The sequence below is a fragment of the Marasmius oreades genome, chromosome 3, assembly GCF_018924745.1.
Source record: "Marasmius oreades isolate 03SP1 chromosome 3, whole genome shotgun sequence".
Classification (NCBI taxonomy): domain Eukaryota; kingdom Fungi; phylum Basidiomycota; class Agaricomycetes; order Agaricales; family Marasmiaceae; genus Marasmius; species Marasmius oreades.
In genome coordinates, this window is record NC_057325.1 from 72,878 (window position 1) to 210,308 (window position 137,431).

The window sequence follows — 137,431 nt, forward strand, 5'->3', positions numbered from 1 at the left end:
GAATATGAGAGTTGCAAAGGTAACAAGGGACCGAGGGAGTCATGGGAGTAAAAAAGGGGAAAGGAATGGTCATCAAGAAGTCAATCGAAAGTTTAAAAGGTAAAGTTAGTAGTGGTGGTAGTGGATAAAATGACGTTGAGTTCAGGGGGAAAGAACAGAGAGAATAGAGAGGGAAATAAGTCGGGGCAACGAGGCTAGCTTTGCGAAGCCTGGAAATCACTACGGAATTCGAGAATTGCTCGATATTGGTGTAAATTGGTAGGACTTGATGAGGTCCAGGAAGAGCAGTCTTCAGTGTCTGATTCTCAGGTCTAAAGAAAAAAAGTCATAGCCGCTGAGGATGTACATGTCCTTTTAGAATGGCACCACTTAGCTCTAAACAAAAGCTCCAGTATCCTTCTTTTCGTGAATAATATATGGACCTGTGTACGTCCATTTACCTTTTGCTCCCTTGAGTCCGTTGAGATGTGATTCCCTCAACCATACATACATTCCCGGCTGGTAGTCATGGAAGTCAAAGATGGATCCATGCATTCTATGTATGAGGTCAATTGATTTCTGTCTGGTATGTATGATTTCTTGATTTGCTTCTTCCCAGCTCGGACTTCTTCTCTTCAGCTGCAAGATCCAAATGGCTAATAGGTCCTTGTGAGTATGGATGCGATCCCAATCCAGTGTTTGCCACGTAGATTCAGCCATGTCAAATGAAAATACTGGATGAATACCGTAGAGGAGATAATACGGCGAGTACCTGGTAGCTCTTGAGACAGTTACTCAAGATGCGAATAAGGTGGCAGAGAGGAACGTAGGCCAAAGTCCTTTGGCATCACCACAACGCTTGAAGATCACTTTGAGAAGGGGCTGATGGGCTCGTTTGATCGGAGCATTTCCTTCCAGATGGTACGCTGTAGACACTTTGACAGTACAATTGTATTGAGATCGTAGTAACTGTTTGACTTCACCTTTAAACTCACCCCCTCTGTCTATTGTGAATTGAGGAACGCAACCAAACCAGCATATGATGTCTTCATAAATGAACCTTGCAACTGCTCTTGCCTTGAGTTCCTTGAGTGCTTGGGCTTCGTACCATAAGATTGTCGGTTCGATAGCTTGTACAGTGTAACTCATGCCGCCCTTGCCTGCAGCATGTGTATACAGTTGAGGTTGAAGTGTTGAAGGAGTGGGGCTTGCCAAGATACATTGTAAGGAATAAGAGGAAGGTCCCAGATGAGGCGTTGGCACTCGATACAGGAACAAATGAAATACGAGACAGAATCAAACATATTCAGCCAATAAAAATGTTCAGAAGTTTAAAAGTAGCATCCCTACCTTTGTGACCAACATGATTGTGGGCTTCAGCTATAAGTTTGTCACGGCGCTTGGGTTCTTCAACTACTAATTGAGGAGGTCGATCTGAATTCTTTGTCTTCTTGTTATGCCATAATCGATTGTTGTGAAGGAAAAACCTACAAGTGGTATTCTGAAACTTTAAACGAGATTTAGCAGTAACACACCTTTTGGGTATAGCACCATTAAGCAGAAATTGACGTATTTCTCTCCAAAACAAAGTTCCATCTTGATCGACTGTTCCATACTTGTGACCTATGTGAGTAGTAATTGTAGGTAAGTTCTTGACATAATGTTCGTAGATGTAGAACTCAAGGACAATCTGTTCGTCATCTAAAAGAAATTGATCAGTAACTGAATAAGAAGAAGTATGAATTTGGAAGTCTGGAAAGGAACGTGGCTCATAATATGAGTCTGAGATCAAAACTTGAGCAAGAACTAGAACGATATATGTCTCCAAGAATAATATCTTCAATGGTAAGGGATGAAGAAGTAGTCAATGTAGGGGGAGTGGAAAATGATAATTGAGGAGAGAGAGAAGAATATTGCAGATACAACGATTCAAAAAGATACTTAGCAGGTAAAATATCTTGCTCAGCAGTCAAATGAGCATCAAGAAAGCTCTTGATAAAGGTGTCTATCGATTCCGGAGTTTCTATCTTGTCCTGGTCTTCTGGATGGGGTGGACATCTTGAAAGAGCGTCTTCGAGCTCGTGTGAATCAGCAGTTACATGATGCAGCTCAAAATCAAATAATTTAATCCAGGTAATCCATCGAAGAAGTGGGGCATTAGGAACATCATTGGGTTGGCGAAACATGTAAACAAGGGACTTAGTGTCATGGTCCAATCGAAAAAATACACCCCACAGTCGATAGCAGAGTTCTTTGAGGGCTCGAAATATTCCATAGACTTCGGTCTTTGGTTGTCCATAGTTCTGTTTGCGCTTGTTGAACGTACAAGAGCTGTAGATGGCGGGATGTTTCTTTCCATCCCGAATCTGATAGACTGCCCATCCAGCACCTTTCCATAACGAGTCAATACCAACTACAATAAGACCTTTGTCCGAACTTTTGCGATTGCGGCAGGGAACTCTGAGAGCAGCCTCATAGTCAATCTTGATAAGAACAGGTGCATTTGTGATGTGTTCGATTAAGATATCCATGGCCTGTTCAGCTTCGTCAGTAAAGAGAAAAGGATCATTGAGACTGTCAGATTTATGAAGAAGAATGGTGAGAGGCTTAGCGATCATAGCGTATCCTTTAATCCAATGTCTGCCAACTCCTGCAACTCCTAGGAATTGCCAAACTTCCGTTACGCTCTCGGGTCTTCACCAATTGATGATCTTCTTAACTAGATTCGGCTTGATGATCCATCCTTCGAGAGAAACAATAGAACTGACAATCTCCAGCTTGAAAGCGGCTAGGACAACTTTCGTTCCCAAAGTTGTAATTCCAGCATTGATGAGTGCACCTAGAAGTAAGGATAGATTAGTGGCATATTCAAATACAAACCGTCTTATCCGAGAGTTGTCCGGTATGGACTCATCATTGTATCTCAATTGAGGACCTTTAAGAGTACAGTCATCTAGATAATTTTTAGCAATATCACTGACAGTTGTGAGAGAATGTTCAACGCATCTTTGAAACTCCTGTACCGAGTTGGTAAAACCTTGAATGAGAGTACATTGCTGTTTTGCTCCAGCTGGCGACGTAAAGGCTTGAAGCAGACGAAACTTGACATTGACTATGCAGGTGTTGAATCCTGAATAAAGGTCAAATAAACCGTAGAGAGAATATCTGAGGTGGTCTTCAGCAAACTCATGAACATTTGGGGGAAGTGAAGTATCCTGTATGGTAACGGAGTTCAGCTTCTGTAAATCAATGACGAGACGCAAACCATTCTTCTTCTTGACTGCAAACAGCGGCGAACAATAACTTGACGTAGTCAGTTTGAATCTTCCTGCTTTTTCTTGAGCCAAAACTTCACGGCGGACTTCATTGCAGATAGCAACAGGGATAGGAATCAGAGGTAATTGCCATGGCGTGTGTTTGATGGTAGGTATCTCATAGTTGGGGTAATAATTTCTAGAAAAGAAACCTTTTTCTTGAAATTCGAAGGCAAATGCACCTTCCTTCTTGAGTATAACCCAAGCTATCAGATCGAGTTCCTGTTTTGAGAGTATGTTAGATTCTATTTTTGATAACATCATTTCCAACTGTTCCCGAGTTACTCTCGAACTGAAGTTTGAGGTCTCCCAAGGTGGTGGACGAGTTGGTAGTTTGAGAGGTTCTGGAGGCGGAATTGGTTTAAACTCTTGGGCAGCTGGATTAGGAAATAAGTCGGTACTGGGCGATGGTTTCAATCGACAGTCTTGTACTTTTTGGTGGGAGGAGGTATAACTTTACCTGCATAAGAATCAAAGCAGTCTATTAGCGCATGTCTAGCCCAAGGAGATGAATCATATGTATCGACAGGAATCGAAAAATCGGTCATAGCATTAATAGAATGGTAGAGTAAAGAATCATATTGAGAGGGAAGAGGGGCATCAAGAAGAAAATTGAAGTCAGAATACTCAGCATTTCCCAATAAAGCTTCCATTGATCTTCCTACAACAGCCAGAGTCGCATGGAAGATCTGTTTGTGCAGCTCCATCTTCAGGAATCCGACTCTTTGTCTCTATAGTCTTCAATTATAGCGACTTGAGACGAATGTCGAGGACACTGGATTGTTGGGGTGAGTGAGGTTAATAGTCAGTGTAGCACGTTTACCTTCCTCAGGATTCTTCCATAACATCAAATTGACCAATCCTGACTGGTGGTATTGAAGACGAGTGGCATATGTCGTTAAGAAAGGTTGTCTGAGAATGATATCCTGTTTTTCCATACACTGGTGAGAAATGAATATATGATGAGGGAAATCATGGTGTCCTAGTTGTATAGGTGCATTGATTACTACTCCTTGAAGTTGTTCGGGATGTCCGTGTATTCCTTTAAGACTCCAATTCATACCCTGTTAAGGACGTGCGGAATGACTCGGAACCGAACGGAACCGAAGGGAGAAACGATAAGATAAGATATAAGATATGTACTGAAGGATATACTAGAAGAGGAATGATCTAAGATGAAGAGAGGGAAGAAACAGAGTTGATCGGACTGTGTCGGAGAGCGACGAGGAGAGTAAAGGAGATAGTGAAGAGAATGACGGAGATAGTGAAGAGAATGACGGAGATAGTGAAGAGAATGATGGAGTCTTGACAGTAGCTGAAGTTATTGGACAACGGCTCCCTGAGTCGAACTGCCTTAGACCAGGTCACTGGGAAACCAGAGTCAAGTTTAATTCTAAAGAATGTAACTACTAAGTCATACATCTTATATAGGATAGAATGTACAAGGTCTGAGACGGATCCAATAGTTGGATCCGCATTTGAAATGCCAACTCCCAAGCCGATAGCCTAGGCTTTAATGGGTAGTACGGAGATTAAGGTAAGTGGAGTAAGTAAGAATAGAATGAAAGTGAATGTGACCAGTCAGTCCGTATCAGACCAACTTGTTCCGGCATGGATGTAACATACCCTCAAAGTGTCACGAATCATTCACTTTCCAGGGCATGTCCAGCATCAAGGAACCCCCCCCAGAAATTAATTCTTGGGCATCCTGGGCATCCTGGGCATCTTGGGCATCCTGGGCATCTTGGGCATCTTGGGCATCCATGGCATTCTAGAATTCTTGCCAGTGGAGCAACTTTTCTATTTTGCACAGCCTTGCACAGTCATTCCACAGCTTTGCACAGTCATTTAACAGCTTTTCATAGTCTTCCATAGTTATTCCATGGTTATTCCATGTTATTTCCTATTGGTTAAGCTCTATCCCCATGTAGGTAGCTCAGTAATATATAAACCCCATGTATTTTGGCTGAATCCCCAGCCTTATTATTTTGTACCCCTTGTTTCTAGTCCGGTTTGCTACTCTCAATAGAGTCCCTTTGCTTTTTCCCTTCTTCTCTCTCAGTGTGAGTTCAGTACTACTCCATAAAGTACTACCAAGTGTTCTTCCCTGTGTCTGAGTTCTGTACTACTCTAAAAAGTACTATCTAGTATTCCCTTCTGTGTGAGTTCAGTATCACTCTAAAAGATACTATCAGCGCTTTCTCCAACACCTTCTTGGTGCTCTCTGTGTAAGTAATTATCTCAGAGTAACTCTTGTTGCCTCGGTGGTCCCCCTTTTGTTGTTAGTTGTGTTCTTGTGTGCTCGCCACATAAGCCTTAAAACCCCACCTGTTGGGTGCAGTGGTTCTAGAGTATTCGGTTCGTGACACAAAGTCGGTGGCGAGCAATGCATGATCCGGAAGATTTATAGATGCGACATTAAGTTCTGAACCAGTATCTATCATAGTGGAAAAGGTCTGTCCGTTGATTTTAATATCTAAAGCACCTGTAACCATCGTGAAGAATTTCTTTGATGGTTCTTTCATCAACACAGATAAAGCTCGAGCTACAAACTCCTGTAATTGTTGAGCCTGTTCAACTTTGTTCATGTTAACTACCAAGTCTTCAACTCGGTATTTATCGTTACGCTCATCTCTCTCTGCGAGGCGCATATTAATCATGTCGTTAACATGATCAACATCCTCAGCCAAATAGGTAGCTTCGAACAAATGAGAATCAAAATACTCAGCTGCTTTAACATTGTACTCTCGACGAGATTTTGTAGCCTTTGAAAACATCTTCTGCAAGCTAGAACTATTGCCGATTATCTGTATGATAGGAAGCAAGACCATCTGCGACATGAGATGATCAAAAATGGCTTTCGGGTCAGCTTTCTGTTGAATATTGGAAGTAAAATGATATGAAGGCTTATCTGTTTTAGGTTCGTTCATCTTGATGTCCTTTTGTTCCTTTGATTTCGAAGGTACTGACTCCTTCCATCCTTCTCAGCAATTGATCGGGTTAGTTGGTGGAGGTATGGCAATAGACTTATCCATTGGCTTCGGTTGTTGCGGAGGCAGACGTTCAGTTGACGGACCAGGAATGCCAGGACCTCAAAGAGGTTTAGCCAGTTCGGTGCGTTCCTTTCCTTTTAATGTAGGTTGTTCGGGTCTAGCCATAGGGTTGTATCAAGTAGTTGTATCCTTTCCAGACCTGCTAGTGGGATTAGTGTCATGTTTGAGAGTAGAAGAAGCAAAAACCGAGTTCTCAAAAGCGGGGCGTCTGCCAATGTAGAGATCAAGAGTGCTGGTTTGGGACGTTGACTGGTGTGGTGGTACATCTCATTGGAATCTAACCTGTCGTTGTTTGTCAGTGGCTGAAGAAGAAGAATTGGACTTAGCGATAGATGGGTGTTCCCAAATAAAAGCAGCTATGCCTCCATGTTGAGTTCTTGCAACCTTAGGTAAGTCTTTGCTGTTGTCGAGAATATACTTGAGTTGAGGTTCATCCCATTTGACCAAACCTTCGGATATTAACGCTTTCGTCTCTGGACAATGTGAAGGGTGAAGTTTGTGATTGAGTTGAGGTCCTTCTTTTCCGCAGATAAAACATCGCTTTGTATCGTAGATATTCAAATTCAGCCATCTATTAGAATCGGAAGACGGTAATAACACTGTGTAACACCACTAAATATGGCTAGCAAACACACCTCAAGCACGAAGTGCACAAACCAAAACCACACCAAGAAGAGTGCACACAAGTGTATGGGGTGGAGGTTGGTATTCTTAAGGCTTTAGTTTTCACTAAGAGGCACCAAGAAAGATAAAATATGGGGGTCTTCAGTTTTATAGAAGTTTAAATCAAGGTTCTTTCACTATAATCAAGTGACAATATGATTCACAAATCCCAAAATTCGATATCTGACTTTTCAACAAAGCTTTTACAAGTCTTCACCGAAGTTCGGTTCCAAGTTCAACATCCAAACTAGGCAATAGCAATCCAAATTCAATATAAGTCCAAATTGACTTCAATATCCAGAGTTCAATTCCAAGACAATATGCCAATACCAAATTCAATTGCAATAATCTAATCTATCTTTTCCAAACACAGAACACCAAACTTCAGCGAAGACTGGGGCAAAGGTCAAATCTCAAGCGAATCCTAGTAGGCGAACTGCGTCTCCACTTGTAGGTTGCTGGGGAAAATCCCTCTTTCCTGCCCTCCTTATATACAGTTTTTCGAATAAATAATATTAAAAGTCCAAAACATGTATGAAACTGGTAAATAATAATGAAACCCCTTTCAGTCAAACAGAAACTCGCTTAATCGGGTATAATACAAGAGTTTTATGTGCTGAAGTGCCAAATCAAATATTAAACTGAATATCTGTTCCTTGTTTCCTGGTTACAATGTGGGGACTTGACTTCGCTGAAGTACCCGACATATCCACATTTTCCTGTTTTTCTAGGGAACAAGTCCCTGTTTCAGGCGTATCCATTCTTCCTGTTCCTGTTCTATTCCTTTTTGGAGAAGATCTAGCCTCGATTCTAGGCCCTGTCTCCAAGGTTTCTCTCTTGAAATCAAATGCCACGTGTACTTCGCTGAAGTCTGTGTTTCCTTGGTTTTCCGAGAAATCCCTATCCTTTCCGTTTTCTGTTTGTGTGAATCAGATGTTCCTTCCTTTATCTTTGTTTGGATTCTATATCCGAGAATTCCATATATCCGAGCAGTCCAACCAGACTTCATTGAAGTTTCAATAAAGTGTATAATAAAATCCCTATGTTCGCTATGAGCATTCCAGGAGTAAGATGAGGCCTTCCAATAAAAGAACAAAGGTTTTTAAACAGCTGCTTCCCGAAGTTTGTACAGTTTTCTGAACTTCAGCGAAGTCTCTCATCTTTCCTAATTTTGTACAGTTTGTATGGATAAAGTCTCTTGTAGAGGCTCATGCTTTAACCAGAAGTGCAGGCTCACTCTAGTCCTATTAATCCCATAATTTATAACTCATAAGTGTTAAAATTGTACAAATATGCATCTTTAAGGTCTTTTCCAATTTATATCACGATAACAGGTTTTGAGGTATGGGAGTATTAGGAGAGGAAGATAGGAATGACAACACCTGTGCTTGGCTCAGCTTCAAAGCCTCCATTTGTGCGGCGAGGTTGTCAATTGAAGCGGCTGGTACACCTTGTCCAGTCGTTCTCATACCTGTCTTCAATACATCAGTAGTAGGCTTAATCTTGCGCTCACCTTCATCGTCAAAACGAATACGGTTTGGATCAGGATCTGAATTCACCTTCCATGGGTCATAGAAGAGGCTCTTCGGATCAAATCAAGTGTACAGAATGTCGAGTACTTTGTTGATACTCGGTGTGTTCTCTCGGGTCTTCTGGTCATCCTTGAGTTGTGTTTCTAACCATTGACATTGAGGCTGGGGAAGTCCTGCAATAAAATAATAGCAAGAATCAGTGTCAGAAATCATAGAATTACAAAGAAGAACACCGCTAAGTCTTTCAAACACTTGATAGTAATGTTCAATAGACGTTTGTATTGTGGAAATATGGAAAGAACTCTATTTTTTTGTGTAGGCTTTACATCTGGTTTATATACTAGTAGTCCATGTATCTAGAATGTTCTTGTATGTACTGTGTTCTGAGGAAGATGAGTAAGTAGCTGAGTAAGAAAGTAGGAGAGAAATAACTGGAATATTCTAATACTTGTGTTTGCGCTTGCCGGAGTTGCCGGTCAACTCATTGATCTATGACACTCCCCCTCAAGCGCATAACACTGACAGAAAAATAAAAATAAAGTGCTCAATAACTAGCGCAGGGGAACTGATGCCTCGTTAGAGGTCAATATCTCGCAGGAGGCTCCCCCTTGATCTCGGAAGTAACACCAGTAAGCGACACACACTGATTTCCGGATTTGGGAAAGAATAGAAATGCCATATTGCCGGACACACCAGGCACAACAGGGCTAGAGGGAAGGGTGCTGCCGGACACACCTGGCACAGCGGGGCTACGGGGAAGGGTTGCTGCCGGACACACCTGGCGCAGCGGAAAGTCTAGGTCACTACCGGACACACCGGGCGTAGTGAATAAAATGATGTATAGCAAGGGGCCGGGCCTACGAGCGGACACACGGCAACGTAGCGGCGAAATCAACAGTGATGATCCGAACACACAGATCAGGGGATGGGAAATTCAAAAAGCGTAATCCGAATGAACAGCAATGGTGGCATGGTCCTTTTTATCACGGCGGGGTGGGGATGAGGCCAAATTATAATCCCATATCAGTGAGAATGTCGACCATTTTGATTTTCCATGTGTTGTAATTATCGGCACCGGAAATATGCTGAATGCGGTAAGCGGAGGTGATGGCAGAATCAGATGACATGACGTGTGTGAAAAGAGTGACTGCGAGATGTGATCAGTTGAGGCCGGGGCCCATAACCTATTGTGGAAATATGGAAAGAACTCTATTTTTTTGTGTAGGCTTTACATCTGGTTTATATACTAGTAGTCCATGTATCTAGAATGTTCTTGTATGTACTGTGTTCTGAGGAAGATGAGTAAGTAGCTGAGTAAGAAAGTAGGAGAGAAATAACTGGAATATTCTAATACTTGTGTTTGCGCTTGCCGGAGTTGCCGGTCAACTCATTGATCTATGACAGTTTGGGTGACAAACAGAGACTTTGCGTTTTGTTTCTTGCAAAAGTTTTGAAGATCTAGAATGGTGACTACAGGAGCGAGATCAGATGAACCATAGAGTCGGTAATGCGACTTATTTGACTATGCTACAAGGTTCTTTTTGCACTTTAAAACAGTGCTACGGAGCGATATTTATCGTATTAAGAACTAGAGTGAGCCCAAATTGCTAGTTAAAGCTAGTGCCGCTAGTAGGATGTGCCATAGGTGCAGCTAGACCAGTTAGAGAGAGCCGTAGATCGTGTCAGAAAACTGTATGACCGTTCGAAACCTGTAGAACACTATGAGCAGAGGACTTAAGCGGTAATTCACCGAGTTCTACTCTCTACATTCTACTATGCACTGGCATATCAAGGGATTGTACTATTAGAAGACTTGTAGTCTTCACAGAACCGTTCGTAGCAGAACTTAACAAAGTCAAAAGACCTTCATACTAGGAGTACCTACTTCTACGGGGGATTTAGTTGTCAAGAAATCGGACATTGGACCACACAGACTGGGAGAAATTTGATATGACCGTAGATCGAGTCCCGATCTAAGGAAAAGACAAAAAGACATGATACAGATCCCAGATCACAGATAGAGTACCTAGGAACCAGGCAGGAATGAACAACGGATCTCGGAGTCCACGCTGTTCATGTGCTACGGCGATTCGGAACTCTGGATCCATATGCTGGAACTACTTGGACACACAAAGTCCATATGATTTGATAACGTCGAAATGCAGGATAAGGTCCGTAGGCAGGAAATACCATATGGTACGCCTATGTAGGTCCATTCTACATGCTGAAACAAGAATGAAGAACAGTCCAGATTGGTCCAAAACATATGATTCGAATACGGAAAAGCTCCGTAGACACGATTCTGCACATGTAGCAGTCCCTAGCGATAAGACTCCGCATGGATTCGTAGCTATGGTGCATTATTTTTAGAGATAGAACAAGTAGAGATAGGATTACAAAGCTAGCGTAGAAGTAGTATAAAAGCAGCTCATGTATCTGTAGATAAGGAAGTACTACCCGTGCGTAGGAAAGTCCTGAGTGGGTTGCCCGTGAGTAACTGCTCTTGACACCAATAGAGAGATTTGCCCTGTCTTTGTGCAGTGAAACGATAAGATTTGATTTGAACTATACGAGACCGTCGAGGTCAAAACTAGAGAACTATCCGTCCATAGGCCGCCGAGGTCTTGATTACTGTTTCGTGATCCGTCGAGGGTCTTAGCGTTCGTGTCCGCCGAGGACTTAGTTTTCGTGTCCGTCGAGGGCAATAGTCTCCAATCGTTCGAATTAGTCTTACCGTAGATGAAATTCATAGTCCCACTTAGTCCACTGGACAATAAACAGAGCCCCTACAAACCCTAGAGTCCCCGTAGCTGTGGTGTTTTACACTTGCAGTTACACATTGATTTCATAAGAACTTCATACGATATTGAGACTGTGATCTTGTGCGTAACCTTTGCCAAGCAGTCCACCCTTGCAATCTTTCCTGGTGTGTAGAGTTATTGATAGACTTTACACAGAGGTTTACTAGTTTTAGTCTGAATTGTATTCGGAGGGTAGAGATGATAACGGTGAAGAAAACGGTTCAATGTCTTCAGTTAAAATCTCTGGGGTTTCGTATGGGGTTTCTAACGCTTGGTTTCTAGGACCTTGCGTAGATCTTGTATCTCGGAATGCTTCCCTCGGACTTCTGTCAAAAGAGAAACCGGGGTTTCTTAAATCGTTTGGGATAACTTGGGTAGCTTCTCTTCCTTGCGTAGAATTGCGCGTAGATCGAGAAGACTGACCAGCTCTCGGTACTTGAGCTGGGGTACTAGATGCTAAAGCCGTAAGACTATGTGTCTGTAAGACTTGTTTGCCAGCCGCTAGTGAAGTGCGAGTATTACGTCGCTGTGAACTAATCTTTCTGAGAGAAGTTCTTTTGGTTTTTGTTGTTTTTGTAGTTCTCGCCGTAGGGCTAAAACTACCGGAATTTCACAATATTTCGTTTGATACTGAATGTAATCTTATTTCCACCCCCTGCGGTGGTCACCAGATAATGGGCGAAGAATACCACTCAAGAGTCAACCTAATATCAGAGCTACGGGAGTAGCACCAACACCAAATCAACCCAAAAACTAGTAAACCTCTGTGTAAAGTCTATCAATAACTCTACACACCAGGAAAGATTGCAAGGGTGGACTGCTTGGCAAAGGTTACGCACAAGATCACAGTCTCAGTATCATATGAAGTTCTTATGATGTCAATGTGTAACTGCAAGTGTAAAAACACCACAGCTACGGGGATTCTAAGGTTTGTAGGGGCTCTGTTTATTGTCCAGTGGACTAAGTGGGACTATGAATTTCATCTACGGTAAGACTAATTCGAACGATTGGAGACTATTGCCCTCGACGGACACGAAAACTAAGTCCTCGGCGGACACGAACGCTAAGACCCTCGACGGATCACGAAACAGTAATCAAGACCTCGGCGGCCTATGGACGGATAGTTCTCTAGTTTTGACCTCGACGGTCTCGTATAGTTCAAATCAAATCTTATCGTTTCACTGCACAAAGACAGGGCAAATCTCTCTATTGGTGTCAAGAGCAGTTACTCACGGGCAACCCACTCAGGACTTTCCTACGCACGGGTAGTACTTCCTTATCTACAGATACATGAGCTGCTTTTATACTACTTCTACGCTAGCTTTGTAATCCTATCTCTACTTGTTCTATCTCTAAAAATAATGCACCATAGCTACGAATCCATGCGGAGTCTTATCGCTAGGGACTGCTACATGTGCAGAATCGTGTCTACGGAGCTTTTCCGTATTCGAATCATATGTTTTGGACCAATCTGGACTGTTCTTCATTCTTGTTTCAGCATGTAGAATGGACCTACATAGGCGTACCATATGGTATTTCCTGCCTACGGACCTTATCCTGCATTTCGACGTTATCAAATCATATGGACTTTGTGTGTCCAAGTAGTTCCAGCATATGGATCCAGAGTTCCGAATCGCCGTAGCACATGAACAGCGTGGACTCCGAGATCCGTTGTTCATTCCTGCCTGGTTCCTAGGTACTCTATCTGTGATCTGGGATCTGTATCATGTCTTTTTGTCTTTTCCTTAGATCGGGACTCGATCTACGGTCATATCAAATTTCTCCCAGTCTGCGTGGTCCTATGTCCGATTTCTTGTCAACTAAATCCCCCGTAGAAGTAGGTACTCCTAGTATGAAGGTCTTTTGACTTTGTTAAGTTCTGCTACGAACGGTTCTGTGAAGACTACAAGTCTTCTAATAGTACAATCCCTTGATATGCCAGTGCATAGTAGAATGTAGAGAGTAGAACTCGGTGAATTACCGCTTAAGTCCTCTGCTCATAGTGTTCTACAGGTTTCGAACGGTCATACAGTTTTCTGACACGATCTACGGCTCTCTCTAACTGGTCTAGCTGCACCTATGGCACATCCTACTAGCGGCACTAGCTTTAACTAGCAATTTGGGCTCACTCTAGTTCTTAATACGATAAATATCGCTCCGTAGCACTGTTTTAAAGTGCAAAAAGAACCTTGTAGCATAGTCAACTAAGTCGCATTATCGGAGCAGAACCTTCTTGGCCCTCTCCCAAGTCTTGTCAAGAAGGTCTATATTAAAAGTGGAATTATACCGGATAGTGTCTTGAACCGTGATGGAAGAATAAAAATAAATTTGATCTACGGCCTCGTTTTCCTTAAGTCCGGCACCATCACACATACACTTCAATGCCTCAAGGAATTCAGTAGCACGTGTACCAGAGAAGTACAGAGAATTTGCGGCACTGGGTGTCAGTATCATGATGAGAAACTGTACCTAAGAGCCTAGACTGGTGTCATGGGACATTAGATTTTCGGAATCAGATTCGGGATTCCACGGATTTTGGCAGTGTTGAGAACTAGACATGATGAGGAAGTGTGATCGTCAGAAAACGCGGAAAACCAATTCCCTCATGGTGGGCTCCACTGCAGCAGGATCTTGCGGTTTGCTGGTAAAAAGGTATGTGAGAGCTACTGGTCGGAAATCTGACGGAGAAGTGGAAGGAGAATGAAGAAGGTCCCAAAGTTAACACGAGGCAAGAGGGGGATGAAAAGAAGTATGAGTGCCGCAGAACACGAGGGGTAATAAAGGAGATCACAGAGATCAATGATATTGTAATGGAATGTGTGACTTGAAGTCGTTGTTGATGCTCGATGTTGTAGATAGGGCTGTTGAATTCGATATTTTGCTCAGCTCAGAGGGGGGTCTCAGAGAGGGAGGGGAAGAAAGAAAAGTGTATTCCTCAGTACAAGGTTGACAGTTTTTAAGTATTGTACTAAGGCCGTATGTGCGAATAAAAGAAGAGTATATATATAAAAAAGACTTTTATGGCTAATCTAATTCTTTCCATGATAAGATAACGGGGTGGCTGGACCTCTGACCCACAACATTGCCGAATCAATTCACCCTCAGTCAATACTGAGTCTTCACTTTGGGGTGGATGAGGTCCCAACACGGCACAAGGCTATTTTACCACCAGGGGGACAAAGCCTTGCAGGAGCGGACTGGTAGGAGGGGAAAAGGAATGAAAACGTAGTGAATTAGAGGCTCACTTTAAGTAAGAAATCTTAAAATTACAATGATAAGTGATTCGCACCGTAAGAAAAGGGCTCCTGCATTTGAAAATGAAAGTAAGTAAGTTTCAATCATACTCCAAGTTTCAAGAAGAAAAGAATCAAAATATCAAAATAAAAGAAAAACTCATCAGTGTAAACATCTCTACAAAAGAGCCAGGGGGCTCTACCACACTGTAAGATTATTATCGAACTCGGTAAGCAGAGTCAAGGAGTGGTGATCTCTTCTTGTTGAGGCTTGATATGCTTCCATTCGACTACGCAGACGTTTAACAGCATGATCGAAATCTGCTAAGAGCTCTACTCTCAGTAGACCAACCCCTTGATTTCTGTTGATGTATTGGATTGATTGTGCAGATATTTTTTGCCACATACACGAGGGGTTGGAGTATGGGTGGTTTTGTGCCACAGGCTGACAGGGAATGCATGGAAGATAAACATTGTTGCAGTTGAAGGGCTGTGGTCAAAGGGCGAAGCCTAAGTGCTTTCACTAGGGGACTCTGGCTCATACTTTGCCCCACTTCTTTGAAGTTGGTGTTGTATTTGGAAAAGATTTGATTTGGACTTTGAAATTTGATTTGGATTCTTGGCACTTTGGTTCTTGGAACATTTGAACTTGGAAGAGTCATCTGGACCCACATTTGAATTGAATTGATTAGTCTTATTTGAACTTGGAAAGAATAGAACACCTCATTGAAGTAGTGAACTTTGTAGAAAGCCTTTGTTGTGAATTTGTGAACACACAATATATGTTTTTGAACCTATAGAACCCCACCTTGAAGTCTAACTTAGAGTTCTCAGTGATCTTGCTGAGAGTGTCCTTTGATACCGACCTCCACAAATCAACTACGCTAATTGCTAGTGTTGGGTTTGGTTGTGCACTTTGTGCTTGGAGTGTGTTTTGCTGCATCTGGTAGTAGTTTTTAGTGCCGTTATCGTGATGTATATTTTAACCCAGTCCATAATGTAGTTTCTCTGATCACAATTCCAAAGCACTTTTCATTTTTGATCAATGTCTTTGAATCAAATGACTACACTATGATAAACACTCACCCACATTGAGATCCATTTTATGACTGAGTTCCTGTTTTCCATACTTACAACAGTCGATACTGGGTAGAAGTCCTAATGCTATATACCACTGTGCATTGCCCACCTATTTGTTATTGGATTAGTGGCCAGTGGACCACTGCCATTAGGAGGCAGCTGGCAGGAAATCTGGAAACCTGAATATAGTTCCATGGCTCAACAGAAATTGGCCAGGGGTAGAAAGAAGTTCGAGACTGAGTCCATGGGTGGCTCACTAGCAGATGTTGTTCAATTAATTTGGTATGCCATTCTGGAGGTTGTATGCATGAACTGTCTCTGTGTATGTTGGTCTATCAGGTGTTAGTGGCAGAAGCGCTGATATAGTGATACCAAAGCCTCTGGAAACAGGTGTGGTCTCAAAGGTGTGGTATCAAATGTGCTTACCATTCAAGAAAGGAAGCCTGCAGTGTGAAAAGTGTGGTGGTTGTGTGGTGGGCAACAATATTGGTTGCCGGCCTGGTGTCTTAGATGGCCAGAATGTCACAAAACAAACAAAATCAAATCATAGCACTTGAGATATGTTAGGAGTGGCTTAGCTACTTTTATTTTGAGGTCTCATCTTTAGGTTCTGTTGGAGAAAAATTACAGACCTCAGAACAAAGATATTGAAAAAGTTGGGTTCAAGGGACCAAGAAAAGAGGTAAATGAGCTTCATTCACTACCCAATGGTTTGTGCACTTTTCTGTTCTAGAACAGTCCATTGGAATGAGATTTGCTGGGAAACTGCAAACATGTATACAATTTTGGTAATGTCCTATCATCATATCTGATCTATGTTGGCCACTAACACTGACCTCGACTGCCAATTCTCCTATGTTCAAAAATCCCTGGCATATCTGCCACAAACTCATAGCAGTAAATACAGGATATTTCATATATACATTGCTTGTGAATATTAAACCTTGTTCCACTCAAGCTATCTGAATGAGAAAGACATCAGGATTTATGAATCAGTGGTTTGATATATAGTGATAATCTGGAATGAGACTATTCTTGTAAATCACAACTTAGGGCTAAGATATTTGGCTGGAATGCAAATGTTCTGTCACCTCTAGATAGTCAGATGCAACCTCGCCATTGCGCCTGTTTTCTGCAATACTATAAAAGACTTCAATTTTTGCTTTTAAGAAAGAAGAACAGATAATATTTAGTGGAAATAGAGGACTAGAGATAGCCCAAACTGCTAGTCAAAACCCTAGATCTCTGATTGAAGGAAATTTAATAGAGAGAGATCTTTGAGAAGACAAATCCAAAACCTGTAGGACTTCAATGAGACAGCTATTTTCAAACTTCATTGGGCTCTCTGCCTTCTGTATCATGTTTTGGGTAATCAAGGGATATTATACCATTTTGTTTTAATTTTGATTAGGCTTTGAGAAGACAGATTACAGACAGACTATGAAGACATTGGAGACTTAGAGCAAAGTTACAGATTTTGGACATCACAACTTTTGAGTAAGATAGATCAGATTAGATTATTCCAAGAGATATGATAGGATCAACAGATAAGAAAGAGATTAGAATAAGTCTGAGGGAAAGAGAGTTTTCGACATAGAGCAGATTTGGAGAATAAGAGATTTGAGATTCATTCGATCACATCCAAGAAAAGATGTAGGGAGGAATGGAGCAATTGAATATGCAGATTATGCATCCAACTTCAGACTGGGAGAAAGAGGGGCTTGGACCCACAAGAATTGCACATGGTAGAGACCAAGAAGACCGAGAATATGAAATTGAAGAAGAACATTATACTCAAATTGTAGGAGAAATGGCCTGAAGGAGGAAATTCACTGTCTATTCTGATTCTTTTCTCATCTGAAATCAAAGCTTCTGTAGAAAATCAGTTTATTATTTACTTTCGTATTTTCTAGTTCTTGAGCAGTATATAAGGAGCCCTGTAAAAGCTAGGATTCTTCAGTTTAGTACTGCCAAAATTGTATTCACGATTAAACATGAACTTTCAAAGTGATTGGATTTGCCCTGACTCTGTCAGTGTGTATTGGTTCTGGTCAGAACACAGATTTGGTTGACTCTGAGCAGTTTGGCTTGTGAGTTTACTTGGAAATAGTCCACTTGGGGACTTTTGTCAGATTTGGTATTTGGTATTTGGTATAAGTTCACTTGGGAACTTTAGGCATTGGGTTTCATAAGCCAAAGTAGGCTTCAGATTGTTAGATTTTATATAAGTATAAGAAAAACAGATCGATAGTAGAGATTTCTTCTATCTTGAACTAGACTTCACAATCAGATTTTTGTTTTGTATCAATCTCGAGAGTTCTTAGAAGGCGTAACCTTCGACAAGCCAAACTTCTGAACCCCCAAAATTAGAGAATACTAAGAGCAATAGATTCTCTATTTGCTTGGTGTGTTTTTCTTGCATTAGTGGCACAAGTATGAACTGTACTGGCACAGTTTGCACAGCCACACAATCAGCATGACATGTCACGAAATGTGTGTCCCTTTGTTGATTTCCATCCACCATCATCATTTCTCACTATCCTTTAATCAAAACTCCCCTCCTTTTCCTCTATTTAATTGTGTATTCCTAATTGTATTGACACCAGAATGAATCAAAAACAAGAAATGAACAGTATCAATTCTTTTTCCCTATCTTCTGTTTGTTTATTCTGGCATGACAACCACTAAATCAACATATCTCTGACAGGACTGCTTGTGGAACTTACTCAACTCAAATGAGGACAACTCTAATCATTATAATGTAGGTTTTCTTATTGATGTTGTCCAAACCCAATGATGATTTAATTTAGGTACTCGATAACTGCAGCCAGTGGCCTACTTACCTCAACTAAACACAGTTTAATTTTCAAGACCATAACAAACTTAATCCCCCAGTAAGCTGCTGTCTATAGTCGTGGATTTATACTCATCAATTCAATCAGCCTCAGGATAGTCCAAGCCAGATGCCAAGTTTTATGAATAGACAGTGTGATATGCTGAACTATCACCAGGTAAGCTGTATGCCTCTGGTTTCTCTGACATTTTACTTATATATTCAGTATAATATGCAGACCCTTCTTTGCTTAACAAATCCAGCATATATGCCACATAATTCAACCCTATCTGCACAAGTCAAATTGATCACTGCAGATGTCCTCCATGTCGCAGGAAACAAGCCATTTGTTGAGCATGAACAGGAGAGAAATCAATTTGAAGTGGAGAATTGTGGACTGTGTGAAACTATCAATTAACTACAGTATGTCACCTATGCATACTTCCTTGAATAGCTTACTTATTAACTTGAAGGAAAACACTCTTTTCCATTCTCAACTCACAGCCTTCTGCCAACTCATTGGATGCATCACAAATGGCACCATCCAAACCAACTGTCAACAGTAGAACCAGAACAAAGCCACCAGGTTGCAAGGTTGACTGGGAACTGCCTTCAAGCCAACTCTGATGCATTGAAGTGGGTACCCAACAAGGACAGTGATCTTGTTTTTGCCTGGATGCAAGTAGAAGATGGACAACTAGTCTCAAGGCAGCAGCAGAAACAGTGCTACACCCACTTTCAACAATATTGGAATAGCCAGGACCAGACAAAACTCCCAAAAAACTTCTTGCACATTGGCCATCAGCAGGTTGACAAACTCATTCAGCATATGGAGAGCCCCATGAGTGGTTGACACTGTGTGACAACAGCTGGAAGGTAATTGAAATCTTGAAGAAAAATTTTGCCTCATGGAGGTAACAGGATGACAGCTCCAAATCCGAAAATGAAGGGCCAGCGAAGAGGAAAAGCACGCTTACAAGAGTTGTCATCTCTGATGGTAGCGATGATGGTTCCTCTGAGGCTGAATTGCCAGTCGCAAAGAAACTGAAAGTTGGTCAGATATGCCTGTTTCTCTCCCAGCCAAGGGTTGCATCCACTAATACTAAGTTTTCAGAGCCGACAGAAAGGAAAGCTTAAAGAAAAAGTACATGTAAGCATTGCCAGATAATACTACTGTTATATTTATATGCTTCTACATTAGATTACGAATGGAAAATTAAACCAAAGGTACACCTGTCTCTTGTTTATCCTGTCTATTTCTACAATGTTCTAATATGTCATTCTCAGAATATTGCTACAGCAATATCTCCCTCTATGTAAGTCATGCTGTCCCTTCTTGCATTCAAACTGAAAAATATGTTTTAGTCTTTACATCTCAATTGACATAGACAAATTAACTCAGAAAGGTATTTGATCTTGCTCTTCGTTGTTCCCTCACTCACAACTATTCTGATAGCTGCATTTGTAATCTCTTGATCTCAAGCCTCAGGTCTATCCTCAATATCTGCCAGTACACCACCTACATCCTCATCTGCTGTCACCACAGCTGGTACTATCGCCATAGATGGTTCATCAGCTGAGCCTAACACGGCTATCATACCATAATCTGGACAACAAATAGCACCAACTCCTATCGTTTTCATCGAAGAATTTATGCAGAAAGTCAAAGAGTATGCAAACTACACAACTATGGCACATAAGAAGACTGCAGGTATTCTCAAGGACGTTCTTTGAAAGTATTTTGACACCCCACTGACTAATCTCATCCCTAATAGATGGGTTGAGACCTGAACACATCTCATTGTTCGAGGGAAGTATGGGTTACCTGTTGGCTACCTGGCCTGGTAGAGCTGGTCCGACACTTGGTGTATGACCGTTGTATGGACTGTACAGTCCTGGCACCTAAACTCAAATGTCTTGTAAAGGCTATTGATTTGTAAGTCCTGTTTGCTATTACCGACTTTTTCATTTTGATTGATAATTGTTCTCTTCTTTCAGTAGAGTCACTACTGCCGCCGCCACCGCCAAGAATCCCAAGTCCAAGTCCAAAGTAAAGTAGTTCGTGATTTCTGACTTTCTTGCCTCCTAGAATATGACGGTTACAACCAAGGAGGGGTCTGCCAAGTCATCGGAGGTATAGGTGTGGTCCATGCAAGGGAGTTGTACTGTATCCAATGTAGATTCGTGCTGTGTATAATAAAATCCGAAAATTCGGATGCAATCGTGTTTTATCAGAATGAATGTGCTAGAAAGATGAAATCTCTATACATCTGATAACACAGCATGATGCCCAATAGAATACTTAACCAGTCCAAGATCATGATTCTATCAGACTTCTGTAAGCCATATCACGTCCAAAGCTCCCAGTTAATGTGGATAGAGAAGGAATGACAGTCAATTTATCCATGTTCATGTTCATCTTTCAATGTCACTGGAGGCATTTTGCTGTCATGTGGGAACTGTCTTGTCTATGACATGTAAGCTGTATGTCGAAATGCTTATTGTGACCAAAATGTGACTCAAACAATAAACATTGATGAAATTTAACCTAAATGAGATTACAGTTTTGTAGTAAAATATATTAGTTGTTGTGGCCAATGCAGTGATCATTTGCACAAAAGGTGCTGGAATGCTAACTCAATGCAGGGTCTTTGTTGCTTCGACGTCAATTGTGAAGTCACTAAGTCATGTGAACAGTCACCTTATGTAACATTGAATCAGCATTACAGCAGCTTTTGCACAAACAATCACTTTATTAGGAACAATAACTAATATACTTTAGTACAAAAACATTATCCTATTTAGGTTGATTTTCATGAATTTTCATTGCTTGAGTCACAATTCAGTCACATCAAACCCTTCCATATATGACTCACATTACTGCCACATGACATAGACAAGACAGCGCTCACATGACAGCAAAATGCCCCCAGTGTGTGTACGTCCAGTGTAAAGAGCAGAGTCTAAAGGAAAGAAACCAATGAGAAAGCTGGAGAAAGAGACTGCTCAGTAACAACTCACCAGGCCATTTCTTGAGTTGTCCTTTCACCCACAAAACAACCTCAGTATTGTAAAAGGACAAGTTAAGAACAGTCTCATGCAGAGAGCCGTTCAAATCGAGATTTGCCTACAGCAAACTCCTTGATGTGGCCTGTAGCGAGCATCCTCCATGCAAAACGATGGTACCTCCATCTGTATTTCAGCCAACGATTGGTATGGAATTGCTCAGCTTGAGACTACTCAAAGTGAGCTCTCCACACTCTACATCTTACATGTCCGATCATATACAAAGCAGTTTGATTCTGCGCATGGTGGTGAACGACTGGTTCAAGTAACCTCACTGCCTCGAGTATCCGAATTGGATACTTATCGGATAATCCGATGAATGATTTCATTGTACTTGCTGCAAAATCGCCTTTTACTTTTATCTTCCCTGGCCATTTCTTCACGTCACCCCGTTAATAACCGGTTCTTTGTTCTTTTTTTGAACTTGAATCGCGATAAGGCCGCATTCAATTGTTGGAGGAAATTTAGGTCAGGATCAAATTGGAAAGACTAATTGACCACACACCTTGCACCGAAAAGAGTCCATATCGGGACCTAGCACCTGCATTTATATTTCCATCCCACCCTTGGCTGACTGGAGAGTTGAGATAAAGGGGAGAACAATGAAAGGCGATGAGGAACATGAGATTGGAGAGAAAAGAAAAGTAACAGTCACTGTGCTGTGCGTCACAATTCGCTGAATTATAAAGTCCGCGGATATGCATCTGCACCAGCCATGTTGTAGTTCTTTTCCGTAGCATTGACTGAGCCTCTCCCCATCAACCCTTGCCAAGATTGGACACTCAAGAATGAACGATGCAATCAAGGACTTCTGGCAGGACTGGACTGATTTTTACCTAGTTCTGTCACTGTTCATCAAAGGATCCCGTTTGCTTATTACCATGTATGCACTGCTCCAACGCGTCTGCACCAGCCATGTTTTGGCCATGTTGTAGTTCTTTTCGGTAGCTTTCACTGACCCTCTTCCCGTCGACCATTGCCAAGATTGAACGCTCAAGAATGAACGATGCAATCAAGGACTTCTGGCAGAACTGGACTGATTTTACATAGTTCTGTCACCGTTCATTCAAAGATCCCGCTTACTTATTACCATGAATGCACTGCTCTGTCTACCGTAACCTAATTCGTAAATTCTCATGCCCTCCAGTACAGTTTAACCGCTTCGCGGTGGATAAAACCTTTCCTGTGATGCCGGAAAGGAAGAAAAAAGAACGCCGCCTCTATATCATATCTAGCAATGCTCTCCTCGTAAAGCGACAAGAGCTTTGGGTCCCTCTATTGACGTAACAAGAACCGCCAGCCACCGGAACTGGAAAAAAAGAGCGGACCGGAATCGGTAGCCGCGGCATACTGTTCCGGCGAAAGGTGGCAGTCGGGCGGCAGTGATCTCCATCAACTTGCCGGCCTAAGGGCCGCAAGCCGTATCTATCAATCCCGCCAGCTTGGCCTCGAGAAATCGATATTGGCTCTGTTCCTCTCGACGGCAGGAGATCAAACACAAATCTTCGGTGTCTCTCTATTTGCGCAGATCGGGTTCAAGAGTACGATGTGGAGAGATCCCGACTCGGTACGCGATCCAAACTCCCCGCTTTGTCCGAATAACGTGAAGAAAACAAGAAGACCTCGAATCGTAATAAACGTTGCATATCCGGAGCCAAAATAATACAATCACCATGTGGGAACAGCAACAAGAATCCATGATGAAAGGTACGGGTAACGATCAGAAAGAAGAGATGGCAGAATTCTAGTGACAACATCATGGTGATTACAAGTAGTTTCTGGTGATGAATGGGAATTCGTCCTTCATGACGCAAAACCACCTATGGTTCATTTATCTCACTCTCCCCCCTTTTCCAGACCGGTCTTTCGTATTTGAGTCGGAGAACTTACCGCTTCGGATCTGATTCTGCCTACTAATTCTCAAATTATCCTTTGTGACCCTCAACCGGCACGCGCATCAATGCATCAACCACTTTCGTTGGATTCGCCCTGAATTTGTAACAAGCGTAGGTAGACGGTTTGATTCGATGGATTATAGCACAGACTTTTATCTTTGTACCTTCGTGTGAAGGTAGAGGCGGTATATGGAGGCCGCACGCGTTTTGGTCCCCACCGGTTTAATGCTGCGCTTATGATTTGGCTCCTCAACTCAATACATTGTCGTCACTAACCTATTTTACTATTGCGGTCATTCGAAGCCATAAAGTTAGAAATAGCAGCCTGGAAAGGACTGCGGATTCCACGAGTTCCGTTTTTCAATTCAATCCCACTTGGTTCCCACGCGTTTCATCTGTCGATGAGAAACTTGAAACGACCACATATATAATCACTTTCCGTCATTTCCCCCACCTTTCTTTCCCTCCTTCCCAAATACCCACAACAAAAGTTCGTCGCTCTTCCTTCTTTCCGGACAATGTTTGTCGTTAACATTTACTTCTAGCCTTACGACCCATCATCGACATGTTCTCTCAAAAACTTCTAGCCTGTCTTCTCATTCTCACGACGGCTTCGCTGTCCGTTATCGCTCAAGACACGAGTAGTTTGTCTGCTACGGATACCGGAACCTCTATTTCTAGCACTGCTACGAATACAGGGAGTGTTAGTGGATCGGGTACTGCAGCGACTGGTGCGTGGCTCTTTCTGAACTTACCGCAGTCTTTTCTTCAAACTAATGATCCCCCCAAGGCGGCTCTACTACCGGGAGCGGAACTGCTACTGGTACAGACACTGGTGCAGGAACAGCCACTGGTACCGGTACTACTGATACTAGCCTGCCAACCGGAACTGATACGGGTGCTGGTACTGGAACCGGCACTGGAGCTGGTGGCGCTGGTACGGGTACGGGCACGGGCACGGATACTGGGGCTACTGGAACTGCAACGAACAGTGGGACACTGACGAACAGCGGCACAGGAACTGGCTCGCCATCTGCCCAAACCGGTGGAGCTCTGAGTAACACTCCCTTCGGAGCGACCGATCCAGGTTCTATTTATAGAGCTGTAGCAGTGGTTGCGTTCGCTGTTGTTGGTGGTGTGGCTGCTTTCTAAGAAGGGAGATCCGGGGTGGCGGCTCGGTGCGGAGCGGTTAATGATTTCGAAGATTTGGAGTTGAGAGTTGGCTCTTGTTTTGATTGGTTCCCTTGGACCGTTTTTTCTGACACACGGACAATATGGTTAAAATATTTTTATGGCAGATTCGTCAAGCTAGTAGTCTTTTGTTTTCTATAATTGGCTTGCCACTGCTCCGTCTCATGGAGCTCCCCGTTCAATATATCACTTTTTGTTTCTCAAAGTATGGGGTTACATTGGTTACGGTCAAGTCCAAGTATTATGAATGATAAATTACAACAAAACTACAAACTTGATCAGGCCCCACCGTCCTGCCGTGCACATCACTAGATCAAACCCCAGAAGTGTCCCGAACTACGTTCAACACAATAGGGTGAGTTGAAGACGCTGGATGGGCAGTAGCACGCTGATTAGGGTGAAGATGGCGCGGCTTAGTTTCAATGTTCCTGTCCTGGTTCTGTGGGATATTGGCGCGAACGATAAGAAGAGTCGGGGCTAACCCCTACCGATGGTGAAAGAAAGGTCAACGATCAATATCAACAGGGTTGTAACAGCAAAGACATTCTCACCCCGATTTGTATCATAATTGACCCCAAATCAACGTAAAACGGAATGGCAACAGCGTAGATAATGAGGGAGATGATATATAAAGCACACGACTCCAGTCTATGATGAAAAATCAGTCATTCCGTGGACAGTGACTTTAAATGAAGGGTAAAAATACAGAATGGAGATGATCGTAGTGAACCGTTTTCCGCTGGTGTTAGGGAAAAGAATTCGATTCTGGCGTTTGGCCAACCATATTTGACGCGCTAAATCGTTCGTTCAGTGAGACCACCCTTTGGAATAAGATAGCTTGTACTCACCCATTGCCAGAGTTAGAAGGAGGGTTAGAATTATATTGCAGCCAAGGAAGATCATGGTCAGAATGTCAAGATACGAAGATCGTGGGTCTGCTGGTGAGACCGGCTGCTTGAACAATGATGACACCTTAGCCCATGTCCCGGATGTCATAGCCCCGGCTGTTATGTTTCAGCGTTAAATTTAACCAATGATGGAGGGACTTATATGACGTACCGTCAATTGATATGAAGATTACTATGGGGATTACCATGAAGCGTTTTTGATATCTTGAAATAGCAAAGAACCGAAAAATCTAACAAGCTGGTTGTTAACCCAACTGCACAGTAGCAGAATACAGCTTGCGGCGCACCAGGATCGCATCCACAGTCAAGCTACATAGTTAACAAGTGTTAAAAGGATACCACAACTAGAGTCACGGCGGCGTACCCCATCAATAGGAGGATCACATAACGGATGATACTAGACGTGGTGTGACGTGGTGAGCTTTCGAAGTATGGATTGAAGGTAAATAAAACATACCCTAGTATGATCACAAGGTGTTTAACTTTCATAATCACATCATAGGGCCATAACCATAATGCGACATTTGCGGTATCATGTACCAGGTTAATTGGAACACTGAGCGATGTCAGACAGAATAGAATGGCGAGTGTGATTTGGTGAAAGAGCCGATCCGGAGTATCAGGCCGCCTTTTCAGCACGACTATCCCAATTTGGAAGAGCACGACATAGACCCCATACAGAAAGAGATGGAACTGGATTAGATGGTCAGCGTAGATTTTGATGGAAGAAGGAAACCACCTACCGCTGTAATCAAGACAGGTGAAATAATACCCAACCAGAAGATGGGTGTTGGATTCGAAGTAGACTCACAAAACAGTGGTGCCATTGCCGTTGACATGGGTGGAGAGGTATAGGTAGGTGTCCCTCAAATCCTTCTCTAATGAGCAAGTATCTATAGTGAGAATAATCAATTGATAACCTGACAGATAAAATTGAAGGACTCACCCCGTGAACGGACTCTAGCGTGGCAATGCCCGCAACCAGTTGAAATGTCGATAATAAACATGGTATGAAACATCAGCCACCATTTGTGTATAGGTCTTCGGAGCCGTGTATGTTGACTTCCGTTTTCGACGCGAGGAAATTTGAGGAAGTGTGTTGAGAGCTGGACTTTGACAGGCTTCCCTATCGAGTGATCGTCTATAGGTGGCTGCGCCGTGAGAATATCAATTTCCTTGACCGACAGGCACCCAGTGTCGGAACTGGCTGAGATCCGGCACCGGCTTTCAGCGCTTCAGCGTCGGGCGACTTTTTTTCTCTAAGCGAACGCTGCCTTTGAGTTCTTTGACCTTGTACTAGTACTTAATTAAATTACCACTGTCTCTGACTGGCAGCGGGAAAGCGGCTAAATCGGTCGTTGATACACTGGGACTCGGGGATGCTTTGGCGGCTTAGAGGCTACTTCCAATGAAAAAAGAAACGCATTTTCCAAACATATTTGGTAGCCGGCCCATGTTGGATGAATCTTCTTGGGGTTAACGCCAAGCTCATCGTCCGTCCACTAAAGCCCATACTGCCGTTCGAGTCCGAGACATACGAACCCTATAGGCTGCCACCGACATGCCCCGTACCAGGCTTTTTCATGGGGTGTACACGCGCTTCATCTTCTCACTAAATCGAAGCCAAAAAGTAAGCGAAAATATCGGAACTGCCCCAGTGAGGCTCGAACTCACGACCTTCCGATGTTAGAAATAGTCTCCGACAATAACAGTCGGACGCTGTAACCAACTCAGCCATGGGGCACATATGTTCCATTGATGTTTAGAAGACGTGGTAAAATGTCCATCGCGGCCGAACTCTACAACTCGGGTATATTTATACTGGTACTCCCCCCCGAGTGCTTCAACCCGAACACAACCCAAACAGGTCGAAACATTTAGAAGTAAGGGTGTTATCGGTAATTAATCACAAAAAACACGTAGCAGCAGTAGGAAGCGGAAGAAAAACGTACCCCAGATGGCTACTCCCCATTTTCAGTCGTACTTCGCATTCGCACCGTCCAGGACTCTCGGTGTTCCCAATTGGTCGACGTAATTGGCGAGCTCGAGCCACCTCCCGGGAATGATTGCCTCCCCGTGCATTCTGAACGCCTGATGTTTCCTCGAACCTTATGTATTCGACCCTGGATGTGTTTCCTTCGCTAATCCTCGGTTTTCGTATACGGTTTTGTTCAAACCGGATTAAATCGCCGTCATGCTCGAGGTTGTCACCGTAGGAGTTATCCGACGTGGAAGGAAAGTCAGGATGAGAGTCTGGTATTTGCTGAGTCGGTCGTGTCTTGGTTCTGTCGGAGGAAGAGAGCCTCGTCGGTGGCGCTCGAAATCAGTTTTCAACGGGAAGACACAGAACGATTCTTGCCGAACGCTGGCGCCAAAGAGCAGAAACCACTTATTCCGCATCCAGTGCATCTGGACATAAAATAAAAGTAAGCAGGAAATCCGCTAAGCGAAGAAGAGAGAGAGAAAATGGCAGACAACGAAACTCACCTCACGGCTTTCGCCCCCATTAACCCCTTTCCAACCTCACTTTTGTCATCCTGAGTAGCTCTGCTTCACAAGTCTCCCCAAGCTCAGGTATCATCCAAATCTCGTCGTCTTCCTGATCCATAGCTAATCTTTGCATAACCAACTCCATTCTCCATAAATTCCAATCTAAACCTGTACGTATTTACATGATGAGATGATCAACTACACATTGATCTGAAAGATGCTGATCCCTAGGAGCGGTTTAACCGTACTATCATATCTTTGGATGGGCGGCGATGAGAGAATCTAAATTTGAATTTGGATGGCGAAAATGATAGATGGGACTAGGACAGCGTTCCTATCACGAATCCTGAGACGACTTGTTGTGTTCAAACTCGAGTTCCACACGCCGTTGTCGGGTTTACAAGTGGGTAAGAGAGACGGTTGAATTCTGCCGGCCGGCCGTAAGACAGTGATCCTAGAGAGTGTGCAGAAATTCGAGATTCAGTCGACGGAGTACTTGATAATTCGCTTTCTTCGATGTAACGTCGGTTTCGCCGCCCTGAGTGTTCACCTTCATTTTCCTTCGTGCGAGGCAAGATTATGACCTTGATAAGCATCCTAAGGTGCACGAACAGTTAGCTAATCGTGGTGAAGTCGTTGGAGAGTAACTGGAAGGAGTCATCGAGGTGGTGTAAGGATCTTCGTATAGGAAGGTACATGAAAAGAACAATGGTTAGACTCGGTGGCCGCGAGCTTAAGCTAACTCGAGAGATGAAGTACGAGACCATATGAGTGACCATCAGGATGCTCTGTTATGTTTGTATTCCGCTGCGTTGCGTTTTGGCTGCCCTGGGTTTCCGGAAATTGCTCTGGAAATCCTGTCCAAGAGGTTTGACGGCCACACCATTGTTGGAGGGCAAGTTCAGCAATCTTTCTCCTGCTGGCGTGTCGCAAAGGTGAGGGACCATTGGGCCTAGCCTCAGCCTGCTCTCAATCAGTTGGATATTGGTATTATTTAGAGAGCAGCCGCCAGTTGGTAACCCTCCCCAAGTCCAGTTGCATTGCTGTTATAAGTCCAAGGATGGATAGGTCATTGCTGTTTGAAATTGTAATTTGTTGGCCTTCTTTTGAAGATCATGAGAACTGTCAACCCCTCCGCGATACCTATCAGTGGCTCCGCTATCGTTGCATTTTCCCGGATCGGAAACCAGATCAATAGATTTATGTTTCTATTTTCAGGAATCTAATGACTTATACCCAAACTGTGGCTGATGTTGCCTATCTTGCTGATGACATGACTTAGACAGTAAATTCATGCATTTTGTTTAAACCGAAGGCATTGCGACATCTCAACTCAAAATTTAAACTTTTTTTGAGCGACCTCTCAAGGACCCACTGCAAAAAAATATTGTTATTAGCTTTTTTGAAGCCTGTAGGTTGTAGTGTCTTATGTCTCAATCTCAATCATGCTCTCACAATTAAATTTAATCTCAATAACAAAAATTCAACTCAATCTCAATCTCAATCTCAAAATTCAACTCAAATCTCAATTCCCAAAATTTCAACTTGTTTGTCCTGCAATAAAATAAAAGGCAAATGCAGTATGCAGGCACATTAATTAGTTGCTATCATCTGATAGAAATTGAACAAAGTCTGAAAATGGTGCTGTTTACAGGAACCTGAGAATCTAGATACAAATGTGGGTAGTTAGTGACATTGATTCAGATGATGATCAAAAAATTTCCCAAAGTGTGGAGGTAAGTCCCACAAATTCACCATAGATTGATTCTTCTGATATTGATATATGCTGGCTCTATAAGGGAGAGGTTTGGGGAAGCATTCCTATGCTTCCCATCATGTCCACAGTACTACCACCACTGTTTTGTGAGTTTCCTCAGTACCAAGGGATCATCTTCTGGTCAGAAATTGTGGCACCAATCTTGATAACGGCTGTAGGTAGATTTTCTCATTAACTAAGATTCATGCTGACTAGCTTGCACTTGACCTAGTTCCATCTGTTTCTATATGGGCTCTATATTCTACTTTTCCGAATTGGGATAGTTCTGTTAAAGAAATGACCAGATACTCAGGATCGCCTTTTTCATCAAGTCTCACTCACCATTCTCTTCTGTCTAACATCACTGAGTATTCCTTTCAACCTGGGCTGTGATATTGGGAGAGTTACAAGGTGGTTATTGGCACAAGATATGATCCAAAAGGCTGACTACCTTTCAACCATACTAACGTATGTCTTGTTTGCCTTCAATCCACCATATTTTGAAAGGCCACTGCATTCTCCAGTATTATTCGTTTTGTGATCCTTCTATTAATGAGGTATGCCACTGTGAGTATGGTTTTTTGCTGTTCTTTTGACCCTGTTGGCTGCATAGCTTGACTATTGATGTGGTTTTGGTGGGCTAGAAGTTGAATTCTGCTACTGTGGAGTTGAATAACAAAATACCACATTAGATCTTTCGATTCTTTGCTATCTCAGGCTACCAAAGATGCTTCATGCCAATCCCCATGGTGATGTTCATAGTAACTGATGGCATGTTATTGCATTACATTATTGGTGCAATATGATATTCAGAAGAAAATAAAATAGGAGGAGCACTGGCATCTGTATTGTGGGCTCAGATACCACTGTTCAAGCTACAGTACTGGCAGCACTTGCCAGAATTTACTCATGATATACCCAAGATTGTGGGCTCAATCTTCCTTGGCTGCCACCTGATTCTAAATCTCCTCCTTACTCTGGCAATGGGTCAGTGCAAGCTATCTTCCTTTCAAAGCTGGTCTCAATGAGTTGATGGATTTAGCTGGTCGGATATGGTTGATAAGACGCCGGAGTCAAGTTCTTTTCCCAGAAACTAGTGGAAAGTACTTTCCTAATGTCATCTCCATTCTGTATGTTCTCATCCTTCTTAATCCATGGTCCACACAATGGCTGATATTTATAGATTGGAGTCATGTGCTATATATATCATTGCTCTATTTATCTACATTCTCGCTCTTATTCTCATCCCAGTATGTCTTGACTTGGGGTCTATTATAATTCAAATTGCGGTAATGAAATTGTTCACTATCCAATGCCTTTTGACTGATCATTATCATTATCTTCACTGGCAGGGAATCACTCCAACTCTTCTTATTGTGCGTGCAAACCTGCCAAGATACCAGGACAGGAACTTTGTATCTGAAAGGCACAATCTTCCAAGGATTGCTCCTGCCCATGCATCCTCTAATAACTCTATTGTCCTCAATCTAGTTGGAGAGGACTCTGATGTCTAGACAGTGCTTCAGCACATGCAGGGTGGATCAATCAGAGCATGTTCAGCTTGTAGGAATAACAGCTATTTTTATTTTTCCAGATTGACAATTCTGTACATATGATAGTTTGGACGAAGAGGGATTACCGTGGAGTGGATTTTTTTAATTTACAACATGTCTGTATCTGGAGTGATTGATCATACTATTTAGTTCTCAATCTGGTACTGGATCTTTGTTCCAGAGTCTCCAGGATTGGCACTCACTTGTGCCACTATCCTTCAGAACTAGTATTCTACACGGCCTTTCCAGAATGGGTTTACCCTTTTATCACAACAAGCAAAATGAATAAAAGAACTTGTCATTTTGAAACCATTGATATGTGCATGACAATGATACATATTGCATCTTCCCAGAGGATGGCACAGTGCTCAGGTGCTTCTACAGCTTCCAAAGTGTATGCTACCATGAGCACCCACTGAGGGCAAAAAGCAGAAAAATGAAGGATGAGAAAAAGCGAATCCAAATGAAAATCCACGTATTGCTCTCTGCCAATGAACTAAAAGGGTAGCACAAGTTGGAGCTACAAGTTGCACTTCACGTCATTCAAGCTTTGAACCCCTGAGATCTACTTGGCTGTTCCAACCTCTATGATCAAGTGAATGGCATTATCATGGGTAGAGTAAGGGTAATGTGCATTACCTCGACATTCACATGCCAAAATGCCTTCAGATCTTCTTCTGTGTTGACCTGCTCTACATTGTATAGATGAGTGTTACCTTGCAAGAGTGCAATGAACCTGGGAACGTTAACATTCAAATTGCCTCAATATGTCTGCTGTTGCATCCATTTTGCTCACGGATCTCAATGATCTCAAAAAAATCGCCCTTCCTATATCTAATTATCTCAAATAATACATGTCATTTCTTAATGAGAAAAAAATAATCTCACCGTCTCATCTCAGTATCTCAAAGATAAAATCTCGAAAAAAAGAGGCTCATCATCTCAAAGAATACATCTCATAAATGAGAATGTCAATGTCAGTGTATCACCTTTGAACACATCTCAACTTCTACATACTAATATTGCTAGTTGGGTATACTAAGCTAAGGTCTGAAGAGATACTGGCTCTAACAATATTGATTGTGTTGCACCCGCATGTGGCCTGGGGGTCCCAGTCATCCATTATATTTGCTAAGTTAAACTATTACAAGGGTGACACAGCTATGCACGGGCGCAATGCAATCAATATTGTTAGAGCTAGTATCTCTTTAGACCTTAGCTTAGTATACCATCAGCAACTTACACAATTTACTGGTGAACTTTCTTGGCTTTTCTCAGCTTTTCTCAGCTTTTTGGCTGGTTTGACCAGCCCACCAGTTCATGAGTCCACCGGCTTGTCTGTACCTCCCAACTATCCCCCCCCAAATAGGACCCAAATAGCTTTATTTAAATTGCTGAACATGATTTCTGCACTCCAAGAACCCCCAACATTGGAGGCTGTCTCATAAACACATTTTACCAGAAAACTTTGGTGGACAGACCCGAGTAAATCTGAGCTTGTCGGAAATCGGACATAACTTGTGGCTGGTGACTTGTCGACTTGTACAAGCCCTAAAAAGCCCTAAAAAGTTCCCACCAGTAAATTGTCAAGTTGCTGATGACGTTCACTGTTAAGTTTGAGGTAGCAGTGATTTGTATTGAGAGTAGTTAGCTTTCCCAATTCTAACATGACGCTGAACATGCAGAAGTGACCTGCTCGATGAAATCGGTGGCAAGAAGTTCAACGTTCATCCCCGACGAGTGGCGAACGACTCGGACTTTGAGAGCGTTTTTCCGCCTTCAACCCATCTTACCAGTATCGGTCAAGGTCACAGCCCACTATCTACTGTCGCATCAAAAACCTAAAGGATGGGATGTCAGTAAAACATAACTAGGAGAGCGTACGAAGAGCAAACCTTAGACGACAACAGAGTCGTAGTTGCTCCGAAGGAGAATTCTGTTTGGCGTTGTTTGACTTTGACGGCATCTGACCAGCAGATCGAGTCACGTTGAGATACTTCGCGCCATTATTCTTCTTCTCCTCCACCGACTCTAGATCTGTTACTTTTTTTTTCCATCCTTAACCATGCTTCAGTAGAAGAAAATGCTATTGGGAAGTGCTTCAACGAGATACTTAAGCATCTCGTGTAAGCTGCAGAAATCAGCACGTTTGTTTTTGCGGTATCTACTGCGACAATACTGATCGGACGACCCTACCTTTTTATTAGTACAGCCCATTGTAAGCTCAGGTACTATGAACCTTCGCCTCTCCTTCCTTCCCAAAATGATGAAGGTACGCACCGACACGAGGAAGTTCTACCATCAGCTTTGGCTTTCCTGATCAGTTGATGCAATGGCCCATCCATCCGCTTGAACAGAGGTCCGACGAACCTTGTTTCGGCGCAGTGGAGTCCATACGCTAGGTACACAATGTGCTCCACGAGCTCAAAGTAGTCAGGGTGGAATGGCCCATAGCCGGCGTTCGTTTTTGGTAGTGGGCAAAGCAGTTGGGGGTATAACACACTGGTGAGTCGTTACAGCCGAGCGGATTTTTCTTCACCTTTCTATCTTCACCTTTTGTTAATTAGACTCTGCTTTTTAGCTGGACGCATGCATCAAGACATGGAAATGAACATGGACAACTTGACTGTTGTTCCTTCTCCATTCCCGGTTACTGGTGTCGATCTCGGAGCCGGCTCTGGAGACATTGACGCTATGTCGGTTTTTCATTCATCTATTTACCTCCTTTCCTCTGACACGTGCATTAGCTTCCCATCTGTGGCGGACAACACCTCCGCCCTTCATTCTGCACACTCTTTTGGATCCAAATTTCCCAGTAATGACAACAACAACCGCCATTTCGCCTCATCGCTTCCCCTGATTCAGTTCAATACTGGTCCGAGCCTCTCTCGGAAATATCTTAAAGAAATCGACCCCACGCATCCAGTCAACAAATCCGGTAACGTTACTGGTGACACTGGGCTCTCATATACCCCGGAGCTTCTCAAGCTGCATCAATGGCTGTGGTCGCTCCCTGACGAACAGGTTTGGAGTCGATTTTGCGGGGTAGATATGCTTGTTGACGATAGCTGGAGAGTCTGGGTGCGACGACTGATGGCATGTACACGACCGCTGATGCCGCCGGATGGGGTTGGGTAAGTTTTCTGTTTCTAAGACTCTTGAGGAAACGATACTGAGGGCGTGTGTTTGTTGTCAACCCAGGCAAGCTAACGCCGTTCCCGATCTTCCACTCTTGGTTCCTACTGTCGATCCGTACTCAGAGTAAGTCTCTCAGCATGTACTCTAGGGAATTCCGTGCTTAATTTACACGTTTAGCATCACCCCGAGTAATGTCGAATTTGACATGAACAATGTCGTTGATGGGGCCCAAGGAGATACACTACCCACGTAAGCTAGCCACTCGTAGCCCTTTGAAAAACTGACCTATGAGTGAGCTCTAGAACCGTGGATCCAAGGCTTACCCAACTCGATTTTGTCAATAGTCAGGCCTTCCGCAATGCGTCCCCAAGGTGGTGCGTTACACAATCATCCCCGCCTCTGAGTTTTCTGACCAGTATCCTTCATATCTAGTGACACGTTTGACGATAATGAATCTTGCCCAGGACCGAGCATGAATAACCTTGATACCCGCAGCACCGACATGGTGATCTCCTCGCCTTCGACTTTGGTTGACTCGATCAACTCCACGCCGTCCACCGTTACCGTAGTGGATTACTTTAGTCCTTCTAGCGAGCCTGATGAAGACGAGAAGGTTAGTACTGCGTTCGAACGAAACGTACACTCAACTTCTGGCCACCCTTCGCTTGGATACCACGATACCGGTACAGGCGTTGGTATCTTCTTTCCGGTTGACTTTCTGTCGCCGTCCGTGGATGAGAATCAGTATCCCTCGAAGGAAAGAGTGGGAGTTGTTGATGTTGATACTAGTACAAAGACGGATGACATAAGTGATCCTTCGGTAGAGAGGTAAGTCTCTTGCTTCGATCGAATTTATATTCTTCTTCCCTAATTACACCGCTCTTCAGCAGTGCGAGTGTTCAGGAGCTTCCGGAAATTCCTCGAGGTGCCGTTCCGTCCAACACGGCCTTCACTTGGATAGAGCCTTCTTTAGGCCCCATCCGAACCCCAAAGTGCCACCGAAGTCACCTTCAACGCCAAAGCAAATCATGTCACCCACGATCTGCTTCCATGTCCTCCTTCTCGTTTGACTCAGACTCCGACTCGGTAGACAATTCACAATCATACTCCCAACCAAACTCCGACGACTACACCGTCTTCTTCAGCTCGCCTCCCGTATGTGGATGGACAACAGACGGAAACAACAACCCACTCCCCGCACCCTGCTCCTACACTTTCACAACCCCAACCACCCCCTCCACCCTCCTCTCCGAACTCGAAACCCACCTGACATCCAATCACCTCCCGTCCTTCCGCTCTGACATGCAGACAAACTCTCGTGGTAGAATCAGTTGTGCATGGAAGGGGTGTATGAATCCAAAAGTGGTGTATCCGGGTTTGTTCATGCATCTCCGAGTGCAACATTTGGAGATCAAGTGGAGGTGTGAGAGGTGTGGGGGTGTGGTCCAGAAGGGGAATGAGAAAGCGAGGCATAGGCAGCCTATGAGTTCGGGGTCGTCGAGGTGTGATGTGCTGAGGAGACAGGGTGGAGGAGGGAACTAGGGACTAGATGACCTTGACCGGAACGACCGTGAATGGAGTGAAAGCAGATTCATTCCGGAATTTCTGGGCAGACGAGTTCCGAAATGACCTCGGTATGTCGTTTGAAAGTTCCGTGATAAGCTTTCGTGGTTTCATATAAAAAACATGTATTTCACCACTAAAATGAATAAGTAGAACTATGTGTTTGTATGTTCGAATATGCAGTTTTTGGTTTAAATATATATAAATAGTAACCCGTGTTTGCAAGTTGCCTTGATATAGAACTTTTCAACTTCTCGCCTTCGCTCAGCCTGATGGTCCCGTCAGAGCGTACGGAGAAGTAGGAGGAGAAAGTGAAATCATGAGGGTATCTTATCCAACGGCGAACGGAACGACGTTTGACCCCCGAGCGACGATAATGGTGGCAGGGAGAAGGACGAAAACAGAGGACGGTCATCAAGTGCGGAGTGAGAGTACGACTGGTTATGCAAACAGCTTGTTTGTTCTCGAGGAGACATGGGCCGGGGTGGAATCGTAATAGGAAAAGGCAACGGAGACGAGGTTGATGAGGATGAGTGGATGGGTTCATGGGCGCTGACATCCGATGAGGAGTCATAACGCGACCTTCGAGCAAGACCGTTGCGAAGGTAGTGTCTTTGTTGAAGGGTGTTCTTTGAAACAGAGCAAAACCTCGATTAGCGTGTGTAGCGAATGAAAGGGAAAGAGGAACAGCAAGACTCACAATGTACCTCCCACGAGCGGTTGCCGAGTTCAGCTCCGAGGTATTGCCAAGGGTAGGACATTCGCAGTAACGGTGATAGACCTGAGGTTCTTGGTCCCGTTTATCGTGGAAGCTATTGACTATCGTATATCCGTTAACATGACACGTACTAGTGCTAGAACACGGGCCGAAAACTCACCAACTTCAAGTTGAGTGGTCGATAAACTGACCTCCTCAATCGAAATTATTGAATACGACAAGCTTGTAGTACCAGGTTCAGGAGGGTCTGACGTTCTAGACGCCACGAGTATTCGTCGTTTTCGCTGCATAACAAGCGTTCTTGTTCTGGCACTCGACAACCGTGAAAGATGATGTTCTTCTAGTCGGGTGGTGGTAGCGCTTTCGGAGGTCGGCCTAGGTGGATTGTCTATCATAGCTATGTTCCAGTGATAGGTTTCTACAGAAGAAAGAAGCAGTTAATCAGGGAGGAGCTGAAAGCTGAGACTTTTGGGGGAGGCATTGAAGGCAAAACAACGGGCTTAAATGTAGAAGAGGGACGAGGGAAATATTATAGTATGGCAACAAGGGTAATGTATAAGCCGGCCAAAACCCTTCTGAATATCGTACTTGGCAAAATAAGAGCTTTCCATCACTCACTTTGGGCAGTGCCGGGCGCGGAAAGCCATCAACGCTTCGGATGTAGTGTCGACGGCTGTCCTCCCCTCGCCAGCGGCTCATCGCCATCAGACGGTCCGTACCGCCGAATTTTAAGGCACGAAGTAATTCAAACGCATGACGCCGCCTGTGTGGCGACTGACGTCTTGAACGGAAAAAGGCCGAGAAATCAGACGGATTCTGTTAAAGACCATATACCTACCTTCTCGGTCGAGATCCATCCCCAACAATTCTTCTGTTCACAGACATAAATCAATCCTACGTCGACTAGTTGAATTGATTATTGATGAAATCCAAGCGTTTCGAACGATGGATCTTCCATTGTCGAGGAGATTTCTCGAGTTTGATTGGGAGTACAAGTTACGCAGGAAAGACAAAAACAGAATTGAGCGTGGGGTCCATCTCGGAGGTCGTCCATCTCGAATTTCTCGAGCTGAGCGGAAATCCGAACCTGAAGGAACGCTACCTGGAGCGACACGAGCGACACCGAGTAACGGCCGGTTTTCATCAATCCGTGGCGTCACAGACGATATAATTCTTTTTTTTTCGTTCCGAATTTCCCCTTCTACAGACAAGACAATCGTAGAAGTGCGCGGCCGTTTTGCTCTTAGCCCGGAAGATTTTTCGGATGACAGGAAGAATTGCGGGATGTTGAGCAGACGAGCGAGAGGCAAAAATCTCTCAAGTGCCAGGATGGAAGGGCTAGCGGGTACTTACGGAGTCGCAGCCCAGTGAGAAAGGTTTTGAGCGCTTACCAGCTTCTGCCAAGGTAACACTGATGGACAGAGACAGCGCTTGACAATGACAATGCTTGTGTTCTGGTGGTTGCTAATGTCAGCACGAACTTGATTAGGCCGAGGTAGGTAAAAGAGGGGATGCCATTCATGTTCTCTTAGCGCTCTAGGGTAAGAAATACCGTGGAGAGGGAAGTGAACATGGGTCCGCGTGGGCGTAGGACGCAAAGACGTAGGTGTGGCACGTGCCTCGTAATAATTAGCCGAAGAGTCTTCTTCCTCACAAAGCCAAATAAACTTTTGATCCGGTTTCCTACGTTACTTACAATGATAAGTTGGCAAGGTTCCGACTGCTTATGACTCCCTTTATCCCCCAACTAGGCCCAAGTTAGTACCTCGACTACATGTTTAAAAAGAGGTACAGCCTGTAGGCCACCAACAAAAGATTCGCTGAACCTCGCGAAGACAGCTGCAGTTTCCTCATCCTGACCTGCAATCCAATCGCTTACAGCCTACTCAACCGTCAGCGACAATTCACTGGGATCCCGATACTCCTCTTGGTTCCTTACGTACCTGTTGGCTTGGCCATCCATTAACTCCCAGAAGCGTTCTCTTATCACCGTCTATTTCAAATCCATGAGAGCCACCAAATCCAAGCCCCGATTCGCGAATGTTCACGACCAAAAGCGACAGATCTTTGTCCACCTGGGTGGTACTGATTTGTGTTAGGGTTAGGGGGGGTTAATATCGTTGATAACGGTCTCAGTGATCGGAGAGTTCAACGCGCGTAACAGACTATCCCTGTCATTCAGGAGCGCGGTAGCATGGGTGAAGTTCCCGGCGGACGAGAACGGAATGAACGGCTTCGTTGTGTCGAGAGAAGCATCTGACATACACTTCCAAACTGAACAATCACAGGTATATCAGTAGCCCGGTACATCCTGAATGGATTTCGGGAAAGAACCTACGGAAGATTTGTTCGGCGACATCTGGAGTTCCGGATACAATCCCAAGATAGGCATGTTCAATCTTGTTCCTATTCGACGCTTTGAACTTGGCCGTAGCTTCAGTCAGCTTTTGCACGTTGTCTGCTTCCGTTCGACCGAAAACCTGTTTGATTGAATGGCGACTGCCTGGGCATCGGCGTTGGTACTTGCAGGGGCACCGTCCACGAGTACAGTAATGGCCACGAAGGGGAAAGACAAACAGAGGAGGGATCGAAGACGCATTTCGGTTTCGAACTATCGAAGGTAGGGATTATTCGTTGAAAGCCTTGTCGAGGGTTTTATAATGTTCTAGGTACCTTTCCATCAGCGCCAGCGCCGGCGTACTATAGAGTTTGCACCGAGACTAGTACTACTTGCTTTCTACTCCTCGACCTTTTTGTGGTTCCGATCAAAGAGGCTTAAATTTTGACTCGAAAACATTCGCGGGACCACATATCCAATGGGGTTGCTCCGAGCAACATCATTTCATAATTGCGGTACAATTTTGCAGCCAGCTGTAACACCCAATTTAAACCAATTATTTGAGTAAGGTAGTGGCTCTCGTAAAATACACGACAGCCTGAGATGCATAAGGAAGCGGACTTGACATTTTCAGTAAGTTTGTTTGATAAAGAACGTCGTCCCTGCGACTTATATCGAGTTCTTCAGCTCTCTTCCCTTCCTGAAGTCTATTCCCACCCGAAATAACGTCATAAGTAGATCAAATCAGGAATTTTTAGAAATCTACATTCTGTAATTTCTGTTCTTACCTATATCAACACCATAATTGCGGATGGATATTCCGCATAATAGTATTGGCTGTAGGAGTGGTCGATATTTTTAGTAATTAAGCCAGAAGGGATCCTGCGGGATTTTTCACGGGAGGTGCTAAGTTCAACGTCTTTCAAAAGGGTTGCTATTCGGACTAACCCTAATATATATGTCCTTTTCACCCGGCAGTTATTTCGAGTCAAAGCCTGGAAGCAGACCCACACAAAAAGCGAGTATTTGTCGAATGCCGAAGAATACGTATGTCATTTCGGCTCCATACTTCCGTTTGTCCCCTAATTACTCCCCATCCTCATTTTTACCTTCTAAGTATAATCTGAACCACTTGACGGTCAATAAATGTACAAAGGGCTCATAGACCGAGTCAGATTCGAGGTTGTCGAACATGGCAACGCAATGGCCGGGTATACCGGCTATTCAATAACCGGCAGTTTCGGTAGACTGCCGAAACGGTAGATTTAATTCAAGATGTGGTAGGAGTCCTCGGAGGTCAAATAACGAAAGGTGCGCGCACATACCAGTGGGCTGCACACCCCCAGACTCCGGGATCGGTGAGTGGTTCTTAGAAGATTCTTACGGTGCTGGCAAGACGGCGATACAGGTAGAGGTTGCGTCTCACGTCCTGGATCGGAACAAGGAATTGAGGAAGCGGCAAAGCAGAACAATTTCGAGTAGTATACTAGTATTTGTATTCTCCACCTACCAGCCTGTGTCGTCTAGGGTATGTAGCCGGTGCCTGGGAAACGAAGCAGGACTTCTATAGACCCGATTTCTCACGGCTTCAATTTTGGGGGCGATCAGGCCGTTACGTTGCTGCTTCTGTTCGAACTGCTGCGCTACTAGTACACAGGATACTCCAAGGTTCGGTGGAATTGAATGACAAGGCACCCAAATATAATTACTCCACATGGGATACTTGATCTTTATTCAAAGCTGTAGCTATCAGTATCACGAAAATAGCTATTGGTTCCCTTGAGTCTTGTCTCCTCTCATCCTGTTTCACCTCGACGTCCATCTCTTTTGCAGAATGGCCTCAAGTGACAATTCACAGGTGACTTACCAACATCTCTCTCCTTTTGGATGACTTGCTAATAGCCTCATCACGGTCAGGGTACTCATGCTGCAAATCCCGAGTTTACCACCCGTGAATCGTGGAAAGTAATCATGAAGACGGTGGATACACTAGATGAGGACCTGGTAAAAGGCTACAAAGAGGATATTGACACACTTCTGGTTTTTGTGAGTGACCACTAGCTTGTATGTTTGTATCCGGGGTCTGTTTCTCAAATTTCTCCTCGTGCCCACATAGGCCGGTTTGTTCTCGGCGGTCGTGACTGCATTCACGGTTGAATCATATCAATGGCTAGAAGAAGACCCTGCCGATATAACAGTCGAGCTCCTCACCCAGATCGTTCAACAGTTAAGCGGTCAAACTCCACCGCCTAGATCTCCCCTCCAGAAGTTCACACCTTCCGCATCAGTTGTACGAATCAACACGTTTTGGTTTCTGAGCCTGACCCTCGCCCTGGTCGATGCACTCTTTGGTCTCCTCTGTAAACAGTGGGTTCGCGAGCACCAGCGACAAACCAACACACTGACACGAACGCCAGGCCAGGCGTTAGCCCTACGGTGGCTACGATACCAGAGTTTTGAGCGTTGGCACGTTCCCAAAATTCTGTCGTCTCTCCCAATTCTCCTTGAAATGGCGCTTTTTCTTTTCTTTGCAGGTCTGTTGGAGCTTCTATGGACTCGTCATCATATTCCATTTACCATCGCTCTGGCTATCCTCGGACTTGCTCTTTTATTCTACCTCCTGACCACAATTCTTCCTGGCTTGAGTATGATTCGCCAAGTCGTTCGAATACATCCCTCCTTTGCTCGTGGCAATCCGGTATTTTACCCATTTGGCATTTCCCACTTACCATCAATCGACTTTATTTGCCCCTACAAATCCCCACAATCGTGGCTCATATTCCGGCTCTTTTCAGCTATGTTTCATGTTCCAGGTTGCAAACAACTTCTACGTTATTTCATCATCAAGATTAACCGGTATTGGAAGGACTACCCAAGTACGCTCGATGATACGCTTACCAAAAATACACTAAATCTTTCCAACTGGTTATCACTTGACCTTAACGTCATACAACGCTTCTCCAGAATCGAAGGATGTCCCGACCTCTATGAATTCAAGGGATTCCGATGGCTCGTGCAGGAGACTCGAGACATTCCCTCTATGATACCCCATCTCCGGAACGTGTTGGCAGAACTACCCGTACATCTAGTCATGCCTGCTGTTTTTGACCGATGGGGCTCACCGGTCGGAAAGCCTTCATACGCGGCAGCCGACATTGACTACGCTCTGAGATCGTCTCATGGTAGCGACGTCAACCTATTCGGTGATCAATCATCAGCGCATGATCTGTCTCTTGCTGGCCAGATTCTGTACTTCCGAAACTGGTTGAGTACTTATGGGGGATATGAACTGGGGGAAGCAGCAGCAGAACTCTGGAATCGTATACTCAGAGCACCAAGAAATATTCGGTTTATCAACGCTTTTTTCCGTCCCGAGGAGTTGCTACTGGGCCCACCAAGGTACAGGTGTGGGAAGATTTTGAGTTTTTTTGGGCAACATTGGGACGACTTGGACGTCGAGTATCAAGCTCGAGTTGCAGAGAGGCTATCCAGGTCTATCCTCCCCTTCCTCGAATCACCGGAACATGATACCGGACCCACACTCCTCACATCCGGCTATGGTTTGGATTTTTTCACTGCGGTGAATGATCAACTTTGCCAAACAAAGGACTTCTTTGAATGGCGTTACCGCGCTGAACCGTGGATGTACGTTCTAAGCCATGTACGACGTATACATCAACTACCGCCACACCATTTCAAGCCGTTGCCCGGTTACCTTCCAATCCCATCAGATGAGCTTAACACGCTCTTGAACGATTCATCGGCATCCAAATCTGTTTTCGAACCTCTGTTTGATTCTTATAAACACTGCTGGGACAACGTGGTATCCACCTATCGAAAAAAAGAACTGGTCAAAACATTATCGAATCACATATATCAGTTCATACCGGTTTCAAGCTCGAATCCGCCGAGGTTACCAGACGGCAGTCGGAGCTTGTACAAACCACCTTCCGTGACTACCACCTCTGTCTTCCTCACGTCAGACAGTGGCCTCGAATTTCTAACATTTGTGAATGGGAAGCTGGCTGCAGATGTAGACTTCCATGATACACTGATGAGCGACACTGTTCAGCCGTGGGTAGATGCTTTAGAGCACATACAAGTCCTCCATCGACTGCCCTCTAAATATTTCAAACCCATTCCAACTCGCCACTGGTCGACACGTGAGATTGTGGGGTTCTATAGACCGAGAAACCCAAGCAGGCAGATCCAAATTGAATTGGAAGCAGGAGAAAGTCTGGATGTCTTTAAGACAAAATCATTGACAAGCAGTGCCAGTAATATTGTAGTGGACCAGGGAAATCATAAAGTGATTGAGGAGATGAAACAGGACACAGGGAATTTGGCCATAAGACAGCACAAGGCAGAGGATGTAGATCAGGAACTTGGGGAACTAAATGCTGCAAATAATGTTTGAACTGCAAGCTGCTGTGTTTTGAATGTGTTCATTATTGAATAAGTTGGAATCTATTTGTTCCAACACTGTGTATTAGTATCTTAGTATTCTGGATGAACATGTACCACTGATTTATGTCAAAGACGAGGAGTCATCTCTAGAATGAGAATATGCATCAGAAGGTAGAACACTGTCACCTCCTGATTATCAGCCATGACAATCACACCTTTGAGGGGAAATACTGTGATATGAAAGGGGTCATGAGTTCATAGTGGTGTCCTTGAGCTAGAAGCTCCTCAAGTCCAGAAAGACAAAAAGAGAAAAAGAGAAGAAGGATCCACCAACTTATGCCTTCCTTGATCAAAGATGAATTTTCAGTAAATTCATGCATATTGTTTAAACCACAGATGTTCCGATGCCTCTCTCAAAGTCAAGATTGAGTTTGAGATCTCTTAATCTCAATCTCAATTCCAATATCTGAGTCTCCATAATAGCTGAGGTGAGGCATGGCCCATGAAACAACATTATAACTTATTCTCAATTTTTCAACTCATCTTAATCCATTTAACCTTGATTCTTCAACTCTCAATTTATTTACTTTCTCAAAAACTCAACTCAGGCTCAAATTTGAGTAAGTTAAATTTAGAATTTTGAAAAGTATATCAATTTGAAGATATTGAAGTATTAAGTGGGGCATGTATGTATATGTACACTAGGTAGCTTCTGCCAATCTGAAGTTCACAAGGAGAGTAGAAAGGATCATTATATGCAAGAGAAGGCCCTGTTGGGATTACTGGATTATATTATCACGCTAGGCTCACACTGGTATCAACATGTCATGAACTGAACCAGGGGTAGCACCTACTGTCGACTTTTCCGCCTATACAGTCAACTGCAGTTGGACTCGACATACGATCAAGGGAAATATCATGTGAAAGGGTCGATTCAGAGGAGAGTACTCCTAATCTTAGGAGAAGGGGTCATCAGTATAGGAGTACAACCCTTTCTATTAGATAGGTATATAAGGAGTACTTAGCAGTAGGTAGTTCCCTAGAATTTGATCTCCTTTCATCACCTCTTTATCCTAATTCTCTATCCTTTTCCTACCTTTGTCTTTCGCCTCTGCCCCATTCACTGTGTCACTCTACGCCGTTCAGGTCACCTTTATTAGAGGGCTCACTGCCTAGTCATGGTCCAGACTTGTCCTAGAGCCCCTGCCTTTGTGTTAGAGTACGGGATGGGGTACACATGGATTAGGTATGTGGTACACTACATTGGTGTACATTGGGTACCGTCTATCGTATGCTCTTGTCGTTGTTGGAGTACCGGCTCGTGAGGATACGGTCCTCGTCATAGGACGCTCTCATTGCCGAAGGTTTACTCTCGTTATAGGAGTACAGTTTGTCATACGGTTCACCACACGGTTCACAGATATTCACGATATCGGACATCATTATTATTCATTCTCCTTGGTCACCAGCTCTTGTCATCCTCTATTGCTGATAGGCCTGTAGGATGGTCTGTTGTAGATCAATGAGTTGACCGGTAACTCCAGCAAGCGCAAACACAACTATTAGAATATTCCAGTTATTTCTCTCCTACTTTCTTACTCAGCTACTTACTCATCTTCCTCAGAACACAGTACATACAAGAACATTCTAGATACATGGACTACTAGTATATAAACCAGATGTAAAGCCTACACAAAATATAGAGTTCTTTCCATATTTCCACAATATGGTCTGCCAGCATTAGTCTGGAGTACGATCTCGTAGTAGGTCGGAGTACTGGGGTTTGGTACCCCTCGCAGTACGCCCTATGTGGGTGTTGGGTTGTTTTAGGCATATGCTATCCTCAGTGTCAGGGCTCAAGGCCAGGCATATGCATAGGTGGTTCACCCTCCTGACACGACACACCAGAATAAGGTTTTCAGTGAGAATTGTTGAATGAAGATGGTAAGCTAGCTCGCTCATCTACACTACCTCTAAACATTGCCCTTTGCTCTGTCGATCCCCTACAGGACTGAAAAGATAGTCAATGGAATGCTGATGTTTGAGTTATATGACATATTGGTGAATCATGCTGCCTCAGGCCTAGTGTTACCAGGTGCTCAGTTCCATTCAGCATGGATCGCAATTCTACTGAAATGGCCCAACCTTGGTTCAGAGCCATTGTGGCAGTGCAGCTTCTGAACAAGAGCCATTTGAAAACTGTGCCAGACTGTAGCTTCCAGGAGAAACACAAGTTTAGACAATTATATAAATAAAAATTGATGATGATAACATTTGACCATTAAACCATTCAGATTCAGAATGATAGCAACTTGACCCTTGATGGCATGACACATGGAGAAAAAAACATACCATTTAAGTCAGGAGAAGTGGTGAGAAGGGTTGTAGCAACTTATTATAATAAACCAAGGTGGACACCCCTTGGAAAAGTATAAGACGAATGGAAAAACTTGCTAGACCTAATGCGAACCTGGGTTTTCATGAAACTGGGTGCAAACCAGTACAAACTACTGGCTTGCACATTGAACCCATTCCAGTATAATGGCCTCATCTAAAAACCCATGAATGGGGAATTGGGCTTCAGTTCAGATCGAAAGTGGTTTAGAACTGAACCGTTGATATCACTACTCGGGCCTATCAGTTTGCCATGTGACACCCTTGGAGGTACAAATCTATCAAATCTGAATACTCCCAGGGTGATAGACAGTTTGATAAGCCTCACAGACTCACCAGATCAAGAACCAAGTAGCACTATATTATAGCATAACAATTTTTGATAAGTTGAACACATCACCATTCTATGTGGTGCATCTATGTATATTTGCCTTTGTTTTCATCACAAGAGTGATGTACCACCTAAACCTCAGGCTGAGAGTCTTCACTAACTAGACTCAAGATAGTAGGGTAATTAAAGGGTGCCACCTGGGCAGGAGGGGGATGATCAGGGTGATAATTTTGCCGTTCAGATGCAAGGCTCCTGTTCTGGTATTTTGGCAGGTTAGCCCGAACAATAAGAAGTGTTGGAGCAATCCCCTACCCACGGAAGAAGGGTTGAAAGGATGTCAGTGTCAAAAGGCCAAAACAATAAAAATATCTTACTGCAATTTGGATCAAAATTGACCCCAAATCAAACAAGAATGGGATGGTAGCAGTGTAGATAATAAGAGTGATGATATAAATAGCACATGACTCCATTCTATCAATATCAGTCATTCTGTGGACCATGAATTGGAATGGAGGGGAACATACAGAATAGAGATGACTGTATTGAACTGTTTTCCACTGGTTTCTGGGAAAAGAAGTCGAGTTTGGCGATTGATCCACCATATTCGACCAGCTAATTCATCAAATTGGTAAGACTAGTTTTTGAAGTGATATAGCCTTGTGCTCACCCATTGCCAGAGTTAGGAGGAAATTTAGGAGCACATGACAGCCAAGAAAGATAGCAACCAGGAGGTCATAGGTAGTAAGTTGTGAACCTGTCAAAGGGAGCATCTGCTTGAACATTGATATATTACCCCACATGCCACATGCCATAGCTCCTCCTGTTTTTCTTTCAGTGTCACCATTAATGAGGTATTGCCGCAACATACCATCAGTTATTATGAAGATTACCATGGGAATTGGCATGAAGCGTCTTTCGTAGCCTGAGATTGCAAAGAATCGAAAGATCTAACAAGATGTTTTGTTAATCCAAATACATGGTAGCACTTCAACTTCTGGCCCACCAAGATCATATCAATAGTCAACCTAAATAGAATTAGAACATGTCACAAACAGCAGAATCATGGCAAGCATACCCTATTAATAAGAGGATTGCAAGGCGAAGGATACTGGAGAATGCAGTGACAAAATGGTGAATTGCAGGCAAAAAAAAGAACATACACTAGCACGTTTGAAAGTTGGATGAATTTGAGGAGAATATCATGGGACCTGAACCAACATAAAGCTAACCCAATGTCAAAAACCAGGTTGAGAGGGACACTGAGCGATGTTAGCGAGAAGAGAATGTTGAGTGAGACTTTATGAACTAAGTGATCCCGGGTATTAGGCCACTTCCTTAACACGACTATCCCGATTCGAAAGAGTAGAACGTAGAGCCCATATAGAAAGAGATGGAACTAGATTGAGTGGGTAGTCAGCCAGCATTTGGTCGATGAAAGAGCTACCTACAGCTGTTATCAAGATAGGTGCCACAATATCTGACCAGAAGGCGGGCTGCCGCTTCAGAGAAATATCACAAAGCTCTGGTGTTGGTGTGGTCGACATGATGAGGACAGGCTTTCCTGAGACCTCGTCCCTTTTAGAGCCAGCATCTGTCAATAGCCCTGCCATGGAAAGAAGTAATTATAGTTGGTCCATTGTAGTTGAAACAGGACGAAATCACCTCGTTAACACAGAGTCGTGATCCCGGGTGTATGCGTCATGACAACGCACACCTGAGATCATTCAAGTCGCATCAACTGCGATGTAGAACTGACAGGCACATGTACGTCACGACCTCTCGCTGTGAACAGAATCATTCATATTCCTGCAACACGAGATCCGGAAATAACAGAACAGCAGTTACACATACAGGGAGTCCCTGTCCTCAAGAAATCGATCAGAACGACCAGATCAGAACCACGATGTCCCTCCACTTGAGGCTTCGCCGCGCGGGTTGTGATAGATGTCACCAACAGATTGGGCGCAAACGAAGGTAGCAAAAACCATCTATTTTACTTCCTTGAAGCTATCGATATCGGCGAACGCAATTTGAAATGACCTCTGCTCTCACGAATATTACGAATAATTTTCTGGAAGAGCAGGAAACAAACGCACCAGTAGCATATGGCCATCAATAAGCGAATATGTTCATCGGAGAATCATCGCATTGGCTGGTTAGCTACAATGATCTGAGTCACCATTAGAGATGGGAACTCAACTGCACTTGGAGTTCGGAAAAGATCGTGTGAGGCTGGGTGTTTGGAAGGATCGTGTAGAGATGCAAGGATACATCGACCTGTCGAATGCGAGATCTAAGGCACGTAGAGTTAAAGTCGCGTTGGAATGGCGGATACAAATCGACATACTTAGAACCAACGAGTCTCCATCAGCCGCCTGCGATGACGACACCGTTACGAACGGCTAAGTTAACTCAGCTTATACATTCAAGATACTGACTCGTCTCTCCTCTCCTGGGATGGTTTGATTATAAGCAAAAAGCGGTCCTTGTACCGCGCTTCAAGGTCAGTTATGCAACCTTGAATTATCGTCGCATATGAGTTCCGAACGGAAGACGATCTAAATCAACCCTAGTCTTCCGTGCGTTATTCGTTAGGTCGAGTGTTCAAACGTTCACGCGTGCCAGGTCCATGCGTCTATCCGTTGATGATCGATGATCTTTCGCGTCTATCTCTCAGGAGAGATCCACGCGGCAGGAGAATTCGAATTCATTGATATTATTCATAGTGCACAAGCCATCTGCACATGGTGGCCAGGGCATTAAGCGCGATATCTGAGGTACCATTGCATAAAACTGGATGAAACTTGATAGTAGAACTTCAGCGTCACTCACCTCAAAATCGGTCGAGTGTAAACATATGGCAGGCCGGAATCCCGATGAATATACTCTTATGGAAAGGAATTTACAGAGAGCGATAAATGAATGGAGGCTAAGTTTGAGGGTGGAAGCTGGAGGTCTTGCGGCATCCGACAAGCTGAGGATTAGAACTCGAGAGGAATGCAAGACTCGGAGACGTCCGCGGACGCAATTTTTTGTCAAGTCTTTGTGGCGTGGGATATCTATGAAAAAAATAAAGCCTCTCCACTGACTTTCAATTTTCAACTCCGACACACCATGTTCACGAACACTGCCTCACTCAATTTAGCCTTGATAATTTGCGACGATGAAGGCGTCGAGTAAAAACTGGTAAGTACGAGCGGTACCCATCTGTCAACCAAGTGTCAAGCAGTTCTCTTGGGAGCTGCCAAGTACAGATTAGCGTTGAAGGCGGCGCGAGGGTTGCTCAGCGCGCAGAAACTCCCCTCCGGTTTACACTTACTTGGTATTCTGGTATGTTTCCAAATCGAAGGACATTAAAGGTGGTATTCACTCGTTTTTGTCCCTCAAGCAGTGACCCGATTTTCGCGAGACGAATATCCTCAAAAGTCTATCACCCGAAACGAGGTAGCGTCGGACTTGGGTGTGAGGCCTTGAGGGCTTGGCGTTAGGTAAGTAGATTGAGCGACGAGTTGTCATTTCAAGTTCAGGGTCAAGTGAGTGTCGTCTACTGATATAATACGCAGTTAGAGTCTTTTGCTTCTCTTCCCCACATCCCAACCCCTACGAGCATGGGCGCGCGAACAGCACGTACAACACTGTACAGTCAGTGAACCCGCCGAGCCTTCTATGTCAGCGACCAAAGTACTAATCTGCCCCTCTTCACCATCAGGCATTATCCTCGGATTGTCTATCTGCGTCAATGGTCTTGCGATTGCGCTCGCAGTGGTTGTGTCATCCGATGTGGATTATCCTTCTTATGGGTCTCCCTCGATCTCACGCTCACGGAGTCGCCTACTGCTCGCCCATTCTCATTTTGCTGGTGAGCGACCCTCGGAGACTCTTTTTTCTCTAAGTTCTTCTGATTGAAACGTACTCAACCGAATAGTTCGCTTCGGGATCGTAGCGGCTGTGGTGGCGCCACTCACGTGGATATGGACGAGTGTTCTGTGAGCCGCCGTACTCCCAAACTCAAGTCGATCGTTTTTTCACTCGCTCACTCTTCTTGAACAGGCTAGCTTGGAACAATAAACCACGTTCCAACAGTGGGCTGGCAATCTCGCTAACCCATTTTATCTCGTTCATCATCATGTCCCTTCTTTGGTTTGGTAAGCTCCTGATCCCAACCTGATCCTGACCTTGAACCCACTCAATACACCACACAAGCCGTCGCCATCTTACTTTTGACCGAAACGCGGTACTCGTGCAGTGCCATCTACGCTCCGGGAAGTTATCTTGGGAACGTTCTCGCTGTTTGGTGTGGTATGACATCATCCATCGGTGCTCTTTCGTTGGTTATCTCTATTCTTTGTGAGTATTCAGATTCGCTTCCTGAAATGATATTTTCTGATACGAGACAAGGTGGCGCTACTGCGCTGGTCATCCTTCTCACCTGCCGCAAAGCCGGAGGACTTTATGCGAAGCTAGTTGCTTCCGATGGAAGTGAACACGCCGAAAGTGCGCTACAACCGATGAAACACGCCACCAGAGTTCGTACGGCACTTTACTGTGAGTAGTTCGAGTATCCTCCTTCTTAGATTGTTCGTCGTGACATAGTTTTCTACAGCTCTTATCCTGGTATTTGGTCTGGCTATTAATGGCGTGACTCCAGTATCTGCTATCCTCACGATTTATGAAACGGTTTATGAAACGGACGAAGGCTTATCGTATCTGGGTGGTGCGGATAGTAAGTTATCGGACCCAGCTCCTCGCCGTGTTTGGGTTTAAAACCTCTTCCACCAGCGGCATTCATGGCTATCGCATTTTTCTGTGCCTTGTTTACCTGGATATGGGCCAGTGTTCTGTGAGTATTACCAGTTTGTGCATGTCCTTAGGCTCACCTACTTATCTGAAGCCTCGCATACCACCGCCGTATCAAATCGACAGACACTATCACCAGGGCATCTGCCCACTGCATCTCAACGATGGTACTTAGCATAGTTTGGCTCGGTAGCTATCCAACTCGCCGCCTTCTAACTTCACCTTTACTGAAATGTCGGCTTTGCACCATCTTAGTGCTCGGAATAATTATCCTCGGCTTGACTGGTACTAAGTGTACGCCCGGGATCGAGAGCTTCACGGTGTGGGGATATTGTGCTTTCAATATCCCAGTGGGTGTCTTAGCACTGTGTTTGTCAATTCTACGTGAGTCCATGATCTATTGCTATTTCCACTTGGTTTTTTTATGTATCATTGTAATCAGTCAGTTCCGCATCCCTCTTCATCTATTTACGTACCAAGAGCGGAGGAGCCTCGCTGTCCAAATGCCATGTGGCCCAATTCGATGGCGGGGCGACGGAAGTGTTCCAATCGTATCACACCCATGATATGAAAGCGCCTATGTCCGACTCCGATTGTGTCACTGTACCAACCTCCCATCACTGCTGCCATGATTGTGAGCATACCCGGGCTTGATTCGTGTAGGACTTCATGTAGTATCTTTCGAATAAAAGTTGAATCTTGCGTGAGGGTTTTCAGTTGAACTAAAACTGTCATCGAACTGTCATCGGCTTCCCACACCGGTCCTCAGGTAACACCGAAGGTTCCCACGGTGCCTACTTCTTGTCTCCTCCCATCATCATGTCGCGCTTGAAATTCATCCCATGATTTGTGTGACTTCTACTTCTACTCCTCATGGAGGATGATTCGAAGTTCATCATGATCATACGGTATAATGGGACTCCTGAGCGCCACCGGCGCTCAATATCGAACCACGGTCAACACGTGCGTTCGCTAAAGCTGGGAAGGACTTAAGAGACGTTGAGTAGTGCCCACGACCCGGTACTTCTTCGTTTCCCCCATCTTGCCTCCTAGATTGACGATTCCGTGGTTGATTCAGACTAATGAAGCAGATCGTCCTACCATTCGACTTTCTTAACGGAATCCATCCGTGGGCGCTCGCTATATTGACTGTTGTCGTTTTGGTAGGCACGTACTCTCTGGTCATTCACTGGTTCAGCCGTCGCAACCCACACATTCGGGACATCCAAGGGCCTGTCGATAGCGCTTCTTGGTTGTACGGTAGGTTTCTTTTTCCTTTTCTATGTCCCGTTGCTCACGCCGTTTACTAATTTCGAATTCAGGGAACTTTCACCAGCTTTACTTAGTCCAACCTTATGGCAAATTTGAGTACCCGTGGCAAGAGAAGTATGGCTCCGTATATCGCATAAAAGGATGTTTCTCTGTACGTGGCTTTAGACTGTTGTACTCCAGACAGGCAATTAACATTTTAATTCTTGCTCGTGGTTGCTCACATAGGAGGATCTCCTTTTTATCTCCGACCCAGCAGCTGTCCGATATGTTCTAAACGATGCTAGGACATTTGATTATCCTCCCAACCGGATGTTCATTGCAATGTCATTGTTCGGGGGAAAAGGTTTACTGGCACTTCGGATGGGAGGTAAGTGAAATCTGAACATAGCCAACTTCGGCTGAGAGTGGGATGGTGTGATGCTCAGGAGATACCCATCGTCGGATCAAGAATGCCTTCTCTCCCGCTTTTACACTAGCACGCCTCCAGTCGTATATTCCTACCATGAGGGATATTGCTCGTAAGGTATGTTTCTAGGTTAACCATAACGAGTGGACTGGTGATGACTGGTTTGAAGGCCATAGATAAGCTCACGCAGGAATACTTGGAGAAATGCGAACAAGGCGACTCGAATGTCACCGTCGACATCTTCCAGATCCTTCAAAATGTTACGTCAGATATTATTGGCGAGAGTACGTGCTTCATCGGTCACCAGCTACCACTCTCAGTTGCTGATGACATCAAAAAGCGGGATTTGGTCACAAGTTCAACGCTGTTGAGACCGACGGAGGAGACGAAATCGCTCGTACTCACCAGAACGTAATGTACGTATGGAAATCCTCATTATCTTCCATCTTACACATCTGGCAAATTCAGTTCGTTGGGCTCGAGCCGCACGAAGAGCGGGCTTGTGGCGGACGGCGTTACACGCCATCTACCTCGTATCATATTGAGCTCCATGCTCTACCTCCCCACTGAGACGATTAAGACCCTTCATAACTTCCAGAAACTCACGCAGAAATGGTCTGCTGCGCTACTCAGGGACGATGAGATGTGTACAGATGCTACAATAGTCGGGTTCGTTGGTAGGCGGTCATACTCAGTTTTCGCGCCGTCGAAGTTTTATAAAAATTTCCCCCAGCATCAGCGAATAAGAACCAGAAACGAGACCAGTTATCATTCGACGAAATTAGCGCACAAACTCCTACACTTTTAGCCGCAGGACAAGAAACAACAGTAGGCGGATTTTGGCCGCACAATTGAGAGTCACGGACTCATTCGTGGCATATTTAACAGTCAAACACGCTTTGTTGGGCGCTGTATGAACTTGCCAAGCGACCGACATGGCAAGATCAGATCAGGAAGGAGATCAACGAAGCACAAGGTTCAGAATCTAGCTTGGACCAGCTTGAATACCTCAATGCGCACATCAGGGTAAGTTGTATCTCTTAATTGGTTCACCTTTCCACTTGACCAACCAGAATACGAAAGGAAACTCTACGCCTTTATGCGGCTGTACCTAATACCGAGAGGGTGGCCTTTGAAGATGCTATTCTTCCATTATCCCAGCCACTAACCACGGCTTCTGGTCGAGTTATCACTCAACTGCCAATACGGAAAGGCCAGTCAGTTTTTGTTGGAATAGCCTCCTATAACCGGTATGTTCCTTCAGAGTCCCTTTCATTCAATTTTGTAGGCGTTGAAACTTGTCGACTCCAGGAACCCTCAAGTTTGGGGCCCCGATGCCGATGTGTTTGATCCCTTACGCTGGCTTGACGGCCGATGTGACTCAGAAAGTCTTCCGGGAATAGGACCGTATTCTAATCTGTCATTATTTCAACTATTAACCTTTCAGGTTGGGTACTGACATTATGTTCCCAAACAGGGCCACTTTTTCTGGAGGGGCTCGCGTATGCCTTGGGTAAGAGCTATTTCTGTTTTCGCATAACCGCCCTCTGAGGAAATGTATTGATTTTTTGAAAACCTTTTGCACCGTATACTCGCAGTTGGCGATTCGCGTACGTATTCCCACGACGTGTGTTTCCGTCCTCGACCTTCAACTCATATGTGGCTATTCTCAGTATAATAGAAATCCAGACGGTCCTCTCGGAACTGCTCACGAAGCTCCGATTCAAATTCGATCCCGATCAAGAGGACGAGGTAACGTCGCGCTACGCTGTGACCCTGTTGCCGGTCGATGCAAGGAGCGGAAAGTCAAGCCTTCGGCTTCCTCTACAACCGATACAGCCTCATGAACTTGACGATTACTAGTATTTGACGAGATATGTATATGTTGAGGTGTTACAGTGTCAGCCTTTATGAAATTCTTCCATCTAGTAGAACTGCAGTTGACGGAAGTTATAACTACAGAAGACTCAGAACGAAGCCACGGGCGATATGAAATGGCATCTCGTACCTGCTGCTGTCAGATCTGAACGGATCTGTTTCGTTGTTTCACTAAAAGTCCATACATCTCCATTCCGATACTCGGAGTATCGATGTCTTCCTTGTATCCCTTCACCAAGCTCTCATCGATCATTAATCATACTTGGTGTACAGATCCCGATGATCCAAAGAAAAGGAATCCTCCAGTGATCCAAATTTCGCCGATGACGGCGACGCGGCTTGAAGCTTGATATGCTGTACTTACTATCATCGGGCAAGTGTTTATAAATTTTTATAAACCTACCTCGGAGAACTTGTTCCCGTGAACTATTGACGTTCGGCTTCCGTATGTGAGCTGATATGTATGTAACCTGAATGACTTGACAGAAAAAAGTGGTGTTTTTGAGTTGGTTATGGTTCGAGAGTTGTGCCGCAACGACGACTCGAAAAAGGTAGGTGTTTATAACAACCCATAGCCCATCAGTCACGGAACGTCACAGCAACGTCATCCCGGCAACACATCGGCAAATCTCGCGTGGTCAACGCACTGCTTGCGCGTTTTGGATATTTTGTCGGACAAACAAGACATAGCTTGGCAGATTCAAACTCCGCATGGAGGGGATTGCGGCAGATGTCACGCGAAATGGAAGTCGTAAAAAATCGAGAACTGTGCGGCCGCAAATTGTTCTTATGCACTATAAATTGACATATAACTCGATAATTAGTATACGAACATATCCCAAGAGTTTTTAGCACCATCCCGAGTGAAAAACTTAAATCCGGCGATTGTTGTACCCAAATTTGGCCTTAAATCAGTAATTTTGATGTCTTCATCCTCTGCCGAAAAGAGCTTCCCTCCATGTTCCCTCAAAGTTAATACATAGATTAGTAGTTTATAGGTAAGTCTTTCGATCCCGAGTGTTGTGGCACAAGAAAACCGAGCGGGACAAGAAAAAAATCAAATTTATAAACACCTACCCGGCTATAAAGCCATAACCGATGATAGTATGATCCGCGTGAGGCATTGAAAAATTAAGCGAACATTCGGCCCGGACCACATACAGCGTTCACGTGGTCAATGTTCGAGAAATGCCGGCATCCAAACAACCCTTTCTCTCTTACTCTATCCATCTAGTTACCTGTACTACCCAAGTACCTTTTCGGTCCTTCATCGCTGACGGAACAGGTTCAACAGTGTGAGTGAAGCAACGCGTGAAACTTAAAAAGACGATTACATTGTGTCTAGATTGCTCTCGTTTACTGACGATTCTTACAATCAAGGGAGAGCTGGAACACCGGAAAGATCACAATACATGTCAGGCTACATACACCGGCTGGCTCGGCTGGGGTCTTGTACCAATTCTCCACGGTTTGACACCGGAGGAAGGGAAAAGGAGGATGGAGAAAGAGGGTCTTCGGAATTCAGCGTGATCTTGAGGAAAACGACGATGGTAAGCCCACGATTTCCCGTTGTCATCTCTTTAGAATCTAGCTGAACACGAGCATCCCCAGGCTAGGTGATGTATCGGGAAAGCGACGCAATCGGAACAACTCAACTCCTGCCTATCGCAGAGATAATTTGCCTCCTCCCCCGAGCACCGAGATATCACAACGCGGGAGTACTAGTACCTTCAAAGTACCTTGACATTTTCCGTGCAAGCTGTCTTTCGACTACACATCACCGGTATGATGAACCACGTGTATACTATCCACAAAAACCTTGGAGGCTCAAATCGATAACGGTGATTCTAGAAATGGACGAGAGGGTTTCCACAGGTATCTCTGGACCACAAACATCCAGTCTTCGCATTTCCACTCATTATTCCAACTTATCTCAGCTCTCGGTTGTTTACAAGCAATGGTTGAGTGGGTAGACACATCATTCCCATTCAATTAAGGCTCGACCGGCAAATGTGTCAATCATATGGTCACCGCAATCATCTCAAACAGGCTGGATTTATTCCTTTTTCAATGACTGTTGCGTAACACGGGTTTGCCATCCATCTTAGCCGGAGGCCTTCTCTCTCATAGATTCATCTGGAGTTTTCTTGGCACAACATATCAGCCATCAAGCCGGAGGTTTTTAGCCTTCTTGGTACGTGCCCTTCTACTTCTCTAGAAGGTCTTGCATCCGAGGATCTGCCTACTTCATTTAGATCCACCCACCCACTCGAGGTGTGCCTCGGCATGTGGTGTTGGCCGATTATGAACGGAGGAACGACCATAAGCGTCTCAAATTTGCCGAGCATTCAGCCTTCCCGCGGGCACTGATACACATCTAACTTACCACCGTTTTTTACCTGAATGGATAACACGTTGAGTCAGGGACCCAGAGATACCCTCCGTATCTTCAAATTCGGTGGGTGTCTTTTTTTCTACATATAAACTTTCTCTGGGTAGTCCGTTGAACTCCATTTCCAGGGTTCCCCTTCTTTACCTTCTTTACCTTCTATACTCCTCCTCACTTGGTTGACCAACCCGAGAACGACTAGTCGAGTATGCCAGCCCCTTCTGGTTCTTGTTCTGGACAGGCAGAAATTCCGCCGAAGCATGAACCCATCGCTATCGTCGGGATGGCAATCAACATGCCTGGCTCTCCTGATGTAGCGAAGCTTTGGGAGGTATTGGAGAGAGGGATCAATACTATATCAGAAGTAGGTACCCGCTCTAAATCCCTCCTTTCAAAGCTCATAGACAACCCATTTCGTCCTGAAAGATACCTTCAACCCGCTTTGACATCTCCATCTACGACGGTATCCAAAACCCCAACCGCCAAATGAAAGTACACACTGGAAATTTCATCTCTGGAGCTGACGAATTCGATAATACATTCTTCAAAGTCAGTCCTAGGGAAGCAAGGTCTATGGATCCTCAACAACGGATTCTCTTACATACCGCGTATGAAGCTCTCGAGGATTCGGGATACGTTCCCCGTTCCTCACCGTGTTTCGATCCGGAGACGGTTGGGTGTTATGTCGGTGCTACGGCTCATGATTATGTGCATAATCTGCAGAATGACATTGACGTGTATTATAGTACCGGTGCGTTGTTTTTGTTTCGTTTGTATGGGGGCGATACTGACATCTATATGTACAGGAACTTTAAACGCATTCCTATGCGGACGCGTATCGTACGTTTTGAAGCTCGGCGGCCCCTCGATCGTCGTTGATACAGCATGTTCGTCTTCGAGTGTGGCTATCTACCAAGCTTGTCGTGCGTTAGTAAACGGAGATTGCAATGCTGCTTTAGCTGGAGGTGTCAATATTATAACGAGCCCTGATGTAAGTTAGTTTGAACACCCGCAACTTTCGACGCTGACTTTTTTAATGAATATCTAGCTCTTCCTCGGACTTGACCGAGCCCATTTCCTCAGCCCAACTGGCCAATGCTCCGCCTTCGACGTTTCAGCAGATGGGTACTCTCGCTCCGAAGGCTGCGGGATGTTCGTCCTTAAACGGCTTTCAGACGCTATAAACGAGAACGACAGAATCTACGGTGTCATCCGAGCCATCGAAGTCAACCAATCCGGTTCCGCATCTTCCATAACCCACCCACACTCCACTACTCAATCGTTGTTGTTCAGGAAGCTGTTGGAAAATGCGGGGGTAAAAGATCCGATGAGGGTTAATGTCGTTGAGGCTCATGGGACGGGAACGCAAGCTGGTGATCCTACGGAGGTGGAGAGTATTCGGCGGGTGTTCTGTCGTCATCAATGTGGTGATGGTGGGGGACGAAACGACGAGAACCCTCTCTACCTTACGTCTATCAAAGCAAACATCGGACACTTGGAAACGGCGTCCGGAGCAGCAGGTCTCGCCAAGCTGTTGTTGATGATGCGATATCGTTCTATACCTCCGCAGATATCGCTCAAGAGGTTGAATCCTAACATCTCTCCACTTGAAGAGGACGGTACGGTGATACACAACGGGCTAGGGACTGTGGAGTGGAAGCCTTCTCATCCTGGGATGACGAGGATGGCGTTACTTAACAACTTTGGTGCGGCGGGGTCGAATACAGCTGCGTTGATTGAGGAATGGGTGCCTCCACCTGGACCTGAAGCTCGGGTGACTTCTGGTTCTAGCTCTGGGATGCCATACATTTTCGGATTCTCAGCCAAGGACAAAACGGCTGCTTTATCGTTACGGGATCGATATGTGTATTTCCTCAACACCTCGCGAGAGGATATCGTCGACGTTGCGTATACCATGACTTCCCGGCGACAGTTATACAAGTTTCGTGCTGCAGTTGTTGCCTCCAGTACCGAGGAGCTCGTTCAGAAACTACAGAACGTCGAGATCCGGAAGGTCGACGATACCCCAAATACCCCACCGCCGAATGTGGTATTCGTGTTTTCGGGACAAGGAGGGCAGTATCTGGGGATGGGACGTGTGTTGTACGAAACTTCTCCGGTGTTCCGAGGTGCGGTTGACGAATGCCAGAATATCTTGCTTGCGCTTGGTTCCACCGGGATCTTGGAAATTATTACGGCAAAGGAGAACATTGAGGTCGAAGTCGAGGCTTTCCAGAGTGCGGTATTCGCTGTCGAGTATGCGTTGGCGAAACTTTGGATTTCGTGGGGTGTTGTTCCGAGTGCGGTGATTGGGCATAGGTCGGGTTATCCCAGTCTTTTTTATTCCATTACTGACGACGTTTTCGAACCTTCCAGTCTTGGTGAATACGCCGCTCTCGTCATTGCTCAAGTCTTGACATTACACGATGCGCTGTTTATAGTAGCCCATCGTGCACGGTTAATGTTCCAACGATGCCACAAACAAACGAGTGGAATGCTAGCTCTCAACCGTTCCGGATCGTCCGTTCAACGACTTCTCCTTATGCATGATTTTCATCCCGACCTTTTCATCTCCTGCTACAACGGCCCCGAGGACTGCGTCGTGTCTGGTCCGGTCTCGAGGACCTTTGATTTCCAACGACTTTTTTCGGACACCGTGGGTAGGAAATGTACGGTTCTTGACGTACCGTTCGGATATCATAGTCGGTATATGGAGCCACTGCTTGATGAACTTCGAGAAATCGCTTCGAAAGTCCAGATGGCTCCTCCTAAGATACCGATCGCTTCGAATGTTCTCGGAATCGTCATTGAGCCAGGGGATTCCTCAGTATTCAATTCGGAGTATGTTGCTAGACATTGTGTGGAGCCTGTTCAGTTTGAAGCTGGGATTCAGGCATTGGTTGCCCGTTCTAAGCTTCTCGCCGGCGCTACTCGTCAAGGAAATGTCTGGATCGAAATAGGACCTCATCCAGTTACACTTCCTTATCTGAAAACGAATCCCTTGACTTCCGGTGGTAGCACCAGTGGCAGCTTATTGCTCCCGTCTATGCGGAAACGGTGTAATCCTTGGCTTACACTTACAACCAGCCTTGCGGATCTCTTTTCTTCCAACGTTCCGATTCGATGGCGAGAGGTTTTCTCGCATGTTTCTCCGTCCTGTATACACCTCCCTTCCTATCCGTTCTCGAAGAAACAGTTTTGGGTTCCGTATGTGGAGCCAAACTTCCAGGGGTCTTCTTCCACAATAGTTCCTGCTGCATCTCCACCGGAACCTGCCACTTACACCTCGCATCTCGCAGAAGGCAAATGTTGGGTCCAATATCCATCACCATCTAACAACTTTACTGCCATCTTTGAAACACCGCTAAGGCTAGTTTCCTCGTTCACTGTCGAACATAGCGTTGCAGGTATTCCTATCGGTTCAGGAACACTGTATTCCGAGCTCGTCATGTCGTTCGTGAAGCTTGCGTCACGATATACCAACAAGAACCACCAGCCGATAGGCATGGAAGTTGGGAACGTCTTCATTCGAGATCTGGAATTCGTCAAACCGTTAATCACCGAAACCGTAGACAATTGTGTTTTGACTATCACAATCGCGATTGATGACGATAGTGGCTCATTCACTATATCATCCCGAGCCTTGCGAGATACTGGCTTGGGGTCGAGTCTTCTCGCTCGAGGTGGATATACAATCAAGGGCGAAACACGTATCACCAACCACAAATTCCAAAAGTTCTTGCCGAAGATGGAGGACGGTATCGCCCGTTTGTCGAGTCCAAACAGTAGAACTGAAACGTTCCTCGCGCAAACGGCTTATACGTTCTTCTCGGGTGTGTTTGAATATGAACCCCAATATCGCGGAATTCGTTCGGTTACTGTGTCTGCGGATGGAACGGAGGGGTACGCACAGGTGCTCGTTCCTCCTTCTCCTCAACAAACCCGGGGAGCTGGTCCTGAGAAGTTGAATATCTATCCAGTGTTGATGGATTCGTTCTGTCAAATCGGTCTCGTTATGGCTAGTCTTCAAGCAGGTCCTGACGACGGGTATATCTGCTCTGAAGTTGGTGCTGTCAAGACCGTTCCAAGTGAAATCGACGTAGTGGCACCTTATCTGACTTACTGTCGAGTATCGTGGGCTTTGGATCGTAGCGTCGCAACGACAGATGTCTGGGCCTATCGGTCGGACAGGCTTCCCCACAAGATGGCTTTCTTTGCTGGTGGGGTCAAGTTCAAACGTGTTTCGCTCCCCACATTCAAGAAGTTCCTCGAAAGGTGTCGCGGCTCTTCTTACTGTGTTCCTAATAACCATCCCTCGCCTCCTGAGACCTCGCAGCCCCGTTTCACAGACCCTCCTTTGTCTCTTCCTACACCACCTCCTGAAACCCCATCTTCTCACTCGCAGATTCTCCAGGCCGTTGCTGACACCTGTGGTATGGATCGGGCGTCTCTAGATTCGTCAAACGAGCTCGCTGCTTTGGGAATTGATTCGTTGATGCTCATCGAGTTGATTGATAGGATTCGCGTCGCATTTCCCGAGTTCTCATCACACGCGGATATCCTCTCCTCCTGTATTACAGTCCGGGATATCGTCGATAAGATTGATGGCTCCCTAGACTTAGCAACGAATGCCGTTGTCCGCTCTGCCTCTCTCCCAGCTCTACCAAATCCTCCACCCCAGCTACTGCGAGAGGATCGAGAACCCGGAATACAGATTGCCGACGACATTATTGGTATGGTGTCTTCCATCCTCGGGGTACCTATCCAACACATGGAAGGAGATACATCCCTCGATGCTTTAGGCCTGGATTCCTTAGCGTCCATAGAAGTACTCCATGAAGTACAACAACGACTAGGTGTCACCCTCCCGGATGATTTCTTCCTGCACAATCCCACCGTCACCTCAATTCAAAGCTTCTTCTCCTCAGCGTCGACAAGTCCGACTGTCGTCCTTGAAACACCCCCCTTATTGTCCCCCAGTCCCAAAACAGATGACGAGGATAAGCTGTTACCGGTAAAGTCCATCAACTTGGATTCTTCCCCTGGCGACGATTCTACGATAATTCATGCTCTACATCTATCAAACAACCCAACTCTCGTTCATAACCGTCAAATCCAAGGAACTACTCCGGTCTTTCTCATACACGATGGTAGCGGGGTAACCTCCTACTACGAGCGGATGCCTACGTCCTCTCGTACGCTCTGGACGCTCCATAGCCCTCACTTTCTCAACGCAAAACCATGGAACAACCTCTCCGAGATGGCCAAAATGTACGCGGAGCGGATTCTGACAGTTGTAACTGAAGGACCTATTATCCTCGGAGGTTCGTTACATACCCTCCCTGTTTGTTCATTAGCGTGAAAACTGATTTTACTTTTTCAACCAACCCAGGATGGTCATTTGGTTCAGTCGCAGCATACGAAACAGCTCTTCAGCTTCGTAAGCTAGTAGTCGGATCAACAAAACCGAACCTGCACGTCCAAGGACTCCTCCTTATCGACCCTCCCAACCCTCTCAACCACGTTCCTCTCTCCCCTTCGCTTGTCAGTAGGATGCTCAAAGAACGCGAAGCAGCGCATGTACGCATACAAAGCGCGATAGCCAACAAGGTGGAAAGCCTAATCCACAACCAATTCGGTCTAAACGGAAGTTTGCTTGGAAAGTACGACCCATTTGATACACCGAAGGAGCTAGGTCACCTCCCAACGGATCTGTGTCCACGGATCGCTTTGCTGAGATCTAGAGATCCGTACGTTGGGAGCGGGGATGATGATGTACCCGCATGGATAAACGATCGTTCAGATCCGACTGGTGCTACGAAAGGTTGGAAGAACCTCACGTCGAGTCCGGTAAAGGTTTGGGATATTCCTGGGAACCACTTTGAGCCGTTTTTACCATCGAACGTAAGTGGTTTGCCTGAATGTCGGATCGTATGCTGACGAGTTTACTCCTGTTCTTTAGATCAAAGAGGTTTCGAATTGTATGGAGAAAGCGTTAGATTACCTACAAAGTCAAGATGCGAAATAGTAATAAATGTACTTTTTCATCCTTGCTAATGAAATCTAATATTGCTGCATTCGAGAAGTGGAGGGAGTCCTTGAGTTTCTTAATGTTCAAGTTAGTCACCGAGGTGCGCGGATAAAAGTTCAAGGGCAAATCGGCCACTAAAAAACATGATGTACACATAAGTGCCTACAAGAAAGCTAAAAAGCTATTTTGCAAAAGACAACAAGACGGATAAACGACAGTGAAGAAATAGCAATACGTATGAACGATAACTTGGTATGTGCGGACATGCAAACAAGCGAACTTTATAAACAGCAAGCGGGAAGGAGGTGTCCAAGCTAGAGGAGTTTTACGAAGCACGAGCTAAAAGATCTTCTACGGCCGACCAACGACAAACGACAAATATTGGCGTTGGACGAGTTGCAACAAAAATGAACAAAAGGAAATCTTTAAGAAATAGGAGGGGCAGGAAGATGAGGGGGGGAAAAGTATATGAACAAGGTGGCAGTGTGGTGGAAAAGATCTAAGAGACAAAGCTCGTTTTGATGTGACTGGAATATCTAGCGATTATGCGAAATGGTAATATTATGCCGTGAAGCAGGCGAAGATATGTGATTGATAATGGATGGTTCAAAGTTCGTATGCGAATGGGTGTATGCTGTATGATGATTGATTTACGTTTTGAATGCTTTACGATTGGCGAAAGTTTCGAATTTCCTGCTATAAGATTGACCGCGACGGGCCGAAGCACCCCTTCGTTAAGGCTGGGATGCTGCCCTAAGATTTATAACGAATAACATGATGAGCGTGATGGTTTTGAGATGCAATTGGAACTTGAGCTGAAGGGTAGTGAGATATTTGCAGTGGGTGGATGATGAAGTCGAAAGAAATTGACCGCGGCACGCCAGCGGCGGATGTAGCAATGGAGAAACGGCGACAAGATCGACGAGACAGTGAAAAAATCGAATGAAGAGCAGCAATATTGCAGAGGAGTGTGAAACGTTTCGACGAGCTTAGTAGCCATAGTAAGCGCGCTACAGGAAGAGTACGTCTATCAGCGTTCATTCCGCGATCGGAGCAAGAAATACCCACCATACGGTCACTACGATGGGTGATGGAAAGAAGGGAAGTGGCCACGCATTAGTAAACACGGAGAGGGTGTGTCAACTGAGCAACTCACAACAACCAGATGACTTTCGAGCCAGTCTTGCAACCACGAAGTGTAACGATATGGCCACGAATACATTCGTACAATGAGGCACGTTGATCCTTGTCGGCCTGAAAACAGGCAATGTCAGCGTTCGACCGACAAGGATACTGGAAAGAGCAAGACGTACCGAAGGTAGAACGCTCGCAATCAGCTGGCTGCCAGTAGCCGATAGGGCAAGATCGACGATCGTAGCGCGTCGAGAACCGCTGCAAGGTCCCCGAGGACAGTTAGCATCATGAAGAAATCAAGAGCCTCCCAGACTGACCTCTTCGCAGGCTCGCACATCCTCTTGACGACCATATTCAAGGTATCCTTGCCGCCCTCCTTCAAAGCCTTCGTAATGCTCTTGTAGCCCTGCTCATTGGTGGCGTAGTCCAACAAGTCGTTGATCAAAAGCTCCAAGGTGACCTGGCGGTGTTTATCTGAGCCGTGTTCGAGAACTGGAAGACAATTAACGACAATCAGCACAAACAAAGAGATCGGATGGAAAACTTTGCTCACTGTGTTGAACACAGTAGCTTCCCCACTGGTTCTTTGTGACCTCACTGAACACCGCGGGACCTTGACTCAACAACTCATCGACGATATCATCCTTGGCGTGGTCTTCAAGATTCTCAAAAGCATGCTAGAGATGCACCAACCGATCAGGGTAAATGATGATGGAAATAATAATCGACCGAAACAGCTTACCTGAACAACTAAGGAACCCGTTTCGTGGCAGGCCAGAGCAGCCCACTTGCCCCGAAGAGACTTGTTCACATAGGCAAAAATGGGAGGAGCAGGAGGAGTCCAGGATAACTCCATAATCTGAAAGGGATATCAGATATTGTGACATATAGGTGAGCTTCGCAGGGACAGTCTCTCACCTTGCTCCAAACGTGACTGGCATGCTTGTTCACCAGCGTCTGCGCTGGATCTCCCAACAGCAACTCGGAGACGATTAGAAAACGAATTTCTTCCTCGCAATCAAGCGCTTTTTGAAGGACGTGGCACCCGTAGCAGTTGGTCGCCAACTCGACGATACGGCCTCTAAAGAAACGTTAAGAACCGTAAATAATAGCGAAGAGAAGGAGATGAAGAAAATCTGAGGCCACAAACCTCATACACGAGACAATCTTCTTCCTCTCCTCAGCTGTCGAGGCAGCTTCGAGGCATCGCTGTACCGCCCAATTACCGAACCTAAGCACTAGTCAGAACCCCGAAACAGTAGGAGTGAGTATATTGAGCACTCACCGATGAGCCATCATCTCGTAACCTCGCGCACAAATCGCATCCACAATCTTGCTTCGCTCAGCCGCATCGGCGACCTTCAGTTTTTGTTGCAGAAAGATGCTAAAGACGATACCCATTGTTAGTGCCGGTCATCGATATGCTAATCCAAATGTTACCTGGCCTGTTGGTCGCTGTTCTTGATAATCCTAGCGACGAAGGAATGATACGGCGGCGAACTCGAAGGATGAAGTAAAGACAAGAAATTGATGGGTTGAAGAGGTTCATGCGAGTCCCTAGGACTGCCTTGAGTGGAGTGCCTCTGATGAGAGTTGGTGTGAGAAGTGGCCTGAGACTCCGATGGAAGAGATTGCTGCTGTTGTTGCTGTTGGCCGCTAGGATATGTGCTAGGATATGGAGAGGCGTAAGATCTGATGAAGCGGAATAATCAGTTCATCGAAAGCAAAGTGATAAGATGAAGACATACGAAAGAGATCTGAGGTGCTGAGGTGCGTGAATAGAGTCTTCAATTCCACCACCGCTCAAGCTACTGTGAACCGTTTCCGTACCAGAACTGGCTGCGCTTCCATAACCGACAATTCCGAGTCCTACTGCTCCACCCGCCGATGAGATGGCATTCGACCCGCCGTTATGACTGATGGAAGGCGGAAGTCTCCCGTCCTCAACCATCCTTCGCCATTCCCCCAAAGGCAAACCAAGTCCAATCGAGCCATCAACCTGAGCTTGCTGCTGATGTTGATACGACTGGAGTGAGGCAGCCGTCGTCTGGCGCTGCTGCTGATGAGCGAGCATGGCTTGATGCTGCAACACCTGGGGAGGAATTTGCATTGACGCCCACTCTGAAGGTAAGGCCGCACCAGCTAAACCTCGAGAGAGCGAATCCGCCATGTGATTGGTATTGCTAAATGAAGGAAGAGAGCCCTCAACCGAACCTGATGTACGGCGAAGGCTTGTTTGGAGTTGAGCCGGTACAGCTGTGGTTGGAGATTCACTGATGCTGAAAAGCTTCTGGTTAACGTTGGCGGATGCTAAAGCGAGAGCGGCTGAATGATTGGTAAATGGAGAATAGGAAAGAAACATGTTGTTGGAGGCGCTCGTAGCAGGAGATTGCTGTTCCATGAACGTTTTGAGCAAGTGAGAATAAGCAGACGCGTCAGGGGAATGAATGCAATTCGCGGCACCGGACGTCTGAGAGGCTGGTTGCGCCCCGTTGGCGTTATTAGTGTAGGAGGTAGAGTAATTGTTCCCTATACGAGTGGGGGAAGGTGGGTCGTAAATCAAAGCGTGCTGCTGAGCTAGATATGCATTAGCACCAGGGCGAGCTGCTGAAACGAAGTCGGTCGGCGAGTTCAAGCCAACGTATTGCTTGTAGCTGCCGTTTTCAACGAACGAACGTGCGGGAGAAAGGTCTGTAGGAGTAGGAAGAGTGGAAGAGATGGAAATTGGTGAGAAATCGGGCGAACGAGATGCTGATTGATCAAGGTGGAGATTGAGCGAAGAAGGCTTTTGTTTGAGATGGTAAGGCTCGGGCGAATTGAGGTTTAAAGTACGAAGTAGCTGCTCTACGTGCTGAAAAGAATAGAGAAGGAAAAGTCAACACGATGTGGACGAGAAAAAGCGCATATAACTACCGAATTATCCAGTTCAGGCGTAATCGTCTTCCTACCATCGCCAATGACGCCGATTTCCTTCGTGGGTGGCTGCTGCTGATGTTGCTGATAAGGAAACCTCATATCCTTGGCCTGAGGCGCTGGACCGAAGACATCTTCGCGAGTCACAAGAGGATGACCCGGCGAAGGCATGCTCGAGGAGTGGTGCAACTCTGGGCGCACGGAAACCTGACACTGCTGCTCCTGCTGTTGCGGATGATTAGGCTCTTCGCGTTCAGCTACAACTCTGGAGAAAGAGTCGAGTGTACGAGGCCACGTCGTCTCAGACGGCTGAGGTTGAGGAGCCCAGATTGAAGCGGCGGTCGTAGCATTAGCAGGAGGTGCTGTATTTAGGTGGCGTTGACGAGCGTGCTGATCGTCGAGCATGGAAGGCGGTGAAGGCATTGGAAGATTGTCCATAGACATGAACCGTCACGTTGGGCTCGAGGATGTTGATGATGGCGACGACAACGGGGAAAGAGTGAACAAAACAAAGGGGGTTGATGGTGGTTGAAAGGAAAGAGGTAACGAAGAGGAAATAGTTGAGATTTGGGTTTTAGTCTCCGAGCCTTTTTATACCAAAGTTTGACAGAGAAGCTTTTGGGTTTGCTCGGATTTCCTTTTCGGGTAAATTGCCGCAAAATTCGGGTCCCTTTCGAGGCTACCAGCCTCGTTGACCCTCGTTTTTTATGTTAAAGGTTCATATTCAGCAATGAACGGTTACTAATACAGGTTTTTTCTTGGAATTTTGTTCTGAAGATACTCTGTCGTAAGAATATGAAACGCCACCGATGAATTAAAGTTTACCTTCAATGATTGGCTTCCCAGCGGGACCGGTCGCACCCCACTATCCTGTACCACGATCACAAGCACAGAACTTCCTGTTACAGTATCCAACCTTCCTATTCAAGCGAAAGGTTTTGGTGGAATTAACAAATGAATCGTAGCGAAAAAGATCGACACCTACCCTGGCCTTCACATCTTCGGAAACGAACGACATCGGAGTCCGTTATCACCACCCTCTACGAAAGCCCTTGACATTGTAAAACGAGGCCGTGAGGAACGCCGAGGAATGTCTTCCGCAACTCATTTTCACTCGGTAGGTCCCTGTAGCCCGAGGGAATCCGCAGGATAATTCCCCTCCTGAAATGCCGCGAAATCCAGATACCTTATCACCCAACGATCTCCAACACAAGACAGCGAGCCCGGTATAATCACACCAGACGGTGACTGCGCGATATAAGACGTCTGATTAAGAAGGGTGACTCAGTGTGAGGAGCGCCAGCTAACGTTCTACAGCGAGAAAAAAAGGCGTGATACACTATGCTTCTCCCGTCAAAGCCTACATCATCGAGAAAAGTGGAGCACATATCAGAATTAATCCCACCCATCCGAGTACGAAGGAATATACCTTCCAAATAACCAATCTCCAGGACTAAACCATGCACCTGGTAATATTGAGCAAGCAAGCCATTGCAGACAAATAGCGAGGAACGACGCTTTGAAGATGTGATAATGGTATCCCAGTTCCTCCCGTCGAAGAGAGACTGCTACACGTCGGGAAACGAGGCTTCTGTGATATAGCCCTTGCGATCTTGTCAATATATCGAGGTTCTCTGTACTTCGCGACCGAGATGAGGAACCAAAGGTTTTGTATCACCTATACCCATCTCCTCAGTAGTCAATTCTCACAATTACAGCAGAAACAAACATACGAATTCGAGAGTACAGAACCGGCTCTCCAAGAGATCTCAAACCAACATACCATTCTGCGCCATCACTATCACTTCGAAGTCCAAAATCCCAAATGACGAGTGCTGTCAGTGCTGCGGTTCTAGTCCGGTTGATGATCTTCACAGAGGTACCGATTTAGTTGGGGTCTTGACAGGTCCTCGGATGAGCTAATAATCCCCTGAATCTGAGAAGTAAATCTTCCAAAACAGCCGTCCCCAATTCCAAGTGAATAATTATCCTATAACTCTAAAGTTCCAGGGAGGCGGGGCGGGATGAAGATTGTGGGCGACGAGATGATGGTTCGACTCAGGGTTTAGACAGCCGGACCACTTACAGCCGCCAGCTACAATTCCCGCGGTTTAACCGAACTTTCGGACCGGGCTTCGGCAACCATTTCCGACTTCATGGCTGCGGCTGTCGTTCCTGGCTTTACTTGGTTATCATACAATTTACCCAAGCCGTATATTCGTAACCATACATTTAAGCTGCTACCTCAACAATCCATGCCAATCCCGCCTTCACAAAGTCAACAGATCTATCAAAACTGAGCTTATCGACGGTGTCATTCGTCGTATGGCTGAAAGCATCCGTAAAGCTCAGCGCTGAGTTTCCCAAAAAGAAACGAATAAGACAACTTACTATCCAGGGTTCAAATTACTGTCATTAGGACCGTAGGAGGCAATACAGACAACTGGGTATCCTTGGTTGTAGAACGAGTAATGGTCACTGCAGCCATACTGTAAAAGAAGGGTCAGCCGATGCAGGTAATAAATGGTTAGATACTATCACGTACACCGCATGCAACGCTTCTCCTCTCAGCAGTAGGAACATAAGCCTTCACGACGCTGGTCATGTGGGTGCTCATCGCAGTAACAGGGTCGGAAAGAATGGAAATAGTACTCGACTTGCCAGAGTTGGTCGAAGTGTTGGGCTGCCAACCTAGTCATCGCTAAGTATGAACAACATACGACGAAAACCGAAAAATGCCGGCCTTACCGACCATCTCAAAATCCAACATTCCACGAATATTCTTTCCAGCGGCTTTGTACGACTTGGCAAGCGCTTGAGAACCAAGTAAACCTCCTTCTTCACCAGCATAGGCATGAGCTTCAATTGCATAAGTCCCCTGGTAGTTGCTACCCTTCAGAATCCGCATGATAGCCATCATAACCGCGACACCCGAAGCATCTATGAATATAGTTAACCCTTTAGCACATCCCCCGTAATACGTTCAATGAATTCAAAACGCTCTCACCATCATCAGCACCAGGAGCTTTCGTCGACGGAGTCTGACTCGTCGAATCTAGATGAGCACCGAGGAGAACAATGGGAGCATTCGGATCTCCCGACTTGGCCTCAATCCTCCCGATCACATTCGGCTGATCAAACGAGTTCTCCGCCAACTTCGTTTGTGAGCTTCCAAGCCAAGAAGAAAATTGGGATTGAATCCAAAGAGCCGGTGCTAACAACCCAACAAATCACAAAACAAAAAACGACATCAGATCATCACCATCAAGACCAAGAAAAAAAACAACCTACCACGAGCATTCGTACTGCGGTAATACCGCGTAGCATATGCTGTCGACAACTGCGTTACATACCCCTTGATCTCGGAGGCAGTAACTTTCGCCAACATCGGCGTCAACTCGGGATGTTGAGAAGGATCCGGGGTCGGGAAATTCGGCACAGTGACTTGTCTTTCTTCCAACGATCTCGCCTCAACTTCGGAATCAGCAGTGATATCCATATACCCAGGCCCCCAAAGTCTCCTTCCATACCGGCCTTGGAGCTCTTCGATAGCTTCATCGGAGATACTCGTTCCAGTCACCGAAGAGATATTCGCGAACGAAGCCCGTGCAGCGTTAAGAGATTCGGAGGAGAGTGGTCGAGGCAGGGCAGGTGAAAACTGAAGGCCTTCGATAACGGCAAGAGGGAGTTTTTCCTCATGGTATGAAGGGAATTGGATTGTTCGAATGGATAAATCGTCAAACTCCGATTGTGAGGCAGGAGCTCCGAGAGCTCCTCCAAGAGCGATGGCTAACAGTAGAGAGGGAACAGTGAGCATTTCTCGATGGAGTCGTGAGGAGGGTGAAAGTAGAAGGCCTAGCGCGACGAGTAAGAACTTGTTATAAGTATTCTTTGCCGCGTGTTAGTGAAGGTTCGTATGTAAGGCAACCGAAACTTCCCCGGCGTAGTTAGACCGCCACCACCGCGTGATAAAGTGAGTTGCATGGAGCGACGAAGAATCTGAGTCTGAATTTGTATATCTGCAGTTACGCTATGGCGGATAAGACGTGTGGTTGTTTGATAGCATGTTAGCGACCGGGAAGAAGTCGCATATGGTTCAACTACAGCCTGATTGAAAGAACATGCGATCCCAATACAGGAATTTCGAGTTGGCTCTGTTGATCTAAGAAGGAGAGTTCGTATCCAGATGCTATGTAGTAAATCGAAGTTGAGAATACTGACCGGACGTTGTTCGCGCATCAGGTACTTATACAACAACCCCGCAGAAGAACTCGAAGAACACATGTCTGGCTCAGGATTAGGGAAAGTTATTTACATAATATCCATAGCGGAAATATTGTCCTGTAGTCAGCCTGTAATTGATACGGTTAGAATTGGAAAGCAGGTAATAGCGCTTATGGATACCAGGCGATAGAGCGTCCCGTCCTAATTCACTGAACCAAAAGCCAGAAATGCCCTGCCGTGACTCAATTATCCATCCTACCACAGCTATCCTCCTCTGATTTCCAGCTTGGTGTGGCAACAGCGTTTCGAGAATGTTACTCCCCAGTGCTCCAAGTTCTTTGGCCGACGGCCCGGAAATGCCCAGAAGTGGAGGAGAGGAGGGACCGAAGCAGGATTTGTTCGAGTGGATGACACAATAATCGTGAACATAGAGCAGCCGAACACCAGCAGGCGTAAACGAGAGCAAGAGCAAGGATTACCCCATCCAAAATTTGTTGATTCAGAATGAAAGAATTTCTGAGGCGCAGTAGGGATAGCATCTGCGTAATCGACCAGGGAAATTATGGCATGGGGTTGTGAGGTATTGGCTTCGAGCAACTTCGAGGCTAGACAAAAGGCGTGAAGCGTTAAACAATGTCGACATATCGAGGTGAAAGAGAAGAACGTACCTCCATGCAACCACTAGCTCGCATTCCATCCTTTGAGGTACCTCCCAGGTCCTGTAGGCTACTCTCGTGGGCAGAATCGTTGAGATGTGAGGCAGGGAGTGCTGTCGTTGATGTGTCAATGAAAACAGTATCATGAAAGCGGACTGACTCTCACCATGTTCTTCAGAAGCATCATTTCATTCGAACAGGCACTCCTTGACACCGAATTTGACGGCAACGCCTCTCTCTCGAGTCCAGGAGAGCTGTTGACTTGAAAGAGAAACCTGCAGATGTACTTGAAGACCAGGGGGGAGAAGCAATCAGTATACTGGACAATACAGCATGCCTGTGAGGGGAAGTTGAAGTTGATCAGTCTAAAAGGTTGTAAGTGAAATGACCGTACGAGTTAAAAACGGCGGTGATCGTTGGGCAAGTTGAAGCTCGAAGAGTCGTATTGCTGGGCCGCTGTCGTTGTATTAAGTAGGCGCTAGCTTCCCATTAAGCCAATCGTAGATACCGTCCTCTGTTCAGTCATGCCAGATATCCCCCTCAAGCAGTTTCGAGGGTGGTGGATAGATAGATAGATAGGTTCATGGTGCACGCACGTGGGGTGCTGGTTCGACAAAAATATCGGCGGAAGCTCTCGGACAACCGTGAGAATCCTCGGCATTCGGCATCCGACGGATGAAAATTCCCGAACACTCCTTAATACCACTCTTTCCGTGACTGGGCGATATCGTACAATTCAAATGTTCTTCTCTTCGACTCATTAAAACACATTGAAATGCGACTCATGTGTGAGAAGTTCAAGCCGCCACTTCAAGGACCCATGCCAATGCGGCCTTTACAAAGTCAACAGACCTATCAAAATTGAGCGTATCGACGGTGTCATTCATCGTATGGCTGAAAATATCCGGAAACCTCAGAGAGTTTCCCAAAAAAAGGGAATAAGTCAACTTACTAGTTAGGGTTCAAGTCACTATCGTTGGGTCCGTAGGAGGCGATACAGACAACTGGGTATCCTTGGTCGGAGAACGAGTAATGGTCACTGCAGCCGTACTGTAAAAGAAGGTTTAGCCGGGTTTCCTGGCAGCCGATGCAGGTAATAAATGGTTAGATACTATCACGTACACCGCAGGCAACGCTCCTCCTCTCAGCAGTAGGAACATAAGCCTCCACAATTTGGGTCATGTGGGTACTCATCGCAATATTCGGATCAGAAAGAATGGTAATAGTGCTCGACTTGCCGGAGTTGGTCAAAGTGTTGGGTTGCCAACCTAGTCACCGTTAAGTGAGACCAACGGAAAACCGAAAAATGCCGGCCTTACTCACCAACCATCTCTAAATCCATTCCACGAATATCCTTCCCAGCGGCTTTGTACGCCTTTGCAAGCGCTTGAGAACCAAGTAAGCCCCCTTCTTCACCAGCATAGGCGTGAGCTTCAATTGCGTAAGTCCCCTGGTAGTTGCTATCCTTGAGGATCCGCATGACAGCCATCATAACCGCGACACCCGAGGCATCTAGAAAATAACCCTTTAGCACATCCGGCGTTCAATGGTTTCACGACATTCTCACCATCATCAGCACCAGGAGCTTTCGACGATGGAGTCTGACTCGTCGAATCTAGATGAGCACCAAGGAGAACAATGGGAGCGTTCGCATCCTCCGACTTGGCCTCAATCCTCCCAATCACATTCGGTTGATCAAACGAGTTCTCCGCTAACTTCTGCGAGCTTCCAAACCAAGAAGAGAACTGGGATTGAATCCAAAGAGCCGGTGCTAACAACCCAACAAATCACAAAACAAAAAAACAACATCAGATCATCGCCATCAAGACAAAAACAAAACAACTTACCACGAGCATTCGTACTGCGGTAATACCGCGTAGCATATGCTGTCGACAACTGCGTTACATACCCCTCAATCTCGGAGGCTTTCGCTTTCGCCAACATCGGGATCAACTCGGGGTGTTTAGAAGGATCCGGGGTAGGGAAATCTGGCGTAGTGACTTCCAACGACCTCACCCCACCTTCGGAGCCCGTGATATCCACAAACCCAGCCCCCCAAAGTCTCCTTCCGTACCACCCATGGAGTTCTTCAATAGCTTCATCAGAGATATTCTTTCCAGTTGCCGAGGTGATATTCGCAAACAAAGCCCGTGCAGCGTTAAGAGAGTCGGAAGAGAGTGGGCGAGGGAGGGTAGGTGAAGTCTGAAGACCTTCAATAACGGCGAGAGGAAGGCTTTCAACACGGTCTGAAGGGAAACGTATCGTTCGAATAGACAAATCGTCAAACTCTGATTGAGCAGCGGGAAATTTGAGACCTCCTCCGAGAGTGAAAGTTAACAGTAGGGAGGGAAGACGGAGCATTTTTTTCTTGGGTGTGCAGTCGTGGGGAGGGGAAATATGGCGTGCCGTGTTTGAAGACGTTATGTGTGTAGGGCAACTCGCTCGGTCGTCCCGGCGTGGTTACGCGGTCGCAAATAATTATAATTGAATTTTGTTTCACTTACGGATGATCGTCAAGATGATTGATCTTCGAGGGATAATCGGAGTCTTCGGGGCCAACTACATACCTCTTTCAACCTCTTTCAAGCAAGGGTTGGATATGTCCGTGTGAGTTACGTAGCGACGTCGATTCGAAGTGATCGCCGAATGGTACAACTCGGTTAGAAAAGACAGTTTGGCGGAATGTAAGCACAACCACACGCTTCTTGTGTTCGTAGAACACGAGGATTACATTTTGTTGTATCCCATCGTAGAAATTACATTTCAATCTTCATCGTGTCTGCACTTGGGTGGGTGTGCGCAGGTGGTACGGTTTGGCAGTGCGAGGGGTTGGAGGAGGTTAGTAGGTCACAAAGCTCAGATTGAATATAGAAAACATTACGAGGGCTGGGCTCTATCATAGTTGAGATAGGTGGACATAGGATTGTGATGTTGTTGTTTTCGATCGATTAGGCTTTTTCGGAAGTTTAGATCTGTGTGAAGGAATACAGCCGTTCCGAGAACAATATGTGTATTACTAGTCTCTGTTATTCACGATGGAACGGGGTATCGAAGACAGGATAGTCAGCGTGCTAGAATCGTCGTCGTCGTTGATGATGAGCATTTACAGGGATTTGATTAATTCCATGAACACGCGAACTCTGCGTTTCACGCTCGGCAGGGTCGGAATGTTCAGCGATATTAAAACTCCGCTGATAGTCGCTATACAGGCGAATCAACGTGTTCAAGTACCTTGCATCCTCAAATACACTGTACTTAGTCTCCTACCAACTCGAATACTATATATTGTGTACCATTCCATTATGAGAGTTTTTCAACCCCTCGGAAACAGGCTCCTGGAGGCTGGACATAGATGTTTGAGGCTCGAGACTCCTAGGGAAAGGTGCGAGACGTCCTATCGATAACGTCGGATTTACTTCGGAACAGAGTCGGAGTTTCAATCTCAATCATCGGCCGTATGTATGCCACTACAACCGCCCATTACCCGAGGGCGCTTGCTTAGCCGACAGGCGCACCAGGGAACGCATGTTCACGGAATTAATCAAATCCCTGTACCTCAAAAAAACTCATAAGACGATATGCATCGGCTTTTGCCGGGTAAGTTTCCGATTTGGGAAATTTGCCTTCCTTTTCAGGCCTTTGGCCATGTGGCCACACACTTTGTATGATCGAGTTCAAAGAGTTCAAAAAGTTTTGAATGAAAGAATACAATTAGCAATTTGCATGAATTGAACACTCCCTCTCGAATATTTTGAGTAAGTCCTACGTGCTGACACTATTGCTCTCTTCAACAGGACGTAGTGTAGCTCTCCAGCTTCCATGAAACCGGAACCCCCTCATCAAATTGCGCCACATTCGTCGTCGAAAGTGAGCCTCCTCGAGTTGTGGTTCTTAAGTAGACGAATGCTGATACCGAGGCAACTATAATATATTCAGTAAGTTACCGAAGACCGTTCAGATGCGGAATGAGCGAGAAACAAAGTGTGAATACGTACGTAGAGTGGATAGCAGCAACGATAGAACTCCCACTGAAATATTGAACGTACAGAAGCTGTACAATCCGAGTGGGCAGTTGGCGCCGATTAAACCAAGTATGACTATTCCGAGCGCTGATTGCAGGTCAGGGTGGGATCGAAGATTCAGTCACACCGGAGTAAATGTTAGAGCTGATTGAGATAGTCACCAAACCATAATACACCAAGGACCATCGTCGAAATGCAGTGGGTTGACGCCCGGGCAAGAGTTTCGGTCGATGAAACGTCACGGTGATATGCAAGCCTTAAGTGAAGAGGGATTGAATAACTCTAACGCGGCGACATGCACAAATCAAGGGAAAGCAACTCACAGAGTGCCGGCCCATACCCAAGTGAATACCGAACATAGCAACGCAAGTGCCATGATAGACTCTGAGAATGACAATGCGGGAAAAGGTTACTTTCCTAAAAACAAGAAGGCAGGAAGAACATGACTTACCCTCGACGCCGACACCCCTCATTGTAAAGTCTACCTCTCCATAAGTGATAATGGAGATTGGGGTCATGGCGTTTATTGAAAGACCGAACAGTAAAATAAGAGCTTGAGGAGACCAGACCACAATGAGCCTCGCAATGCGGGGATACAATACTGAGGTTACGCACAGTATAACACAGTCCGAACTTCGGTGGAATGTTTCCTAGGCTGTATATTTGAAACAAATACACGACTTTGGATTTTACCATCCGTATATTCGTTGCTTGCACTCATGGTTGGGGGCAGGGGAGGCTTCGAAACGGGGAATCAAGGTAACCCTTGAATGATGGCCTTTAATATCTGTTCCCGGAGGCATAGATTGGATCTACTCACCACGAGTCCAAACGGGATTGGTGGAGTGGATTACTAATGATAGAGATTCTAGAGCAACTTTAGAGTCATAAGAAGAAAATGTCAGGATGTCAGTCATACCTGGGGTGGATGATACCGCCCGCTTGTCGTGCAGTCAAAAGCAGAGTTCCAATTTCTATACCACTCAGGAACTTGGTGGAGTTGGAATACCTGTCATTTCGGGGGGAAAGTGTCGTAATGCGGACGGTGTATGTCCGAGTCAGTGACTGATTTACTTATAGTACATTCTATAAAGAGAACATTACACAGGCGGGTTTTTGCCTCTCCATGCGTTTTGCTCACTTGGAATGTCTCAACGTCGATGACGCCTTGCTGGAGCCATTCAATATTTAGGGCATCTATGATCTGAGTCATGGTTGCAGAACGTAATGACCTGATCAAGCAGAGGCAATTTTCTCAGTACTTTGAGGAACGTTGGGAAAGGCCCTGACAGTTCATTCAGCTCTGGTCTGTCACTGGGCAAAGGGACACTATACCGTGAACGTACCTTGCGCTAATTATGCTGTATAACTTCAACGCCATCATCAAAGATCAGTCATGTTTTATCCAAAGACCCTTAAATTGTGGACATACCATGATAGTACTAGCGCTAGCCTTTTGTGCGCGTAGTCGCCCTGCACGACACCCGTTTCGTTTGCTGGTAACCGGTTGAGGACAGGAAATGAAGTGCTAGGAAAAAGAGCCGAAGTAAGTCAAGAAGGGATCATATCGAAAGAATGACGTCGACCATGGGCGATATGATGGAAGGAACGACTCGGATGTGTCCGAAAAAAAGCTGACAAATTCATGTGAAAATTTTAATCAAATTACGCGCGGGAAGAAACGGGTCCGAACGTCCGAATGTAAGTATCGGAATTGCTTTCTCTACAAACATGGACACAAACATAACTATCGACGTACATACTCGAGTCACGCCTGCGCGTGGGCATGTGCATGAGCATTCGCTGCACCATGCCCATGGCATTGGTGGCAGCAATGATGGCAAGCATGACATGGGGGTTGTACGCTGGCATAGGAGTCCGATACAGGCAGTGGTTTCGGGATAGGAACACACTGATGACCGTAATGATAGCCCAGCGGTGGTACCTGCGGCTGGACTTCTAATGCGGGTCTCCCTCCATCGAACTGTGCCACATGACTCTTATAGATTGACCCTCCTCCCCGCCTGATTTGGACACGGATGAACAACGATACTGAATCGACTGGTATATCGTAATCATTAGAATCCCTCGAGAAACAATATGAGATGAATGTTTCGATACTCACGAAGAACGGACAAACACAAGGACAAAACCCCCACCGGGAGAATGAAATAACAGTACCCCGGGAAACCAGAGTCCGTTTCGATTGTGCAATTGGAACCAGCGAAGCCAAGTATGATTACTCCGAGCACTGGTTAGCGACCGAACAAGAAAAGATGAGAATATATAATTTCGAGGGAGCGCTGGGGATAGTTACCGAACCAAACAGTGCCAAGTACCATCGTTGAGATGCAGTGGGCGGATGCCCGTGTCATAGGATTCTTCGGTGAAATACGACGGTGGTATGCAAGCCTTAAATAAGGTAAGAAATTCTATGAATGCGGAGTCATATGGAATGAAGGAGAAAGCTCACAGAACACTAGCCCATATCCAGGTGAACAGCGAACATATTAAGGCGATGGCAGCGAATGCCGCTAATGGAACACGACAATCATGTTATTCTCTCCGAAGAGCCTGATGAATGAGTATTTCTACTTACTATCAGCACCATTCGTAACCAGAAAGCCTTCCTCTGAGCTAACGATCGTAACGATAATCGAGAAGGGAGTCATGACATTAATTGCCAGACCAAAAACCAGAACAAGACCTGAGAACATGGAACCCAAATGATTATAGTCAATCCAAAGGCCAAATCATCGGAGCCACTCACAGTAAAGCGCGGTACGGACTCTAGTGGCGTGTTTCATTTCACGAAGATTGATCTCACCATCATGAGCAACCAACTTAGTTTGAAGTCCTCCAATTTTGCGGGAAGAGACAAGGATGAAAAGGGCAGTTGCACCGGCTATCGCAGATAGTAAGTGAATGTCATGGTCTTTTATAAGGGGAATATGGACACTCACACAAGATAGATATAGCCAACGAAAGAGCACCAACGACTGACGCCTCAGCACACCACGCAGAGAAAATGTACGCAAGGTAATCGCTATCAAACCATGGATTGTCTAACGCCGACGATGCTTGACATGGAACCGTTGTTTCAACAAAATGCATGATCGCAATGGCTTTTTTTGTGAAGTGTTATGAACGGTCGCACATCATATCACTGAGGGAGAAAACCTCACCAAGCCAGATAATAGACATCACTATGAATGAAATAAAGTGGGTCAAGGAGAGTGCCAAGCCACTTTCGGAATATGGCTTATCGTTCCAGGCCATGCTGTTCAAGAAAAGGTTAGAGAGTGATGTTATTTTAGAGAATATTTGAACCACCCACAGAACACTTGTCCATACCCACGTCAGGAATGCTACTACACATGCAACGATTCCGAAGCGCACTATTGGATTGGAATGGATTCATCAACTACAGAGCAAAATGTATATTGGGTGGGGACCTACCTCCAGAACCAAAAGGCGAGGGAGCGCCGAAACGTGTGAAAATCTCAGTCTGAGCAAGCAGTAGTGTTAGGGCAGACGACTGATAGTAGGACTAACCAGTACCCACGTCGGTTACTAGGTCAAATTCAGTCAAGCCCGCAGCGATGTTGATGCAGATAGCCAATCCGATGATAATACCTGGTAGTAAACGATCAGTGTTCAAGTCGTGGTAATCGTTGTAGCCACATACCGTACAGGGCTACCCGTGTGGCCCTCGCTCCCATCCTTGAAGTTGGAAAAAGTAGAAGTTGGAAAAGTAGATGGAAGTCGGAACCCTCTCTAGCTGCATATTATAGGGAAAAGTGAGATCTGCCAAATGCCGATACCCACCTGATGGTATTGTTGCCGTGTTTGATGTGTTCAATGAAAAAATTTCCAAGTCCAACTGTAGAAGCGGATTGTTCAATACCGTTCGTTTCCCTGTTTAGGGTAGTGTACCTACTACCCACCAAGTGTGACATGGATTGATTGAATGGATACCCAGGACCGGAACTAGAAAAGTTAAATCATCAGTCTCGTATACCTACCAATCACGAAAGCAGAGAAAGAAAAAAGTTATAGAGACTACTTCTAGCGCTTCATCGATCAATCGGATCATCTCCCACCAACTTGCACAAAGGCGTAGGTCCACGTCACATTCTGGTACGCCGCGTTGGGCTATGGTTCAAGTCATGCACAGACATACGCGAAGACCCACCATTGTTTCCCTAAATTTTGTCTTTCCATCTCGGTAGTCTTTCTTTAATCTCTTCGATCTTGAGGTCCTAGATGGTCGCCTACAACTAGACGAGGAGAGAGGGGGATCTCTGGCAAACTCCGAAGAAATCGAGGAAGTCACTTAGGGTTGTTCCAACCGCACTGACGACGCATAGGCACTAGACGAACTAGTAGCCTCCAAAATAGCTCGGAGCTGATCCAAAGTCACTTTGGGAACCCGTAGCGTTCTCAAGAGTGGTCAGCAGCGGAGATGTCGGAAGGCGGCTGTGAAGCTGTGGCCGTTATGGTGCAGCGTTCCCACGATTGTCTGGGCCGATTATGATGCCGGTGCTGTCAAAAGACGCTCACGCGAGTTTCCAATTATCTTTGGGTGGATAAGTAAAATCAGCTTGACTGACTCCCGTTATTATTCCGTGGTCAGAGGGCAATACTACAGCTTATTAAAGTTTTGCAGTGGAAGCGGAGATACCCAGACCCTACAATCCTCGACTACACAGTTCGTCTGTCAAAGGCAAAAAAGGACACTATAGCGTGAACGTACCTCGCGCTAATTATGCTGCAATTATGCTGTATAACTTCGACGCCATCATCAAAGATCAGTCATGTTTTATCCAAAGACGCTACCCTTAAATTGTGGACACTTACCGCGACGGGCATGGGGATTTTGAAGACTAGATTGAACCCTACCACCAGTATCATACCACTGTCATTCAAGAGGTAGTGGTAACCTTATGTGCGCGATCCCTGCACGACATCCGCGTCATTCGCTGGTACCTCAACGGGAAATGAAGCGTCAGAGCGCTGGAAAGAAGTGCCGAATCATGTCAAAAAAGGATAGGTCAGCAGAGCGCCCGGATAACTCGGTGTCCGAGAAATGCCGACAAAATTATTTATTGCCACAGTCGAGCGAACGTATTACGATAAAACAGGTCCGAACGTCCGAATGTAATTACCATAATGGCTTCTAAGGGGGCCCGAGTCCTTTCTTTTCCCCTACAAACAGGACTCTGAACTATCGACCTACATACTCGAATTACGCCTGCGCATGAGTATTCGGTGCACCATGCCCATGGTATTGGTGGCAGCAATGATGACAAGCATGACACGAAGGTAGTACCACGATGGCAGAAGCGTCGGAACCAGGTAGTGGTATCGAGGTGTGAACGCAATGAGAATAGCCTAGCGCTGCTGGTGCCAGTGGCAACTGTACCTGAGGTTCTTTTACAGGTCCGCCTCCATCGAACTGTGCCACATGACACTTAAAGATGGACCCTCCTCCACGTCTAATTTGAACACGAATGAACGCCGATACCGAATCAACTGGTAAGTATATCATGGTCAGAAATCCCCGCGGGTAAACAAAATGAGGATAGAATTATTATTTTTTGATACTCACGAAGAACAGACAAACACAAGCATAAAACCCCCACCGGTATAGTGGACTCACAGTACCCGAGACCCAGACTTCGGGATTCGGCAAAAATATCATTATCGAAATCGAAGATTGCGCAATTGGAACTGGCGAAGCCAATTATGATAACTCCGAGCACTGGAATAAGCCATCGCGTGAGAAAAGATACGAATGTAGAATTTCGAGGGAGCGCTGGGGATAGTTACCGAACCAAACTGTGCCAAGTACCATTGTTGAGATGCAGTGGGCAGATGCCCGTGTCATAGGATTCTTTGGTGAAATACGACGGTGGTATGCGAGCCTTAAGTAAGTTAAGGAATTCTATGAATACGGAATCATATGGAAAGAGGGAGAACGCTCACAGAACACTAGCCCATATCCAGGTGAACAGCGAACATACCAAGGCAATGATCAACAACGCCGCTAATGGAGCGTGACAATCATATAATTCTCTCTGAAGACCCTAATGAATGAGCATTTTTACTTACTATCAGCACCATTCGAAACCTTGATGTCTTCCACCGTGGCAACGATCGTAACGATAGTGGCGAAGGGAGTCATGGCATTAATTGCCAGACCAAAAACCAAAATAAGACCTGAGAACATGGAATCCAAATGATTAGCGTCAATCCACAGACCAAATCATCGCAAATACTAACAGTAAAGTGCGATACGGACTCTAGTGGCGTGTTTCATCTCACGGAGATTGATTTCACCATCGCGAGCGACCAACTTAGTTTGAAGTCCTCCGACTTTGCGGGAAGAGACAAGGATGAAAAGAGCAGTTGCACCGGCTATTGCAGGTAGTAAGTGAATGACATGGCCTTGAAAGCGGGAATATGGACGCTCACAAAGAATAGATATAACTAACGAAAGAGCACCAACGACTGACGTCTCACCACACCACGAAGGGGAACTGTATACAACGTAATCGCCATCAAACTCAAACGTCGATCCTTGACATGGAACCGCTGTTTCAACAAAGTGCATGATCGCAATGGCTTTTTTTGTGAAGTGTTAGGAACGGTTGAACATCATATCACTGAGGAAGAAAACCTCACCAAACCAAATAAGGGACATCACTATGAATGAAATAAAGTGGGTCAAAGAGAGTGCCAAGCCACCTTCGGAATATGGTTTGTCGTTCCAGGCCATGCTGTTCAATGAAGAAAAGGTTAGAGGAGTGATGTTATTTTAGAAAATAACCACCCACAGAACACTTGTCCATACCCATGTCAGAAATCCTACTACACATGCAACAATTCCGAAGCGCACTGTTGGATTGGAATGGATCCATCAACTACAGAGCAAAATGTATGCCGGATGGGGAGCTACCTCCAGAACCAAAACCGGGCAAGGGAATGCCAAAATTTGTGAATGCATCAATCTAAGCAAGCAGTAGTGTTAGGGCAGACAGCTGATAGTAGGACTAACCAGTACCCACAGCTTCTTCTAGGTCGTCTATAATCACGACCGCAATGGCATTCACGCAGATAGCCAATCCAATGATAATACCTGATAGTAAACGATCAGTGCTCAATCTGAGGCAAGTTTATAGCCACATACCGTACAGGGTTACCCGTGTGGCCCTCGCTCCCATCGTTGAAGTTGAAAAAAGTAGATAGAAGTGAGAAACCTCTTGAGCTGCATATTATAGGTCGGAGAGGTAGGATCTGCCAAACGCCGATACCCACCTGATGATGATATTGCCGCCATGATTGATGTATCGAAGAGGGTTTCCAAGTCCACTGACACATGACTTTCCTAATATCACAGAATAGACAGATTGAACGTTCCCACCGCGCTCTGACTTCCAAATGCCGATTCATTCTTGTCTGATTTCGGTGGATAATTTAAGGGCGTGGTAGAATGGTGCGCGAATCTTCACTTCGTAATCTGAAATAGAAGGAGTACAAGGGATCACTATACGAAGAACAAGGCCGCGCTGATCATATCTGAGGCGTACCGCTTGTTGCCGCGAAAGTCTGAGCTGAACGCTTGCAGTGGAGGCGGATTGTTCAATATCATTTGTTTCCCCGTTCAAGGTAACGTTCCCACCAAGTGTTGAAATGGAGTGATTGGATACCAAGATCGGAGCTAGGGAAGCCAACGTCCATCAATCTCCATGTACATGCCAATCACAAAATTAAAAAGGAAAACTACAGAGGCGACATTTAGCGCTTTAGCTCCCACCTTTGTCTGATTCATGTTGGGTCGCGTCTGGGTTTCTATCTGTTTTTGAATTAAGGTGGCAGGTTGATATCAAGAGAGCACGCTCCAAGGGGTTGATCAGTGACCGCTAATAGTCTAATGCTCTAACCTACGGAATCCTCAAAGGCATGTGTTAGTGGAAGGTGATCAAAGATGGTTTCCACAACTCACCGAGCCGTCTCCTAGATGAAATGCCAATCTTTGTCGTGCGCATCGATACCCATCTACTGCACCGCCAAAAATAAAGATTGATGTACGTTTTCGTGAACAAAATGTGAGAGGTGAGGAAGAAACCAAAAAAATCCGTCGACGCGTCGTTCGACATGTGACAGCCTGGGAATTCTGCTTTACGGCAATCTCCGCCACGTAATTTCATATCCGAAAAAGCCGACCGTCTAGCCGGTAAACGGGAAATCGTAAAGGTTTATGTAAATGGTCCTGATTAAATAGAAATAATGGTACTTCTTCGATAGCTGAGGCTGGAAATTGCCATTACCATTCTATCAAAACAATTTCATGCTGTAACCTCCACGGTCGATAGGTAGATAGATGGATTGACTGAAAGCCTGTACATTTCTAGTACGGGTGCAGTTCCATTATCAGATATACTTCCCGAATGTCATTACGGATACTCACGTCGTGCTAAGAGTCCGACTAGGATATTGAACGCACGATATCCGGCCTACCCTGCGGGTGAACCAAAGCAGGCGAGGCCCCGGCGTAGTCATCCTGAGAATGCAATGTACAGATGCCCTTATGACAGTGCGCGGCACCAGTGGTAACCAAGCGGTACCTCCTCCATTTCTACCGATTCCAGTACTGTGGCCGGGAAACTCCCCTAGCAGTAGCAGCATATCCTCGGAATGGCGGAGTATGCCCACGGAGCGGGTGAGTCGTCGCCGTTATATTATCCGGACCAACGTTCGCTTGGTAGTTACCGTGCAGCCGAATTACCGAGTCACGGCTAGCCTTCACTCCAACTCACGGTTTCCTCTACGCTACCACCATGATACACATCTAGCTACTCAGTAGAGTTTCAATGAATGTTTAATACTGGTATCCACAGACTTGAGTGCTGAAAAACATCCTTCGTGAAGAAAGACAAAATAAAGGAAGAAAAATTACAAATAGTTATATTTCGGAAATACTCAAGCCTCGTCGTTGTTTATAGCGATGGACACACTTTATTTTACTGATATTTTTGATTTTTGCGTCCCAATTTGACCTTTAGCAGTCTACCGCATTCCTAGCACTAATCCTGTACTAGAGCCGAGTCTGACAGATACTGACAATGCCTCTAATGATCATAAATAAAAGAAGGCCCGATCGGAATTTGAAGTAATAAAAGTGCAATGAGTCCGGACCGGTCCTCTCCCTTGGCGGAATTCCTTAGACCTGATCATATTCAGGTTGGGGATAGATCCTTCAGCTTGGCTCCCAGCTGGCCAAGGTTGAAACGTTGAAACGTTGAAACGTTGAAACGCCCACACACGCCAAGGTTAGGAACCACTCGGATGTTAAGAAAAAACACATGGCACTCAATTGATGACGTATATACTGGAAAGCGGAACATTAATGCAATGCGACCTACGATCTTTGAATACAGATGAATCTCCTATAATGCATACCCCTTGGTTGGGTCCAAAACGTATGCATTTTTAGAGAGTATGCATTTCTAGAATATTTTTTTTATCACTTTTAGGGTCACTGTAATGGGTTCAAAAGAGCTTAAACTGTATTGTAGACCTTCTATTAGTAGAAAAAGACTATTTTCGAACAAAATAATGTGTGGTCTCTGTGCAGTCTGAGATTGGAAAGCCTCCGGACGTGTTTTATGGCCAAAAGATGAAAGTAATCCAAAACTCTGATTTTTGGGGGCATGTTGGGTGTAAATGGTACTGTAGAGACAAATTTACGAATGATTTACTCTATGGTAACTATACACACTAAGGGGGGTATGCATTTTTGGAGGTGAATTTAGCCCATAAGGATCGGTTTTTGAGCCAAAAATGTATGCATTATGCGAAATCAGAAAGGTATGCAATTTCACCCGCAAACCGAGTCGGTGAAGCCGAAAATCAATGCATTTTTGGAAAGTATGCATTATCGGACATATGCATTATAGGGGATTCATCTGTACTGTATATACACTTCCGAGGCCTTTGAAAGAAAAGCGAAAAGATGCCCGCGAATAACGAAAGGGAAAGTCTCCCCGTCCTGGGTAATGGGGTCAAACGGTATTGGCAGTTTGATAAAGGGAGTGCAACGCAGCTGGGACGATATGGATGATGGCAAGAAAAAGAGAACAATAACGTAAAAATTACATTTAAACGTTAAGAAATTGAAAGATAGAAGGGAAATATGTAGAACAAGTTATAAACGATGGATGATCATGGTGACGGAGGGTGCGGGAAATACGAGCCAAAAGGGTGGTGGCTGGGTGGGCGAAGCTACAGATTTTGCGTTTCGAGGGGTCGTGATCCACATTCAAAGGTTGTCGTCCTCCGACCTTCTCTCGGTCGCACGTTTACCAGTCGGCTCCCTGTGTTGTTTGTCGAAAGATTAGTAGGTGTATATGAAGGAAGTGCAGGAGAGTTAATGAGGGGTGCGGCTTACACAAGGAGATGGGCATTGTTCCTAACGGTCATCGAGTCAGCTATGGTGAATCAAGGTAAGAATAGAACTAGACTGACCGCTGGCTCTGGGATAGGTGCTGGCGAGGCCGTGACTTGCAGAACCATCATGAATGCAACGACGGTAGAGTATAAGAGAGAAGAGAATTGCATTGTGATTGTCTGGGAACAAGGTTCAACTTGGTGGGTGATTTGTTGAAAAATTGTTGTCTGGATTATGGGTTTATGAACGATTCCGTACCCTGGGACTTCCCACGATCTAAGTTATGTTCCGTGGACCTTTGGATCCTGTGATTATAGCTGTGAATAATGATGTAATGGTTGCACACGCCGGAAAGGTCTTTGGAATGCAAGTGAAGATTTTCAAGTTCTCAAATAGGTATAGTTTTCCCAATTGTTCAGTTCATGAAAGACGATCGGGGTCTTCAGGGCTATCTACCAGTCACTGGCAGTATCTACCTCGTTCCTGTTGAGCTCTAATCCCAGGTACGCGGAGGGTGGGACGTCTATCCTTCCGATCCATTCAACGTGAACGTGTTCATATCCGGGTCACTGGAGGTTGACGTGAGGTTCAAGGAGAGAATGATCCCCTCAATCCTTATCAGCGACTTGTGCTGCATGTAAAGTAATCCTTCGCTTAAACCCCCGCCAAAAGGAACAAGACCATGTCGCACACTCCACCATATGTTGCATCCCATGAGTTCCTCTCGCCCACAACGCCTCAAGTGACGCCTGAGCCAGCTTGGCTTTGTAGACCGATGAAGTCGCGAGATAGGGCCGCTAAAAGCACGCGAATATGTCTCCATTCGAATGGGGCGTAGGTAGTTTGGGGGTATGATTAGGAAGTGGCGAGATCAGAATGGTGATTTGAGTCGTACCCTCAGCCTGGAAATTCAAATCAAGATTTCAAATTTCGCCGCCGGAACTACGGAAGTTGAGTATCCGGACCGAAGGCAACTTTGCAACAGCCACCGGATGAACGTGGCGATTTTCAAAGTCGATATTTCATCCGCTTTCGTAGTCTCGGGTAACATTTTAAAGGGGTCTCCTCTGAGACACGCCGGGGTAGCAAGTGATAGCACACTGGCAGAGGAGTCGGCTAGTACGGGCAAGCGATTTGAACACGATAAAAATGAAGGCTGGAGTTCTGTTGCCTCCTTCACCAAAAAAGAAAAAGACCACAAGAGCACCTACACACCTACATCGGGGGTTTTTGTGGGTTTTTTTTTGTTCCTTGATCATATGTTTTATTACGCAGGTGCGACGAACGATTCTCGAATGACCGAGCTTCCGAGACATGCTGTGATTCCCACACCTGAACCCACAGTAACCCCCTGCGCCATCAGTGAAGCCAAATATGATTATAAATTGCGCCAGGTACTTACTATCGTGATTCGTCTGTCATGCGGTACGCCTAATGAGGCCAAAATCATTTTAATGCGGGGTCATGTGGTGGAAGGTGGAAGGCCTGAGCGTGAGCGCTTGAGCCTTTGTATGCCCGATGATTGACCTTAATGTCTGTATATCTCGGGTCGACCGCATACAAAATATAACGAATAGGTCCAACATGGAGCTGGATCGGAACAGCAGATGCTCGCATGGCGTCAGAAAAATGGCAACGGCTCGATCACCATCATTGTCGAATATCCGTCGTGAGTGAATCAAAGAAGTGACGGTAGATAACGAAGGCAGGACATCGTAATGATATGTCAATGATAGGGCCTCGCCATGGCAATGAGTCACTGAAGGGCTTGCTGTCGTTGATCCTCATGGATTTGGTATGGAAGTTTCTTGTAGTTCAGGAGAAGTCTGTGGCTTTATCCGTCAGGATTATCTCCAGACTCACATTACAGTACGGATGGGGGGCAGATATCCAATCGACAAATCTGCCCTAGACGCGGCCGGTTTCAGTTCGTAGAAGTGAATCATCCGAGGGTTGGCATCAAGGACGCTCTTGTCCTGCATACTTGGGTATTTTGTGAAATGACAAAGGGATTAGAAAAACAATAATCAATCACTGAGCGCGCCCTGTTTCAATGCTCCTCGGCCATTCCCGAAGTCCCAGTTTCAAGAGGACATACAGCTCCGCGTCGACCAACTTACGTCGTGTTTTGGGATAGCACTGGGCTGAAAATCGATGCAGGTATCATGATTGTGATAAGACACATCACTCTGAATACATAAGTCACGGAGCTTGATGGATTCGGCTGTACCGTTATTCCTTCCAGACGGCTGCCCGACAAAATCCGAGGACATGTTATTTCCCGAAAGTCATCCTCCGTCTCGACTCTCAGGCTATACAACTGAAGCTCGGCGGCATTACAGCAGTTTTCTCCCACACCTCGAAACCACCTCCGAGCACAGCACCCCAATCCGACCCCCTGACCAGCTACAGACCTCCTTCCATTCCTCACTTTCTTCTCCATATGTCATATTCATAAACCAAAGGAACCCCACGACTGTGAAATCAGCAACACTCGGGTCGTCCCCGCCCATAATATAAGGGCTTGTCTGCTTTCCGTAGGCTTCACCTAGCGAATCGAAGCTCGCCCGGGCCGTCTTCCATGCGGCACTTTCCTCCTCTGGAGACAAGGTCGAACCCATAATCTCGTCTCCATAAACTCTCCTCTGTCCAGCTATAAACTCGGGAGTGAAGAACTTCTCGTTTAACTTGGGGCGCATCACGGGGGACATGGGAAGCATGCTTTTAAACATCGTTTCTGCGAACATGTTTTGAAGGATACGTGTCCCGGGAGGCATTACTTTGGGAGTGTCAGGGTAGGTTCCGTCGAGGTATTCGATGATTCTTAAAGAGTCTGATACAACCTGCCCAGTTTCAGAGTCTTGAATGATAGGGATGGTGTATTTTGGCGTTCCGTCCTTTGGGTTGGTGCGGGTTGGCGGCGCTCCGATAGATTTAGCGGTGGATTCGATCTTGTCGAGGTTGATCTCAATGATTTTGTACGGGAGCTTCTTGTAGTTGAGTGTCAATCTATCGGGTTGAATTTTAGTACTACGACCTCTGATGGGCCGATTGAGAAACCTGTAACTCCGAGGGACTTACATTACTCTACGCGTGAATGGCGAGACTCCCAAGGACGTGTCGGGGAAGAGCGTTGGTCCATCGTCGTATAAGGTGATCATTGTTTGGGTTGCGAGAGAGGGCTTCGCTTGCCGAAAGCTCAGTTATAGTGATGATGAGAACGAATCCCGGACCGGCCGTGCCGTGGTGGCTCGGATCACGAAATGATGTTCTCGCGCTCAAGTATTGGCAGATGCCGCCTGTTCCGCCAGACAATTCACACTTATCAAGTAGAATATGTATATCAGTATTAATTCCACAGTCAACGAGAAATACCCCAAAGATTGGCATGATTTTGGCCTAATTTTATCTGGATGGGGGTCAGAGATTTCAAAAAAAATTTGCCCCCATTCTATCCGGAAGCGGGTCAGGCATCTGGTCCTATTGGTCCTGCCAGAACTAAGTGACGGGTATAATTGAGAGCAAATCAGTGAGCGGTAAATGGCGGTAAGTGACTACTATTAAGTGATGGTAAGTGATGCGGTAAGTGAAGGTAAGATAGACAGCGCGGACCCTGAGTCAGCGGGATCTGCTGGAATCACAGAAGAGGCCACAGTGATGCACCGACCACTGACGAACTTTGATATCATCAGTCGGTGTTGGCAGCTTGGCGTCCCTGGCCGCCCACTGGCAACGTGCTAATTCTTCTGCCCCACTTCTTGGCGAAATTGAAAAAAACCAGAATGAGTTGAACTTGGCGCTAGAGTGCGTACCAACAAGATTGTCACATTATTCTCCAAGATCAAAGCCAATATTGTACTTTCCCTAGCATCCCGTATCATGGCGTTTGTATTTAACTCTCGCTGCCTACCGCAAGTCCAACACCACATTTCCAATCACCTGTGCAACTACTTATGGCCAGCAAGACCACAGCAGAAGCTGCAACAGCCCAGTAAGTGATTTTCTATCTCCCCCGTCAGCCTCGGACTTAGTCTTCTTCGTTACCAGCTACCTTCAGTTCGATACCCAATGGTCAAGTCTAGGTACAATCTCACGGGATTTCCCGGTCGCCCATCTGACTTTCACCCAACGTAGCTCTATTGTACTACGACTATATTTTGACTCTCCCGATGGAGGTCGAATACATGTGGAGAGCCAAATTTCGCCCATCAACCGTGTTGTATATCTTTTGCCGGTACGCACTGTTGGCGAACGTGCTCTACCTTCTCGCTATCGCGAAGCGGCTTGTTGAAAGGGTGAGTTTTCTTGATACATGAGACCATCCCCGATGCTGACCTTCCTCTCGGGTAGTTTGGATTTGTGCTGGTGGAAGACAGTAATGGCTCATCCCCTAGAATCTACAGTTGTGACACATGGTACAAGATCATCGGAGCACTCAGCGTTCTCGGTCGCGCTGCTGTCATTAGTGAGTTCTGCCCGCTCGTTCTCTTACATAAAAACCCGAGATATAAATATATAACCTTCCCATAGTAACCTTCTCCGCCCGAACATACGCGATCTTCAATCGCAACCGCTGGATTTTGGTGTATTTTTCGATCATTGGATTGATATGCATTGTGCTGGACATTGTAGGTCTTCGATATTTCAATGATTACTCATACGGACTCACTGAAACGCAGAGCTCCCTGTTGACAGATGCATGTACCGGGTCTGAAGTGCGCAGGAAGGTCGAGTATCCCGATGTGAGCATTTCCGTTTCCCACATCATTCCCTCTGCACCCTTATGGCCTCATTGCTATTCCCGCAGTGGTAAGAGACTCGATTCTCCCCTGAAGCTAGTGGGCTGACCTATGATGGAAGTAAACACCCTTCTGTCCATCTTGATGGTCGTATTCGAGTACTCATCCGCGATCTTGACTATATTCCGGAGTATCCAGGCCTTTAGAGTGGGTGGTCCATGGAGAAACCAGAAATCCGGATTTCTATACCTCATTTTTGAACAAGGTAAGTGGGTGGAGTGCAAGTTGTATCTACAGAAAACGCTCACGGGGGCCACTTTTTCCCAGGTGTCTTCTATTTCAGGTACGAATTTGATGACTTCAAATCATATTACTTACTCATGCACGCCTTAATGCCCTTTCAACAGTGTGGTATCATTGTTCACCACAGGCGCACTGGTGTTAAACTTTGTTAGTAATTCCACATATTCGAGTTGTCCTCTTTGTGAACTGATAAAAAATCTACTTACTGCCTCTGAATACACATTCATCAGCGTGCACAGGTAAGTATCGGTACCGTATACACTATCTGACACAAGTCGTTAATTAAACGGTGCGGCCAAACAGGCCGGGAGCTTCTATCAGCGTTTTTTGGACAGCCTCATACTACCGTAAGATTCTATCTAGAATATCGAACATTATTAGATGTGTACTGATGACTCGTTGAATTCTTCAATCAGGCTCTCTGGACTCCTCACAGCTCGTTTCCTTCTCCACCTGCGACGGTGGGAAAGTAAACATTCCCACTCTGCTACGACGAACGGCGCTTCGATGATTGGACAGCAGAGTACGATGGGAGGGTTCCGTGCCGCTCCGGGGGTGTTGTCGACTATTATAGAGGACTTTGGTGAGGATCCGGTGGCTTTGGCAAGAGCGGAGGGTAGTCAGAACTTCAACTAAAGGATGTAGAAATACTCAAAGAGAGCCGTTCCGGAAAAAACCGTGATGTGGTTTAACGAACGCAAATTGTTTATTATTTATGTCAAGAGGTAGATACTAGCTAGCAGCTATTTATATTTATTCCGTAAACTTGCGAGGCTTACCAGCTGGTAACGCGGATTTGACGCGGATAGTACGCAAGACAACGAGAAAGTTCGCGAAAGTATTTACGGTCAAGCTCTAAGTATGGGAGGGACGGAGTTGGAAATCTTCATCGAGCATAACTTCCTGACGTTTCATTCGTTTGAACGGGGTACCATGAATTTACTGAGGCGTGGGAGCGGTCAGCGGACCGTTGCGCGATTTTACAGCCATGCCAGTCAGTGGCTGTGTTGCTTCCTTGCATTTCCATTCTTATGTAAGAAGAAAACACGCCGACTCCGTTCATTTCAACTATCGCGATCCATCAGTGCTTCAGCACTGCTCACCATCGTCTTTCCAACTCGTTGATTCCCATAACCCCCTTCGATACATGGGGTCGCGTTATAACCCCAACTCGCAATATGGACCTCAACCTGGACATGCATTTCCACCCAGACAAGATATGTCTCTTATAGGGAGCGAAATGAGGATTTATATGACAGAAATGATAAACTTCCAGAATGAAATACGCAGGCTCAAGTTGTAAGTGTTTCTCCCCGTGCTTTTTTCAATCTTTCCTTTACTAAATTCTTGTGTTTCTTTGTTTTTTCTTCATCAGCGAAATCGACGGACTCAAAGCCTGGAAAGAACGAGAAATGGCCGGGATACCCACCGAATGGCTACCTCCATCACTTCAACCCGCACTTCTACCTCCACCCCCATCAGCGCCAGAACCAGATCAGATGACTGCAGTTGATGAAATAGCTAGACCAGCTTGGAGGACAGTGCAAAAGAAGCCAGCGAAGAAGTCTAACAAGCAAATGCAGCAGCAGAGGACGATTAGTCGTGGTCCTGCTTCACCACCGCCACCAGCAGCTACACCACCACCGAGAGCATTTGACATCTCTTCGTGGGCGCAGTGGAAACGTTAGTTTTCTTTTCTTTCATGTTCTTTTTTGTTGGCTTCCATTTGAACGTTTCCTTTCTTTGTTTCCCTTTTCTATAGCTAACCCAGTGTACTCGCCTGCTCCGTTGAGAGCTACATCTGTATTACCGTTACCTGGAGGAGGGGCAGCTGGAGTGGGAGGACCAAGAGCTGGGTTGTTTGGTACGCTTTTTTTTTGTTTTTTCCGATGGTACAATGATAGGTATTGACGATCTCATTATCGGAATACGTTCGTATAGGCCCACCATCGCCTGGTCCCGGATAGGAGAACGACGACGTATTTTCCATCTCATATTTCACTTTCTCATCTATCACCAATCTACCATCCATCTACGCAATCGCTCGCACTTCTATCGTTCTGTACATCTACACCGCACTTCCCATGCCATCTAGAGCTTCTCATCATCAGATTCAATCTCTGTATAGTATCACCGTATCAACATTTTTCATCTATCTTGTTCTGTTTTTCGCCTCGTGTTGTTTCAATCAATCGTTCACATTTGTATTTATGTTTATCATCGCATCGTTACATACATATCCATATCTCAACTTGTCACTTCGTGTTAACTAGGAAGGTCCTTCGTACAGATAATCAACTGTTATTATCTTTTCTCTTTATTCAGAACACCAACGCAGTAAGGAAAACGAAAACGTAAAAACGCGCGGATTCCAACAGCTGTTTCCACTCGATACACGTATCGGACATTCTCTGCAGGAGGTAGAGTTATATTATAATGAGGTTAATAACGGCCTATGATATATGATACCTAACGATCATGAAGTACAAAGCTGAAACAGGAAATACGAACTTTCAACTCTACGAGCGCTTAGCGCTCAGTACTCGGTGGGGGGCCAAATTTAAATGCACCGCCTACGCACGACCTATCCAAACGAACATCCCCACAACCCATCCCTCATCCCTCGGATTCAAAGCGCTACTATTATTTGAACAGAACGTTAGCAAACGAGGGTTCCCATCCATCAAAGGTTTACAAAAGCTTACTCTTAACCCTCTGACAGGTAAAAACAACAACAAAAAACCGGGAACCCCTTGCTTCGCATCTTCTAGGCGTAAGATATGAATGCTGTTCTCCATATCTAGAAGACCACGGACGGATGTGTGCTTCCAAGAAAGAAGAATCATTCGCAGGTCGGTTGGTTGTTCACGTGACCTCGCCGGGAGAAACATTCATGGGCGAAAATGAATTATCGAAGAGGCCAGCGTTGTGTTGTTGAGGTATCTAGAGGAAGAGGAGAGTCAGTATAAACTATAAGGAAAAAAAGAAAAAAAAAGAAAAGAAGGAAAAAGCAACGAAGAACAATTTCAGAAGTGCACGGTATTTGGCTATGTGCTTATGCCGTTCGTCAATGCTTTTCTAAAGCTACGACTGGGGCGGCAACGGAAGATCATCACAAAGAAGGGGGGGAGAGGGGAGGGGAGCAAGCAAGTGGATGAGTCATGGATCATGGACGTACAGAAATGGGGTGAATTCGAAAGGCCAGACAGTAGTTGTCGTTGTCAGATCCCTTTCTCTTCCTCCGGCGATTATCGACTCCACCGATACGGTACCGGTAGAGTACAGCCCCCTCCTGAGTCCCCTCCCTCAATCGCATTTACGACAGCCCTTCACATCAGGTTACGAGTTGCCAATCTGAGAAATAAAAGATAATTGAGATGGGATAAGGGTAAAACTTGACCACAACTTCGAGAAACGTACACATTCAAATGGGAATTTGTATTGTCAAGGTGTATCGGTATCGGTATCGGTATCGGTACACAGCCTTGATTCTTGAACACAGAAGACGGAGTGATGATGATTCATGAGAAGCAGTTACCGCGGAACGTCATTAAGAGCCCAATCGACGGATAACGAGTGAACTTGGACTCTAGTCGCAGTATTCGTTAAACGCATGCCATGGTCATGGCAACGATCTAATAAACTCCTATGTAGACGATAAACTGAATGGTTGGTCGTATACGAAAAGAACGATTTACCGAGAAATGCATACCTCGTTTTCCGAAGATGATGTCCAGCCTTGCTGCTTTCTGCTTTCTGCATTCTTCATACAGCCCACAACTGTCGCCATATACATTTAATTAAAGAAGCTGCTGCAGTTTTTTCCCCGCAGTATTCGCTACACGTGCCATGTCTTCGATCTAGTAGACGGGAAGCGGGGGACGAGTTGGTGAGGAAAGTTTGTCAATTGGGCGTTTATGAAAGAACAATAAAAAACCGACAAACGTGTAACCCTGCCCCCCTGCTCTTCAATCAACGACGATGCCCAGCATTTGTGCTGTCATCGTAACACTCTCACAGCTGTCGCCATACATACACGCACGTGATCGGCAAATGATTTCGAATCATGTCCTTAAAGCGTACGTATCTTAGCGTAATTTTGGTAGAGCGAATAAAAGAGGCCTCACCTAGCAACGTATGTACTGCGTTGACCTTGAAACTACTGTATGATAAACGCCATCCGAGGTAAAAACTACAGCCCTTAATGTCTGGTGAGAAAAAAACCATTAGAAGCATGTAGGATTGACGAAAAGATACCTGACAACAAATTTTCCTTCTCTTCCTTCCTTCCGCGGACGGCCATGCTGAAACTCGGTAGAGCCCCTAAACGAGATGTGTTTCGATCGAGCTTGTTGGTCAAATACACCGCTACGCGGTAATTGTTAGACAGATCACCTCTCCCCCCCCCCTAACTATTCCCTCGGATTCGAAACGCTGAATGTCATTTCTACAGACCGTCAGTAAATGGGAGTTTGCAGCCATCAAAGGTTTGCAAAACTTACCATTATGTTGGTAGGGGTAGGTAAAGCAAAAGAACCCCAACTCGCGTCTTCTGTTTGACAACCATTTCGCCTTTGTATTCTCGAAGGACCGTTGTCGGATGCTGTTCTGCAAGCACGGACGCGTGCTTCAAGGAAGAATTGTTGGTTTCGCTGGTCGGTTTTCACGTGACTTTGTTGAATAAATTTGTGGAACCAGGCGGGTCAGCAATAGTTTTGAGGTATCTAGAGGAAGAAGAGCGTTAAGCAACACCACAAGAGAAATTGAACACCCAAAATAAAACAAAGAGGAAAAAGGTGAAATATCAGAAATGCACGGTGTTTGGCTATGTGCTTATGCCGTTCGTCAGCGCGTTTGGGCTACGACTGGGGCGGCAACAGAAGATCATCACAGAGAGCGGGGGGTGGGGGAAGCAAGAAGGGCGGTGGACGTACAGAGTAGAGGTCATTTCCGAAAGGCCCAGAGTCGGCGTTCGACAGAACTCCTTCTTCGGCATACCGTCACCGCGCAGCTTTCCTTCCTCCATGAATCTAGTAATCGCATTTACGACAGGCTCCACATCAGATTAATCTGAGAGAATAATTGAGATGGGTGACTTGACGATAGCTTCGAGAAACGTACATTGGGCAGCAGCATGGACACGGCACACGACGGACAACGAATGAACTTGACTCTAGTTGATACCCTTTCAAGAGAACAACCCAGTACTCGTTACGCATTCCCTACCAACAATCTGATGTTTCGAAGTAGACGGGAAGCTGAAACAAGTTGTGGAGGATGGTAATGGTTGGCGGTATACGAAAAAACGATAAATGACAAACGCGTACCTCGTTTTTTACACGATGATGGCTAGCATTGCTGCCTTACTGTACCGTACAGCCCACAGCCTCCACCATGCATGCTCTTGACCCAAGATGGAACATTTCCAAGAGAACTACGCAGTACGCGTGCCATATCAACGATCTGATGCAACGAGTTGTGAGAATGGTTGGCCGTACGCGTTAACGACAAAATCACGCGTACTTTGTTTTCCAACACCAATATCCAGCATTGCTGCGTTCATGGTACAACATAAAGACGACATTATTTTCGACCTAGCAGTATATGTACTTGAAGCTGGCGGTTGAAGCGCAAAACTACCGTAACCTCGAGTGAGAAACAAACAGAGGCATGCAAGGATTTGATAGAGATCATACCCGACAACAAACTTCCATTCATCCTTTTCTGAGTTTGTTGCGGGCGGCGATGCTGAAATTCTGCCATACATTTGTTGAGGAAGAAAAATGGGAGCCAAGGAATTTCCCACGGTTCATTCTCTTTTCGGGTGCGCTGCACGTGCGTGATACTCAAATGCCAAGCACTTGACACTCTAACTTGGCCCGAACTTCCATGCTTCTCAACTTTTACCTTGACATAAATCCAATGAATGAAGGGTTCGCTAGTGGCTGGCGCTTCGGAGAACTGCATTCAGTTCGGGCCCATGAATGACGAGTAAGCGCCTCATGCTGATTGCGTTTACTTATTCTTTACTTGGGTATACAAGTTCATTCTCGCTGCCAGTGAACAAGTTTTCTTTCCTGAAGGCTCAAATGGTTTCGAGAGCTTTCTTCAACGCCGACGCGATGTTCACCGCTTTAACTCCTCAACAAGTACTAAGGCTAGTAACGTCTCTAGTTTTTGTTGCGAAGGGATTGAACTTGGACACTCACAGGGTGTCTTGTTTCCTTTGCTGGTTGGTTTTGCCTTCAGGATCTCCCGTTGTAAGTCTCTGTCGCTACATTCTGGCCGTTTCAGAACTACAACTACAGTGCCCAGTGTGCTTGGCCTTTTACCTCGAGACTTCCATAGCCCCGATCAGGTTGGACCACTGAACAGAACTCGCGGAGCTCCAGCTTTCGACCTCCGAGAAAAACTTGAGCGGATCTGATTCGAGCGATCGATTCCAGTTGTAGGGCATCCGCTACGCCACCCTGAATATGAATTTACGTTGTTAAATCCGTGTATAGGTGGAGTATTTTTTCACTCTACTCCTTGTATCATGCGGTATTCATGTTCTGTACGCAGGTTCCTACTCTCTTCCGTCATCCTCCGTTTAGTCGTATACGTAACCGACTCCAACAGTCTGGTTCTTTATAGAATTCCCTTTCAATAGGCATGAAGATGCCGGAATCATCTTCAACTCTGAGGATTGTATGCCAATAATTAAAGGCAGCCTCGGTAGAACGACATTTCAACCCTAGGTGCAATAACCCTACATTTGGACGCCACTGTTAAGGCGAGCTTTGACAGAATTCAATTCAAGAAGTACATATATCAATGGGCAGTAAAATGGTTGGGTTACCAAAGGACCTCGACCGGAGCAGAAAGAACCTCGCCCCAATGTCGTCGTTGATCCCTTTGTCTATCCTGGGTTTCAAACCGCCCACACTACCTCCTACTACGTGCTTAGGAGACGCTCTCGCTCAACACCTCTCAGAATTAACGACGATCCATAATTTCCTCGACTGCCTTCCATCTACCCCAGAACCTGCCATCTTCTCGCCTGATTCATCCAAGACTCCGTTAACCCACGTCGACCTTCGTTCCTTCCTATCCACATTCACATTACCCTCCCCCTACCATCTATCACACACCGACAGAGTCGCTATCCTTCTCCCTAACGGTCCCGAAAATGCCGTTGCCTTACTCTGCATAGCAGCCTACCACACATGTGCACCTATGAATGCCAGCTGTACAGCCGCAGAACTCAGAGAGGATATCGTCCGGTTGGGCGTCAAAGCGGTTCTCACGACGAGAGAGTTGGAACGGCGGTTTGGGCTGAGGTCCATTGCTGATGAGCTTGACTGTAGTGTGTTCTACGTTGATGCGCGTCGGTCTGGACCTGTCGGGTTATTCGACCTCGGGGTGTCATCGGAGGAAGAGAAGGTTCGAGCGGGACCTTCTTCGCCATCACTATCACGGTCGTCGTCTTTGTCGTCGTCATCGACTGGATTAAACGAGCTGGACGATACGTGTTTGGTGCTATGCACATCTGGCACGAGCGGGAAAAAGAAGGTCGTCCCGTACACTTTAAAGTGTCTCATTGTCGGTAGCTGGGCTGTCGTGCAATCTTGGGATTTGAAACCTTCGGATGTGAATCGTATGTTTGGCCTTTTTTCTTTATTTGGCGATCATCATTCATTTTTATCCGAGACTGACTCCCCGTTTTTTTGTATTGCAGTTAATATGATGCCACTATTTCACGTTGGAGGTATCGTCAGGAATCTGTTGGCTCCTGTGTTTTCGGGTGGATCGACCATCGTATGTCCTGGCTTTGATGCTGTTGCGTTTTGGTCGATATCGTCCAAGCTTCGAGCTACCTGGTACGTTCAGGAATTATCTGAATGAATTCAATTTCCGGTTTTTTTTTAAAATTTCAATTAGGTATTACGCGGCACCGACAATTCACAACGCGATTCTATCTTCCCAACCCAACGACATCGTACCATCTAGAGATTTAAGTATCCGGATGATCTGCAATGCTGCCGGCGGCCTACTTCCATCACTAGCTTTAGAACTCAAAGATCGTTTTTCGGGTGCGGTTGTACTACCTTCCTATGGAATGACAGAGTACGCTACCCTTTTTTTTAATTTCCAAAATCCCTCAATTCAATTCCGTATTCCATTTAGATGCATGCCTATAGCCTCCCCACCCACCACCTACCAACTAGACCGTACAGGATGCTCTGGGATCCCTTGCGGTCCCCATATCTCGATTCGAGATCCACGGGATCTGGAACGGGAGTTACAAACAGGTGCTCATGGTGCCGTTTCGGTTCGTGGGTTCCCGACGTTTTCTGGTTACGAAACCTCGCCGGACCCCGGTGTAGGGTTAGACACGTCAATCTTCACAAGCGAGGGTTGGTTTGACACGGGAGATGTTGGGTATCTTGATAAGGATGGGTATCTGTTTATTACTGGCAGGTCAAAGGAGATTATTAATAAGGGTGGTGAGGTTATTTCGCCGTTTGAGGTTGAGGAAGCTGTTAGTATAGCTGGGAAAGGGATTCTAAAGGTTAGTCGGTCCGTTTTATGGGTGGCGCTTATTTATTTATTTATTTTTATAGGCGACGTTGGCTTTTTCGGTTGAACACGATGTTCTTCAAGAGGCTGTTGGTTTGGTGGTCGTACATGCGGATAATCAAGCTCGACTCAGTTTACGGCAGTTACACAGTCTCATCAAGGATTCTTTACATCCTTCCAAGTGGCCATTCGTACTTGTCTACATGGATGATGTGCCAAAAAACAGGTATGTTTTGATGCAAGTTATAGACCTTTATCTCTTAAAAACAAGGAATCTGTAGCGCCGGAAAACCTCAACGTATAAACCTCGCCAAGAGGCTAAGCCTCGGCTGCTTTTCTGATAACGTACCTGCCATTCGACGACATTTCGAAGCTGAGATACCGACGACACCCACAGGAATTTCTGAAAGCATTCCGTGCAGGCCAGTCTATATCGACCGTTCTGCTATTCATAGTATGGTTTCCGAAATCGAGGGAGTTTCTGAAGCAGCAATTCGCTTTGACTCGGATGGAATACCCGAAGCCTTCTTATCCATTGACGCCAGCTCCAAAGTCGAACGTACCTCCATCATTTCTTCCCTATCCACTCTCCCTGGTTACGCCCTTCCACAGATCCGTCTATCCCGCCGCTCTTTCCCCCGAACATCAGATGGATCAATCGATTTTTCGTTGTTGGAGAAAGACGAGCTATCACAGGTTAGCTCAAATATGTCCGACACCTCTCTTCTCGTACGCGACATCATTGCCGAACTGCTCAGTATCGAACCCACAAAAATCACACTCGAATCCGACTTTTTCCTCCTCGGAGGGACTTCTCTCCTTTTGGGAAAACTATCCTATCAACTCCGGAAACGTACCGGGGTGGATGTAGGGATTACGTCGTTGTTTACCAATAGTACGATCGCTGGGATTACTTCTCTCATCAGTGATGAGGGGAAGAGCACTTCGGAGGAGTTTGATAGCCGGTCTGCAACTCTCCGCGCCTCTACGGCTTTAGATCATTTAGAAAAATCCCCTCGAACGTCTCGTCAGTCGTCAGTCTTTGGAGAATTCACATCATCAACCAAGAGGAGGGGGCAAAACCATCCTTTCGTTCTAATTGTTCAATCGTTACCTTTCATATTTTTTTATCCACTTAAAGCCGCTCTGACATGTGAGTTTCCGTAGTCGGTTTTTCGATGATGGTGTTTTGATTGAGTTTTTTTTTACTTGATAGGGACGGTGTTTCTATTCATACTGGCAGCGTTTGCACCTATGATTGATCGCGAGTTCTGGGTAAGAATCGGCGGTTTGCTGTTTGCTATGATGGCTTCTCGCGTTATAATGCGTATCGTGGCCCCGGTCGTGGCGATTATTTTCAAATGGATTGTCATAGGGCGGTATAAACCAGGAGTATACCCGATGTATGTTTCCCTTTTTGTCTTTGTTCATACTTGACGAGTCCTAAAAAGGTGGTCGAATTATTATCTCCGGTGGTGGATAGTCAATCAAGCTTTGATGTACGTATTACTCGTTATTTTTTGACGCGATTCCGAGAGACTGACGATGTACTACTTTTAGGACAGCCGGTCGGGGAATTTTCAGTTTCAACTCTCACCTCGAAATCCTCTACTACCGGCTTTTAGGCGCAAAAATCGGTTGGGGTGTCAGTATCGACGAGCGAGCTGAGCTAGGGGAGTTTGACCTCCTCACGTTTGGAGATGGATGCAAGATTGACCATGCACTCGTCCGAGGATTCTCTGTTGAGCGTGACGGGCTCTTTCGTCTTGCACCTATCGTTATTGGCCCCAATGCGTGTATCAACACGATGACCCATATAGCGCCTGGCTCGATAATTGCTGAAAAATCAGTTTACGGTCCTCAGTCCTCTACCGTCGAAGGACCATCACCACCCGAATTCGCTGCGTACAATCGCGCGGCCATCGCATCACCGCATTGGGCATTACAGGTCTTTGTCGCCTGGCCAATCTTCGTGATTGTTAATTTCGTAGCTTGTTCGTTTTACGATCCCTCCCTCTCAATTGTTCCCCACTAACAGTTAATTTCAGTACTTCCATGGTTCGTAATGCTATGGCTGATGTTTGAAGAAACTTTCCGCTTCTTCGAAGGCGAAAGGACTCTCATCTCTGTCATGTTCTGGTTTGCGAACCCCACTCGGGTTGGGTTTCATGTTGTAGCCAAGGCAGTCAGATCCGTCATTGTCCCTTTGGTTCATTTGGTGTTGGGACTCGTCGTCAAGCGGATCTTTGGGTTCAACACCGAGTGTCGTGGGACACCGTCTCAGATGTTTTTACTTCGACGGTTTATCAGCTCGAAATTGTTGTCGCAGCAAAAGCTTAGACAAGCATTTGCGATTCTCGGGTCGCACTATGAAGTTGTTTCGGTTAGTAGTTATACTTTTTGCCTTCGAAAGGGGTACTTATACTCGTTTCTAGATGGTCTACCGTGCTATGGGAGCCAAGATTGGACGTCGAGTGTACTGGCCAGGAACTGGGATTAACTGTATGGACCCTGAGCTATTGGAGATTGGAGATGACGTAAGAATTATTCCCCGTTGTTAGAAGGAGAAATTAACGCGTTACGAATAGGTCGTTTTCGGTTCTCGTTCGGAGATCTTCACCAGCGATGGCATTGGTTCAGAGAAGATTATCATTGGGAGAGGAGGTCAGCTATCCATTATCTTATGCTCACAAAATGCATCTCTTACGCACCTGTTCACAGCTATGATTGCCGATCGTGTCGTGCTACTACCCGGTACACGTGTGGGTGAAGGAACTGTCATGGGTTCTGGTACGCTGGGCACTCGCAACGGGTACTACTGTGATGGCTCGATGTGGATGGGAAGCAGTGAGTACCATATCTCGTTATATAAACTTTATCTGACCCGTTAATACCTGTGTAGAGAATGGCAAACCCCTTTGTCTGAAGACCGGAAATCCCTCAGGAAAATCAGGCAGTCACATCATTAGTCCCTTCGGGCGAGCATTCTACGAAGGCAAAGCACCATATTACGTCTTCCCATACCCTCTCCTCGTCTTCATAAACATAGTGGTTGTATCCACTTGTGCAATATTTTGGTCAGCCCCAGCCATAACTAGCGCACAAGTTATGCGGGTCCTCTTCACATATGCACCTTCCCTACCGATTTTTATTCCCACCTGGTACCAATTGGCGATCGTATATCCTGTTATTGCTGGGATATACGTCGTGGTTTTACATCTCCAAGCGCTACTCGCTTTTGCCTGGGTCATTCTGATGAAGTGGGCTCTGGTAGGCCGTCGGCGTGTGGGGCAGTACGATTGGGATTTAGATCCTTATTGTCAACGATGGAAACTTCATCTGGTGCTCTCTCGTGTTGTCAATAAAGCTTTCAAGGGCGGGCTGTTGACGCCTATCTCGGGTACTGCGTTCATCGTGTGGTATTACAGAGCGATGGGTGCGACTATTGGGAGGAATTGTTCGATATTTACCAGTGGTCATCTGGGTTTGATGACGGAACCTGATCTCGTCGAGGTGAGCTATTTTGCTTTTCTTCTTGACGATAAAACCAAGTCTTCTGACGAGGTTTTGCTTTATTCAGCTTGGGAATGATGTATCACTCGATAATTGTTCCGTTGTGGCGCATGTCAATTCTAGAGGCCACTTTGCACTGAATCATCTCAAGATCGGGAATGGGTAAGTGTTTGGACCATATCGGTTTTGTCGCAACCATGGCCACTGACGAATAAATATGTTGTTTTGTCAGTTGTGCCCTGCGAAGCGGATCGAGGTTACTTTCTGGAGCGTCCATGGAGGACCGAAGCCTTCTATGTGAACATACACTCTTAACGTCGGGAGAGGTTGCTGTGGCTGGCACTGCATATACCGGATGGCCTGGGCACATCGCATGACGTACTACAAGATAGTTGTTGGGAGAAGGTGCGATACGCTTTTGTTCTTCGCAATAAATACGAGGCTTACCATTCTTCTTGGTCTATTCTAGTAGCTCCCTAGCGGGTTAAATAAGCGCCAGAAGACTAGTGCAAGCACCACCCACATACTCGAGGAAAATAGGCACAGTAAGGCTGTCATTCAGTGTAAAATGGGTGAAGGTGCAACTTACTTCTGAAGAGCGTGTTGCGTGGCGGGTTATAAGTAGAATTACTCGTATAGATAGAAGTTCAGAAGATAGACTAAAAGAAATAAACAATGACAATATAAATGCGTCGGATGTCGGTCGGTGACGCCACACAAGCGAGCCGGGAAATTACCAAAAGCGGAAATAAACGGGGTTTCCGACTGCCTAAGTAGGGTTGTCAGCGATAACACCAATATTACCACCACTCGAGCCACTCCATTGTACTCGATATTCGACCGAATATCAGCCGTTAAGATCTTTACATGCTTAGGGCGATATTTCGCGTCTGTGGCTGTGGAGTACAGCCAGGGCTACTTCCGAACGAAATTTCGGTGGGCAACGTTTCGCTTGCGAAGTATACTATCAACAGCTTTCGGAATATGCCAACCAGGCCTCTACGGGACATCGGAACTAGGGCTGTTTCAGGCCCGGAAAATATCTCGAAAAGTCGAACAATCGTCGTGGTCTTTTGTTCACCAAACACGGATGTGGCAGGGTGCCACTTCCAGCACGGCTTGAGGCCTGAGCGCCAGTATAAAGCTCGCCATTGAGTCAAGCGTGCCACTTGAACCTTGCTCATCTTATCCTCCCTACGACCATGGACACCGTCATCGCAAATCAGCAAAATCATAGCAGGCGCTTTCCGCCGGAAATTGAAATCATGTTTCTCCTCGCACGAAAGAAAGACCGCGAATTCTTAGCTAAATGTTCCCTCGTCTGTTCCGAGTGGCATTTCATCGCTCGACAATACCTATTCTCTTCCATCCTCGTCCGTTCATCTCAAATCCAGGACCTCGTTGATCTCGCCGAACGTTACCCCGAAAATAGCCTCGTTGATCGCCTAGTCATATTGAGAATATCCAGCGAATCATATCGCCCAATGCGGGAACGGCAAGGACCATGGTATATCTCACCAGACAATGGGCTTTGTGCAAAAACCTTCCAATCCGTGACATCCCTGTCCATCGTCAACGTCATGTTTCGGCACATCTGGGATCTAATCGACGTCGTTTGTCAGTTTTCCGCCCTCGAAAAGCTTTTCATTCGATATTGGCTCCCGTCCTCGAGCAGAGACCCTTTTCGATCTACTGACCAGTCTCCTGCAATCGCCCCAATTCCGGTTGAGAGGTTTCCGAAGGGACTGAAGGCCGTCTCCCTTGACGTTGGGAGAAATCTCAGTCTTTTCTACACCCTGTTGATTGGACTGACCCCACAGGTAGATGCGTACGAGATATGGGCTATCGGAGGCGTCGATTTACCGTGCTTGCAGGAATGCATTTTCACAGCCGGACAGAGGGGACCGGATGGCCAGAAGTGGGAGCTTGACTTCGCGGATCCACATTTGAGATCGGGAGAAAGTCTCATACATTATCTCAACCTCCCCAGAGACAACAACAAGATCTCCAGGCTTCGTTTGGGAGGGTTTTTGTCGTGGAATGGGGCTACTAGTTTGTTTAACTCGTTTCGATCTTATCCGGTCGAGGAACTGGGGAGGTTGGAGTCTATTTCCCTTCCGCAGGTCCGGTTGAAGGTGCCGGAATACCGAGAAGATTTGGTTGCGTTGGATCGTGCATTAGATTCCCCGTATTTTTCTCAGTTGAAGGAAGTACGATTCTCTGTCCTACCCGACCACTCGGACGTGATAGGATCTGTCCGTGCGTTTTCTAAACTGGTAAAGCATCACTGCCAAAGGAAGCGGCTTTTCAAGCCGCGTGTGACCAAGTTAGATGGTCGCTGATATATCCCTATGCTCCGTATGAGTATCGGTGCTGTGTTTGAAACTTTGTATCATGCTATTAGCATTATTAGAGCATCATAGAACATGTATGGTACTTAAACGCGTCAAAAAATCAAGTGAATTTTTTGTGCGGATTTTTTCCCCGCAGAGTCAAAACAGTGTCACGCAGTTGGAGACATTCGTCGCAAAGTCAGTTTTGTGAGATTTTGTGCGGATTTTTTCCCCGCAGAGTCAAAATGGTGTCGCACAGTTGGGGACGTTCGTCGCAAAGTCGGCTTTGTGAGATCCGCACAATCACAATTTCCGATTTCAATCGCACAATCGAAAAAAATCTCACCGCACAGTCCGGATTGTGCGTTTTCTCCGCAAAGTTGCGATTATTTTCGTCACACATTGAAATTCATATTTTGACGGTCCGGCTATTATTACCCGGTCAAGCCGGTCAGCTTTTCTGCTTCGGCACTCTCTTCGGCAGTCACGAGTAGCAGTGACGTACCCAGAACAACGTGTCCGGCAGACCGACGATCGGCGAGCGGCAGACCACTACGTGCTGTAAATAGCTGACAACAACACTGGTCCTAACACATTTCTTCATCCCCTTCATTGTATTGTACATTGTACTGATTATCTTTGGTTATCTTCTTTGTTTACCAGTTGTTTATTTGTTTAACTACAGCTTTAGTTTATTTGGTTACCTTGGGTTACATTCTTTTAGTAGATTGTCGCTCGTTCTCATACTTTAGTCTATCTTGAAATACCAGTGGTCATCTCAGTTCTCTCAAGTAGTTCTTTCTTTCTTGTGTGTGGTCAGCATTTCATGATGCTGCCCCCACAGTAGTGATAAAGATCAAGGATAGTAAGATATAATGGCCATGAAGTTTAATATGAGCTTTTCACACATTCCAACTTTGGAATAAGACTAGATGAAGGATAAGCACATTGTTTCACTGGGGTCTTCACCCAGCTTAACCTCCCTATAATCAACCCCCCCTTCTGAGTCCTTACTTATTTCTGCCTTAATTTTATCAGTACCAGTCCCTTTTACATATACCCCAGTCACAATCTTCCTCAAGCCTGTCACACTGCATTGAGGAACACTTGTTAATATTTGGCTGATTTATGTCAGGAGATAGTAGAATAATCAGTAAGTACTCAAATTATTGCTATTCATTAGAAGACATTAACTGACAGCACCCAGAAATTACAAGACTATACCTGAGGCAAGATTAATTTTTGAAGCAATCAGTCACAGGGAGATATGTGAGTGTGGAGGAAAATTGCTACTAAATATTCTAACTATGGTATTCTGTAGAAGGTAACTGTTTCTCTCTCCCTCTTCTCTTTCTTTCTTGTTTCTTTCAAAGGGTGTATCTATAAGTATGTAAGGCTAAGTAAGAATACAGCAATTGTCAGTATGTAGCTTGAAAATACCATTATCGTGTACCCCAAAGAGAATTTTACCTGTACTTGAATATCCTCTCTCTCGGAAACTCAGGTGAGTGTTATGTCATCACAGAAAACTTGACCGGGTAATAATAGCCGGCAAATAGCCGGATCGTCAAAACCTGAATTTCAATGTGCGACGAAAATAATCGCAACTTTGCGGAGAAAACGCACAATCCGGACTGTGCGGTGAGATATTTTTCGATTGTGCGATTGAAATCGGAAATTGTGATTGTGCGGATCTCACAAAGTTGACTTTGTGACGAATATCCCCAACTGCGCGATACCATTTTGACTCTGCGGGGAAAAAATCCGCACAAAAAATTCACTTGATTTTTTGACGCGTTTAAGTACCATAAACATGATTAATGGATATGCACCTTCTACTGCGATTTCAATGCATGATGGTCGTGGGCCGATTTGACCGCGCATTCGGTGATACTGTAAAGCTTCTTGTACTAGATACTCAATGACCGAAACAACATCTTTAATGAGAACCAATCAGAATGGTGAAGACGAGAAGCAAGGAATATTTGTACTTACCATCAGAAGATCGCTGGTGTTGCATGCATTCAAGTTGATCGATTCAAATCTCAACTCCGATGTCTGTGCCATCCCAAGATGTCGTGAATAAATATAAATCTCGAAGAACTCAATATAGTACCCTTACTATATTTCATTATCTCAGAATGTACATCTCATTATCTGAAAAAAAATGCTCTCAGTGTCTCGAAGAATAAGTCTGGTTGTCTCAAATATACTTGCCTAGTGATAAATCGCAATCACATCAATCAAAGCTCAATCTCTACTGAGCTGAGAATGAGATGGAGATTTATGATGTATTTGAGTCAATGAGACATGCTGTACCCTTTTTTTGAAGATCAGGTTCGAATTGATTTCTATTGAGTAGCTTTTGATCTTTTGGATCTAAGGAAGACTTGAAATTCGTGTTAAGAATGGTTTGAAGATCTGATATCCGATGTTATCGATGACTGCAAGAAAGACAGTCGTTCGCAATCGTAATGTGACCCTATATATCATTGTAAACGTCCTCAGGGCTAAAGAGGAATTATTGGCCAGGTGGTTGCCCGCAGATGGGAAGTTGAACTTGTGATGAGCCTTCGGGTTCAAGTTGATCTCATTTTTGCAGAGAACCAGCCTTTCGAGCGATGAGCGGCGCAACATCGTAGCCTGCGTTTGAGGATGGTTTCCTGGTTCAGTCGGTCAAAAACTAGCGTTTCTTAGGTGTTGGGCAAATAAAGCGGTGAAAACTTACGCAGGCGGGACCTGTACCAGAACACCCTAGATGCCAGCAGCGGCGAGAAGGTGGCAGAGTTGCTTTCAGAACGAAACCAAACACGTGGTCTTTGATCACCTGGCCTGTTCTGATAGCACAGCATTTGATCATGCCTCTTACTTCCATCCTCGAAGTTCCTCGCCGTTGTAAACGGCGAGTGTTTGGTTTGTCATTTTGGTATCCTGAATCGTTTTTAAATCTCAACGAGGAGAACCGAGCCACAAACGACATAGCAATGCTACGGACAGTGCTTGTCGTTGTGCTTACGATGTGCCGATGCTATAGGCGGTGTTTGTTGTCTTTGTTCATCTAAAAAACGCTCAAATTCATTCTTTTACGCGATAGATACCCAGAAACTTTGCACTGTCACGACTGTATAGAATACAGCCAACTGATTGTACTTTCCAGATAACATTCAAGCTTGAAGCGATGGAAACACTCAATCCTCGATGACTGTGAATTCTTCCGGCCAGCACAACGCCATATAAACCACCCGCCAACGTCGATCTCAAATACGCAGGCTTAACGTCCATTCGGAGCTGTCTCGTCGGGACATAATTTTGAGAAAAGGGTCATGTGACAACTTCAGGTAAGCCCTAAGAGTTGTTTCGGATTCCTCCGTGTGTGCTCGAGTTTCAGCTGTAAAGGAACATCGCCCACAGATACCAAAACATCCTTTCTTTGTGTTGCCGATAGGTCTTGTCCTGTCCCCTTTCACTTTCTTCCACTTGCACCACTAAAGCTAACCGGAAAAACAGTAACATGCCATGTCCCATCGGACGCTACCTCTTCTTAACAACCGGCTCCTCACATCGAATGTTTGCGACCGAGAAGAAAGACATTCGTATTCTGGCTCATGCGAAATGCAGGCAGCACCTTACGCACCCAGTGGGCCTCCAACGCCGGGAATTTTCTGTTCGGGACAGTGTATTACTCTTGTGTCGAGTGTGTAGCGTGCTACTGGTTGGTTGGTGCTCGTTAGTGTGTTCAAGCGATTTGACTTTCTTTATGTGAGTGTGCTGCCATTGTGGGGACCCATGTTCTTGAGCCAACGTCTCTAGTAACATCACTGGAGATTTGGCCACGACTCTCATAGCCTTACTTGCGTAACTCGTCATTACCTCTGTCACTCACTATGACTCGAGGTACTTGGTATGATCTATGGTATAATCTATGGTACGTACTAATACTATATCCCATGGAACTGGCTATGCTTTTGACGACCCAAAACTAGCTTTGAAATGGAGGCCTGCGTAGTAACCAGCCGCCCAAAACGCCACACAAGGGTGGATATAATCAACAGTCACTACTGTTGACTACCGCGCACTAGATAAGGAGCTCACAGGAACTTTTGGAGAATGGCCACGAACTCGGTAAGCAGCAAGCTTACAAGAAACCCGATATCAATCTCAAACCCCGTTATAACGTTACGACACACCGAACTCGATTTACCGTACGGGATGCGTTAATTCCTCTGACTCAACTCGACCATAATCCCGGTAACACGCTACAAGCCTTGGCATTGGGTTCCGGGTGTCAGCGGATTCAAGAGAATGGCATTCAAGCCCCGTTACTAATACTTACCCATCACCGATTTGGGATGTTGCTACTATTTCACGGTTTCTACTACAGGTATAATCTGGCTATACCGAATTACGCTTTTTGGTGATGGTAACGAATGTTAAGTGACAGATTTGGAAGTTGGTCACACGCCGTCGGGAGGGCGGGAAAAGGACATTTAGAGGTGTACGCGGTAACTTGACAGTTATGCCTCAGCACTGTTCCGAGCACGACTTGTAATTCCATCAAATTAGATGTCAACTACTACGGTAGATGGGATCTGATTTGTTGGGACACACAGGGGTACTAATAATTCTTTGCAGGATTAAAATCAAGAAGTATATATATCAATGTCAACAAATTGTTGGATCGCGAAAGGACCTCGACTAGCCCAGAAATAGCCTGGCGCCATCTGGCCGAATGTCGACACAGAGCCCTTTATCTGTGCTGGGTTACAAGCCACTGACATTACCTTCTACTAGATGTCTAGGAGACGCTCTTGCTCAAAGGCTCTGCGAGTCAACAAAAATCCACAATCTCTTCGACTGCCTTCCATCAACTCTGGAACCCGCGATCTTTTCGCCTGATTCATCGACGCCTCCGTTGACCCATGCCGACCTTCGTTCTTTCTTGTCCAAGTTCACATTACCTTCCTCCTACCCTCTGTCACATAGTGACAGGGTAGCTATACTTCTTCCTAACGGTCCCGTAAATGCCGTCGCGTTACTCTGCATAGCAGCTTATTACACATGCGCACCGATGAATGCGAGCTGTACATCCGCAGAACTCAGGGAGGATATCGTCCGATTGGGGGTTAAAGTGGTCCTGACGACGAGGGATCTAGAGCGACGTCTCGATCTTCGGTCAATAGCGGACGAGCTCGACTGTAGTGTGGTCTACGCCGACTCACGTCGTTCTGGATCTGTAGGGTTATTTGATCTCAAGTTATCGTCGGAAGGAAGGAAGGGTCGAGTGAGACCTTCTTCTTCATGGTCGTTGTGGTCGCCTGTACTGAATAACCTGGACGATAAATGCATGGTGCTGTGCACCTCAGGCACAAGTGGAAAGAAGAAGGTCGTCCCTTACACCTTGAAGTGTTTAATAATCGGCAGCTGGGCTGTTGTGCAATCTTGGAATTTGAAACCTTCAGATGTGAATCGTACGTTTGCTTCACTTAGGGACCATCAATCTCGGACTGAAAGGCTAACCCATTCTTCGTGTTGCAGTAAACATGATGCCGCTATTTCACGTTGGAGGTGTCGTCAGGAATCTGTTGGCTCCTGTCTTTTCAGGTGGATCGACCATCGTATGTCCCGGCTTTGACGCAGTTGCGTTTTGGTCGATATGCTCGAAGCTACAGGCTACCTGGTACGTTCAGGCCTTTCCCAAGCGTGGAGGAAGTTTATTTCAATTCGATTTCTAGGTACTACGCAGCTCCGACGATCCACAATGCAATTTTAGCTTCCCAACCAAGTAACATAGTACCATCTAAGGATCTGAGCATCCGAATGATTTGTAACGCTGCCGGCGGCCTCCTTCCATCACTGGCATTGGAACTCAAAGATCGTTTCTCGGGTGCGGTTGTCCTACCTTCCTATGGGATGACAGAGTAGGTCACCCTTTCATTTTTATTTTTGCTATTTACGTTACTGACCTGGGACTGCGATCTCATGTACGTAGATGCATGCCAATCGCCTCACCACCAACAACCTACCAACTAGACCGCCCTGGATGCTCTGGGATCGCTTGCGGTCCACATATATCGATTCGAGACCCACGGGACCTGGAACGCCAGCTACGAACAGGTGCCCATGGCGCCGTTTCAGTCCGTGGTTTCCCAACGTTTTCTGGTTACGAAACCTCGCCGGACCCTGAAGTCCCTTTAGACACTTCGATCTTCACAAGCGAAGGCTGGTTTGACACGGGAGATGTCGGGTATCTCGATGAAGATGGGTACCTGTTCATCACGGGCAGGTCGAAGGAGATTATTAATAAGGGTGGTGAGGTTATCTCGCCGTTTGAGGTTGAGGAAGCTGTTAGTATAGCTGGGAAAGGTATTCTCAAGGTCAGTTGGTCATGTTATCTTATTCGATCGTGTCGTCGGTGCTCATGATCTTTATAATAGGCGACGTTGGCCTTTTCAGTTGAACACGATGTCCTTCAAGAGGCTGTTGGCTTGGTCATTGTGCCCGCTGATAATCAAGCACGGCTCAGTTTGCAACAGCTACATAGCCTGGTCAAGGATTCTCTACATCCTTCCAAGTGGCCATTCGTACTTGTCTACATGGATGATGTACCCAAAAACAGGTACGCTTCTATGTATCTTATATTCTCTTCCCCGTTGAAAGAATCCACAGTGCAGGAAAGCCCCTCCGTATTAATCTCTCTAAGAGGCTAAGACTCGGGTGCTTTTCTGATGATGTGCCCTCCATTGGACGACATTTCGAGGCTCAGCTATCAAATGTGCCTACAGGAATTTCAGCAACCATCCCCTGCAGGCCAGTGTCTATCGACTGCTCTGCTATCCACAAGCTGGTATCCGAGATCAGAGGAGTTTCGGAAGCCGTAGTCCGCCTTGACTCGGATGGAATACCTGAAGCCTTTGTGTCGGTCAAAGCTAGCTATTCAATCGAACCTGCCTCTATCATTACCTCCTTATCAGCCTCTCTCCCTGGTTACGCCCTTCCACAGATTCATCTCTCCAACTACGCTTTCCCCAGGACTTCAGATGGATCAATCGACTTCTTGTTGTTGGAAAAATACGAGTTATCACAGACTAGCTCAAGTATGTCCGACACCTCTCTTCTCGTACGCGACATCATCGCCGACCTACTAAATATTGAACGCACGAAAATCACACTTGAATCCGACTTTTTCCTCCTCGGCGGGAGCTCCCTCCTCTTGGGAAAACTATCCTATCAACTCCGGAAAAGTACTGGGGTGGATGTCAACATCACGTCGTTGTTTACCAACAGTACTGTCGCTGGGATTACCTCTCTCATCAGTGTTGAGAAAAAGACTTCTGCTGAGTTCGATAGTCAGTCAACTCTCGACGCCTGTACAGGTCCAGATTTCATGGAAAAATTGCCTCCGATCTCCCGCCTATCGTCATTTTTGGGGGACTTCACAGTGTCGACCAAGAGGAGGGGTCAAAACCATCCGTTCGTTCTAATTGTTCAATCGTTACCCTTCATATTCTTTTATCCACTCAAAGCCGCCCTGACATGTGAGTTTGAATGGTTTATAATCGTTCTTCCGTCGTGTATTTACTAAATGTGCTTGATTTTTTTGGCAGGGACGGTCTTTTTATTCATACTGGCAGCATTTGCGCCTTTCATTGATCGTACATTCTTTGTCCGAATTGGAGGTTTACTGTTTGCTATGATAGCTTCTCGTATGGTTATGCGTATCGTGGCCCCAGTTGTTGCGATTCTTTTTAAATGGATTATCATAGGAAGGTACAAACCAGGAGTATACCCGATGTACGTTTTCCTTTTTGTCTTTGTTCATACCTGACGATTCCTAAAAAGGTGGTCGAATTATTATCTCCGGTGGTGGATAGTCAATCAAGCTTTGATGTACGTATCGCTTGATTCTGGCCCTACGTGATTCCGAGGGATTGACGAAACATTTCACAGGACAGCCGGCCGTGGAGTTTTCAGTCTCACCTCTCAACTCGGAATTATTTACTACAGACTTTTAGGCGCAAAAATCGGTTGGGATGTTAGTATCGACGACCGAGCTCAGTTAGGGGAATTCGACCTCCTCACACTTCAAGATGGGTGTAGGATTGACCATGCACTCGTCCGAGGATTTTCCGTTGAGCGTGACGGGCTATTTCGTCTGGCGCCTATCGTTATTGGCGCCGATTCGTCCATCAATACAATGACTCATATAAGCCCTGGCTCTACGATTCCTGAAAAATCGGTTTACGGTCCTCAATCCTCTACCGTCGAAGGGCCTTCACCACCCGAGTTCGCTGCGTATAATCGTGCGGCCATCGCACAACCACATTGGGCATTACGGGTCTTTGTCGGATGGCCCATCTTCGGGTTCGTTTATTTCGTATCTCGTTCGTGCATCTCTTACTTCGCTACTCGTTCATAACTAATGGCAACCAAGTACTTCCATGGCTCGTAATTCTGTGGATAATGTTCGAAGAAACCTTTCGCCTCATCGAGGACCAGAACGTCCTCATCTCTGTTATCTTCTGGTTTGCGAACCCCACCCGGGTTGCCTTTCACGTCGTAGCCAAGGCAGTCAGAGCCGTCGTCTCTCCCTTGATCCAGTTGATGCTAGGAATCGTGGTCAAACGGATCTTTGGGTTGAACACCGAATGCCGTGGGACACCGTCTCAAATATTTTTACTTCGACGGTTTCTAAGTTCGAATTTATTATCGCAGCAAAAACTTAGACAAGCATTTGCGATTCTCGGGTCGCATTATGAAGTGGTGTCGGTTAGTGCTAGTTGTACGTTTTTTGCCTCTGAAAGTATTGCTTATACTCGTTTCTAGATAGTCTACCGTGCGATGGGAGCCAAAATCGGACGTCGAGTTTACTGGCCAGGAACTGGGATCAACTGTATGGACCCTGAGCTACTGGAGATCGGTGACGATGTATGACTACCTCCGCTAACAAAGGCGGTAATTAACGGGCTAACAACAGGTCGTTTTCGGTTCTCGTTCAGAGATCTTTACCAGCGATGGGATTGGTTCAGAGAAGATTGTCATTGGGAGAGGAGGTCAGCTATTCATTATCTTATGCTCACGAAAATATACCTCATACACACCTATTCATAGCTATGATTGCCGACCGTGTCGTACTACTACCCGGTACCCGTGTGGGTGAAGGAACTGTTATGGGTTCCGGTACGTTGGGCACCCGCAACGGGTACTACTGTGATGGCTCTGTATGGATGGGAAGCAGTGAGTTCCATTTCTGGATATCTGCCGTTATGTAACCTTATCTGACTCATTACCCCTGTTTAGAGAATGGCAAACCACTTTGTCTGAAGAGCGGTACACCCCCGGGAGCGTTAGGCAACACCGGCGACACCACTACTCCATTCGGACGAGCGTTCTACCAAAGCAAAGCACCGTATTTTGTCTTTCCATACCCTCTCCTTGTCCTCATCAATGTAATGGTCACATCCTTTTGTGCGATATACTGGTCGGCCCCAGCCATAATCAGTGCCCAAGTCCTCCGCATCCTCTTTATACACGCACCTTCCTTACCACTTTTCACTCCCACACGGTACCAATTGGCGATCGTATATCCTCTTGTTGCTGGAATATACGTTGCAGTTCTACATCTCCAAGCATTACTCGCTTTTGCCTGGGTCATTCTGATGAAGTGGGTGGTGATAGGCCGTAGACGTGTAGGGCAGTACAATTGGGATGTAAATTCCTATTGTCAGCGGTGGCAACTCCATCTGGTGCTCTCCCGTCTTGTCAATAAAGCTTTCAAAGGCGGGTTGTTGACGCCTATCTCGGGCACTGCATTCATTGTTTGGTATTACAGAGCGATGGGTGCGGCTATTGGGAAGAACTGTTCGATATTTACTGGTGGTCGCCTAGGCTTAATGACGGAGCCTGACCTCGTGGAGGTAGGTTGTTCCCACCCTTCTTTCTTCTTGATGATAAACCTGATGAGGCTTGCTCCACTCAGCTTGGGAACGACGTATCACTCGACAATTGTTCCGTCGTGGCACACGTTAATTCCAGAGGTCAGTTTTCACTGAATCATCTCAAGATTGGAAATAGGTAAGTACTTGGATGTCATCGTCGTCACGACGCCCGCTAATACATAAACGTACTTTCTGGTCAGTTGTGCGATGCGGAGTGGATCGAGGTTACTTTCCGGAGCTTCCATGGAGGACCGAAGTATTTTATGTGAGCATACACTATTAACGTCGGGGGAGGTCGCTGTGACTGGCACTGCGTATACCGGCTGGCCTGGGCACGTACATATCGCATAACATCCAATGTAGCTGTTAGCCTGAAGAGTCGTGTGCCTTTGTGCCTTTCGCCCAAGGAAACCCACGACCCTGAGTGACTCGCTGCCTGATTCTATTTTCCTGGATAGGAGATATTCATGCATACCCTGGAGTAGAATGAGACCTTAAAGCTCAGAGTTGCTGCGTACACTTCTTAAAGAGCGACTCAAGCTCAGGCAAAGCTCAGGGAGATAAATGGGCGTGTCAAGCCTCAAATTTCAATTGGTGGCAATTGGTGTTCGTTCAAATTGGGTATGTTGATTGATAATGGTCAATCTGGAAAACACGTTGATTATACACCTGCTAATTCGCTGATGTGGCTCTATGTGGATGGGAAGCAGTGAGTTCGAGTTCATGTCTAGACATCTACCGTTATGTAACCTCATCTGACCCGTTCAACTTAATCGCTGTGTAGAGAATGGCAAACCACTGCTTTGTTTGAAGAGCGGTACACCCTCGCCGGTCGGCCCGCACGTGGGGCGACACCGGCGACTACTCCGTTCGGACGAGCGTATATCTTCTTGTTGCTGGAATATACGTCCATCTCAAAGCGTTACTCGCTTTTTGCCTGGGTCATTCTGATGAAGTGGGTTTTGAATCTTGATACTAAGCCGTAGACGTTTAGGGCAGTACAATTGGGTTATAAACTCCTATTTATTTTTCTGCGACATCTGGTGCTGTCCCGTCTTGTTAATAAAGCTTTCAAAGGCGGGCGTTTAACATTTAACCCCTATCTCGGGAATGCATTCATTTGTCTGGTATTAACAGAGTGACTATTGGGAGGAACTGTTCCATATTTACCAGCGGTCATCTGGGTTTAATGACGGAACCTGATCTCATGAAGGTAAGCTGTTTTTTTCTCTTTCTCTTCTGATGAGGTTTCACTTCATTTAGCTTGGGAACGACGTATCGCTCGATAATCATTGTTCCGCCGTGGCGCCCGTCACTTCCAGAGGTCACTTTTCACTGAATCACCTCAAGATTGGAAAGGTAAGTACTTGGTTGGTGTTCATTACATCGCCATAATGTCATAAACTGTTTTGTTAGTTGTCCGATGCGGAGTGGATCGAGGTTCCTTTCGGGGGCTTCGATGGAGGACCGGTGCATACACTATTAACGTCGGGGACGTTGCTGTGCGTATACCGACTGGCCTGGGCGTGTACATATCGCATAACGTCCATTATAGCTGTTAGAAGGTCGGAGGCGGTGTGCCTTTGTGCCTTTCGCCCACGGACACCCACGACCCTGAGTGACTCACTACTTTCCTGGACAACCAGGAGACATTCATGGATACCATGGAATAGAATGACCTTAAAGCTCGGAGCTGGTGCGTACACCTCTCAATAAGCGACTCAAGACTCAGGGAGATAGGTGGGCGTCACTGTCAGTCTTAATTGGTGGCGTTCAAATTAGGTATGGTGTGAAGCTGACTGATAATGCACTGTATCCCTTGTTACTCCTTGTTACTCATTCTGGACAATCTGGACAACACGTTAGAAATGCTTATCCTTGTAAGGATTTGGCCGCAGATCGCGGATCACGTTACTTGCACGTTACCGCGCATTGATCCGAAAGGGCCGCTCCCAAAGCTCCGCTTTATTTGATCTGGCACAGAATGAGCATCGGTATACTGCGTCATTGGTAACCTAATTACTCACCCCACCAGGTACTAGTAGTCCACCATTCACAACTTCTTTAGATCCCTCAGCGACTCGCTCATGGAGTCGATGCGCAGTTCTTCATTGATAGTGGAGTCGGCGCGTTATCTTGACCTAATGACTTGATACTGACGCCCGGTGTCTGGGCGACTCAGCGCCTCAGCAACTTCAAGTTAACACCATGTTCATCCCGCTTTGATTTCTATTCGCAAGGGTCATCTAGATGGTACATTGACCCTCTTTCTTGTGCTTCGCTGCGGAACTAAACTTGGCCAGGGCGAAAAAGGGTTGTGGTATTAATTGATGTGAGCTCTGGTCGAAAATGGCTTTCGAACGTCCCCGACGCGACAGCTGTATTGACAGCCTTTTCTTGAATCAAGGTTGATCATTGATATTAGACTGCACCGCATCGGGGGCCCCAGACTGTACAAGTTCGTATTCACGTGTGTTCGACGCTCGAGTCTAAACTAATTTGGAACACCATACGAGCGCTAATCCAGTCCAGGTTCCCGCAAGCTGTGTCTACTCCTACATATTTCCCCGGAATGAACCACGCGTGGCGCAGGAACATATTATATAACGACTTGCCCAAAACGACTAAATAGACTCATGTTTTTTCGACTTCAACAGCTTTAACCACCTTCCGATGACTCGGCTTCCAATAGGAAATCTATATCAGTGGCGACTTCACTTAGTTCTGACATCGAGTTCCACCATCGTAAAATTGCTGTTGAGGGCGGGTTCTCTTATGGTTTCCCTCACCTCATCATTGGCCCACATGCCTTCTTCTCTTTTCCCCAGGGTGAGAGAAGTATCTGAATCCCGCAAAGCTGTTAGACTGTTATGATTTGGGTGGTGGAGTCTGAATTTACTTGCAAAACTGAGACCGGCCCGCCGGGGTGTGGGTCCATTCCGATTCACGCAAGTTCCAGTACGGAAGCCTAGATTGGTATGCAGAGCCCCGTTCCGTGCAGGCAATCAAGCAGTGTAATTCATTCCCGCCGCCGCCGCCTATATATTAACCACTGTGTGGGGCAACATTCCCCTTATGGCATGATGGGCGCTTGGATCCGATTGTGTCACCGACGTGCACATGTTATTTATAAGGTCCACGGATTTTTTCACCCACCCTCAATTCTTATCCACAATACCCCCCACTCGCATACTCGCGTACCAAACGATTTCTCTGTTCACAACCTCTAGGTACATGCCAGTGCCAGGCTCCAAACACGTTAGGTTTGCGAAGATTAGGACTGAATACACCATCCCTACCTATCCATCCCGATCGTATACAATATCTTCGCTTCCCTCTTCTAATGGCCCAGTAACACCACCCTCTTACCAGGTTCCTCTTCCTGGTCATTCTCATTCCAAGCCAAAATCCGCTATGCAGCGTACTCGTGCTCATAGTTTGCTTGCGTATTCCGGATCACATCACCCAGCTCTCAATTTCGACGTAACCCTCCCGGTATCAGCTTTAACAGCTAGATACCGTCCATTACCGAGCCCACTCCTTTCAGAACCTGCCCTTTCCCCGGTAGTTCCCTCCCTAGTACTCACGACCCATCTCCTGCCTTGGGCAATTACCATCCACGCCTCCAACGGATACTTCGTTACCGTCAGAGACGTTCTCGACGCGATCTATCGGACACTCCGGAAGAACGTCACTCACAACGAGTATAACTCCATATCATCTCACCAGGACCGACTTCGAGTGAACGAAGCGTACGAACGTCGGTACAGTCGTATCCGTGACTACCACGCTTCTCGCGAGGAGAAGCAGAGCGGAGTGAAGAGGGTTGATTTTCTTCACAAACGGACTCGGTTCATGGGGATTCTTCCTTCGAAGGGGGCATCGCATGTTTGGGAGTTACGGTTGGATCATCATTAAAACCTCCTCCTTATCTTTTTTTTTTGTTTTCTTTTTTTGACGTATACCAGTGTCGACCGGTTTCGCTCTGGGACTTTTTTAGTCTCACAGATACCCCTCCATCCCACCCCAACCCCTACATGTTTACTCTACAGCATGCACTAATCTGTAGCTTACAATCACATACAAATGACTCACCGTTGTATCTATGGCTATGTTTATATCATAATTATTCGAATTTGAATGCCTCCCGTGCCTGTCATTTCGAGCGCTGAAGGCGCTCAAGGTTCGATCTTCCTACTTAGTTTGCACATGTAAAAAGAAGAGAAAGTGAGTTCGGAACCCACTTGCCATATGGGAGATGAACCCCAGCTTTGCCACTTTGGTACTGCGGGCCGTGACACTAGTAGCGAGCCTGCTACTTGGTTCATTTTTCCTTCGAGTTTTATTTTCGGACTTTGAGACACGAGTCATCGGGGAGAGGGGGCCGCGAGTGGGTGCATGATGGGTCCGAGGACCCGTTGAGAATATTTGTTCCTTGGAAGTCTAGAGACTAGGACCTTCTCCGAGACTCACAAGTTCGTCGCTAAAATAGGCACGAGGCATTTTAGCTCGTTCAAATGGGGAATCACCACTAGTGCGAAACTGACCTCACAACGTATGTATTCGACATACATGATATGACATCGGTGGAGATGACGAGGTACAAGAGAAATGACAAATCGACCGGCCCGCACCTGCGATTTACATTTTCAAAAGACGATCCCCGAGATTGTAAGTACAAGCGCGGTATTCGTACATATGGTACTGGTGGTCTGCTCGGTGTTGTGGTATGCATATGGTAAATGAATGTGAAGCGTGATGTGAGACAGAGTTCAATGAATATAATGGGACGTACCTATAAGGTATGAACTCCCTTCGGCCACACATACCACCGCCATCCTCTTGGTGTAATCGTCCTCATTGTCCCTCAAATGCTCATTGAATCATATTGGAAGAAGTTGAACGTTGAAGCTAAGTTTGGACAGTGGATCGGCGGGCCGAAAAGTGCTTTGATTTAACGGTTTACTCCTCCGTTAGCCTCTTAATGTCGAGGAACGAGATACCCTTCAGTAGAATAACGTGGAGGAGACTCTCTCAGGTGAACGCACGCACAACACAACGCCAGCCTTACTTTTCCACTCCCCGATCTACTCAGTCCCCCAGACGTTGACTTTGACCAGCGTAATGGCAGCCCAACCCAATCCAAGCAACATCAAGGAGCATGGGAAGAGTCTCGTATCGAGCGGAGAAGTCAACTCGAGGTCTTGAGGGCCTTTAACAATGACAACGACGAGCATTCGCATTCTTTCTTCGTCACTTCCGGAAAGTCACCGTGACAGTCACATGACCTACGTCACGGAGACGCTTCTGAACGTACTGAACTGTTGGCATTGTGTTCTCCCCTAGCAAAGTGACAGCGAGACTGTGTTGATCTTTTATCCGTTGCTGATGTACCCGAGAAGAGCCGGCGCTAATTGGGATTTGGTGGAGTATGGAAGGGTAAGAGAGGGTGTTTGAACGGAACGACGTTCAAGCGTTGCGAAATTTGGCGAGCGATTTAGTGGTTCTGGACTATCCCTGTGTATGCTCTGCCATGGATTCGAGGGGGGGGGGGGGGTGATAGTTACCGCTATCCTGTTGACAATTCCGAGATCTGAAGGTTCCGACCCGACTGGAGGACTGGATGAGAAGAACGCATGATGAATAGAACTCTTGAAGGCTTTCGACGGTTTTGTTATTGTCTCGAGATGTGTCCTAGAAAATATATATTAGATGTAGTAGGCCGACTGCAGCTGGAGCGGAAGACAGTCTCCACCCACCAGTTGTGAACATATTCTTCGGCGCTACTGGGCGGGTTCGGATTGTGCTGAGTCCTGACATATTACAGGTCACTGGGTAATCAGCAAGCACACTGTTCCGCAACTCTGAGTGAGGACACTTAAGTATTTAGCAGTCGAAATGGAGTATCGAACGCACATCATTACTCTAGAACGAGTTTGTTGGGTTACCTCGTGAAGAAACAGGTAGTCGACCAGGCCGTAGCCTCAACAACAGATACAAAAACTCCAATTCAGTTGGGTGTATAGATTTGAAGCGTGATGTGAAAGTGCGAGTGACAGTGAGATAGATGGAGGGACTTCATTGTGAGAAAATTTCGAGCCCTAGTGTCCTCGTACATATAAGTATACTGGGTGACCCAGAACACCCACCCACCCCCCTCCTACCCACCTCTGATTCGTACCACCACCATTCCCCACCATCCTCGTCCATCCCACCACTGCTGTAGACCACAACAGGGTTTCAAAAGCTCACTCAAAGCACCAGAAGCGCTCGATTTGACGGTTTATCGGAAAGGTGAGGTTGTCGTTGTGGCATCATGCTCGCCGACGTTACGAGGCTGATGAGGGTGTAGACGGTGGCGGACATTCCCTTTGGATGCAAAGCCTAACGTTAACCACAGCTGCCCAATATCCATCCCATTCACCACCCCGTACGACCCAGGCCGCCATAACATTAACCAGCGTAATGGCAGTCCAATTATCCCAATCCACGGACCATCACAAAGCGCGAGGAACATGGGCCATTGAAGAAAGAAGTGGACATGCACTGTGTAACAACACACAAGAAGCCAATTTGAGGCTGCAGTCGCCGTCAGCGACGACGACGACGCCATGTACAAGTGACCTTTATCTGCCCCTTCCTTTTCCGGAATGTGACGGTGACAACCACGGGACCAATGTCACGGAGACGATACCTCCCCCCCCGCTGGACCGTTGGCAATGCGTTCGTCTCCCCTCGCAAAGTGACAGCGAGACGGGAGTCAACCTTCATTCGTCGCTGCTAAACCCAAGAAGAGCGGGAGTTCATTGGGATGTATTGGATTCGAATGGAAGGGTAGCGGAGTGGTTGAAGGAACGCTGGCATCCGGTGAAGGATTTGGCGAGTCGTCCAGCACTTCCCTCAATGTCGGTAGTGCATCCGTGGTTACCGTGGCCTATCACTGTCCATGCGTCTGGAATGGATTCGAGGGGAGTTACGGTTGCTGATGTCCTCCTGGCAGTTTCGAGTAATCTAATGATTCCAATCGATGAAACGGGGAGGACTAGAATGTGGTATTTGCGAGGAAGACAGATGTTCGTTGGTTTGCGGACGAGCGAGATTGGGGGTGATGTATGGGAGTTGGTTGTAGCGTAGTTTCGGGATCGTTTCTTCTGCACATACCCATGTATCAGTATTGTTGAAGCTACGAATTAACATAACCGGCGCACCTGTTGTCGTTCAACAAATGCCTTCTGAGGATGACAAGAACTCTAGATTGCCAGTAGGGATACCCCATGCACGAGCTCTGAATATCCAACGTTAGATGATATCGAACTGAAAGAAGAAGCACGTACAATTTGTAGAGCCGGACTGGGTATCCAGTGTAGGGTTTATTCTCTCCATTGCTGCATCGTCTATGAGTTAAAGGTCCATCCCCAACGACCCATGTTCCTCAGTCCTCAAGTCATCCTCAAGTCATCTAAAATTAAGTTGAGGCCGATCCTTTATGGAGGAAGAAACTATCCATACCTTGACACAAAATACTTTCTGGAGTCGTAAGTGGTCCAAGGCCGCTCTTTAGTTCAAGCTACTCGTCGTCAACGTTCCTGGTCAAATAGAGGGATGTGTTTGTGCTTGTTTAAATCCGGCTCGGGCCGTAACATTTGTCACTTGTGACGTCGGCTGGATCGTGGACAGCTCTGTTCCTCTCTATCGTTCGACATGACCACGAAAGCAGCTTTACGCCCCCTTCTTGTCGTCGCTGGCGTCGGAGGTGGCTCTGGTACAGGCGCTGCCTCTGCGTAAGCTTTATCCATTGCCCACTTCTGGGACGCGCTACTTTGTTGACCAACTGAAACAGGAAATTGTTCTCAAAGTCGGGTTACGACGTTGCGCTCATCGCTCGAAACGCTGGTTCTCTACAAAAACTCTCTGATGAGATCAACTCGAACCCAAAGCTCACCGGCAAGGTCATTCTTTTATTCAGTTTAACGATTGTTCCAAGGCCAACCGCCCAACTAAATTTCTTTGTTTCCGAACATAGGCGACAGCATTCGAAGCTCGTTCCTACTCACACCAGGACATGAAGAATGTTTTCAACGAAATCTGGTCCCATTACGATCCCAAACAAACCGTTTTCCGTGCAGCTATCTATAACATTGGATATCCAATCTTCAAACCGTTCTTGGAGACTACCCCAGAAGAATTCAGGGCCTCGTTAGAGGGAAATGTCGAGGCGGCATACGCATTCTCAAGGGAAGTCATTCCGAAGTTGCTCGAAAACCAGGAGAACGAGGAATTTGAAATAGATGGGAAGACGATTGTCGGTGGCAAGGGTAGCTTGATTTTCACGGGTGCTACGGCGGCCTTGAGGGGAGGAAAACAAACTAGTGCATTCAGTACGGCTAAGGGTGGGAGTAGGAATTTGAATCAGAGTTTGGCCAAGGAATTCTGGCCCCAGGGAGTTCATGTGAGTTCAAGAGTCGTGTCTCCCTCTGTCGAAACTGACGAATGGTTTTTTTTCTGTATAGGTGGCTCATGTAAGCTCTTTTCTACTCTTGCAACTGCTTGAACTCTCGACTTATACTCGCATGCACTTAAGGCGATTATAGACGGACGTAAGTTTCCTTCCCTTCGACAACATGGCTTAACCGCTGATCTCTCCTAACAGGCATTCAGGGCGAACACTCAAAGAGTGGATTAGACCCAGAATCCATCGCTCAGGTCCGTGCGCCTTTCTTCTTTCCTGTATCTTTTTTTGATTTGAGATGGCGTTCGCAGGCATATCTCAACCTCGCGAGGCAAGAACGTACCGTTTGGACTTGGGAGTTGGACTGTGAGCCTCTAATTTCTGTTTATTTCTTTTAGCCCTACTATATGATGGTGTTTACAGTGAGGCCAGCAGAAGAAAATTGGTAAATAAATAAAAATCAAGCTCGAACCGGGCGTTGTGATGTGTATTCATCATTCCACCATTTCACTTCATTTTGATTTATTTCTTCTCCGTCACAGTATGTTTCTCGTTGATATCTAAAAAAACTCGTGGCTCTTTTCATCTACGAAGGATGTATATATATGTATATCAGTAATCTGATGTCTGTAGAGTACCCACCAATTATTTGATTGAGCTTCAAATTGATTCAAGTGGCCAATTTGCGTTGCTGCAGTAGACAATCGTACAAATACTGAGACTGTGTGAGACATCTAGGGGATATATCAACTACCAGATATGAAACAGAACAGTACGGTACAAGGAATCCAACTCACAATCCAGCACAACCAAGTCCTCTTGACACAAACTAATTGCCCCATTCCAGGCCAAAAGCCCTCCCAAACAAAGCCTGGCCATCATGTTGTTGTCTCTAGGGAGGTTGAGGATAATAAACTAGACTTTCTCCCAATCACCACTGGGGGTCCACCATTTAGAACTGTCCCTTCCAGCCATGAAATGTACTCCTGCAAGCACAGTAAATCAGCCACTGCAATGCACCATATCTTGTACTTATCCACCTGCAGGGACAACAACCAAGAGATAACCAATATTTCTCTCAATATTCAATGTTCTTCAAAGTATCCTGGGTTGATATTAGCTCTGGTTCTGTTTTTCTATTCTAACTATAGAGGATGTGTAATTTGGGATATCATTGTTGATTTCCAGTTGCAGCCACAAGCCCAGAAAAAATCTGGTTACATGGATACTTACTATCAGATGCTCTGTTATAGAGGGGGTTGCATTGTGCAAGCAGTATGGCAACTTTCTCAGTTTCTATGTTTACTTTGTTACATGAGTCCACATTGTAGGACTTGCCATTTGAGTCGTACCAAATGAACTATATATAATATTAGCTTGAAAATATTACAAGTGGTTCTTAGTAATTTCTCCAAGTCTACTGCCTTTTTAGTTTTGGGTCCATCCAAAGGATATAATCATCCATACAACCGATTGTGCTTTAACTTTGTCCACTACTGCTGGGGTAGCTGATGCCTCCTTGGGTCATTGACAGCAATGTCATGTTGTGACTGTAGCTGAATGTCAATAATCCCTTGCTGTCTGCCAGTTATAGATCTTTGTTGAGTAGCCTGGGAATTGACAATATGCAATGTTGATATTGTCTGTTGAACACTTTCAACAGATTTGCCATATGCTACTCGGGCAATGACTATTGTAGGAGCAAGACCCTGTAAAGATAAACATAAACTTCATGTGGAGATAAAAAGTTGAATACTTCTACTCACAGACATAAGTATTGTAACAACAGTGCAATCAAATGTGAAAACACTTGGAAAATTGGGACTGATTCTCTCTTGAACCACTGCAAGTAATAGAGATAGCAATCCTGACTCAATACTGATATATGTAGTTAGTGTAAAGGTTGTAGAAGAGAAATCTAGATATATATACATGATAGCCACAACAGCATTATATCTTGTGCGTGTTGACCCTCCCATATATTGCCTTGCTTGACGGGTAATCCACTATATACGACCTCCTTTAATAATGAAAAATCAGTGCAATGGATAGTTTGGCTGCAGTATGATAACAGAGACAACTAAACTCACCAGTCAGAAATGTCAACACAATCTGGAAAACAGCTATTCCTATCACCACTTGAGCATCAATAAATACAGCCTTGAGCACAAGATTGGGGTTGTAAGGCCTTGTAGAGCTACTCATCCCAATTATTGCAGTAATAATACACCCCAAATCAAGACCTGTTTTAATAAATGTCAACACTTCAAGAGATGGGATGAGTATTGATCATAAAGCAAACCATTCAAAACAAAAGCAACAAATGCAAATGGAAATAGAATAAGTTTGCTTGAGTTGAAGATAAGATAACAACGGTGAATCTAAAGGGAAAAGTAGCTTCCAGTATCTTTAACTCCACTAGATGACTGGAATTACTTACAAGCATTATATCAGCTATTGAGCTGAGGATTATCAATAAATTGATTGCAGGTCAATGATTGTTTTATATGCATACTTCATAAAGGTTGCAATGCTGCCTGTAATTCCACTGAGATGGATGATGGAGAAAGTACATTATGAATGAAATAGTATTGCTTACAAATATGCAGTGTCTATATCATCTCCTTCAAGAAACTTGACAAGAAAAGTAAAATCTTTTGTTGTTGCTGCATGAAATCCAATAAAGGTCTGTCGAGACATTCCCCAGGTATGGATAGCAATATAGATGGTTACTAGTCCAAAAAGAGTGATAGAACACCCTCTCTGCAGTTTGTGGACAGGCCTAGTTTGATGAAAGAGAACATGATTTGATAGTCCAAATATAAAACTGTAAATTCCTAGAGTTGGGGTAGATCTTAACATGTTTTCAGAATAATACTCCCAGAAAATACACATACCATAAATGAAATATGTCACCTGTAGAATAATTTCAGCATTGTTGGCAATCCAGTATATAGATAATACAAACAGAGAGTGTAACAATTGATTGTGTGAGAATCATTCTAGCACTAAGAAAGGGTGCTAAAGCCTCATCAAGGTCCTTTGTAGAAGACATGATTAGAGTGGAAATTGGAGTGTGCTTGTTATTTGAGGTGAAGTTGGAAAAGGCTTGAATGACAGCCCAGTAAGTACATGGTTGGACCTTTTATAATGACTCACCAGAGCCCCAAAGAATATAGTACAAAAGTACCCATGGTCTGACATTGATGTATCTGAAACCAACTTGAGATTGGATCTGCCATAGCTCTAGTAATCTCAGTGGATATGGAGACAAGACTTGGTTATCCAGATCAGAAGCCAATAGAGGCTGAATGGTTCAATCACTTATCCCTGTAACTCACATCCATCATATATCAGTCAGAATGGATATTATTACTATTTCGAAAATAGTTGGCGCGGCTCCCACAGATGCTCCCCAGCCACACATCTGGTACAAAATCTTCGAGACACGATAACTCGCTCAGATTTCATCCGTTTGCCTTAATTCCTGCAGATTCTTGATGGCATAACTCAGGTCTAGTGCAGCGTACAATAAATTTCATGTAATGTATAATTCCGACATCTCTGAAAAAACCAAACTTATTTACAAGAAAAACACGAGAACAAGCGAAGTCCTAAGTGAATGATCTTGAGAAATGAACCATCAGATAGTCCAAGTGCTCCTTGAGTGTATGCATTTGCGTGAGGTTGCGATTCAGCTGTGAGACGCACTGCCACCTTCTCCTCACCACCGACCACCATCATGACCCGTGGTAAACGCCTCTCTGATGATTTACAATAAACTCTTGCTTTCATGGGCTCAAATTTTTCAATTCGGAGCATCAGCAAAGCTACAGGATGCAGAAAACGAACACTTCAACAAATTCTTTCTCAACATCAGAAGGGATTATTGTACAAGGCAAACATGCATGAGCTGTGAGGGCATAAGAGAGTATTGAATTGTTCAGCTATCAAGGTGTGTAGTGAGCTTCATTTTTTAGTGGCCTGACACTGATTAGGATTCTCAGTTTGTGAAAGACCTCATTCATCAGAAACAAGACATATATCTGGATGAAATTCAGCGGCAACTCTTCACTTGACTCAATATCACCGTATCACTATCAACCATCTGGCTTACACTGAAGAGAGCAGGGTATTCAATGAAGAAGGTTTTGTTCTGTTGTAATGCAATTAGCCTATGACAAGAGAACCTCAAACAATATGACTAAACCACGTACCAGCATTGGTATCCGATGACAAGTCATCCTCATCAACCTCCATCTCGTGCTCACCAATATCTGAATCCTCCTTCCTATTGTCTACCAAATCATCCGCCACCAAACCATGATGTCCAAGATCCTTTCCTTCAGCTGGCATTGATATAGGTTCATCACACTCCAAGCCCAAATCCAAGGAAACAACCGATGTTGTCAGGGGGTCTTTGGGAGTTGTATGCAAGCTGGCGAGCACTTCAGCAGCAGTGATATCATTGAAACTACCCTCTGTGGACGATTTCATAGCCCCTTTGTATGCTCGCCGTGGGGTGGGACGTGGTTTGTTATTTTTTTTGCCAGCCTTGCTTCTGATGTCGGGTGAGTCATTCTCCGTATCACCATTGTTATTTTGCTGATTTTGGTTGATTGGTTGACTGTTTTTGACGTGACTGCAGGTACTAGGTCGTAGCCTGTTACGGTCATTGCCCATGGCGTGAGATGAGAGACGGCCAACAACAGATCCGAGGCGCAACTGGTCAACTAACGCGCCTAATTGAACACCCACACCCTGCTTGGTCTACCAACTAATACAAACATTGTGGTGCATTAGACGGCCTTTCAAGCGACTTAGATCTTCATTTTATGCAGTCACCGATCCACCATTTCGCTTGTTCTCGCGTTTTTCTTGTAAATAAGTTTGGTTTTTTCAGAGATGTCGGAATTATACATTACATGAAATTTATTGTACGCTGCACTAGACCTGAGTTATGCCATCAAGAATCTGCAGGAATTAAGGCAAACGGATGAAATCTGAGCGAGTTATCGTGTCTCGAAGATTTTGTACCAGATGTGTGGCTGGGGAGCGTCCGTGGGAGCCGCGCCAACTATTTTCGAAATAGCAATAATGGAATGTGGCGGAAAGCAAGCATGGTTCTGTTGACACAAAGAACTGAATCAAATTTTAAAATTAATTGAGGCCATAGTACCTGACATTATTCCAATTGCATGAATCCTTCCAAATGGAGTCATGTTTAGCTTGTGCAGGCCAGAGTCAAGACTGTACACCTCTTGCAGCTAAGGCATGGAGGCCAAAAACACCCCTTCCCTAATTGAAGGTCAGATACCAACAATAAGCATGTGGCTGTAGTCAGAAACACCACCAGCTGTGTCAACAACTGCCATACTTATATTTCTGCCACAAACTGAAACTGACCATGGCCAGTAGCCACAACGCTGTTACGGGGTATCACCAGGTCAAACCCCATGGCAACTGGAAATGTGAACAGCATGGAGTTCAGATAGAAAGCTGGGAACTTACCCAAGGGTCATAAGACACCTCAAGGACAGCTAACCTTTAAAGCTTCATTGATCATCCCTCAGTTTTATGGCCCAAACACGAAGAGAAATTCCCCATAATCCTTCCATCCGAGGATGCGGATGAATGACCTGGAATATAGGTACATCCAAAACCAACCCATAGCTCCACATGAACAACGGAGCAGATGTTTACATTATTCACCACATACTTGAATCTTGAAGTCCAAACTCTGGCTCCGGCTCCTTTTTGACATAGTTGCATCCACCATAACCCTCAACTGCAACGTTCCTGCTCACCATTTTGATTGATTAGAGTACCTCAAAAGTACTCATATTGAGAATTAATGTTTTTCAGGTACTTGCCTACTATTTGCTCGATATTCACCCGACATTGTTTCCTAGAACCAAGTAAGTATGCAATGTCGCAGAGATAGAGGATAGGTCACGATACCCTCTTTTGAGCTGGTTCTTCCAGCTGTAGGACTGCTTTCACGGAGAAATATGAACCACGTTTCATGTTTCGAGTGTCTTCCTGGAGCCTGAGGGGCTTTTGAGTGTACCAGCTTAACATGTGTTCTTTGAACGACATGCCGGAACTTGAGCTCGAACCGCTTGTCAGTGACCAGCGGGTACGAGCGTGATCACGACAAAAAGTTGGTCCTCATCCGCTACAAGATACCAAGTGGCCAGGACAAAACATGTTTGTTTAGGCCCTTAAATCGAGGAAATATCATTTCCTCTTACATAACTCTCCCGTCCGGCTTCAGAACTTCGGTATATATATGTGGCAATCTCATGATGTATAGTTGGAGGAGCCGCTGTGGAAACTTGAAAGGCAACAGTTACTTGTATGGAAAATCAGAAAGTTTTTGAGGCTGAATTTGGGACTTGGATGGGAGGAGGTCGTCAGACACAGAAATAAGATTCAGTAATTAATTCAGACTGGACTGAGTGATATATCCGGTTGTCCGACACCTGAAATAAATTGAAAACAGTAACTTTGGTCATTCATTATCGTTAACTATATTATCGTGAAATCGTATAGACTGAAGACTTACGACCTCAGACCATTCACCACTTCATGCACACCCATGCATGAAGTGGTGATGGAAAAGAAGGAGACTATCATCTGGAGTACACAGGTTAACGAGAATAAGATACATCTAGTAACAAAATGAGTAACAACACATCATGAATGATTTAAAGTAAACTTAAATTTGCGTACTTGATTCTCGAACAAGTCCGTGGACCTTTCGAAGAGGCCACGAGATGTTTAATCGAGCCTAACCAGTTCTGGAATGACTTTGGGCGGGTCGTGTAATAAGTTTGGGTTTCAGTGGACTATGTAAGACATACAGTCGGCGGTGGTCTGCCCGGTTAATGGTCTTCAGCGAACTCATGTTACATTCAGGCGAAATGTACGGTTGGAGGTACAGTGAACCTGTAAACGTCACTTCCCAGTTGTTTGTGCTTCATATCCGTGTCAGTGTCCTTCCAAGCCTCATTCAACTTTTTCCTCATATTATCTTGAAAACAAGGTGGTCGATGGACCGAGCTGCATGATCCAACAAACCTCGACTATATTTCCAACCCATCTTGGCCTCCAGCGCGTCATAACCGAGAAGCTCTATAATTTAGTCAGAACGTCTAGGCTTTTCAAAGGGTGAAACGTCCCATTCACCCATTGTAGCCATGAAATCGGCACCTTCGCCGATGATCTTCTATTCGGGGAGTCACAAGTCTGAGTCCTCCTGATGAACATATCGGATACTGCCTTCCTCTCCTCCATGGGCATTGGACACTGGAATCGCTGGAGTGAAACTGAAAAAGTCGTTTTCAGATTGGAATGTATCACGATATTCTCGAATACATTACCTCGTTTTGGAGTGACTCTGACAGGTCCTGCTAGGAACTTACTTAATTCGTGCACCCCCATCACGACGTACCTTGTAACCCCTGTAGTACATGGTGATGGCGATGCGCCAACGGAGAGGATGGAACTGGTGAGATGTTATTTGCTTAGAAGTTGCAGGAGTGGCATACATAGGCGATGTCAGCACAGAGCAGTCTAGCTGATCATCGAAACAACATCCGAGTGCCTGAAAATGCCATTGTCAAGTCCATCTGCTCCATTCCATCCAAAGTGTATGGCAGTACGTTGGAGTTACCCTGATCAAAGCGATCAGCGGGAGAAGGAAATGTTGAATGTTGAATGTTGAATACCTCGGAGGTGGTTGCATTTGACACCATGTGCATCGTGTTAAAAATGACGTGCAAAATTGTTCCAGTATGTATATTCATTTTGCAGATAATGATGATTGATTCAGTCTACTTGGCGCAATCTGTTTGATCATGGAAAGGTTGAACTAAAACGAAGTGTGTAGCCCTCTCACAGTTGAAAAACCCGCGCCGAGTGGCCTGACTACTGTTTCCTAATGCATCTGGAGATTTGCATTTTCGAAAGACGATCTCCGAGAACGTACAAGGGACATAAGAGCACGGTAGTTGTACATGTGAAAGTGAGGGTTACTATCTGCCTGGTGAGAAGAGTCGATGAACAGTATTCATACCTGTCAGGGTGTGAACATCCCTCGACCACTATTCCACTTACCACCACCACCTTCTTCCTGTTGGAATCGACCTCGTCCATCCTTCAAAGGCTCAGTCGTGTCCAGGGTAGTTTGATTTAACGATTTACTGAAGGGTATATCGTGCCGCTAACGGAGGAGTAAAAAAACGTTGAGGAAACTCCATCGGGCAAACGCACGCACAGGACCAGCCTTATATCTCCACTACCCATTCCACTCGACCTTAACTATGACCAGCGTAATGGCAACCCAACCCAGTCCAAACAACACCACGGAGCATGGAAAGACATTTGCATCTAGCAGAGGAGTCAACTTTAACGACGGCAATACTTCCGGAAGGTCATGGAGATGCATTGGCGAACCTTGTAAGTCATCAGTGTGTTCGCCTCCCTTAGCAAATGGCTTCTGAGGATGACAAGAACTCCAGATTGCCAGCAGGGATTCCCCATAAACGAGTCATGTCAAAGCACACCCTAAGCCGTGAGACAAAAATCATTGTTACGAAAATAAATTAATTTTGACAACGTACAGTACTGATACTCTTCTTCCTTCTTCGCCGGAGTTGTCTTTGCCGCACCCGGCGTTCATACAGCCAGTGCTGGAGACGGAGCAGATATCGTCTGTTTTGAAGGAGAGGCATGTGCGCTGATTGTGTTTCTGAACCATTTTCCCCATCCCACTCCGTCGCGTACCGCTTATTCGCCCAAAAATCTCGTGTGTCCGTAAATCTTCGTCTTTCCTCGAAAGTTTTGAAAAAATCTGTGAATACATCAAGTAATGTCAACATCAAAAATCAACGAAAGCGAAGGAAAACATCCTTTGGAAGTCGCCTACCCCTATTCCCTTACCACTCCAGTTTCGTTCCCTCTTGTATCCTGCAAATCCGTCGTTTGTCGCCTATTTGTCGCTACCTAAAATAGTGAAGTTATTAAAACCAGAGTCGCTCATGGCGAACCCTATGAGGTTGCACGAAGCGAGACCTACTTTCCAACCACCCACCCGTCATTTGAAACGCATACCTTCTGTCCCAGTTTGTCCCCGACTCTCAATTTGTCATATTTCCCTTATTCCTGTGGTCCTTGCATGAATTTGAAGCTATAATATTCAAGGTAATTAGTGGGGGAGAAATACAATGGAATTGAGGAAAACACACACCTGGACGTTGCGTACAACGGCGGACAACATCGATGGTCGTGGTCAATGGCAAAGAGGGAAATGGCTGTTCATCCGCGGCGTACCCTTATGGTCCAACTTTCTCACGATTCTGTACTGTAGGTGGCGAGCTATAAAACTGGATGGAAAAGAAGGAGTAACATCGTCATTTTTTGCCTTGTGGAACAATAGACTTTGCAAGGACTCGGAATTCAGTCTATCACATCGTTAAAGCAGGCAGCCAAATCCGAACTTACTTGGTAGGCTCAGTACTGTACACATTGGGCGAATTTTTTGGAACATGGTTGACGGATCATGATATCCAACAGCACAGCTTTTCAGCAGTAGTGTGATCATTGCATGACTCACTGACTATTCGGGTTAGCGTCTTCCTGATCAACCTGCTTCCGAAGTCAACCGCACGGTCAAATACAACAATTATCTATGACTATGGACCAGCAGGTGTGTATAAATCCATCAAGTTCTTGGTTCTCGTCCGTGGACCATCACTACTGTCAACTCCGAACTACCTGTCATGCGTTGGTGTCCAATGTCTAGTAAGAAGAGGTAGTGTTTACTGTTCGGAACAGTAATCGGAACAGTCTGTTCTGATTATATCGCAAGTCAGCTTAGTTGGCTCTTCCCCGTGGAGACTTCGGACACCAGCATTTTACAGCATCTACCTGAAGGCTGCACTCAGGTTTACTCCTCAATGGACAGGTAAAATTGGTATATCGAGATTCGTTTTCTTAACCTGAACTCATTTAGTGTGTTTTCAACACACTGTTCTGGCCTGAAATGTATTCTCATCTCTTATCTTCCACTCTCAGGAAACGAAACAACAGTCGTGGTTGATGTTTTCAATAGAAAAAAAAACGGGTCTCGTTTCCACCGCTTACCGTACAGACGCTAATTACTTCAAAGCGAAGACTCGCCTCCAACTTAAATATCTCCCACAGACCTGCCGGCACCAAAGATTCCATAGCTTCTGATCTTCCACTATAGGCTGTGCAACACCGCCGACAAGAATCTGGATCAAGATCAAATACATGGTGTGACCATCGCTCCTTCTGTGTTTGTGTTCGCTGACCAGTCAATGAAGTATCTACAATTGCAACTCAATCTACACGCCTTCGCCCCTCAGATATCTTCCGGCCAGGTGATAATTCTGATTAGTAGCCACCTCTCCTCAACCCATCTTTGAGATTCCAGAGTTACAGCGAGCGACACTACACCGCAAGGTGAAGAAACCGAGTGCGCTATAGGGACTCTATGGTCAGCCCTGCATTAGTTTTGAATAGTCAGTCTCACGGCCCTTGGGTAAGTTTCTAGGTTTCTATCTTGTCTCTAGCCTGTACAGATAAACATGACCCCATTTGGAACAATGCATGCAATGTGAATAAAGTTCAGGTATTGATTTTGAAATTTAATTCAGTTCCTTGTGTCAACAGAACCTCAGGCCAGTTTCAGATACATCAATGTCACACTGTGGATACTTTTGTACTATATTCTTTGGGGCTCTGGTGAGTCGTTATAAAAGGTCCAACCATGTACTTACTGGGCTATCATTCAAGCTTTTTTCAACTTCACCTCAAATAACAAGCATACTCCACTTTTCCACTCTGATTATTATCTATATATTTGATTGCCAACAATGCTGAAATTATTCTACAGGTGACATTTTTCATTTATGGTATGTGTATTTTCTGGGAGTATTATTCTGAAAACATGTTAAGATCTACCCCAACTCTAGGAATTTACAGTTTTATATTTGGACTATCAATTTATGTTCTCTTCCATCAAACTAGGCCTGTCCACAAACTGCATAGAGGGTGTTCTATCACTCTTTTTGGACTAGCAACTATCTTTGTTGCTATCAATACATGGAAAACATCTCAAGAAGCCTTTATTGAATTCCATGCTGCAAAAACAAAGGATTCTACTTTTTTTATCCAGTTCCTTGAAGGGGATGACATAAACACTGCTTGTTTGTAAGCAATACTATTTCTTTAATCATATTCTCTCTCTCTTATCCATCTCAGTGGAATCATGGACATTGTTGCAAGTTTTATGAAGTATGTATATAAAATAATCATTGACCTAAAATTCATTTATTGATAATCCTCAGCTCAATAGCTGATACAATGCTTGTAAGTACCTCCAGTCCTCTTGTAGAATTAAAGACACTGAAAGCAACTTTCTCCTCTAGATTCACCGTTGTTATCTTATCTTCAACTCAAACAAACTTATTCTACTTCCATTTGCATTTGTTGCATTTGTTTTGAATGGTTTGCTTTATAATTAATACCCATCCCATCTCTTGGAATGTTGACATTTATTAAAACAGGTCTTGATTTGGGGTGTATTATTGCTACAATAATTGGAAATGGCAGCTCTACAAGACCCTCCAATCACAATCTCTTGCTCAAGTTGCGAAAAATTGATAATCAAGTGATGATAGGAATAGCTATCTTCCAGATTGTGTTGACATTACTGACAGGTGAGTTTAATTGTCTCTGTTCTGCAGCCAAACCACCCATTTCCTTGTTTCTTGATCAATAAAGGAGGTCGTATATGGTGGATTACCTGTCAAGCAAGGCAATATATGGGAGGGTCAACACACACAAGATATAATGCTGTTGTGGCTATCATGTATGTATATCTAGATTTCTCTTCTACAGCTTTTATGCTAACTAGAAAAACCAGCATTGAGTCAGGATTGCTATATGCAGGTTCTCTGTTACTTTTTGTAGTTCAAGAAACATTGAGTCCCAACTTGCCAAGTGTCTTCTCATTTGATTGCAATGTTGTTTCAGTACTAATGTCTGTGAGTATAAATATTCAACTTTTAATCACCACATGTAGTTTATATTTATCTTCACAGGGTCTTGCTCCTACGATGGTCATAGCCAGAGTAGCATATGGCAAATCTGTTGAAAGTGTTCAACAGGCAATATCATCATTGCATATTGCCAATGCCAATTCTCAGGCTACTCAACAAAGGTCTACTACTGGCAGACAGCAAGGGACCAATGAATTTCAGCTACAGTCACAGCATGAGATTGCTGTCAATGACCTGGTATTGGAGGAGACATCAGCTATCCCAGTAGTAGTTGACAAAGTTTAAACACAATCAGTTGTATGGGGATGCTTGCTATAGTTATACAATTTTTTTGGATGAACCTGAAACTGAAATTGGAGAATTTACCAAGAACCACTTGTAATGATTGTAAGCTAATAGTATATATACTTCTTTTGGCTTGACTCAAATGACAAGTTCTAAAATGTGGACCTAGGAAACAAAGTAATGCAGAAAACAAGGGAGTTGCCATACTGTAACACACCATTTCTTGATTAGTACACATGGTCTCATGACCCACATGACTGTTACATAGCTATATAGTCTACATTACTTGTATTTTCCTTTTTCTTTACACATACTCTTACCTTTAGCCTTATCAGCCTTGTTGTAGACAGCCCAGAGCAAATATAAAGCCCTGTCTGGTTTATGTCTGAGCCCCAAGGCTTGAGGCTCTAAGAGAAGCCCTTACACATTTTTTAAACCCCAGATTTTTGCTCTGTCTCTCTACTCGCTGTTGTGCCTGTTTTGTGCAATACTATAAAAGACTTCAATTTTTGCCCTTAAGAAAGAAGAACAAATAATATTTAGTGGAATAAGAGGACTAGAGATAGACCGATCTGCTAGTCAAAACCCTAGACCTCTGTTTGAAGGAAATTGAATGGAGAGAGATTTTCGAGAAGAGCAATCCGAAACCTGTAGGACTTTGAGAAGACAGCTATTTCCAAACCTTCTATGTTCATTGGCCTCTCTGCCTTCAGTAACATGTTTTGGGTAATCAAGGGATATTATGCTATTTTGTTTTACTTCTATTATATATTGAGGAAAACAGATTACAGACAGATTGTTAAGACATT

General features: G+C 45.5%; 26 protein-coding genes and 1 non-coding gene across 28 annotated transcripts; 17 read left to right on the top strand and 10 right to left on the bottom strand.

Moving 5' to 3' along the window:
* Positions 1 to 23,914: 23,914 nt before the first annotated feature.
* E1B28_005353 (uncharacterized protein) lies at positions 23,915 to 24,601 on the top strand (the record flags this gene model as incomplete). The annotated part of the gene is made up of 3 exons (XM_043149911.1): positions 23,915 to 23,939; positions 23,995 to 24,180; positions 24,240 to 24,601. The coding sequence occupies exons 2-3, from the start codon at positions 24,015 to 24,017 to the stop codon at positions 24,599 to 24,601; spliced, it is 528 nt and encodes a 175-aa protein (XP_043010995.1). The 5' UTR covers positions 23,915 to 23,939; positions 23,995 to 24,014.
* Positions 24,602 to 24,953: 352 nt separating this feature from the next.
* Positions 24,954 to 26,387, bottom strand: E1B28_005354 (uncharacterized protein; the record flags this gene model as incomplete). The annotated part of the gene is made up of 9 exons (XM_043149912.1): positions 24,954 to 25,124; positions 25,192 to 25,288; positions 25,347 to 25,434; positions 25,489 to 25,644; positions 25,700 to 25,778; positions 25,836 to 25,857; positions 25,913 to 25,945; positions 26,006 to 26,241; positions 26,292 to 26,387. 9 exons carry the CDS (start codon positions 26,385 to 26,387, stop codon positions 24,954 to 24,956), a joined length of 978 nt encoding a protein of 325 aa, XP_043010996.1.
* Positions 26,388 to 27,197: 810 nt separating this feature from the next.
* Positions 27,198 to 27,292, bottom strand: E1B28_005355. The gene has a single exon. It is a non-coding gene; the product is annotated as a tRNA-Asn (tRNA).
* Positions 27,293 to 33,347: 6,055 nt separating this feature from the next.
* On the top strand, positions 33,348 to 36,264 carry E1B28_005356 (uncharacterized protein). The gene is made up of 9 exons (XM_043149913.1): positions 33,348 to 33,490; positions 33,555 to 33,852; positions 33,929 to 34,043; positions 34,095 to 34,481; positions 34,549 to 34,608; positions 34,663 to 34,734; positions 34,788 to 34,859; positions 34,918 to 35,313; positions 35,373 to 36,264. The coding sequence occupies exons 3-9, from the start codon at positions 33,937 to 33,939 to the stop codon at positions 36,025 to 36,027; spliced, it is 1,749 nt and encodes a 582-aa protein (XP_043010997.1). The 5' UTR covers positions 33,348 to 33,490; positions 33,555 to 33,852; positions 33,929 to 33,936; the 3' UTR covers positions 36,028 to 36,264.
* Positions 36,265 to 36,365: 101 nt separating this feature from the next.
* E1B28_005357 (uncharacterized protein) lies at positions 36,366 to 37,161 on the bottom strand (the record flags this gene model as incomplete). The annotated part of the gene is made up of 3 exons (XM_043149914.1): positions 36,366 to 36,677; positions 36,749 to 36,867; positions 36,927 to 37,161. 3 exons carry the CDS (start codon positions 37,159 to 37,161, stop codon positions 36,366 to 36,368), a joined length of 666 nt encoding a protein of 221 aa, XP_043010998.1.
* A 3,777-nt stretch (positions 37,162 to 40,938) lies between these two features.
* Positions 40,939 to 43,521, top strand: E1B28_005358 (uncharacterized protein; the record flags this gene model as incomplete). The annotated part of the gene is made up of 3 exons (XM_043149915.1): positions 40,939 to 40,962; positions 41,022 to 41,150; positions 41,221 to 43,521. 3 exons carry the CDS (start codon positions 40,939 to 40,941, stop codon positions 43,519 to 43,521), a joined length of 2,454 nt encoding a protein of 817 aa, XP_043010999.1.
* Positions 43,522 to 47,122: 3,601 nt separating this feature from the next.
* E1B28_005359 (uncharacterized protein) lies at positions 47,123 to 47,846 on the bottom strand (the record flags this gene model as incomplete). Its single annotated transcript, XM_043149916.1, has 4 exons — positions 47,123 to 47,261; positions 47,312 to 47,344; positions 47,397 to 47,632; positions 47,685 to 47,846. 4 exons carry the CDS (start codon positions 47,844 to 47,846, stop codon positions 47,123 to 47,125), a joined length of 570 nt encoding a protein of 189 aa, XP_043011000.1.
* Positions 47,847 to 49,390: 1,544 nt separating this feature from the next.
* On the top strand, positions 49,391 to 51,740 carry E1B28_005360 (uncharacterized protein). The gene is made up of 13 exons (XM_043149917.1): positions 49,391 to 49,566; positions 49,625 to 49,724; positions 49,800 to 49,878; positions 49,946 to 50,095; positions 50,162 to 50,222; positions 50,287 to 50,381; positions 50,440 to 50,583; positions 50,635 to 50,781; positions 50,840 to 50,959; positions 51,016 to 51,076; positions 51,128 to 51,222; positions 51,289 to 51,417; positions 51,476 to 51,740. The coding sequence occupies exons 3-13, from the start codon at positions 49,845 to 49,847 to the stop codon at positions 51,685 to 51,687; spliced, it is 1,248 nt and encodes a 415-aa protein (XP_043011001.1). The 5' UTR covers positions 49,391 to 49,566; positions 49,625 to 49,724; positions 49,800 to 49,844; the 3' UTR covers positions 51,688 to 51,740.
* A 90-nt stretch (positions 51,741 to 51,830) lies between these two features.
* Positions 51,831 to 54,634, top strand: E1B28_005361 (uncharacterized protein). Of its 2 annotated transcripts, XM_043149918.1 has the most exons (14): positions 52,061 to 52,293; positions 52,356 to 52,456; positions 52,531 to 52,672; positions 52,731 to 52,828; positions 52,881 to 52,995; positions 53,052 to 53,127; positions 53,180 to 53,388; positions 53,445 to 53,539; positions 53,600 to 53,737; positions 53,795 to 53,961; positions 54,023 to 54,130; positions 54,189 to 54,224; positions 54,310 to 54,321; positions 54,385 to 54,634. In XM_043149918.1, exons 1-14 carry the CDS (start codon positions 52,116 to 52,118, stop codon positions 54,572 to 54,574), a joined length of 1,665 nt encoding a protein of 554 aa, XP_043011002.1. In that variant the 5' UTR covers positions 52,061 to 52,115; the 3' UTR covers positions 54,575 to 54,634. The 2 variants fall into 2 exon arrangements, with proteins under 2 accessions (XP_043011003.1, XP_043011002.1); XM_043149919.1 differs by lacking the exons at positions 54,310 to 54,321; positions 54,385 to 54,634 and adding an exon at positions 51,831 to 52,053 and having other exon boundaries at positions 52,112 to 52,293; positions 54,023 to 54,224.
* Positions 54,635 to 56,208: 1,574 nt separating this feature from the next.
* E1B28_005362 (uncharacterized protein) lies at positions 56,209 to 56,585 on the top strand (the record flags this gene model as incomplete). Its single annotated transcript, XM_043149920.1, has 2 exons — positions 56,209 to 56,464; positions 56,527 to 56,585. The coding sequence occupies 2 exons, from the start codon at positions 56,209 to 56,211 to the stop codon at positions 56,583 to 56,585; spliced, it is 315 nt and encodes a 104-aa protein (XP_043011004.1).
* A 601-nt stretch (positions 56,586 to 57,186) lies between these two features.
* E1B28_005363 (Type I Iterative PKS) lies at positions 57,187 to 63,006 on the top strand (the record flags this gene model as incomplete). The annotated part of the gene is made up of 6 exons (XM_043149921.1): positions 57,187 to 57,342; positions 57,405 to 57,729; positions 57,785 to 57,969; positions 58,027 to 62,302; positions 62,371 to 62,882; positions 62,941 to 63,006. 6 exons carry the CDS (start codon positions 57,187 to 57,189, stop codon positions 63,004 to 63,006), a joined length of 5,520 nt encoding a protein of 1,839 aa, XP_043011005.1.
* A 298-nt stretch (positions 63,007 to 63,304) lies between these two features.
* E1B28_005364 (uncharacterized protein) lies at positions 63,305 to 67,479 on the bottom strand (the record flags this gene model as incomplete). The annotated part of the gene is made up of 13 exons (XM_043149922.1): positions 63,305 to 64,019; positions 64,078 to 64,087; positions 64,166 to 64,263; positions 64,323 to 64,401; positions 64,461 to 64,635; positions 64,697 to 64,820; positions 64,886 to 65,002; positions 65,062 to 65,224; positions 65,294 to 65,374; positions 65,429 to 65,527; positions 65,584 to 65,835; positions 65,892 to 66,994; positions 67,057 to 67,479. The coding sequence occupies 13 exons, from the start codon at positions 67,477 to 67,479 to the stop codon at positions 63,999 to 64,001; spliced, it is 2,745 nt and encodes a 914-aa protein (XP_043011006.1). The 3' UTR covers positions 63,305 to 63,998.
* Positions 67,480 to 69,288: 1,809 nt separating this feature from the next.
* E1B28_005365 (uncharacterized protein) lies at positions 69,289 to 70,873 on the bottom strand (the record flags this gene model as incomplete). Its single annotated transcript, XM_043149923.1, has 6 exons — positions 69,289 to 69,385; positions 69,448 to 69,545; positions 69,602 to 69,747; positions 69,805 to 69,996; positions 70,064 to 70,270; positions 70,348 to 70,873. 6 exons carry the CDS (start codon positions 70,871 to 70,873, stop codon positions 69,289 to 69,291), a joined length of 1,266 nt encoding a protein of 421 aa, XP_043011007.1.
* A 1,784-nt stretch (positions 70,874 to 72,657) lies between these two features.
* On the bottom strand, positions 72,658 to 74,393 carry E1B28_005366 (uncharacterized protein). The gene is made up of 6 exons (XM_043149924.1): positions 73,784 to 74,393; positions 73,504 to 73,707; positions 73,260 to 73,448; positions 73,059 to 73,204; positions 72,889 to 72,986; positions 72,658 to 72,830 (listed from the first exon to the last, which is right to left on the bottom strand). The coding sequence occupies exons 1-6, from the start codon at positions 74,295 to 74,297 to the stop codon at positions 72,734 to 72,736; spliced, it is 1,248 nt and encodes a 415-aa protein (XP_043011008.1). The 5' UTR covers positions 74,298 to 74,393; the 3' UTR covers positions 72,658 to 72,733.
* A 2,921-nt stretch (positions 74,394 to 77,314) lies between these two features.
* E1B28_005367 (uncharacterized protein) lies at positions 77,315 to 79,680 on the bottom strand (the record flags this gene model as incomplete). The annotated part of the gene is made up of 14 exons (XM_043149925.1): positions 77,315 to 77,327; positions 77,391 to 77,486; positions 77,872 to 78,019; positions 78,084 to 78,209; positions 78,276 to 78,370; positions 78,432 to 78,492; positions 78,558 to 78,665; positions 78,729 to 78,863; positions 78,922 to 79,083; positions 79,144 to 79,238; positions 79,296 to 79,356; positions 79,418 to 79,466; positions 79,524 to 79,594; positions 79,647 to 79,680. The coding sequence occupies 14 exons, from the start codon at positions 79,678 to 79,680 to the stop codon at positions 77,315 to 77,317; spliced, it is 1,254 nt and encodes a 417-aa protein (XP_043011009.1).
* A 2,384-nt stretch (positions 79,681 to 82,064) lies between these two features.
* On the bottom strand, positions 82,065 to 83,184 carry E1B28_005368 (uncharacterized protein; the record flags this gene model as incomplete). Its single annotated transcript, XM_043149926.1, has 8 exons — positions 82,065 to 82,180; positions 82,244 to 82,378; positions 82,436 to 82,585; positions 82,646 to 82,740; positions 82,798 to 82,858; positions 82,920 to 82,971; positions 83,029 to 83,099; positions 83,151 to 83,184. The coding sequence occupies 8 exons, from the start codon at positions 83,182 to 83,184 to the stop codon at positions 82,065 to 82,067; spliced, it is 714 nt and encodes a 237-aa protein (XP_043011010.1).
* Positions 83,185 to 88,747: 5,563 nt separating this feature from the next.
* On the bottom strand, positions 88,748 to 89,572 carry E1B28_005369 (uncharacterized protein; the record flags this gene model as incomplete). The annotated part of the gene is made up of 2 exons (XM_043149927.1): positions 88,748 to 89,450; positions 89,493 to 89,572. 2 exons carry the CDS (start codon positions 89,570 to 89,572, stop codon positions 88,748 to 88,750), a joined length of 783 nt encoding a protein of 260 aa, XP_043011011.1.
* A 792-nt stretch (positions 89,573 to 90,364) lies between these two features.
* On the top strand, positions 90,365 to 92,089 carry E1B28_005370 (uncharacterized protein; the record flags this gene model as incomplete). Its single annotated transcript, XM_043149928.1, has 12 exons — positions 90,365 to 90,402; positions 90,459 to 90,493; positions 90,546 to 90,706; positions 90,762 to 90,876; positions 90,942 to 91,039; positions 91,091 to 91,220; positions 91,272 to 91,415; positions 91,478 to 91,493; positions 91,558 to 91,600; positions 91,684 to 91,692; positions 91,757 to 91,800; positions 91,870 to 92,089. The coding sequence occupies 12 exons, from the start codon at positions 90,365 to 90,367 to the stop codon at positions 92,087 to 92,089; spliced, it is 1,053 nt and encodes a 350-aa protein (XP_043011012.1).
* Positions 92,090 to 92,481: 392 nt separating this feature from the next.
* On the top strand, positions 92,482 to 93,743 carry E1B28_005371 (uncharacterized protein). The gene is made up of 4 exons (XM_043149929.1): positions 92,482 to 92,752; positions 92,829 to 93,136; positions 93,216 to 93,317; positions 93,395 to 93,743. Exons 1-4 carry the CDS (start codon positions 92,601 to 92,603, stop codon positions 93,418 to 93,420), a joined length of 588 nt encoding a protein of 195 aa, XP_043011013.1. The 5' UTR covers positions 92,482 to 92,600; the 3' UTR covers positions 93,421 to 93,743.
* Positions 93,744 to 98,269: 4,526 nt separating this feature from the next.
* E1B28_005372 (putative NRPS-like protein biosynthetic cluster) lies at positions 98,270 to 103,905 on the top strand (the record flags this gene model as incomplete). The annotated part of the gene is made up of 15 exons (XM_043149930.1): positions 98,270 to 99,315; positions 99,377 to 99,562; positions 99,623 to 100,007; positions 100,060 to 100,241; positions 100,297 to 101,168; positions 101,232 to 101,418; positions 101,467 to 101,514; positions 101,576 to 102,009; positions 102,064 to 102,398; positions 102,451 to 102,552; positions 102,604 to 102,679; positions 102,737 to 102,862; positions 102,918 to 103,528; positions 103,596 to 103,690; positions 103,761 to 103,905. 15 exons carry the CDS (start codon positions 98,270 to 98,272, stop codon positions 103,903 to 103,905), a joined length of 4,830 nt encoding a protein of 1,609 aa, XP_043011014.1.
* An 825-nt stretch (positions 103,906 to 104,730) lies between these two features.
* On the top strand, positions 104,731 to 105,870 carry E1B28_005373 (uncharacterized protein; the record flags this gene model as incomplete). The annotated part of the gene is made up of 1 exon (XM_043149931.1): positions 104,731 to 105,870. One exon carries the CDS (start codon positions 104,731 to 104,733, stop codon positions 105,868 to 105,870), a length of 1,140 nt encoding a protein of 379 aa, XP_043011015.1.
* A 4,720-nt stretch (positions 105,871 to 110,590) lies between these two features.
* On the top strand, positions 110,591 to 116,147 carry E1B28_005374 (putative NRPS-like protein biosynthetic cluster; the record flags this gene model as incomplete). The annotated part of the gene is made up of 16 exons (XM_043149932.1): positions 110,591 to 111,329; positions 111,397 to 111,538; positions 111,594 to 111,779; positions 111,851 to 112,235; positions 112,296 to 112,477; positions 112,528 to 113,396; positions 113,466 to 113,652; positions 113,701 to 113,748; positions 113,809 to 114,242; positions 114,293 to 114,627; positions 114,685 to 114,786; positions 114,836 to 114,911; positions 114,970 to 115,095; positions 115,159 to 115,775; positions 115,838 to 115,932; positions 115,997 to 116,147. 16 exons carry the CDS (start codon positions 110,591 to 110,593, stop codon positions 116,145 to 116,147), a joined length of 4,674 nt encoding a protein of 1,557 aa, XP_043011016.1.
* Positions 116,148 to 116,985: 838 nt separating this feature from the next.
* Positions 116,986 to 117,358, top strand: E1B28_005375 (uncharacterized protein; the record flags this gene model as incomplete). The annotated part of the gene is made up of 4 exons (XM_043149933.1): positions 116,986 to 117,009; positions 117,060 to 117,155; positions 117,213 to 117,298; positions 117,352 to 117,358. The coding sequence occupies 4 exons, from the start codon at positions 116,986 to 116,988 to the stop codon at positions 117,356 to 117,358; spliced, it is 213 nt and encodes a 70-aa protein (XP_043011017.1).
* Positions 117,359 to 119,030: 1,672 nt separating this feature from the next.
* Positions 119,031 to 119,714, top strand: E1B28_005376 (uncharacterized protein; the record flags this gene model as incomplete). Its single annotated transcript, XM_043149934.1, has 1 exon — positions 119,031 to 119,714. The coding sequence occupies one exon, from the start codon at positions 119,031 to 119,033 to the stop codon at positions 119,712 to 119,714; it is 684 nt and encodes a 227-aa protein (XP_043011018.1).
* A 2,547-nt stretch (positions 119,715 to 122,261) lies between these two features.
* Positions 122,262 to 122,930, top strand: E1B28_005377 (uncharacterized protein; the record flags this gene model as incomplete). Its single annotated transcript, XM_043149935.1, has 1 exon — positions 122,262 to 122,930. One exon carries the CDS (start codon positions 122,262 to 122,264, stop codon positions 122,928 to 122,930), a length of 669 nt encoding a protein of 222 aa, XP_043011019.1.
* A 535-nt stretch (positions 122,931 to 123,465) lies between these two features.
* On the top strand, positions 123,466 to 124,909 carry E1B28_005378 (uncharacterized protein). Its single transcript, XM_043149936.1, has 8 exons — positions 123,466 to 123,577; positions 123,637 to 123,745; positions 123,820 to 124,245; positions 124,307 to 124,315; positions 124,378 to 124,393; positions 124,447 to 124,499; positions 124,557 to 124,611; positions 124,669 to 124,909. Exons 1-8 carry the CDS (start codon positions 123,498 to 123,500, stop codon positions 124,692 to 124,694), a joined length of 774 nt encoding a protein of 257 aa, XP_043011020.1. The 5' UTR covers positions 123,466 to 123,497; the 3' UTR covers positions 124,695 to 124,909.
* An 11,407-nt stretch (positions 124,910 to 136,316) lies between these two features.
* E1B28_005379 (uncharacterized protein) lies at positions 136,317 to 136,622 on the top strand (the record flags this gene model as incomplete). Its single annotated transcript, XM_043149937.1, has 2 exons — positions 136,317 to 136,322; positions 136,380 to 136,622. The coding sequence occupies 2 exons, from the start codon at positions 136,317 to 136,319 to the stop codon at positions 136,620 to 136,622; spliced, it is 249 nt and encodes an 82-aa protein (XP_043011021.1).
* Between the last annotated feature and the right edge of the window lie 809 nt (positions 136,623 to 137,431).

What these genes read in the sequence shown, in the direction of transcription:
- E1B28_005356 (XM_043149913.1), top strand. Translation starts at nt 33,937, where the DNA reads ATGCATCAAGACATGGAAATGAACATGGACAACTTGACTGTTGTTCCT. An exon ending in TCTGGAGACATTGACGCTAT is followed by an intron (nt 34,044 to 34,094) that starts GTCGGTTTTTCA and finishes CACGTGCATTAG; the next exon opens with CTTCCCATCTGTGGCGGACA. An exon ending in AGTGATCCTTCGGTAGAGAG is followed by an intron (nt 35,314 to 35,372) that starts GTAAGTCTCTTG and finishes ACCGCTCTTCAG; the next exon opens with CAGTGCGAGTGTTCAGGAGC.
- E1B28_005360 (XM_043149917.1), top strand. Translation starts at nt 49,845, where the DNA reads ATGGGCGCGCGAACAGCACGTACAACACTGTACA. An exon ending in AGTTCGTACGGCACTTTACT is followed by an intron (nt 50,782 to 50,839) that starts GTGAGTAGTTCG and finishes AGTTTTCTACAG; the next exon opens with CTCTTATCCTGGTATTTGGT. An exon ending in GTATCTGGGTGGTGCGGATA is followed by an intron (nt 50,960 to 51,015) that starts GTAAGTTATCGG and finishes CTCTTCCACCAG; the next exon opens with CGGCATTCATGGCTATCGCA.
- E1B28_005361 (XM_043149918.1), top strand. Translation starts at nt 52,116, where the DNA reads ATGAAGCAGATCGTCCTACCATTCGACTTTCTTAACGGAATCCATCCG. An exon ending in GCATAAAAGGATGTTTCTCT is followed by an intron (nt 52,457 to 52,530) that starts GTACGTGGCTTT and finishes TTGCTCACATAG; the next exon opens with GAGGATCTCCTTTTTATCTC. An exon ending in ACCTCAATGCGCACATCAGG is followed by an intron (nt 53,738 to 53,794) that starts GTAAGTTGTATC and finishes AGAATACGAAAG; the next exon opens with GAAACTCTACGCCTTTATGC.
- E1B28_005366 (XM_043149924.1), bottom strand. Translation starts at nt 74,297, where the DNA reads ATGCTCCGTCTTCCCTCCCTACTGTTAACTTTCACTCTCGGAGGAGGT. An exon ending in CCGCAGTACGAATGCTCGTG is followed by an intron (nt 73,708 to 73,783) that starts GTAAGTTGTTTT and finishes TTGGGTTGTTAG; the next exon opens with CACCGGCTCTTTGGATTCAA. An exon ending in GGAGGAGCGTTGCCTGCGGT is followed by an intron (nt 72,987 to 73,058) that starts GTACGTGATAGT and finishes CTTCTTTTACAG; the next exon opens with TACGGCTGCAGTGACCATTA.
- E1B28_005371 (XM_043149929.1), top strand. Translation starts at nt 92,601, where the DNA reads ATGGGGTCGCGTTATAACCCCAACTCGCAATATGGACCTCAACCTGGA. An exon ending in GAAATACGCAGGCTCAAGTT is followed by an intron (nt 92,753 to 92,828) that starts GTAAGTGTTTCT and finishes TTTCTTCATCAG; the next exon opens with CGAAATCGACGGACTCAAAG. An exon ending in ACCAAGAGCTGGGTTGTTTG is followed by an intron (nt 93,318 to 93,394) that starts GTACGCTTTTTT and finishes ACGTTCGTATAG; the next exon opens with GCCCACCATCGCCTGGTCCC.
- E1B28_005378 (XM_043149936.1), top strand. Translation starts at nt 123,498, where the DNA reads ATGACCACGAAAGCAGCTTTACGCCCCCTTCTTGTCGTCGCTGGCGTC. An exon ending in ACCCAGAATCCATCGCTCAG is followed by an intron (nt 124,500 to 124,556) that starts GTCCGTGCGCCT and finishes TGGCGTTCGCAG; the next exon opens with GCATATCTCAACCTCGCGAG. An exon ending in TTGGACTTGGGAGTTGGACT is followed by an intron (nt 124,612 to 124,668) that starts GTGAGCCTCTAA and finishes TGGTGTTTACAG; the next exon opens with TGAGGCCAGCAGAAGAAAAT.